The 144,179-nt window shown below is 44.9% G+C and overlaps 2 protein-coding genes across 7 annotated transcripts; both read left to right on the forward strand.

Annotated features, from left to right (window-relative positions):
• The first annotated feature begins 13,905 nt into the window (after nucleotides 1-13,905).
• On the forward strand, nucleotides 13,906-18,272 carry LOC110485819 (uncharacterized). Its single transcript, XM_021557001.3, has 4 exons — nucleotides 13,906-14,005; nucleotides 14,128-14,457; nucleotides 14,992-15,170; nucleotides 15,729-18,272. The coding sequence occupies exons 1-4, from the start codon at nucleotides 13,939-13,941 to the stop codon at nucleotides 15,846-15,848; spliced, it is 696 nt and encodes a 231-aa protein (XP_021412676.3). The 5' UTR covers nucleotides 13,906-13,938; the 3' UTR covers nucleotides 15,849-18,272.
• Nucleotides 18,273-39,796: 21,524 nt separating this feature from the next.
• LOC110485820 (septin-9) lies at nucleotides 39,797-117,158 on the forward strand. 6 transcript variants are annotated; one of them, XM_021557003.3, is made up of 11 exons: nucleotides 39,797-40,270; nucleotides 71,275-71,928; nucleotides 98,741-98,917; nucleotides 102,523-102,651; nucleotides 102,752-102,833; nucleotides 102,933-103,070; nucleotides 111,257-111,374; nucleotides 113,498-113,593; nucleotides 113,773-113,869; nucleotides 115,419-115,470; nucleotides 115,593-117,158. In XM_021557003.3, exons 1-11 carry the CDS (start codon nucleotides 40,246-40,248, stop codon nucleotides 115,774-115,776), a joined length of 1,752 nt encoding a protein of 583 aa, XP_021412678.3. In that variant the 5' UTR covers nucleotides 39,797-40,245; the 3' UTR covers nucleotides 115,777-117,158. The 6 variants fall into 6 exon arrangements, with proteins under 6 accessions (XP_021412678.3, XP_021412679.3, XP_021412677.3 ...); XM_021557004.3 differs by lacking the exon at nucleotides 39,797-40,270 and adding an exon at nucleotides 54,313-54,424; XM_021557002.3 differs by lacking the exon at nucleotides 39,797-40,270 and adding an exon at nucleotides 63,252-63,586.
• The last annotated feature ends 27,021 nt before the right edge of the window (nucleotides 117,159-144,179 follow it).

Consider the following 144,179-nt stretch of genomic DNA (forward strand, 5'->3'; position numbering starts at 1 on the left):
CCATCCGGAGCTTCACCTCTGTCCATCAGGGCATCAAGGACAGTGGCCTTGGACTCAAACAAAGAGCTGTCGAACCCAAGGAGGTTGAAGCTCTTCACCCTCTCTTTAAGCTTTGTTTAAGTGTCGTTCTGATCGTGACGTCATGTAAAATTTCTCACAGCACGCGCGTCTCTTTGTGTGGATGGCTGAGCTTCTGCAGATGTCTCTCTCTCACACCTTCCCTTGACCTCTAAAATCTTTTCTGTGGGTGCGTGCATTTGCTACGTCTGCCAATCCGGATTCACGCTTCAAAGTGCTGAGGGTTTATGTGAGGAGTTTTGTATGCGATTGCAAGGTCTTGGCACTACTTTTTCGATTGATAGGGCATGTATTTGTTCAAGACAGTTATCTCTAAACAGTACCTGGAAACATCTGCAGGAAGAAACTATCTACTAGGTAAGTGCTAACTTTGTGACTGACATTACTTCTGCCTTGCTAGCTAGCCAATTCAATCCGTATCGTGGCAATTCAGCGTTACAGCAATCACATCAAGCAGCTGAAATGTCAGCAAACTATGTGCATTTTCATTTGTTTTACCTTAGTTTCTATTGCCAATTATTTGGATATATCCATTGTAATAATATGCATGGCAGGTGGAGGTGACAAACAACAAAACTGCCACATGTTGCATCGGTCGGTTAGGCATACAGCGAGGCTTATATTAACCGCCGCTGTACCAAACCAAATGCTATATGCTAGGGCCCCTATGACGCTTCCTATCAAAGTTAGACAGTTATTGTCTGTCCTGGGCATCGATCTCATTGGCCCTCATTGAGAAGAGAACAGCGTCTGGTAAACAGTACGCCCTAACCAATACTGACCTCTTCAGCAAATGGGTAATTGCTGAACCCTTGGGGGGTAAATCAGGAACAGAGATCGCTTCAAAAGTCATCAACAACCTTTTTTGATTTTGGACTTGTCAACCACATCATCACTGACCAGGGAGGGGAGTTTGCAAACGATAAATGTGGTCTTAATGTCACTGATGTCAAACATGGGTCATGAAAAAGTCTTTCACACTTTCGAATCATAACCATGCAAGTGCCATGTTTGTCTCTTTTTATTTTTCAGCTCAACAGATCCATATATAGACACAAGGTTTGCCCAGCTAGAAGCAGAAACGGAGATGGCAGCAGAAATTGAGACCAAGGACGTGAGTATACAAATGTAGTAGAAGTGTGGTAATTAATGTAATGTCTAACGCACACATCTCCCCTCGTACACCATGTATTAACAGTGCAACAATGTCTCTCAATAGGTGAAAACACTTCCCGTGTGTGCATTCATATCCTGGTTGGGCAGTTAGACAAAAAGCAGACATATCCATGAACGTGTCCGGTCTTGTTAACTGAAGGCATGAAATGCGGATTGACTAAACGTTATTACTTTATCAGCTTTTCAAGTGACTGCCCTCTCCTGATTCATATTTAGTGCTTTATTTGCAAAGGTATTTACATTCTTATAAACTCTAAAACCAAAAAGGATGTCCAGACAAACAGCAAGGTCCTTCTTCCTCGGTGTGTGAGAGCTGATCCTGAGAAAGGTGACCCTCACATCCTTTGTGTGCGTGTCCACTTAATGATATATGCGACACGGTTGAAGACCTAAGACTCATCTCCACGTCATTCAAAATGGCTGGTGCATGAGGTCTCATGAGATACGCATGTATTTCAAATATTCGACAAGTCTTCGATGGTGCGTCCAAGTCGATCAGAGTGTACGCCTCAAAGGGCTTCCGCCAAGGCATCGGGTCTGGACTTGCTGAGATACCTTAACCCTCTTCATACTTGAATTCCAAAACACATGGGAACTTGTGGTTGGGGTATATTAACCCTTTACACTCGTGGGAATTGGCCTATATGGATTGGGCTGATTTGAAATGTTTCTTACAGAAGAAATATGAAACGCACATGCATAAACATGGTAGCAATTGAAAGGAAACAGTTTGTTGATTAAGGGAAAATTGTTAGACCAAAGGTGAGGACACAACTATAGCAAAAGCAGAAATATGAATTCAATCTGAAAATACTCTGAATACCATCAGTAACATAAGAATATTCCTGGAAAATATGGTGTAGGTGCAACACAAACAAAAACAATTAGAGGACTAACTGGTGTCTCCAAGTGGCCGCACACCTCTCTAAAGTGTGCACAGTTCCTAAGTAATTTCTACGCATTTTTATGACTCAAAGAAGAGTCTTCAACTATAAGGTGTTTTGTCGAGCTCTCCTAGTTGTTCCGCTGAGGAACAAGAGCAAACACACTTGTAGTTGTTTTGTTTGCATCCTCGCCGTCACACAATTACTGTTATTGTTTACACCATCCAGAAACGGTCCATTATAAATCACAGTCTGGGTCAGGTGGGCATCATTTGAAAGCTTGTTCTATTGCCAACAAACTAGCAAAGTTATAAAATATGATATTAGGGTTAATACCTTAACATGATTTCCTGAGTTATAGTTTGATGTTACTCTGCTGCCTTAAAATGTTACGTTATAGCAACCCAGCTAGGCAATCAAACATGTTTCAGTGTAATAGCTTACGTCTTACATGTACAGAACCAGTCAATGTCACATGTACAGAACCAGTCAATGTCACATGTACAGTACCAGTCAATGTCACATGTACAGTACCAGTCAATGTCACATGTACAGTACCAGTCAATGTCACATGTACAGAACCAGTCAATGTCACATGTACAGAACCAGTCAATGTCACATGTACAGTACCAGTCAATGTCACATGTACAGAACCAGTCAATGTCACATGTACAGAACCAGTCAATGTCACATGTACAGTACCAGTCAATGTCACATGTACAGAACCAGTCAATGTCACATGTACAGAACCAGTCAATGTCACATGTACAGAACCAGTCAATGTCACATGTACAGAACCAGTCAATGTCACATGTACAGTACCAGTCAATGTCACATGTACAGAACCAGTCAATGCAATTCAGGGTAAGAGATTATAGTAAATACAACCCATATTTATCTTTATTTATTTCCCCTTTTGTACTTTAACTATTTGCACATTGCTACAACACTATATATAGACATAATGACATTTTAAATATCTATTATTTTGGAACTTCTATGAGTGTAATGTTTACTGTTAATTTGTATTACACACACATATATATATATATATATATATGCATAGTCATGAGTGCCGCAGTGAATATTCTTGACAATAGACAAACAGAATAACCCAGGGTATGGGGCCATGTCATCTTGTAACTGTACATCAAAGTGATCTTAAACAGTGACACTGTAAGGGATCTCGTCCTCCTCTTCTGAGGAGGAGTAGCGAGAAGGATCGGAGGACCAATTTGCAGCGTGGTAAGTGTCCATAATGTTTATTTTAATACATAAACTGAACACTACGAAATACAAAACAATAAACGTGAAATGATCGAAACAGTCCCGTGTGGTACGAAGACTTACACGGAAGACAAACACCCACAACCCAAAAGTGAAACCCAGGCTACCTAAGTATGATTCTCAATCAGGGACAACAATTGACACCTGCCTCTGATTGAGAACCATACTAGGCCAAACACAAAAACCAACATAGAAAAACAAACAGACTGCCCACCCCAACTCACGCCCTGACCATACTAAAACAAAGCAACTAAGGTCAGAAAGTGACAGACACTGTGTATGACGTGAGTTTTATGATATGGAAATGTGGAATCCATATTTGGACTCACAGGTGTTTTGCTTGCTTGTATGACATCAACGTGATATTTATTATAATCCTCAACGTCTCATCTTTAAAAACACATAGTGCTCTTAAATTTACAGCATTTCTCACTCCGACAAAACATTTGCAGAAGTTCCGGGTATGAGTGTAAAGGGCTACGTAACAAAATCCTGTATTTTATCGCAGCAATGCCTTCAGGAACATCTGGGATCTGAGTGAAAGGACCGTCGTGGGTACCCATCACAATGGCACCAGGCTCAGATGGATTCTGACAACTGGAGTATGTCTGCACCGTAAGTCGTCGCCTTACTTAAATACATAACATAACATAACACATAACATAACACATAACATACATAACCTGTGTGTTCCAGGTTCTGACCCAAGGGTCAGAAAGATTGTTCTCTGCGTTGCAGAGCTTTTGACCACTACGCCACTCAGTAGCTTTTAAATGAATGCACGTGTCAAACTCACTCCACAGAAGGGTGAGTGTCTGCGTGTTTTTGGCCTCCCTTGCGCTTGTTTGATGAATTAAGGTCACTAATTAGTAAAGAACTCCCCACACCTGGTTGTCTATGTCTTAATTGAAAGGAAAAATCAAAAACTAGCAGACACTAGGCCAGGGGTGTCATACTCAGGGAGGGCCTAGTGTGAGGGGAGAATCCATCAAACAATCATGTCGGCCTATCAAAACCACGGAACAACAATAGATTTGATACACTTTACTGATGTGTCAAGTCTTGTGTATCATAACATTAAACTTTTTTTTTATATAGCCATTCACATTCAAAGCTTCACTCACTCCTCCATGAAGTGCCTCTTTGCCATCAGCCAATCGGTGACATGTCTCATGGTGAGGTAGGATGGCACCTCCTGTTCATCCTTAAGGATCATGAATTGTGTCACTATCTTTCTCTTCATGGAATATCATTGTCAGTTTTGCATGACCAAAAAACACATTCAGTTATTTAAATGATAAGAATTACATACCTTACTGACAACAAAGGTAGCAAATTATGGACTTCCAACGTGACAATTGTACTGAAATCTTCACTGAGACGAGACCAAGTTACTGCAACTGTTGATTACTGTAATTATTAAGTGCAATGACTATGTTGTTATACATTTTGTCATCATAATGACGCACATGTACAGACGCACAGTTAGATCAGAGGTAAGTTCAGTTCGCTTGCGGAACGGTTTGTACTGAACAACGTTTCCCAAAACGTTCCTATATGTTCTTGAACAGACTTTAAGGTACTGTACGTTTGCGCCCAATTGGTGGGTGTGACTTGAAGAAATGAGTGACGTATTTTAAGGCAGTGGCCATGCTGACAGCGTTCCCCACCCTACAACCCAACCCCTCCCCGTTTTTCAACTGGTCATTCAGTACAGCATCGTTTCCATTTCATTTTACGTTCCAGAACATAAAAACTTACTGAATGCAGCCCAGATATTGTTGGGGTTGTATGGGCCTAACTTTCCCCATAAGAAAAAAAATCACCAACTAGACCAATAAGCAGACGCAACATGACCAACTGTCACAGGTGTGACGAATTCCCTTAATTACTGTACATGGTTTTACCATAATTGAGTGCTCCTAATTGATTGATTCATGGAGCAATGTGATTGGCTTTCTATGTGATTGGCTCTGTTTATAACCATTGTTCTTTATTTGATGTGTGGCCCAGGGGAAGGTGAGAAGGTTGGCCCAACAAGGATAATCATTTTTTTTTATTTTTATTTTTAAATGAGGTAATTTACTGAATTTCTACACAATTAAAAATAAACTATAAAATGCAATTTGGAAAACAACTTAATTGACTCCATACTGTATTCTAATAGTTATGTGCTCATCTTAACTACTGCTGTACAGCAGAGGTGGCTGGTGGGAAGCGCTACAGGACAGGCTCATTGTAATGGCTGGAATGGAATCAATGGAATGGTACCAAACACATTGAAATGTTTGACTCCATTCCAGCCTATACAATGAGCCTGTCCTCCTATAGCTCCTCCCACCAGCCTCCTCTGCTGTACACACATTTTATATTCATACTGTCTATACACACCATCATATACATATGTGTATTGTTATCTAATACTGCACTGTTGGAGCATTTCGCTGCACCTGCAATAAGATGTGTGCGCGCAACCAGTACAATTTTACTTGAATTGACTCAACATTCTACAAACAGGTCATTCAACCATTAGCTGCCTGCTACTACAAGCTCCTCACTGGGATTCAAAAGCTAGTTTAGTTTCATGTCAATTTAAACAGTAGTTACCTTCGTTCCAGCCATTACTACCCCTCGACAACCTCCTGTGGTCTCCACAGAGAGGAACAGGCGAAGCGAGAGGTTCCCCTCTTGCCAAAATCTGTCCAAAATAAGCCCAATGCGTTTCTATGGGTTTATTTTGTCGCCTGCCTTCCTGCCAACTACTCCCATTGTTAGGGTGGAGACATGAGCTTCTAGTCATTAAATACAGATCTCTGCTCTCCCTAAATTCAGCCAGCCATACAAACAGCCTTCCCTCCTTCTCCCAGGTGTCCACATGGTCCTAAAGTCAGCCTTTTAATTCTGCTAACTGCATTTTCCTTTTAATCTGGATTTGGATGATTTTAGTAGCCTATTTTAAATAGTTTGTATTGAGCTATTGACGCCTCTGATACCGAATTGAATTTAACCCCTCTCGGCCAGGGTGTGACACAACCACTACTGTTTTACATTTTATTGGTTGCATACACATGTTTAGCAGACGTTATTACATGTGTCGTGAAATGCTTGTGCTCCTAGCTCCAACAGTGCAGTAAAATCTAACGATAAACAACAATTCACACCAATCTAAAAGTAAAAGAATGGAATTAAGAAATGTTTAAATATTAGGATGAGCAATGTGGGATGTATAAACATTATGGACAGTATGTGGATAGAATAGTACATCTGAAGAATTTGTGGATAGAATAGTATATGTACAACAATAGTTGAATAGGATGGACTATAATACAGTATATACATATGAAATGGGTAAAATAGTATGTAAACATTAAAGTGACCTGTGTTCCATTATTAAAGTGACCAGTGTTCCATTATTAAAGTGACCAGTGTTCCATTATTAAAGTGACCAGTGTTCCATTATTAAAGTGACCTGTGTTCCATTATTAAAGTGACCAGTGTTCCATTATTAAAGTGACCAGTGTTCCATTATTAAAGTGACCAGTGTTCCATTATTAAAGTGACCTGTGTTCCATTATTAAAGTGACCAGTGTTCCATTATTAAAGTGACCTGTTCCATTATTAAAGTGACCAGTGTTCCATTATTAAAGTGACCTGTGTTCCATTATTAAAGTGACCAGTGTTCCATTATTAAAGTGACCTGTGTTCCATTATTAAAGTGACCAGTGTTCCATTATTAAAGTGACCAGTGTTCCATTATTAAAGTGACCAGTGTTCCATTATTAAAGTGACCTGTGTTCCATTATTAAAGTGACCTGTGTTCCATTATTAAAGTGACCTGTGTTCCATTATTAAAGTGACCTGTGTTCCATTATTAAAGTGACCAGTGTTCCATTATTAAAGTGACCAGTGTTCCATTATTAAAGTGACCTGTGTTCCATTATTAAAGTGACCAGTGTTCCATTATTAAAGTGACCAGTGTTCCATTATTAAAGTGACCTGTGTTCCATTATTAAAGTGACCAGTGTTCCATTATTAAAGTGACCTGTGTTCCATTATTAAAGTGACCTGTGTTCCATTATTAAAGTGACCAGTGTTCCATTATTAAAGTGACCTGTGTTCCATTATTAAAGTGACCAGTGTTCCATTATTAAAGTGACCAGTGTTCCATTATTAAAGTGACCAGTAGGGTTGCAAAGGGTTGGAAACTTTCCGGAAGATTTTCCATGGGAAGTTAAGCCCGGGAATTTGGGATATTTTGCTTAAATTCATCAAAACAAGTTAGGTTATAACAGTGAACCTTTTTTTGTGGAATACACATAAGGCAATCCTAGGTCTTGTGGAATATTTTGCTTAAACTATCCCCAATTCAATGGAATTGCAACCCACTGCATTCACAGTGCATTCTTCCATCACATGTACAGCTGATTCTCAAGATCTTGCACACGAATGAGATGCTATTGTGCCCACACTACTACACTGTCTGAGCCATTCACCAACACCAGAGTGGAGCCTTTGCCTTGGATGATAAAATGATTGAACGTGGATTTGTTGAATGTTGTGTAAACACACCAGTAGACTCCTGTGTCCTCTATGGTCAGGTTACTGACGGTGATGGTCAGTTGGTCCACAGATCCCTCAGTCTTCACTCTGTCCCAATAGCCTTTCCTGGGGGTCAGCTTGGAGTCACGCTGGTGGTAATACGACACCTCCCTATCCCTGTCCAGCCCAACATACAGGTACATTCCTTCCTGGTCTTTTAGAGTGGTGGAACACTTCATGGTAAACTTCTCCCCTGTCTTCACCCAGAGAATGGCTTCTATAGAAAAGAGGTGAATGAAAAGATAAACCATGATTTGGAGAATTTGTGTAATACATAGATAAACATGTTTCTACAACAAAAAACGTCATAGTGGAAATTCAAAGGCTGAACCCGTTTCCCCCCCAGAAAGGGTTAAACACCAAAAACTCAACTTGTATTTATTCTACATACATTTGTTTTCAGGTAGGGCACAATACACTACTGTATGGATTTCCATTCTAGAATTCATCGGGGGGGTTACTCAGATCCAGATTCATTGCGGAGAAGAAACTAGCGTCAGTGGGCGTGGTGTAGCGTTTGGCTGGAGCAAGGAGTTTGGGTAGCCAGGCGAGCAACCTGTAGGGTGTATGTGGATTGTTTAGACCTGCAGACAGAACAGGTCTCAGGTCTCATGGCATCCACTTTGTTCATCTTTTTTTTTTACGCAAAACCAAACGGAACACAACAAGAGCTGATAATGCTACTGAACAGACATGAACCATATGCCTGTAGTGTTAAGAGTCCTGATACATATTGAGCCAAAGCGTCCCAGTTTCTGTTCCGAGAGCACCGTCTCTTTAGCAGTAGCACAATCAGGATTCCCCAGATTAGAAGATGACAGCACACAGCAGGGTGGTGGAGACGCTGGTGATGATGCTGACCCTCGTAGAGGGTAGTGGGAGATGGGCACGGCTTCTTGTCGGCTGGATGAAAGGGGGTCAGAGTTACCGCAGTAGCTGGAGGACATGGAAGCTGTAGAGAGACATCAACGATGGGGAAAATCCGATCAGTGCGCATTGGCACTCATACAAGATAACTATCGGACACACAATTGTACCAAAAATAACCGCTAAAGAACAGTATTTCTTAACTGTTTTTAATCCAGGACCAGCAGGCTATGGTTGTTTATTTGAAACTCATGGAAAACAGAAAGGAAAACGCCGGACACTGCTGCTCATGCTCCCAGGTGATGTTTATTTATAGCAACGTTTCGACCCTTAGGTTTTCATCAGACATTCATATCCCAGATGGGGGTGGAAGGTCCTATATATAGGGGCAGTACTCAGTGACATCACTTCCTGAAACAGGAGGTAAAAATGTGGGGCGCCGACAGAGATAGCCGCCTCGCTTCGCGTTCCTAGGAAACTATGCAGTGTTTTGTTTTTTTACGTGTTATTTCTTACATTAGTACCCCAGGTAATCTTAGGTTTCATTACATACAGTCAGGAAGAACTACTGAATATAAGAGCAACGTCAACTCACCATCATTACGACCAGAAATATGACTTTCGCGAAGCGGATCCTGTGTTCTGCCTTCCACCCAGGACAACGGAATGGATCCCAGCCTGCGACCCAAAACAACGACGTCGTAAAAGATGCAAACGAAGCGGTCTTCTGGTCAGGCTCCGGAGACGGGCACATCGCGCACCACTCCCTAGCATACTACTCGCCAATGTCCAGTCTCTTGACAACAAGGTTGATGAAATCCGAGCAAGGGTAGCATTCCAGAGAGACATCAGAGACTGTAACGTTCCATCTCTGTCGGCGCCGGAAGTTATTTAACCACAATGTCTCTCACGTTTGGGGGTCTTTCGAGAGAGAGAGAGAGAGAGAGAGAGAGAGAGAGAGAGAGAGAGAGAGAGAGAGAGAGAGAGAGAGAGAGAGAGAGAGAGAGAGAGAGAGAGAGAGAATGCTTAAATTCACACAGGACACTGGATAAGAAAGGAGAAATACTCCAGATATAGCAGACTGACCCTAGCCCCTCGACACATAAATTACTGCAGCATGAATCCTGAAGGCTGAGACAGGATGGGTCGGAAGACACTGTGGCCCCATCCGACGATACCCCTGGACAGGGCCAAACAGGCACCCACACCCTTTGCCAAAGCACAGCCCCCACATCACTAGAGGGATATCTTCAACCGCCAACTTACCATCCTGAGACAAGGCCGAGTATAGCCCACAAAGATCTCCACCACGGCACAACCCAAGAGGGGAGGGGGGGGGGGGGGGTGGGTGGGGCGCCAACCCAGACAGGAAGATCACGGAAGTGACTCAACCCACTCAAGTGACGCACCCCTCCTGGGGACGGCATGAAAGGGCACCAGTAAGCCAGTGACTCAGCCCCTGTAATAGGGTTAGAGGCAGAAAATCCCAGTGGAGAGAGGGGAACCGGCCAGGCAGAAACAGCAAGGGCGCCTTTCCGAAAGCCCTGCCTCCAGCTGTTTGCTTAGAAATTCTAGGGATACTAAGGAGGCCTGCGTCTTGTGACCGTAGCGTACGTGTAGGTACAGTGGGGAGAACAAGTATTTGATACACTGCCAATTTTGCAGGTTTTCCTACTTACAAAGCATGTAGAGGTCTGCAATTTTTATCACAGGTACACTTCAACTGTGAGAGATGGAATCGAAAACAAAAATCCAGAAAATCACGCTCAACTTTTTCTCAGCTGGTACAATTTGTTTGGCTGCTGTCAGATTCAAACTGTAATCCGTTAAATGAAGAGTTGACGCGCAGCACACTTTTTTTAATAGCATAATTTTTTATAGTTGGGCTTGGGGAGGGTATCAAGTCATTTCGAGTCAAAAGGCGCAAGTCCAAGTTAAGTCACGAGTCATTGGTGTTAAAGTCAAAGTCGAGTTGCAAGTCATCATATTTGTGACTCAAGTCCACACCTCTGCAACATACACTTAGTGGTGTACCGCAGGGTAGTTATTTAGGCCCTCTACTCTTTTCTATTTTTTACAAATGACCTGCCACTGGCATTAAACAAAGCATGTGTGTCCATGTAAGCTGATGATTCAACCATATACGCATCAGCAACCACAGCTAATGAGGTCACTGAAACCCTTAACAAATAGTTGCAGACTGTTTTGGAATAGGTGGTCAGAAATAAATGCAACATGCAACAATTTCAATGATTTTACTGAGTTACAGTTCATATAAGGAATTCAGTCAATTGAAATAAATGAATTGGGCACTAATCTATGGATTTTGCAGGAATGTGAATACAGATATGCATCTGTTGGTCACAGATACCATAAAATAAAAAGGTAGGTAGAGGTTTGTGGCTAGTGCAATGTTATTCCCGCTCCTCTTTAATGGCTGTGCGAAGTTGCTGGATATTGTTGTGAATTGGATCATGCTGTCATATCTGTCGATCCAGAGCATCCCAAACATGCTCAGTGGGTGACATGTCTGAGTATGCAGGCCATGGAAGAACTGTGACATTTTCAGCATCCAGGAATTGTGTACAGATCCTTAAAACATGGGACTGTGCACTATCATGCTGAAACATGGGGTGATGGTGACGGATTAATGGAATGACAATGGGCCTCAAGATCTCCCAACGATATCTCTGTGTATTCAAATTGCGATTGATAAAATGCACTTGTGTGTGTTGTACTTAGCTTATGCCTGCCCATATCATGACCCCACCGCCCCCATGGGAGACTCTGTTCACAACGTTGACATCAGCAAACCGCTCACCCACACAACGCCATACAGGTGGTCTGCGGTTGTGAAGCCGGTTGAACGTACTGCCAAATTCTCTAAAACAATGTTGGAGCTGGCTTATGGTAGAGAAATTTATATAAAATGATCTGGCAAGAGCTCTGGTGGACATTCCTGCAGTCAGCATTCCAATTGCACAATCCCTCAAAACTTGAGACAACTTGGCATTGTGTGGTGTGACAAAACTGCACATTTTAGAGTGGCCTTTTATTGTTCCCAGCACAAGGTGCACCCGTGTAATGATCATGCTGTTTAATTAGCTTCTTTATATGCCACTACTGTCATGTGGATGGATTATCTTGGTAAAGGAGAAATGCTCACTAACAGCAATATAAACAGATTTGTGCAAAACATTTTTGGGGCGTATGGAACATTTCTGTGATATTTTATTTCAGCTCATGAGACATGGGACCAACACTTTACATGTTGCATTTATATTTTTATTCAGTGTAGATTCATAGGTTGAAAAGATGGGTAGAGGTCTGTCTGTAATAAAAGAGATGCTCTGCTTTTTTGACACCACACTCCACAGAACAAGTCCTGCAGGCTCTAGTTTTATTTTATCTTGATTATTGTCCAGTTATAAGGTCAAGTGCTGCAAAGAAAGACAGAGTTAAGATGCAGCTGGCCCAGAACAAAGCGTTTGGCTCTTTACTGTAATTAGAGAGCTAATATTAGTACTGTGCATGCCAGTCTCGCTTGGCTAAGAGTTGAGGAAACACTGACTGCGTCACTGCTTATTTTTAGAAGAAACGACGTGTTGGAAATTGGTCAATGCGCACAGACGCTCATTATGATTTGAAGAAATCATCTGGGATCATATGGGCCTATTGTTTACATTATACGTTAATTATCACTAACCTGACCAAATACCAGGCGCAAAAGGACCAACCATGCAATAGAAATGCAATATACTAATTGGTGTAAACCAGAAATGAGGCTGTTGAGGGTATTACGTACAGTTATAGGAGAGATTATTTCTCTGTGTTCAGTTCACTATTTGATTTTTGCTTGGTTTAGAGGTCAAGGCTGCTACAGAGCTACATCTCTACCACTAGACTTCTCTTCTCTACTTCTCTATACAGTACTAAGCAGAAACTGCTGTAGGGCAATGTGAAAATTGTTACATGGAAGGTTTTGTAAATTAAATGAAAGTATTCAATTGTTGTTTTTAATTATTCAATTTTTTAAACAAACGAAAATCATAATTGACGGAGAGAATAATCTGTATTCTTTCATGTTCTAAGATTGAAACTGTTTTAATAAGTTTAGCTCAAGGAACCAAAAGCAGGAAACCCATAGTAAGAAACATTTATACAATTACTGTACAAATAATGTCTTGTTTCCCCCCATCATTACATATTATATAAGTGGTTAAAGTACCTAAAGACTGTCCTTTTTTAGCCCAGTGACAGTACAGGGTTGTATTAATTTCTTATTGGACATGTTCTGGTGGTCCCTCCACATTTCTAACAACCGTGGATTGATTGAACTGAAGTTAGACATGTGACACTGAACAGAAGGCAACATGTCCACTAGAGGGAATTCTCTCCTCACATTAAAATGATGACGCAAAGCGTGAGAAGAGATATGAGCTGAGTTTGATTAACATTGAGAAAATTTTTTCATCTGACAGATAAATAACATGAACACAACATGATGTAATTTTGATGTGCTTTGACATGTCTGTAGTTATGTGAATGCCACAAAGTTCATTTACAGATGAATCTGTTGTGTTTTTATAACAATGCAATCTATCTGAACTCTCCACTCACCATGTTTTATGTCCAACACACTAACACAATAAACCATTGAAATTGTAATAACATATATAGAGAATTTGATTCAATAAAGACATCTAAATTAGATTGTGTATCGTGTTCAGTAACACAGTGGTTCTTAACCAGGGGTACTATGACCCATGGAGGTACTTGGCCTATCCACAGTGGGAACTTAAGAAGACTCATGATTAGACCATAGGCTTACTGGTAAAATGCACGAGGGGGTCCATCGGGGGTACCGTATGTTGCAGGGCAACATTCAGTTGGTGGTACAGTAACCGCAAAAGGTTGGGAACCACTGCAGTAATACATGAAGGTGTGGTTGACTATGAGGGACTGTGATGTCAGATGTATCCTATTTCCTGTCTTTCTAAGTAGATGTCAGACAGAGACAGACAGCAGTATACAGGCAGCTGTGGTGATGGTGATGTCACTGCTGAAGTGTTTGCTGTTCTTCTTCTCATTCAATGAATTGACCACAGCAGCAGGTAAGGCAAGCTGTTTATTCCCGCCAATCAAGGTTGATTCTGTGTTAAATCATCAGTATGGTACATATGTATCTTTGAATCTAACAACCATGGTTTCTCTTTCTTCCCTCTCTTTTCTATAGAAGCCATTCTCTGGGTGAAGACAGGGGAGAAGTTTACCATGAAGTGCTCCACCACTCTAAAAGACCAGGAAGGAATGTACCTGTATGTTGGGCTGGACAGGGACAGGGAGGTGTTGTATTACCACCAGCGTGACTCCAAGCTGACCCCCAGGAAAGGCTACTGGGACAGAGTGAAGACTGAGGGATCTGTGGACCAACTGACCATCACCATCAGTAACCTGACCATAGAGGACACAGGAGTCTACTGGTGTGTTTCCACAACATTCAATGAAGCCACGAATGAAAATGATTTTAACCAAGGAAATGGCTCCACTCTGGTCGTGGTGAATGGTAGGTGTATCTTTACACACTAGTGGACTGGCAGTGTAGCCTAGTGGTTAGAGCATTGGACTGGTAACTGAAAGGTTGCAAGTTCAAATCTCTAAACTGAGAAGGTACAAATCTGTTGTTCTGAATAAGGCAGGTAACCCACTGTTCCTAGGCCGTCATTGAAAACAAGAATTTGTTCTTAACTGACTTGCCTAGATAATTAAACTCTAGATGTGATGTGTTTTACTCTTATCATGAACAGTCAATTTCACATGTAGAATTTTATTTGTGTAATCTAGAATCCAGACTAGTGTTTCTCAATCTGTGGTTCATGGACTGGCAGCTGTCCCTGTGGTGTTTCAGGCCAATTTAGTCAGCTCTCGAGTGTTAGTTTCATTATAAACAACCATAGCCTGCTGGTCCGGGATACAAACAAGTTGAGAAACATTGTTCTTCAGTGGCTTTTCTTTTGTACAACTCTGTCTCTGATAGTTATTTTGTGTGAATACCGCAGCATACTGATTAGATTTTCCCATTTGGTGATGTCTTCCATAGACGATGTCTTACAGCTGCCATGTCCTACAGCTACTGCAGTAACGCTGACCCCCTTTCACCCAGCCATTGAGAAGCCGTGCGCATCTAGCGTGGTAAACATCATCATCATCATCATCATCACCAGCCTCTTGACCATCCTGATGTGTGCTGTCATCTTCCTCATCTGGCTCCCTCCACAGGTGAGTGTGCTGAAGGTTGCCCGGGTGATGGGTCAATCTCATGCATCTCAAAACATTGTCCTTTTTTAACAAGTTGTCCTAGTCCTACTTAACACATTGGAAGCATAATACCAGTATACAGATCTGCTTTTTGTTCTAAACTCTGTCAATACACTATGTCCTTTTAATGCCAGTCATTGTAGTGACTGAAATGAGCAAAGGGCAATTCGGATGCAATTCAATTGTTTTTATCAATGTCCAAGAATAATTAAAAAGTGGTTGAATTTGTAATAATGATTGATTGCTTGTAGCGCATTATAAGATATCAAATCAAATTGTATTTGTCACATGCGCCGAGTACAACAGGTGTGGACCTTACAGTGAAATGCTTACTTACAAGCCCTTAACCAACAATGAAGTTTTAAGAAAATACCCAGAAAACAAAAGAAGTAAGAAAAACAAATAATTAAAGAGCAGAAGTAAATAACAATAGCAAGGTTATTTACAGGGGGTACCGGTTCAAATAGTCTCGGTAGCCATTTGATTAGCTATGACTGAAGCAACATTCCTGTTTCACAGGTGAAGAGGTGCTGTAAACAGGGAGGATCCACACCCCAGGTCCTTCCTGAGAGTGTCTATGAAGCCATGGCCAGGAATCACACTTGTCCACCTGATACACATGCAGAATCGTACCCCTAGTCTGTGTCTTCCAAAGGAGGAAGTAGGACCACTGAGTAGCTTCTTCAAATGCTTTTTCTGAATATTGCTTCTTTACTTTCTCAGAATTGAAAAGCCTGTTCTGCTGTATTTCACAGTTCTAACCTCAATGCAAGTCTTAGTGGTAAATGGTTTGTGTGTGTCGCAACATACCATGCTTATGTGTGTGAATAAAATCTCTATATGGAAAGTATTCGTATTTCAACAGAAGACCAGCGGGAAGAAGGGAACAGTCAATGTTATATTCCAGGGCTATTCAACTATATTCTTACGAGGGCCAGATGTAAAAAAAAGGTTCATTTCAGGGGGGCGGACATTTTCCACATGTGACGCACACACACCAATAAAGCACTTTTCTTCTAATGAAATGTTGCTAATAGTAGTTAGGGAAGAAGTGAAAAGTGCTCGATCAACGTGAGTTGAGGTGCAACCAAACAATGTGCTCCTCGTTGAAAAGGAAAAGGCTCAATGCTTGCTCACCATTTTAACGATTAAAATATTCTTTAAAGTAATTTGGTGATTTGAAAATCATCTGAAAACTAAGCATCTCAATAAATAACAGATAACAACCAAAGTGCTTTTCATTTTGGCACTGAACGTTGGATTTTGGTGCAGATATTTTATGAATGTTCAGAATTAATCAAAGGGCCAGTCTAAATTAATAAACTGGCCAGATCTGGCCCGTGGGCCGCCAGTTGAATATCCCTGTTTTAGTCCATAAGGTGTACAGTTGATAGCGATGGAGGCCTACCTATACCTTTTTTTCAATACATCAGGTCATAAGATTGATATTGGTTTTTAGTTCTAAACAATAGTGTAGGCTGTGTTTTTCTGTAGTGTTTTTAGGTCACTGGACCACTCATCAAGCTGTTCTTGTTCGTGGTATCTGCCACACAGTCAGAAGAGCTAACGTTAAAATGAGAACAATTTGTTAAGACTTTTATTATATTTCATCACAGGTACAAATATTTTAGCTGCCTAAACTTCATCGGGTACATCAGGATATAAGCCATTTTTACATTCCATTTGGTTATTCTATGGTTTTAGTTGAGATAGCTAGTAGGTTAAAACCATAATGATCTGAGTAAAAATGTTTCGTGCTGATACGGAGTAATGAGTGTGTCTTATGGTTGAAAAAACAATTATTCCTTTTTACCAAGTGACGTAGTATTTGTCTCACACTATGAGTCAGTTTCTTACTATTGTTTCAACTTCCTAACAGCTATTTTCACTTTAAAATAGTTGTAATTGTGTTTGTATCTTTTTAAAGGGAGAAAATATTCTCACCATTTGCCTTTTTATCAAGGTACTGATATATTCATGTGTAATTTAACTTGTGTATTCATGTTTATGTTGTATTTGTGTATGTGGTACGCATTGGTGATGTTCAGCTATATTTCTTACATTATATTGTATGTTTTGGAAAGCTTTCTATCTAAACCAAGTGAAGAGAAGTTCAGACAGGAAACCAGAGTATTTGCATCAGCTGATATTGCACCAATTAGATTCACTCTACTGCTTTCCGACCACCCACCCCAGATTCCACCTGCCTTGTTCACTGTTTATTATTATTATGTCATCATTATGCATGTTCTGGCAGTGAGCTACCCCGAAGGAGCAGAGCCTAATGCCAAGAGTAACATATTGAATGCATTTTAATATTTTCAACTAAATGTCCAATTTATATGTCAATATACATGAGCAGCATCATTAAGTTGTTTTTTCAACATACTGTATTCTACAATCATATCCAAAATCATAACCATAAGTCAAGTACTCTATTAATGTCACACTGACACATATCCTGTAAGCCAGACCTTCGTGTGCTGCTGGTGACAGGTGGTTTCTGATGTGGGGGCAGCAGACAGATGAGAAACTATACCCAACACCTCAGGGGAACATGGATACATCTCTTTAACACGCCACTCATTTTCAGAAACCCACCACAGTGAGTGAATAACTCAACACCAACCACACAGAGCAAACCCTGCATGGCATACGAATACGGAGCGCAGGCTGTATCCCCACTCTCACACACTCTACTAGTTGTTTATTTCGGAGAGACACGTTGAGAGAGAAGTGTGTCTTAAAAGTCAAACTTTTTCTGAACGTATAAATGTTATTCTTAATCAGAAGACTTAAGGTCGAGGTGGTTTTGTGTCTTTTACTATGGGTTGGTCAAAACAAGAATTGTTAATCCAAGATGGCGTAGCAGTGCGAACGTGTTTGTCGTTGTCCCATGTAAATTTGTTTTTTTTTTTCATATTATTTTGTATACATTTCAATCTCTTTTTCCATTTTTAAATTAAACATACCTTCCGGCAACCCGCCTCACCCAATGTGATACGGATCTGCTATTTTTACATACACTTAGGTTGGAGTCATTAAAACTTGTTTTTCAACCACTCCAAATCAAATCAAAGTTTATTTGTCAAGTGTGCTGAATACAACAGGAGTAGACCTTACAGTGAAATGCTTACTTACAGGCTCTAACCAAAAGTGCAAAAAATGTATTAGGTGAACAATAGGTAGGTAAAGAAATAATACAACAGTAAAAAGACAGTAAAAAGACAGGCTATATACAGTAGTAAGGCAATAAAGGTAGCGAGGCTACATACAGACACTGGTTAGTCAGGCTGATTGAGGTAGTATGTACATGTAGATGTGGTTAAAGTTCATCATATATGATGAACAGAGAGTTGCAGTAGCGTAAAAGAGGGGTTGGCGGGTGGTGGGTGGGACACAATGCAGATAGCCCGGTTAGCCACTGTGCGGGAGCACTGGTTGCTTGGCCCAATTGAGGTAGTAGTACATGAATGTTTAGTTAAAATGATTATGCATATATGATAAACAGAGAGAAGCAGCAGCGTAAAAAGATGGGTTGGGGAGGCACACATCCGGGTAGTCCGGGTAGCCATTTGATTACCTATTCAGGAGACTTATGGCTTGGGGGTAAAAACTGTTGAGAAGCCTTTTTGTCATAGACTTGGCACTCCGGTACCGCTTGCCATGCGGTAGTAGAGAGAACAGTCTTCTATGACTGGGCTTGCAGGGGTCTTTGACAATTCTTAGGGCATAGGGTGATCAGGCCTACCACTGTTTTGTCGTCTGCAAACTTGATGGTGTTGGAGTCATTCCTGACCATGCAGTCGTGGGTAAACAGGGAGTACAGGAGGGGACTGAGCACGCACCCCTGGGGAGCTCCAGTGTTGAGGATCAGTGTGGCAGATGTGCTGCTACCTACCCTCACCACCTGGGGGGCGGCCCGTCAGGAAGTCCAGGATCCAGTTGCAGAGGGAGGTGTTTAGTCCCAGGATCCTTAGCTTAGTGATGAGCTTTGAGGGTACTATGGTGTTGAACGCTGTTACGCACGCCTCTATGAAGAGGGAACGCAACACCCTGCTACAACTAAGCTCTCCGTGAAGTGAAAAAGGTATGGACTGTAGGTGCGAGTAAGAATGACAACAGGCAGAATGTGGTACCGTTTACAAGGACTTTATTCCTTTACACGGTAATATGGGGAAAAGGGGCTGGACGGAACCAAAGCAAAGAAAGTAAATCTCAAAGCCCCCCCCTCTCCTATCTTACCTGCCTACCCACTACTTACCTAATTTAGCACCACCTGGTGCCCTAACCAAAATACAGGGGGTGGTCCGCCCAGGTCTTACCTATTGTGCATAGACAATGAATATACTACGGGTATATGTATGCCCACGGGCCTCTTGCCTAAGCACTCCCAAGGTGCCTTCCCCTTCTCCCCTGGGAACAAATGAAACAGAATATTAAACAATTTCACAAACAAACTAAGAAACAAAGGACATCAAATAAGCTCTATCTGAGCAACAAACTCACAAAACATACCAACTCTCAGCAATGAACTCCCAGCAAAATCAACCTCTAGCAAAATCTCTCTCAGTAATCCCTACCTCCAAAATCTCTAGCAAATCTCTTATATTATTGATAAAGCCAGTGACTGATGTGGTGTACTCCTCAATGTCATCGGAAGAATCCCAGAACATGTTCCAGTCTGTGATAGCAAAACAGTCCTGTAGTACATCTGCTTCATCTGACCACTCTATAGACCGAGTCACTGGTGCTTCCTGCTTTAATTTTTGCTTGTAAGCAGGAATCAGAAGGATAGAGTTGTGGTCGGATTTACCAAATTGAGGGCGAGGGAGAGCTTTGTACTCGTCTCTGTGTGTGGAGTACAGGTGATCTATAATTTTTTCCCCTCTGGTTGCACATTTAACATGTTGATGGAAATCAAAGTCCCTGGCCACTTGCAGTGCCGCCTCTGGGTAAGTGGTTTCCTGTTTGCGTATTTCCTTATGCAGCTGACTGGGTGCAGTCTTAGTGCCAGCATCTGTCTGTGGTGGTAAAAAAAACAGCCACAAAAAGTATAGCTGAAACTCTCTAGGCAAGTAGTGTGGCCTGCAATTTATCACAATATACTCTACTTCAGGCGAGCAAAATCTAGAGACTTCCTTAGATTTCGTGCACCAGCTGTTGTTTACAAATATGCACAGACCGCCTTACCAGAGTGTGCTGTTCTATCTTGCCGGTGCAGCGTGTATCCCGCTAGCAGAATATCCATGTCGTCATTTGTCATTCAGCCACGATTCCGTGAAATATAGGATATTACAGTTTTGGAGGAAAGCGGGGGAGGCTTGTAAGCGGAAGAACACCATCCCAACTGTGAAGCACGGGAGTGGCAGCATCATGTTGTGGGGGTGCTTTGCTGCAAGAGGGACTGGTGCACTTCACAAAATAGATGGCATCATGAGGTAGGAAAATGATGTGGATATATTGAAGCAACATCTCAAGACATCAGTCAGGAAGTTAAAGCTTGGTTGCAAATGGGTCTTCCAAATGGACAATGACTCCAAGGATACTTCCAAAGTTGTGGCAAAATGGCTTAAGGACAACAAAGTCAACGTATTGGAGTGGCCATCACAAAGCCCTGACCTCAATCCTATAGAAGATTTGTGGGTAGAACTGAAAAAGCGTGTGCGAGCAAGGAGGCCTGCAGACCTGACTCAGTTACACCAACTCTGTCAGGAGGAATTGGCCAAAATTCACTCAACTTATTGTAGGAAGCTTGTGGAAGGCTACCCAAAACATTTGACCCAAGTTAAACAATTTAAAGGCAATGCTACCAAATGTTAATTGAGTGTATGTAAACGTCTGACCCACGGGGAATGTGATGAAAGAAATAAAAGCTGAAATAAATCCCTCTCTCTACTATTATTCTGACATTTCACATTCTTAAACTAAAGTGGGGATCCTAACTGACCTAAGATAGGGAATTTTTACTAGGACTAAATGTTAGGAATTGTGAAAATTGTGAAAAACTGCGTTTAAATGTATTTGGCTAAGGTGCATGTAAACTTCCGACTTCAACTGTAGCTAGAACCTCCATCAGAAGCTAACCAGCTAATTAGCTATTAGCTATTTAGTCATTGTTAGCCACTACTAGCGGCCTTTACCTTTAGCTCAGACACCAGCTGCTTTTAGCCTGGATAATACCTGACAATCTGCACAGTGCGATATCAACCCTGAGCATATCATTCTGCTTTTCCTCAGTACATCACCGGAATCCTTCCGTAAGCTCTGGACCTTTGCATCAGATCATCGCAGCTAGCTAGCTGCTACCAAGTGGCTATAGTGACTAATGCCCTTGTCCCGAAGCTAGCACCAGTTTACCTCGAGTCTGGTGCATCTCCCGGCTAGCAAACTAAATTACTCCAGCTACAATACCTCTTTTGCCAATTGGCCTGGATCCTTTGTCGACACGGAGCCCCGCCAATCCATCATGACTGGTCTGCCAGCGTACTTCCGTCCGATGTGCCCTCAACCAAATCAAATCAAATTGTATTTGTCACATACACATGGTTAGCAGATTGAGGTAGTATGAACATGCTTGTGCTTCTAGTTCCGACAATGCAGTAATAACCAATGAGTAATCTAACCTAACAATTCCCCAACTACTACCTTATACACACAAGTGTAAAGGGATAAAGAATATGTACATAAAGAAAGATATATGAATGAGTGATGGTACAGAACGGCATAGGCAAGATGCAGTAGATGGTATCGAGTACAGTATATACATATGAGATTAGTAATGTATGGTATGTAAACATAAAGTGGCATAGTTTAAAGTGGCTAGTGATACATGTATTACATAGATGCAAGATGGCAAGATGCAGTAGATGATATAGAGTACAGTATATACATATACATATGAGACAAGTAATGTAGGGTATGTAAACATTATATTAAGTGGCATTGTTTAAAGTGGCTAGTGATACATTTTTTTATATCAATTTCCATTATTAAAGTGGCTGGAGTTGAGTCAGTATGTTGGCAGTAGCCACTCAATGTTAGTGGTGGCTGTTTAACAGTCTGATGGCCTTGAGATATAAGCTGTTTTTCAGTCTCTCGGTCCCAGCTTTGACGCACCTGTACTGACCTCGCCTTCTGGATGATAGCGGGGTGAACAGGCAGTGGCTCGGGGGGTTGTTGTCCTTGATGATCTTTATGGCCTTCCTGTGACATCGGGTGGTGTAGGTGTCCTGGAGGGCAGGTAGTTTGCCCCCCGGTGATGCGTTTTGCAGACCTCACTACCCTCTGGAGAGCCTTACGGTTGTGGGCGGAGCAGTTGCCGTACCAGGCGGTGATACAGCCCGACAGGACGCTCTCAATTGTGCATCTGTAGAAGGTTGTGAGTGCTTTTGGTGACAAGCCACATTTCTTAAACCTCCTGAGGTTGAAAAGGCGTTTGCTGGACGTTGGTGAAGAAGCTTCTGCTAGCCCCGGCCTGCTAACTTTATGAACGCCGTGTCTCCCGCTTGCTAGCGTAGTAACGACTACCTAACAGCTTCCCGGTTTCATCTATTGCTGTTCACTGGGCCCTATGATCACTTGGCTACATAGCTGATGCCTGCTGGACTGATCATTAATCACGATACTTCATTTAAAAAAAAAAAATATCTGTCGGCCCCAGCCTTGAACTCAGGCCCTGTGTGTAGTTAACTGACCCTCTCTGCCCATTCATCACCATTTTACCTGTTGTTGTCTTAGCTGATTTGCTGTTGTTGTCTTACCCGTTGTTGTCTTAGCTAGCTCTCCAAATCAACACCTGTGATTGCTTTATGCCTTGCTTTATATCTCTCTCTAATGTAAATATGCCTTGTATACAGTTGTTTTGGGTAGTTTTATTTTGCTGTGGAGCCTCTAGCCCAACTCAAAACGCCTCAGATACCTCTTTTGTCCCACCTCCCACACATGCGGTGACCTCACCTAGCATAACTAGTGCCTCCAGAGATGCAACCTCTCTTATGCCTAGGTTTTACCTCCACTGTACACGCACCCTACCATACCCTTGTCTGTACATTATGCCTTGAATCTATTCTACCACGCCAAGAAATCTGCTCCTTTTATTCTCTGTCCAGAACACACTAGACGACCGGTTTGGATAGTCTTTAGCCGTACCCTCATCCTACTGCCCCTCTGTTTCTCGGGTGATGTAGAGGTTAACCCAGGCCCTGTGTGTCTCCAGGCGCTCTCATTTGTTGACTTCTGTAGCCTGTAAAAGCCTGGTTTAGGAAGGCCACCAAAGATTCTGAGATTTCTATCCCCAACAACAATATTTTCTGTCAAGATAGAGCTGCCAAAGGGGGAGGAGTTGCAGAGATTGCCTGCAAAGTTCTGTCATACTTTCCAGGTCTATGTCCAAACAGTTCAAGCTTCTAATTTAAAAAATGTATCTCTCCAGAAAAAAGTCTCTCACTGTTGCCCCCTGTTATAGACCCCCCTCAGCTCCCAGCTGTGCCCTGGACACCATATGTGAATTGATTGCCCCCCATCTATCTTCAGAGTTCGTTGTGTTAGTTGACCTAAACTGGGATATGCTTAACACCCCGGCAGTCATACAATCTAAGCTAGATGCCCTCAATCTCACACAAATCATCAAGGAACCCACCAGGTACAACCCTAAATCCGTAAACATGGGCACCCTCATAGACATTATCCTGACCAACTTGCCCTCCAAATACACCTACGCTGTTTTCAATCAGGATCTCAGCCATCACTGCCTCATTGCCTGTATCCGCTATTGGTCCGCGGTCAAACGACCACCCCTCAGCACTGTCAAACGCTCCCTAAAACACTTCTGCGAGCAGGCCTTACCAATTGACCTGGCCTGGGTATCCTGGAAGGATATTGACCTCATCCCATCAGTCGAGGATGCCTGGTCATTCTTTAAAAGTTATTTCCTCACCATCTTAGATAAGCACGCTACATTCAAAAAGTGCAGAACTAAGAACAGATATAGCCTTTGGTTCATTCCAGACCTGACTGCCCTTGACCAGCACAAAAACATCCTGTGGCGGACTGCATTAGCATCGAATAGCCCCCCCGATATGCAACTGTTCAGGGAAGTCAGGAACCAATACATGCAGTCAGTCAGGAAAGCAAAGGCTAGCTTTTTCAAGCACAAATGTTCATCCTGTAGCTCTAACTCCAAAAAGTTCTGGGACACTGTAAAGTCCATGGAAAATAAGAGCACCTCCTCCCAGCTGCCCACTGCACTGTCACCACCAATAATACCACGATAATAGAGAATTTCAATAAGCATTTCTCTACGGCTGGCCATGCTTTCCTCCTGGCTACCCCAACCCCGGCCAACAACTCCGCACCCCCAGCAGTTACTTGCTCAAGCCTCCCCAGCTTCTCCTTCACCCAAATCCAGATAGCAGATGTTCTCAAGTAGCTGCAAAACCTGGACCCGTACAAATCAGCTGGGCTAGACAATCTGGACCCTCTCTTTCTAAAATATTCCGCCGCCATTGTTGCAACCCCTATTACTAGTCTGTTCAACCTCTCTTTCGTATCGTCCGAGATTCATAAAGATTGGAAAGCTGCCGTGGTCATCCCCCTCTTCAAAGGGGTGACACTCTAGACCCAAACTGCTACAGACCTATATCCATCCTGCCCTGCCTTTCTAAAGTCTTTGAAAGCCAAGTTAACAAACAGATCACTGATCATTTCGAATCCCACTGTACCTTGTGCAATCCGGTTTCCTAGCTGGTCACGGGTGCACCTCAGCCACACCCAAGGTCCTAAACGATATCATAACCGCCATCGATAAAAGAAAGAACTGTGCAGCCGTCTTCATCGACCTGGCCAAGGCTTTTGACTCTGTCAATCACTGTATTCTTATCGGCAGACTCAACAGCCTTGGTTTCTCAAATGACTGCCTCGCCTGGTTCACCAACTACTTCTCAGATAGAGTTCAGTGTGTCAAATCGGAGGGCCTGTTGTCCGGACCTCTGGCAGTCTCTATGGGGGTACCAGACGGTTCAATTCTCGGGACGACTCTTTTCTCTGTATATATCAATGATGTTGCTCTTGCTGCTGGTGATTCCTTGATCCACCTCTACGCAGACGACACCATTCTGTATACACTTGACCCTTCTTTGGACACTGTATTAACGAACCTCCAAATGAGCTTCAATGCCATACAACACTTCTTCCGTGACCTCCAACTGTTCTTAAATGCTAGTAAAACTAAATGCTTGCTCTTCAACCGATCGCTGCCCGCACCTGCCCGCCCGACTAGCATCACTACGCTGGACGGTTCTGATTTAGAATATGTGGACAACTACAAATACCTAGGTGTCTGGCTAGACTGTAAACTCTCCTTCCAGACTCATATTAAGCATCTCCAATCCAAAATGAAATCTAGAATCTGCTTCCTATTTCGCAACAAAGCCTCCTTCACTCATGCTGCCAAACATACCCTCATAAAACTGAGTGTCCTACCGATCCTCGACTTCGGCAATGTCATTTACAAAATAGCCTCCATCACTCAAACTGGATGCAGTCTATCACAGTGCCATCCATTTTGTCACTAAAGCCCCATATACCTGACCTGTATGCTGTCGTCGGCTGGCCCTCGCTACACATTCGTCGCCAGACCCACTGACTCCAGGTCATCTATAAGTCTCTGCTAGGTAAAGCTCACCTTATCTCAGCTCACTGGTCACCATAACAACACCCACCCACACGCTCTAGCAAGTATATCTCACTGGTCATCCCCAAAGCCAACACCTCCTATCTTCCAGGTCTCTGCTGCCAATGACTGGAACGAATTGCAAAAATCGCTGAAGTTGGAGACTTATATCTCCCTCACTAACTTTAAGCATCAGCTATCTGAGCAGCTTGCCGATTGCTGCAGCTCATCTGTAAATATCCCGCCCAATCTACCTGCCTCATCCCCATATTGTTTTTTATTTACTTGTTTTGCTCTTTTGCACACCAGTATTTCTTTTTTTTTTTTTACATTTGACCCCTTTTTCTCCCCAATTTCGTGGTATCCAATTGTTGTAGTAGCTACTATCTTGTCTCATCGCTACAACTCCCGTACGGGCTCGGGAGAGACGAAGGTTGAAAGTCATGCATCCTCCGATACACAACCCAACTGCTTCTTAACACAGCACGCATCCAACCCAGCCGCACCAATGCGCCGGAGGAAACACCGTGCACCTGGCCACCTTGGTTAGCGCACACTGCGCCCAGCCCGCCACAGGAGTCGCTGGTGCGCGATGAGACAAGGACACCCCTACCGACCAAGCACTCCCTAACCCGGGCGACGCTAGGCCAATTGTGCGTCGCCCCATGGACCTCCCGGTTGCGGCCAGTTACGACAGAGCCTGGGCGCGAACCCAGGGACTCTGATGGCACAGCTGGCGCTGCAGTACAGCGCCCTTAACCACTGCGCCACCCGGGAGGCCCTTGCACACCAGTATTTCTACTTGCACATCTATCACTCCAGTGTTAATTTGCTAAATTGTAATTACTTCGCTACTATGGCCTATTTATTGCCTTACCTCCTTACTCCATTTGCACACACTGTATATAGATTTTTCTATTGTGTTATTGACTGTACTTTTGTTTATCCCACGTGTAACTTTGTGTTGTTGTTTTTTTGTCGCACTGCTTTGCTTTATCTTGGCCAGGTCGCAGTTGTAAATAAGAACTTGTTTTCAACTGGCCTACCTGGTTAAATAAAGGTGAAATAAATAAAAATTGGTTGAGACATGCGCTCTAAGCCATACAAAGAATCAGTTAAGCATGGGCATCTTGTTTTCTGTTCCATCTGAGAAATCCCTGCGCATCCATTGTCTCAAGCCAGCCAATTCACTAGCTGGACCGCCACTGTAAAAAGCATCTAGACATTATTCCCCCTTGCTTATAGCCCAACGTTTGGTTTGCCTAATGGGGGTTTGTACAAACGTTGAGGTCTCTCAAAATTGGCTAAATTGTTTCAATACTGAAATTGGATCCCCACCATTTTTATTTGATTTATTAGGATCCCCATTAGCCGACACCAATGGTGCCAGCTACTTTTACTGGGGTCCGACATTACAGACAAAATACTTTTTGATTTACATACATTTAAAAACATTAACATGTAGTGTGTGTGTGTTCATCTATCACTTACACATACGTGTCAGTACATAAACACAACAAGTATGAGGGAGAGGCATTGTGCTGTGAGGTGTTGCTTTATTTATTTTTTTAAACTGTTCACTTGCGCTATATAAAATGGAAGGGAGTTCAATGCACTCATGGCTCTGTATAATACTGTACGTTTCCTTGTTCTGGACCTGGAGACTGTGAAAAGACCCCTGGTGGCATGTCTGTTGGGGTAAGTGTGTGTGTTAGTTACGTAAGGGGACTATGCAAACCATTTGTAATTTCCAACACTTTGTTCCTTCTAAAAACAAAAAGTGACGCAGTCTGTGTTTCCTCAACATTACATTTGATTATTCTATGGTTTTACTTGAGATAGCTAGAAGGTTAAATCCATAATGGTCTGAGTACATTGTTCATGCTGTTAAGGAGTAATGAGTGTGTCTTGTGGTTGAAAAAAAACATAGTAATTGTCTCAAATTATGAGTCAGTGTTTTACTTATGTTTCAACTTCATAACAGCTATTTTCACTTTAAATAGATGTAAATGGTTATTGTATCTTTTTATTAAAGGTAGAAAAATATTCTCACCATTTGCCTTTTAATCAAAATATTGGTACATAATTGATAGTCATGTGATATTCAACTTGTGTATTCATGTTTATGTTGTATGCGGTATGCATTGGTGATGTTCAGCTATATTGCTTACAGTATATTGTATATTTGGAAAGCTTTCTATCTAAATAAATCAAAGACAAGTTCAGACAGGAAACCAGAGTATTTGTATCAGCTGATCTTGAACCAATTAGATTCACTCTACCGTAAAATGGCAGTCTGTTTAGTCAACCAGGTAATGCACACTCATTCCATGCTGGCTGCTGCGTGCAAGCTATGCACTGGTGTTCTTGGTGACATGCTATGCTGTAACATGCAGTACTCGCCCTGCATGTCTGCTTTCTGACCACCCACCCCAGACTCCACCTGTTTGGGCACTGCTTTTGTTCCAGTCAGGGGGATTGGTAGGGCATACCTTTTTCACTCTTTCTTATTGTTATTATTATGTTATCATTATGCATGCTCTGGCAGTGAGCTACCCCGAAGGAGCAGAGCCTAACGCCAAGAGTAACATATTGAATGCATTTTAATATTTTCAACTAAATGTCCAATTTATATGTCAATATCCATGAGCAGCATCATTAAATAGTTTTTTCGACATACTGTATTCTACAATCATATCCAAATTCATAACCATAAGTCAAGTACTCTATTAAAGTCACACAGACACATATCCTGTAAGCCAGACCTCCGTGTGCTAATGGTGACAGGTGGCTTCTGATGTGGTGGCAGCAGACCCATGTGAAACTATACCCAACACCTCAGGGTGTCTTTTACACGCCCATAATTTTCAGAAACCAACCACAGTGAGTGAATAACTCAACGAGTGAATAACTGTTAAGGGATTTTTTTAATCAATAATGACTAATTATGTATACATTTCAATCAGGACTGACTAATCAGAATACTATTATGTTACTGTATAGATGTATGAATTTTCTTTTAATCCTAGTACTGAATATAATGTGTGTAATTATAATCAAGAATTAGAACAATTCCTTGGTAGAAATGAATGAACTTATCGTCAGACTGGCTAGAATGCTTCTCTACACAGGAAGACCTTGGCTCGATCATAAATGATCTAAATTGGTGAGAGACGATGTGGGAAGGCTTGAGAACTATACTGCCATTGTATCGGAGTGGAGAAGAGACGGTACAGTTTGAAAACTAATGACGTCATTTTCAGTTTATAACCTGTGGTAAATTGTATCGTGTTCAGTACTCTCGAGAATAAACGCTACTGAATGATTTTGAGACTGGTCTCTGTCCATTTTATGCAAATAAGGGTCTTACAAATTCTTAGGAGTGGGCAGAGTGTTTTATTGAATTGGTTAAATAAAACATAAAGGAATTTAATTCCTGTAACAATTGGTCCTTCGAGCCGGATCTAAATACCCGTCTCTGCCATCTGAAGGTAGTATGCCAAAAATCGTGCACGAGCGGGTCTAGTCCCGTTATTTTAAGACCTGGCCTCTGAATTGAGGTTAAAGACCAGGCCGGTATACACCCCAGACCGACAGGGACGATGACTAGATTCCAACGAACATTGCTTTTCCCAGTCGGCGACAAGGTCAGTAGCCTATATTCTCGATTCTGGGGGGAATGATTTAAGTTATCTTTGATTTGATGTTTAGAATTGATCAAGAATAAGAGCTTTGCTATTCCAAACAGATCCATTGGGTTGTGTATGACCGATATACGCTGGGTTTTGTACACTGCTCAAAAAATAAAGGGAACACTTAAACAACACAATGTTATTCCAAGTCAATCACACTTTTGTGAAATCAAACTGTCCACTTAGGAAGCAACACTGGTTGACAATACATTTCACATGCTGTTGTGCAAATGGAATAGACAACAGGTGGAAATTATAGGCAATTAGCAAGACACCCCCAATAAAGGAGTGGTTCTGCAGGTGGTGACCACAGACCACTTCTCAGTTCCTATGCTTCCTGGCTGATGTTTTGGTCACTTTTGAATGCTGGCGGTGCTTTCACTCTAGTGGTAGCATGAGACGGAGTCTACAACCCACACAAGTGGCTCAGGTAGTGCAGCTCATCCAGGATGGCACATCAATGCGAGATTAACAAGAAGTAAAGCGTTATTTTTATGTGTTACACTTGTGATTTCATGAAAGTAAAATATTTATAGTAATTTTATTTGAATTTGGCGCTCTGCCATTTCACCGGATGTTGTCAAATTGATCCCACTAAAGCAATTTGATCCCTAAGAAGCACGACTCATTCTGTATAAAAAATATAAACGATATGAAGTATGCTATAATGACGTACAACAAGCAAACCAGGAACCACAAAGACCATATCGAGAGGAACATGAGAGAGGGCGGAGGTTCATGTTTGAGAAGCCTCAGGAGATCAGAAACGTCGTCACTGTTAACATCACCAACTAGCTTAGTTAGCTCGGAATCGCAAACCATAGTAGTTGTTCCCTATGTAGACCTATTGGATATTTATTAAGTAATGATTTATTGACGTTCTCTCATCTCTCATTATCATTGATTTTCTACCAGCTAGCTACATACCAATGATTTGTTTAGCATAGCAATTAATATAATTAATAGAGTGATTAGAATTAACGACTGGGTCAAAACATGAGAAAGAACTAACGACCAGCCCGCTGGGGTCGCCGCTTACGAATGCAATATTGTTGATGAAACAATGTCATTAATATTTAAATGAACATGTTTGGCGACAGTTTTATAAAAGCAATAAGGCCCTAGAACCTGAGGACTCCCTCCTAGTTATCACATGATAATCCCTTCACCATCATGCAAGGTTGTCTTAGGCATCACCATCTCACTGGAATTTGCTTTTTACCAGAGGAATAGTCGTAATGGACGCCAGCAAGAAGAACAAGAACAATAGACATTGTTAAGTGAAGTCAACCAAGTCCTCTCTGGTATGTCTGCAGTAGATGGCAGCAGGATCAGGATGATACACCACATGACCAAATGTATGTGGACACCTGCTCATCGAACATTTCATTCCAGAATCATTGGCATTAATATGGAGTTGGTCCCCCTTTTGCTGCTATAACAACCTCCACTCTTCTGGGGAGGCTTTCCACTAGATGTTGGGAAATTGCTGCGAGGACTTGCTTCCATTTAGCCACAAGAGCATTAGTGAGGTCGGGCTCCTGTATTTGGGGGAGTTTCTCCCATTCTTCTCTGCAGATCCTATCAAGCTCTGTCAGGTTGGATGGGGAGCGTTATTGCACAGTTATATTTTCTGGTCTCTCCAGAGATGTTCGTTCAAGTCTGGGCTCTGGCTGGGCCACTCAAGGATATTCAGGGACTTGTCACGAAGCCACTCCTGCGTTGTCTTGGCTGTGTGCTTAGTGTCGTTGTTCTGTTGGTAGGTGTACCTTCGCCCCCAGTCTAAGGTCCTGAGCACTCTGGAACAAGTTTTCATCAAGGATCTCTGTGTACTTTGCTCTTTCATCATTGCCTCGATCCTGACTAGTCTCCCAGTCCCTGCTGCTGAACAACATCCCCACAGCATGATGCTGCCACCATCTTGCTTCACCGTAGGGATTGTGCCAGGTTTCCTCCAGACGTTACGCTTGGCATTCAGACCAAAGAGTTTCACCTTGGTTTCATCAGACCAGAGAATCTTGTTTCTCAGGATCTGAGAGTCTTTAGGTGCCTTTTGGCAAACTCCAAACAGGCTGTCATCTGCTTTTACTGAGTGGTTTCTGTCTGGCACTCTACCATAAAGGCCTGATGGGTGGTATGCTGCAGAGATGGTTGTCCTTCTGGAAGGTTCTCCCATCTCCACAGAGGAACTCTAGAGCTTTGTCAGAGTGATCATCGGGTTCTTGGTCACCTCCCTGACCAAAGCACTGACCAAAGCACTGACCAAAGCACCCCCGATAGCTCACTTTGGCCGGGTGGCCAGTTCTAGGAAAAGTCTTGGTGGTTTCAAACTTCTTCCATTTAAAAATGATGGAGGCCACTGTGTTCTTGGGGACCTTCAATGCTGCTGACATTTTTTGGTACCCTTCCCCAGATCTGTGCCTCAACACAATCCTGCTTCGAAGCTCTACTGACAATTCCTTCAACCTCATGGCTTGGTTTTTGTTCTGACATACAAAGTCGACGATGGGACCTTAGATAGACAGGTGGACTCCAATCAAGTTGTGGAAATATCTCAAGAATGATAAATGGAAACAGGATACGCCTGAGCTCAGTTTTGAGTCTCATAGCAAAGGGTCTGAATACTTATGTAAATATGGTATTTCTGTTTTTTATTTTTAATACATTTGCAAAAATCCTTGTTTTGCTATGTCATTATGGTGCAATATGTGTAGATTGCTGTAGATTATTTTTTTTAATCCATTTTATAATAAGCATGTAATGGAAAAAAAAAATGGAAAAAGTAAAGGGGTCTGAATACTTTCCAAAGGCACTGTGTGTGTGTGTATATATATATATATATATATATATATATATATATATATATATACACACACACACACACACACACACACACACACACACACACACACACACACACACACACACACACACACAGACACAGTTGAAATCGGAAGTGTACATACACCTTAGCCAAATACATTTAAACGCAGTTTTTCACAATTCCTGACATTTAATCCTAGTAAATATTCCCTGTTTTAGGTCAGTTAGGATCACCACTTTATTTTAAGAATGTGAAATGTCAGAATAATAGTAGAGATAATTATTTATTTCAGCTTTTATTTCTTTCATCACAATCCCAGTGGGTCAGAAGTTTACATACACTCAATTAGTATTTGGTAGCATTGCCTTTAAATTGTTTAACTTGGGTCAAATGTTTTGGGTAGCCTTCCACAATCTTCCCACAATAAGTTGGGTGAATTTTGGCCCATTCGTCCTGACAGAGCTGGTGTAGGCCTCCTTGCTCGCACATGCTTTTTCAGTTCTGCCCACAAATTTTCTATGGGATTGAAGGTCAGGGCTTTGTGATGGCCATTCCAATACGTTGACTTTGTTGTCCTTAATTAAGCCATTTTGCCACAACTTTGGAAGAATGCTTGGGGTCATTGTCCATTTGGAAGACCCATTTGCGATCAAGCTTTAACTGAAGTCTTGAGATGTTGCTTCAATATATCCACATAATTTTCCTACCTCATGACGCCATCTATTTTGTGAAGTGCACCAGTCCCTCCTGCAGCAAAGCACACCCACAACATGATGCTACCACCCCCGTGCTTCATGGTTGGGATGGTGTTCTTCGGCTTGCAAGCCTCCCACTTTTTCCTCCAAACATAACGATGGTCAAACAGATCTATTTTTGTTTCATCAGACCAGGCGACATTGCTACAAAAAGTACGGTCTTTGTCCCCATGTGCAGTTGCAAACCGTAATCTGGCTTTTTTATGGCGTTTTTGGAGCAGTGGCATCTTCCTTGCTGAGCGGCCTTTCATGTTATGTCGATATACAGTGCCTTGCGAAAGTATTCGGCCCCCTTGAACTTTGCGACGTTTTGCCACATTTCAGGCTTCAAACATAAAGATATAAAACTGTATTTTTTTGTGAAGAATCAACAACAAGTGGGACACAATCATGAAGTGGAACGACATTTATTGGATATTTAAAACTTTTTTAACAAATCAAAAACTGAAAAATTGGGCGTGCAAAATTATTCAGCCCCCTTAAGTTAATACTTTGTAGCGCCACCTTTTGCTGCGATTACAGCTGTAAGTCGCTTGGGGTATGTCTCTATCAGTTTTGCACATCGAGAGACTGACAAATCCGGCTTTAAACTTCTTCACAACAGTATCTCGGACCTGCCTGGTGTGTTCCTTGTTCTTCATGATGCTCTCTGCGCTTTTAACGGACCTCTGAGACTATCACAGTGCAGGTGCATTTATACGGAGACTTGATTACACACAGGTGGATTGTATTTATCATCATTAGTCATTTAGGTCAACATTGGATCATTCAGAGATCCTCACTGAACTTCTGGAGAGAGTTTGCTGCACTGAAAGTAAAGGGGCTGAATAATTTTACACGCCCAATTTTTTTTCCGTATAAATGCACCTGCACTGTGATAGTCTCAGAGGTCCGTTAAAAGCGCAGAGAGCATCATGAAGAACAAGGAACACACCAGGCAGGTCCGAGATACTGTTGTGAAGAAGTTTAAAGCCGGATTTGGATACAAAAAGATTTCCCAAGCTTTAAACATCCCAAGGAGCACTGTGCAAGCGATAATATTGAAATGGAAGGAGTATCAGACCACTGCAAATCTACCAAGACCTGGCCGTCCCTCTAAACTTTCAGCTCATACAAGGAGAAGACTGATCAGAGATGCAGCCAAGAGGCCCATGATCACTCTGGATGAACTGCAGAGATCTACAGCTGAGGTGGGAGACTCTGTCCATAGGACAACAATCAGTCGTATATTGCACAAATCTGGCCTTTATGGAAGAGTGGCAAGAAGAAAGCCATTTCTTAAAGATATCCATAAAAAGTGTTGTTTAAAGTTTGCCACAAGCCACCTGGGAGACACACCAAACATGTGGAAGAAGGTGCTCTGGTCAGATGAAACCAAAATTGAACTTTTTGGCAACAATGCAAAACGTTATGTTTGGCGTAAAAGCAACACAGCTGAACACACCATCCCCACTGTCAAACATGGTGGTGGCAGCATCATGGTTTGGGCCTGCTTTTCTTCAGCAGGGACAGGGAAGATGGTTAAAATTGATGGGAAGATGGATGGAGCCAAATACAGGACCATTCTGGAAGAAAACCTGATGGAGTCTGCAAAAGACCTGAGACTGGGACGGAGATTTGTCTTCCAACAAGACAATGATCCAAAACATAAAGCAAAATCTACAATGGAATGGTTCAAAAATAAACATATCCAGGTGTTAGAATGGCCAAGTCAAAGTCCAGACCTGAATCCAATCGAGAATCTGTGGAAAGAACTGAAAACTGCTGTTCACAAATGCTCTCCATCCAACCTCACTGAGCTCGAGCTGTTTTGCAAGGAGGAATGGGAAAAAATGTCAGTCTCTCGATGTGCAAAACTGATAGAGACATACCCCAAGCGACTTACAGCTGTAATCGAATCAAAAGGTGGCGCTACAAAGTATTAACTTAAGGGGGCTGAATAATTTTGCACGCCCAATTTTTCAGTTTTTGATTTGTTAAAAAAGTTTTAAATATCCAATAAATGTCGTTCCACTTCATGATTGTGTCCCACTTGTTGTTGATTCTTCACAAAAAAATACAGTTTTATATCTTTATGTTTGAAGCCTGAAATGTGGCAAAAGGTCGCAAAGTTCAAGGGGGCCGAATACTTTCGCAAGGCACTGTATATGTATCTGCATTCAAGTTTAGCTGCATCACTCAAGCTTGTAAACATCTTTGGTGAAATCAAGATTAAACTGAGGCCTACATTTAGCAATGTATAAATTGTTCTAATTATTTTCCGGCCGCACTGCCATTCGCTCAGACAAAAATTGCCCTGCAGCTGAATCTATTTGTCTACCCCTGACGCATGTGTTAATGCTGTCATAAAGTATGTTTCTATCATGTGTGAAAAGTGTGGTGAAGCTTTCCTGTCGTTTGTGAGACTTTACGTCTTCCTGTTCATTCTGTTGCCTTGTCACGTAACCCTTTTGTTAATATAGGTTGAAGATACCCATTAACTTCAACCTATATGTAAATAAGGAGGTGAGAAACTTAAAAGGCAGGTTTGTTATTTAGAATGCACTGGGTAAGGTAGGAGGTGATACTGGGAGCAGGTGTTCCGAACAGTAAGAGGACAGGAAGGTTAGGGCAGAAACACTTGGAATTCAGTTAGAGTTTCAGCTCCCATTTCCTTTCCACTTTCAAGGTATGGAATAAAAATTATCTATACAAAAAAATATTTCCCATTCAGCTGAACATACAGTACTTATGAATACATTATTTATCTATACATAGTTAGAAAGGCATCAAATCTAAATATTCACCTACTGCTAGTCTCTCTCTCAACCCCGAGAACACATGCAGCTGAGTGAAACTAACACCTAAAATGTTTTGGAGAGATTGTTGTTAGCCTGATTAACAAGAGACAGGAAATAGAGCAAAGCAGTGAGTGCTAGAAAATGACAGGTTGTAGAATAGCAGATCCATAGTAGCCAAGGGACGTGATAGGTAGGAATGAGGAGGACCCGTGGTTGCAGAAAAGCAATACTTGAATTTATTGCAGATGAAGATTTTCAGGATACATGGCTTGTCTTGAAAAAACGTTGTCCGTAGCAGTAACAATCAATATCCAAAAACTCACAAAAATGACAGCGAGTCTAAAGTTCAGCCCCTCAATAGGGTTCCTACTTCAGCTAAGACTATGCCTAAATCATTCCATGGAGGGCCTAGTGTCTGCAGTTTTTTTTTAACTTTCAGTTTAGACCTAGACAAACAGGTGAGGGAAGTTCTTCACTAATTAGTGACCATAATTAATCAAGTAAAAGAGAGGAGCGAAAACCCACAGACACTCCGTGGAATGAGTTTAACATGATCTAGTCCAGGATTTCCAAAACTTGATCCCGGCTTTCCCCCCCACATTTTGTTTTTTGCCCTAACACTACACGGCTGATTCAAATAACCAACTCCTCATCAAGTTTTGATTATTTGAATCAGCTGTGTAGTGCTAGGGCAGGACCGAGTTTGGGAAACTCTGACGTAAACCAGCCCCGTCTGTTTTGCCCCGCCAGTTGCGCTAGAGTCAGTTGTTGCTAAACAACCAACCCGTCTGTGCTAAACAGCATATTAGGGATTACCCCTTCATCAGCTCTGAACAGAGCCTAACTCTCCCCTTTACTGGGACTAAAGAGAGTCTACCAGGACAGCCTAAATCAACTGCCTGTACATACCGGACACAACAAACTGCTTTGGAGCACGTTGTAAAATGGTGTTTAACCCTGAGCTGAGAGAAAAGGACAGCCTTTCTACCTTAGCACCTAAACCATTCCCATATCAATTAACCAATGTGTACATTTAATTACACCAGGCAATACTATGAAAACAGTGACAGGTGCTCTGCTGTGGCCTCTCCCTTGTAAATCAGAAAAGACAGTCATTTTTCAGACAGTACCAGAAACTGTAGTAGTTAAATGTATGCTCACTAGAGGGCAGCAAAACCCTGATCATGTAGACCTATATAAGTGTATGAGGAGATGCCATTGGCCATGTTCGAGAGCATCAAATCCATGGTGCATTGTGGGTAAATGGTGACCGACTGACTGATCTACTAATATTCAAGAGTTGTTATTTATGATGCAAGGTGATTTGTCGATCAGTCATTCGGCAGTCGGCTGCAATGTCGAACAAGCCCAATGGTCACGTTCTGCTCAGACGTTGCTTGCATTAACCAATGGTTGCATGCCACGTCATCGACTGTCATCAACTGACATATTGCTACAACATGTGGTAAGCAGATACTTAAAATACCTATCCAGGCGTTGTAAGATCTGTCAGATGTCAAACGTCTAAGCTCAGGAACACAGAGAAAAACGTCTAAAATAATTTGAATACATTTTTAAAGCAGACTTCTAAAAATGTAGTCACAGCTTGTAAACTAAAATGGCCAACAGAAGTCTACCCACTGGGCACACACTGGTTGAATCAACGTTGTTTCCACGTCCTTTTAATGAAATGAAGTTGAATAGACGTCTGTGCCCAGTGGGTATTTTGTCACAGCATTTTGTTTTAAACAATTGGCAATTGTTGTTGTTTTTTGCACATTGAGGCGGCAGTTATGTCAACATCATTCATAGCAAAAAACTGACCACCAGAGAAGGCTGGTGGGATGAGTTATAGGAGGCTGGGCTCATTGTAATGGCTTGAATTGAATAAATGGAAGGGTATCAAACACAAACATATGGAAAAAACGTTTGACTCCGTTCCATTAATTCCATTCCAGCAATTAAAATGAGCCCGTCCTCCTATAGCTCCTCTCACCAGCCTCCTCTGCAGACCAAGTATAGGCAGCCTGGATCAAAATGTTGTTGTTTTAAAAAGGTCAGAGTTGGAACTAACCATTTTAAATGAATACGTACTGTATTTCATCACGGTAAGTGTTTCATTTAGGCTTCACAAGAGGAGCCCAAATAATGTCTTAAGCTTGTGTGGATTTTGCCCTTATCATGACTCCAAATCAATTGCACCACATTGGGTCATTGGATGTCCCCTTTAGCCTTGTCAGGGAAATGCCCCGACTCTTAGGCGCTGCCCAAATGCTCTGTCTAATCGCACATACGCCTCGAATGCAAAACAGGTTTGGAAACATTTGTAACTTAACTTTAAATGCGAATGACAACATTTTTCAAACACAAAACATACACTTACTGTAGACATTACACCGTATAGCAAAGTTGCAGCCAGCTGTGTTTTGAGTAACACCTGCTTCTGACCGGAAATGTGGAATGGAATGGTCCAATGGAAATGTGAGTGCAGCGTGAGAGGATGTGTCATTCCATGGCTGAAGGCTGTTACAGCTGGGTGCAACTTTCTAAACTGCTTACACTAAGAGTATCTTTTGTATTTGAGAGATTCTTACTCACTGGTATAAAAGTTAAGTTACAAAGGTTTCCAAAACCGTACTGCAAACTAGGATTATGAACGTTTCTAAACGTTAAAACAGAGCGTCGGGATTGTAGTTCACATTGAGCCAGTTGTGATCCACACCTTCAGTTTACAACCCAAAAGGCTATAAGCCCCCTTGGGTTCTCGAGAGCTAGTGTGGATTTAGATACGGCCCAGACAATAGGAGCTAACCTGCCTATTTCAAGTTAAATATGAAACTTAAGCTATGAGTATAAAATATTATGTGAGTAACTAATCTCATCCATCTTGAATTCTCCTCTTTCCCATGTTATTTATTTAACTAGGCAAGTCAGTTAAGAACAAATTCTTATTTTCAATGACAGCCTAGGAACAGTGGGTTAATTGCCTGCAGAGCGACTGATTTTTACCTTTTCAGCTCAGGGATTTGATTTTGCAACCTTTCGGTTACAAGTCCAACACACCTGACAGGTGTGGCAAATGAAACAGCATGATTGTTACACAGGTGCGCCTTGAGCTGGGGACAATAAAGGCTGCTGACATATGCAGTTTTGTCACACAACAATGCCACAGATGTCTCAAGTTGAGGGAGCATGCAATTGGCTTGCTGACTGCAAGAATGTCCACCAGAGCAGTGGCCAGAGACTTGAATGTTCATGTCTCTACCATAACCCACCTCCAATGTCATTTTAGAGAATTTGGCAGTAAGTCCAACCAGCCTCACAACCGCAGACCACGTGTAACTAAGTCAGCCTAGGACCTCCAGATCCGGCTTCTTCATCTGTGGGATCATCTGAGACCAGCCACCAGGACAGCTGATGAAACAGAGGAATATTTCTGTCTGTAATAAAGCCCTTTTGTGGGGTAAAACCCATTCTGATTGGCTGGGCCTGGTTCTCAATTTGGTGGGCCTATGCCCTCTCAGGCCCGCTCTTGGCTGCGCCCCTGCCCAGTCATGTGAAATCTATAGATTAGGGCATAATATAATTATTTCAATTGACTGATTTCCTTAAATTAACTGTAACAGTAAACCGTTAAATTGTTGCATGTTGCGTTTATATTTTCGTTCAGTAATAGAAACATCTGAGCCATTAATATTTATAGGTCTAAATAGGGTGTTTGTGACATTTCACACCACAATAAAATGCAATGGATGTGTTCTAATTTACGAATAGAACCTCCTCGATCTTCCATGTAATGGTCAGTAGAGCGACATTTTGGGGACGCCAATGAGCTCAAACAAATGTATTCCATAGGGCAACAACACACGACGTCGTCTCTGCGACCTCTCTCTTCATATGGATTGACTGGATGCTTACGTACGGATGATGTCATGCATGGAAAGCGCAACACTAAAATAACAGCATGGTCATAGGTGGGACGTGCGTAAAAGGCACATCAACATCCATTCCTGCCACTGATGCACGCTTGATTCCGTATGCACGCTCGTGTGGTCTGAAACTTGGAGCATCCCACGAAGTGCACATCAGGCTTGGTGAAACATCCAGCGACAATAAATAATACAGTCTAGGCTACGATACATTAGTTGTCTACTCGGTTTGAATTGGGATACGGTGAACGGTTACCCATGAGCCGCGGCAACAGTGCGAACAGTGAAAGGACCAGCGGGATCTACTACAAGAATACTTGGACGAATACTCAATACATTTTTTGGAGAAAACGTTGACTAAATTGTCTCCCAAACGATCAGAACATGAAGAAAAGTCCTGCGAATTCAGGTATGTTGGGAAATGTGTTATTATTGTGGAACACACTATTGTGCGCCCAACCCGCAATTCCAAGTTGCTTTATTTCCAAATGATCTTGAAGGCTTGTTGTAGCTGATGTGATATTTTTGAGTACATGTCTGTCTACTGTGTATTTTCAGCACTTAGTTTGATTCCATTGTATTTTAATTATTTTAATATGAACCTCCTTTTATATACATTTCTGAATATATTTTAGTTTAATGATCTATCGGCTAGTGTTTTTCCCTACATGTCTGCATGTGTACCAACTATATCCCTGGATTACCCTATATTTTCATTACTTGCATGACTTGTCATTAGACAAATCAAAGAGCCTACACTTAAACACAGGGAGCAGTACAGGTCAGTCGCCTCTACTCCTTTTCTCCTTTTTATTATCAGACTCTTTACTTTGATTTCTTTTATCATTCTCTCGCTCTTTGTTTTCATTTTCTTCTCTCCCTCTGATCAATGTGTGTATGCAGACTGAGTGTACTCTACCTAGAGGAGAGCCCCCTGGACTTCTCTAGCCATTAAGGCCTCTGTCTCATTATGCATCATCCCTTTGTCCTTCTCCTTCCTGCTCTCTGTGGCTGTGATGTGCTGGCCCTCTCTGTGGCTGTGATGTGCTGGCCCTCTCTATGGCTGTGATGTGCTGGCCCTCTCTGTGGCTGTGATGTGCTGGCCCTCTCTATGGCTGTGATGTGCTGGCCCTCTCTATGGCTGTGATGTGCTGGCCCTCTCTGTGGCTGTGATGTGCTGGCTCTCTCTGTGGCTGTGATGTGCTGGCCCTCTCTATGGCTGTGATGTGCTGGCCCTCTCTGTGGCTGTGATGTGCTGGCCCTCTCTGTGGCTGTGATGTGCTGGCCCTCTCTGTGGCTGTGATGTGCTGGCCCTCTCTGTGGCTGTGATGTGCTGGCCCTCTCTATGGCTGTGATGTTCCGGTCTCTCGCTAGGCTGCACTCTATTAATACACACAGTGGTGTGTGTGTGTGTGTGTGTGTGTCACAGCATACCTCTGCTCACTAGCTCCTCTCAGACCCCATCTGTGCTTCCCACTCGTTCCCAACGTTCAGGACCACAGGACGGGCTCCTGGGATCAAGTGGATTAGAGAATCGGAAAAGAACACATGCTGATGCCACAGTGTTTTTTTTGTGTGTGTTGGGATTCATGCTCAGGTCACAGTTGGCAATACACCACAAATAGATCAGGGACCAGGCTAAGCATCATTAAGTCAGTATGTGACCTTTCAGAGGGAAGGAGAATGGCCTTTAAAGCAGGACCTTTTCCTACATAGCATTATCCTCAGCAGTTTATGGGGTGCTATCAGTGATTATCACTGTATGTCGGCTCCTATCTCTGTTTATCATCCCAGAGACCTGGGAGAGCTCTGATACTGATACCAGCCCTCTCTTAGTGGTGGTGTTGAGACAAGCCAGACAGCCTGTCCCAAAACACTCCCTAACCCTTCTCCTTGGGCCTATCCTTTCAATATTAAATCTGTAAGTTGTTAGCAATATGGTGGAAGGTCCCCCACTACGCTGCTTTAACCTATCCAAGCCCTTCAGATCTGCTTATACTGATACCAGTGCTCTGTTAGTGAGGATGAGGCGAAACAGAGGCCCACTCTGAAGGGAAACGTACCCAGGGGCTTCTCTGCTTAGTTCAAGCTTTGCATGGATGCGTCCTGATTAAGGGACCGCCACCGGCTCGGTTGCCTGTATTTCTGAGCTGATTCTTCATGAGTTATGATGATGCTCTGTTCTAGCGGCAATTCTGGGCTTGTGTAGTTGTCACAAGTGGAGATGTTGAGAGAAATGTGAAAAAGCACCTGCACCAAAAAGGCTAAAAAAAGCACCTGCCTCAGGTTGGCAGTGGTCTATTTCGCGTTGGTGTGATTAGCGCTGGTCTATTTCGCATTGCTGTGGTTAGCGCTGGTCTATTTTGCGTTGCTGTGGTTAGCGCTGGTCTATTTCGCGTTGCTGTGATTAGCGCGGGTCTATTTCGCGTTGCTGTGGTTAGCGCTGGTCTATTTTGCGTTGCTGTGGTTAGCGCTGGTCTATTTCGCGTTGCTGTGGTTAGCGTTGGTCTATTTCGCATTGCTGTGATTAGCGCTGGGTTATTTCGCGTTGCTGTGATTAGCGCTGGTCTATTTCGCGTTGCTGTGGTTAGCGCTGGTCTATTTCGCGTTGCTGTGGTTAGCCTGGTCTATTTCGCGTTGCTGTGATTAGCGCTGGTCTATTTCGCGTTGCTGTGGTAAGCGCTGGTCTATTTCACGTCCCTGTGGTTAGAGCTTGTCTATTTTGCGTTGCTGTGGTTAGCCCAGGTCTATTTCGCATTGCTGTGGTTAGCGCTGGTCTATTTCGCGTTGCTGTGGTTAGCGCTGGTGTATTTCGTGTTGCTGTGGTTAGCTCTGGTCTATTTCCCGTCCCTGTGGTTAGCGCTGGTCTATTTCCCGTCCCTGTGGTTAGCGCTGGTCTATTTCCCGTCCCTGTGGTTAGCGCTGGTCTATTCCCCATCCCTGTGGTTGGCGCTGGTCTATTCCCCATCCCTGTGGTTGGCGCTGGTCTATTCCCCATCCCTGTGGTTGGCGCTGGTCTATTCCCCATCCCTGTGGTTGGCGCTGGTCAATTTCCCATCCCTGTGGTTAGCTCTAATCTATTTTGCGTCGCTGTGTAACAGCGGGGGTTCCTTCTCCCTCATCTACTCTCCTCCTCAGTCTTCAATTACTAACAACCAGTGGACATACAGTTGAAGTCGGAAGTTTACATAGACCTTAGCCAAATACATTTAAACAAAGTTTTCCACAATTCCTGTACGATCACTTTATTTTAAGAATGTGAAATGTCAGAATAATAGTAGAGTGATTTATTTCAGCTTTTATTTATTTAATCACATTCCCAGTGGGTCAGAAGTTTACATACACTCAATTAGTATTTGGTAGCATTGCCAAATTTAAAAAGTTTAACTTGGGTCACACGTTTCGGGTAGCCTTCCACAAGCTTCCCACAATAAGTTGGGTGAATTTTGGTCCATTCGTCATGACAGAGCTGGTGTAACTGAGTCAGGTCTGTAGGCCTCTTTGCTCGCACACGCTTTTTCAGTTCTGCCCACAAATTTTCTATAGGATTGAGGTCAGGGCTTTGTGATGGCCTCTTCAATACATTGACTTTGTTGTCCTTAAGCCATTTTGCCACAACTTTGGAAGTATGCTTGGGGTCATTGTCCATTTGGAAGACCTATTTGCGACCAAGCTTTATCTTCCTGACTGATGTCTTGTGATGTTCCACATAATTTTCCTACCTCATGATGCCATCTATTTTGTGAAGTGCACCAGTTCCTCCTGCAGCAAAGCACACCCACAACATGACGCTGCCACCCCCGTCCTTCACGGTTGGGATGGTGTTCTCCGGCTTGCAAGCCTCCCCCTTTTTCCTCCAAACATAACAATGGTCATTATGGCCGAACAGTTCTATTTTTTTTTCATCAGACTAGAAGACATTTCTCCAAAATGTACGATCTTTGTCCCCATATGTCGATATAGGACTCGTTTTACTGTGGATATAGATAATTTTGTACGTGTTTCCTCCAGTATCTTCACAAGGTCCTTTGATGTTGTTCTGGGATTGATTTGCACTTTTTGCACTAAAGTATGTTCAGCTCTAGGAGACAGAACGCGTCTCCTTCCTGAGCAGTATGATGGCTGCATGGGCCCATAGTGTTTATACTTGCGTACTATTGTTTTTACAGATGAATGTGGTACCTTCAGGTGTTTGGAAATTGCTCCCAAGGATTAACCAGGAGGTCTACAATTATTTTTCTTAAGTCTTGGCTGATTTCTTTTGATTTTCCTATGATACCAAGCAACGAAGCACTGAGTTTGAATGTAGGCCTTGAAATACATCTACAGGTACACCTCCAATTTACTCAAATGATGTCAATTAGCCTATCAGAAGCTTCTAAAGCCATGACATCATTTTCTGGAAGTTTCCAAGCTGTGTGAAGGCACAGTCAACTTAGTGTATGTAAACTTCCGACCCACTGGAATTGTGATACAGTGAATTTTAAGTTAAATAATCTGTCTGTAAACAATTGTTGGAAAAATGACTTGTCATGCACAAAGTAGATGTCCTAACCGACTTGCCAAAACTATAGTTTGTTAACAAGAAATTTGTGGAGTGGTTTAAAAACAAGTTTTAATGACTCCAACCTAAATGTATGTAAACTTTCTACGTCAACTGTAGATATTATTAGATATTTTTTTCCACACAGAACAAGACATGTTTTGTGTCTGATGTCTCCTATGAAGGCAAGGCCAGAGAATCTTCATCTGGACAGAGGCTTCTGTCTGTCTGCCTGCCTGCCTGCCTGCCTGCCTGCCTGCCTGCATGCCTGCCTGCATGCCTGCCTGCCTGCCTGCCTGCCTGCCTGCCTGCCTGCCTGCCTGCCTGCCTGCCTGCCTGCCTGCCTGCCTGCCTGCCTGCCTACTTACTAACTAACTAATGGGCTGGATGTACCCATGCTGTTGCCTATTTTCCAGTAACAATCTCCAAATGAAAGTGTGGTGGGGGCTCAGCAGAGTAAATGCACTCCCCATCTCCCCATCTCTCTCTCTCTGTACACATGAGTGAACCCAGTCAGCTGCACTGTACACTGACTCCTCTCAGGATTCGTCCGCACACTGAATGGACCTTTTGTGCTCAGGAGTTGCTTAAGGGGGTGTTATGAACGTGTTACACTTGCTATTTTTTTAAACTGGCCTCCATAATGAAGTGGGTGTCAGGTCTCTAAAGTGCATTAGCAGCAAGCCTTTCAACGACTTAATAGCAAATAAAACGTAACGTCCCCATCTGCATGATTTGTCATCAGGAAAATCGTTATCCTGACCTACAGCGTTTTATATTCTAGTCTTCAGCTAAGTTAGTACTAACAGGAAAGAGAGACCAGAAATAAATGTATTGTTAGTGTGTTTGAGTTACTAATCAGTAACAGTGTTTTGTTTGTCAGATTGTTTGTGTGTGACGTAGTCGTCCCTAAGGGGGGAAGCACTCCCGGTGATGTCATTGATGTGAGGAAGTGACAAAATGATCTCAGCCCTGTGTACAGTATTTGGCTTAAGGAGGCTGTTGGCCCAGTTGCATCAGGTGTGTAAGTGCTGAATCAGATTAGTGCTGGGCTGGAACAAACGCCTGCATACTGTGTGAGTGTCCCTGGACACAGAATTGAGCAACACCGTAGTAAAGGGATGCTGTTTATTGAGTTGAGCAACCCTGCATGTAATAAGGAACTTTGTATCTAGTTTTTCTCATTGGGCTCCAGTGTGTCAGCCATCCTCCTACTCAGTAGCACAACGGCAGATCCAGGTCCCGTAGTGACCAAGCAGCAGATGAGGAGTCAATACTGCTCTTTACGTCTCCTAAACAATGCTGCCTTACAGTGAAGCCAGCTCGTTCCCTGAGTCTGAGACACTCTGTACTGGACCAAACCCAACTCACTGTGGATCGTGCTTCCAATGGTTCACAGAGTTTGAGCATGGTGCTGGCAACACAAGGGTTGTGGATTAGACTTCCCACACGGGCCCATTGGTTGTTAATGTGCGTCCTGTGTCATTGTTAATAATGTTGACTATTCTGTCTCTTTAGAATAAAGTGTCTGCTAAGTGACGTATTAACCTCTCCCGTTGATGAGTATCACACCAGAACTCCCACCCAGAACTCCCACTCAGACCTCCCAAGGGACTTGGTGTGTGAATTTGCGTATCCGCACAAACGGTTCCATCTCCATTTCCTGCTGGAGAAGCTTTAATCTTTCATTAGCCTAATCTTAAGCCCCGCCCCCATAGGAAGTAACCCATTACTTATTATGGCTCATTTGTCTCCTGTCTCCCCAGGTCCAGATGCCTCTATGATTAGCCTCGCTGTGCAGGAATGCCCACTGACGTTTTGTTTCGGAATGCCGTCAAAACCGCCGGAAATACTTTGGTGCGCTCTGTGACATCATTAGCCAGTGTGTCAGAGTTCAACTCTATATAAGGATGTTGATTTGTGTAACACGCATGACATTTCAGCTTAAAGCCTAGACCCCCCAAAAAAACCTCCACACACACACACACACACACACACACACACACACACACACTTAAAACAGAACACTGAAAACAGGGCCATGTCACTATGGCTTAGGGTGATGGGCAGTCCTCTAGTGTTAATCATTATTTAGTTATATAACTTATATAAAACACACACACCTTCTGTTGAGAGCAGCTGTCATTAACAAATCATAACTAATGAGCTAGTCATTATTGCCAAGCAGATTAGCTTGTAAACATAATGCGGACAGTCATATTAGAGGGTAATATAGACTGGGTCAGTCATCTAATCAAAAGAACAGATTTTTCTCCAAAACTGTTTATTGCATTTCCGCAGCTGCATTAAAAACAGTCACTGTCTGAGTAATGGCGTGTGTTTTTAAAAAATAGTCGATTTTAAAAGTACTATGGTAGGTAATATGGATGGCCATGTCAATTAATAGTTGCATAATGTCCCAGTAGAAGCCACGTAGGGCATATTTAACGCTCTGAGGTCTTGTATTTATCTGGGAGTGCTCTGTGACCAAACTCCACATGCACAGACACTACCACTGTTTGTGTGTGTGTGTGTGTGTGTGTGTGCGCGCGCGGAGACTGTTTGGGTCAGTGCAGCAGATTTAGACATAAGCAGCCTGCCATGCTGATTACAGGGGCACAAGCCACAAGGAACCACAGGAACTCTTTCTCTCTCTCTGCCACTCCATTTCTCGTTCTCTCACTCGCTCACTCACTCCCTCACCATGACTCCGTTTAGTCTAATTCGCGGAGACAGGACAGAGGTGTGTGCGTGGGTGGAATTATTGTTGACTACCTAGCCCTCAGTCTTGTTTGTCCATACACTCTGTACCCTGCTGTGTGTTAGGCAGCGCTTACTGAATTGATAAGGAATCCAAGCCACTGTTGATTTGTTTTCTCAGTGTCAACAGTTGTCAGTATTTAACTCCATCTGTCAGTTCTATCAACTCTATCAGCCATTCAAAATGCTAAGTGTGGTTCTGATAGCCTGAGTCCAAGATCTGTTTGTGCTGTCTTGCCAACTCCCTTGCTATGAGTGTCATGCCAAACAAGTTGGAACACAAACAGATCAGAGACTCAGGCTAGGTCTGGGCTAGGTAGAGCCGGAGACTCCCGGGCCTGGACCCGACACTGTGAGGATAGATCCCATTCTGGTCTGTCTGCTGCCAGCTTCCTCCAGGCTCTAATTACTAACTTATGGTGAGGAAATATCCAGCAGATAAACCCAGTACCACCACAGCCACGCTGGGGAGGGACAGACAGGCGGACTGCAGTCCAAGCACTTTTACAACACTTTGATTTAACTTCTTACTGACCTGGAATTGGGGTGGGGGGGTGGGGGGGAGGGGGACTTTTGGAAAGCAAAAAGTCTGTCTTTGAGTTAGAGTTGAGAAATGATTGTACATACTAGTTTGTGTCTGTTTTGTCCTGTGATCAGCCGTTCCAAGAGTGGTTACTCAGCCTTCGGGGCCTTGCTTATTCCGCTATATATTGGCCATGAAATTCATTCTCTATTTGGTTATGAACTGGGAAGTGTAACTTCTCTCACTGACTGGTTTACACCAGATCATCTTTAACCAATGAAAACCATTGAGAGATTGCTGGCAAACAGAACCGTCAAATACCAAGTCTAATCACTGTCTTATTGAAAGCAGGCCTTGCTCATTAACTCAACCACACATAATCTCAATCCGCGTCTTTACATCGGGTCAATTGCCTTCTATCTGCCCCGTGGCAGGAAATGCCAATCTAGCGAGTGGGAATTAGTGCATGTGTGAGAGAGTCCTTAGATTCCCCCAGAGCCCCAGTGAGCCCCACTCACTCATCCCCTCTACCCCAGCATTTGGACACCATCAGTGGGGAATATGGGGATTGGGGATGAGCATGTGGCTGCCATCGGGAGCAGAGAGAATTGGGTGATTGGATCAAATCAAGGTCCCTCAATCAGGCTGTGTGTGTGTGTGTGTGTGTGTGTGTGTGTGTGTGTGTGTGTGTGTGTGTGTGTGTGTGTGTCAAAGGCTCTAGATTAGCAGCTGCTGTATGTGTCGTAGCAGGGTTTTTATTTAAGATGGTGACACTTTTTAGAACATTGCAGATAGAAATTAATATGTAGAGCTTATCGATTCCTGAATGTTGTAAGAGCATGATCCCCAGGCCAGCAGGTCTGGTTGTAGGAGCAGGGCAGGAGACACATGAGAAGGACTGTGTCTGACAGAGAATAAGGGAGCTGCGCTGCGTAGCGCTGAGATGAGGTCATAGATTGTGGCTGCAGCGACGAATCGGGCACAGTCTGTTTTATTTTCTCTCTCTCCCTCGCTCCCCTTTTATTCTGCATCATCAGCTCTGACTGTATGTTTAGGAAGGCGGTCTAAAATTGTGTGTGTGTGTGTGTGTGTATCATCAGCCCCCCGAGGCCCTTCCCCAGATGTGCAGAAGACATGCTCCTGCAGAGGGAACCTCCTGATCTCTCCTCCCTTTTACCTTCACTCCTCTCTTCTTCCTGTCCATTTACATTCGGCCCTTTCACTACCTCCTCCTCTCTTATATTTACATTCAGTCCTTTCACTACCTCCTCCTCTCTTATATTTACATTCAGTCCTTTCACTACCTCCTCCTCTCTTATATTTACATTCAGTCCTTTCACTACCTCCTCCTCTCTTATATTTACATTCAGTCCTTTCACTACCTCCTCCTCTCTTATATTTACATTCAGTCCTTTCACTACCTCCCCCTCTCTTATATTTACATGCAGTCCTTTCACTACCTCCCCCTCTCTTATCTCTCTCTTTTCTCTCCCCCCTCATCTTTAATCTCCTTCTGACTGTTCTGTGTCCTTCATAGTGCATCACCGCCCCACAGGCATGTCTATACTAGTGGTCCGATGTGTGCTGGTCCAGTCCTTGACTCTTATGTAACTAAATGTAACATGTTGTGGGTCAGGCGTTTGGCCATAGGTCATGTACTAAAGTGACGGCTTCCATTTAATGTGAGCCCTTAGGCTCACCATGCAACGTCAGTAGCCTCCAGCTTTTTGGGGCTTGTGTGTTTGGTCTTGCATGGGTGCTTCTGTGTACATGGCGGTCCGCGTTCTATGCCCATCTGCCCTACTGCACAACGTGTGCTTGTGTGTTTACAGGATGTACGGTCATGCGAGAGAAATAACAGCCCTCTTCTGAATAACAGCCTTCCTCCGCAGGGGGGGGGTGTGTGTGTGTGTGTGTGTGCGTGTTTGTAAGTGTGTGTATGCACATGAGTGTGTGTGTGTGCACACGCATGTACGTGTGTGTATGCTAGAGGTCAACCGAATAATCGGCATGGCCGAATTAGGGCCGATTTCAAGTTTTCATAACAATCGGTAATCTGCATTTTTGGATGCCGATTGCACTCCAGGAGGAGACTGTGTGTCAGGCTGACCACCTGTTACGCAAGTGCAGCAAGGAGCCAAGGTAAGGTGCTAGCTAGCATTAAACGTATCTTATAAAAAACAATCTATCTTCACATAATCACTAGTTAACTACACATGGTTGATGATATTACTAGGTTAACTAGCTTGTCCTGCGTTGCATATAAATGAACAGGCACCGCATTGATTATCGTCGAATCACAGCCAACTTCGCCAAACGGGGGATGATTTAACAAAAGCACATTCGCGAAAAAAGCACAATCGTTGCACGAATGTACCTAACCATAAACATCAATGCATTTCTTAAAATCAATACACAGAAGTATATATTTTTAAACCTGCATTTTTAGTTAAAAGAAATTCATGTTAGCAGGCAATATTAAACTGGGGAAATTGTGTCACTGTATATGCAACAGTTTGGGCCGCCTGGCTCGTTGCAAACTAATTAGCCAGAATTTTACATAATTATGACATAACATTGAAGGTTGTGCAATGTAACAGCAATATTTATGGCACAGTCCAAGAAGGGCACTTCTCTCTCCAGAATAAGCTCTCTCCTGGCAATTTGTGCACATTCATTGTTTCATAACTTCATTTTTTGAATTGTTTGAGTTTCATTGTTAGTGTCTATCAATTCCCCATTACATACAGTAGCTCACCAGAAGTACGTTTTACTGTTAATTCCTATAATTTCTAATCTACAACATTTATTTGGTTACGGTAATGTCTGTTAATGCTTTCAATATATTATTATTCCAGTCGTTTACCCGTTTCTCATTGTCGGAGTGGACACGTTGTTTGGAGAGTGCGTAACCTATACTACACTTGTAAGAAACACGTTTTGGTTTATTTCATTCCGTTTACGTCAATTTAGCCATTGACAGGAGCACTCCAAACAAAAGACAATGTTGAGCAAGGACGCGCGCCTGGTTACGCATAGAAGTAGGCCCGGCCTATAGGCTTCTCAACGTAATGTTTTCTTCACCTCAAACAGCGAGGAAGCCTAAGTCTGTTTTTACATCCGTTCAGACTAACAATAGTTCCTCAATGTATTCGAAAAGTCTTTCCAGCTCTCTCCCTTTTTCATAACCACTCGGTGTGAAATGACAAATGTCAAACATCATAAAATGGGCCTACCTGACTACGACTTATCCCTTGCGCAAATAGCCAACAGCTGACGGCACAGAATATTTTATACAATGTTGCAAGGAGCTTCAGGCCAGACCCAAGTTAATAGCCGATACAATGTTTCAAGTTCGTTACAGAAAGGCCACCTGTAGCCACTGCCGGCTGAAATATTTTTAGTTGTTTGCTTTATAGGCTATTTTTACATGGCAATTAAAGTTACTTTTTAGGTTTATCATTTTGCATTTAGAATTGGATAGAATTTTGATTAACCTCATGACAATGATTTTGCGATACGGAGACATTATTATAAATAAAATAATTGTTCCACATAAATGTGCATATGAAAACCACAACTGGTCCGCAGATCAGTAGAAGTTGTAAGATAAATTGGCATTCCACGTGAGAAAGTTGGCCGACTCCTCGTGTAGCCTATTACCGGCAACTTCTGGAGAGTAATAGCAGAATCTGCGAAAGCCAGCGAGAGCTGGATGGTCGGGACAGGTTAAGGTTTTTTTCTTCTGGATATCTTGTTCTCTGGCTCCCTCTTGAGTCATTTTGTGTCTTATTTCATCAAACAGTGAGCTTAAAGCATAAGACAAGCTCAATGCATATAAAGTGGATTTTAATAAAAACATATGTGTGTCTATCACAGGAGGTTAGTGGGAGGACGGGCTAGTGGTTATGGCTGATTTCCATATGTTTGATGTCATTCTGTTCACTCTGTTCCAGCCATTTATTATGCGCCGTGCTCACCTCAGCAGCCTCCACTGATATTTATTTTCTCCGTTGGGGACAGCGCTAGTGTGGAGGGAGGTTCTCCTCCAGCAGGCAGGTTGGGATGATTTAGAGGGGAGATGGTAAAATGTATGAGTGAGACCATCCCTCTACAGATGGACGCTGGTCTCTCTCTCTCTCTCCTTTCTCTACAGATGGACGCTGGAGCTGGTCTCGCTCTCCTCTCTCTACAGATTGGAGCTTGTCTCTCTCTCCCTCAAATGGGTCTCAGCATGGAGCCAGTACAGTACAGCCCTGTTGAGGCTTATAGTAAACCAACGTTGAGTCAGAGCTGGCTTACCGCAGCACCACTGTTTAAATACCGTACACATATCATACATGAAAAAGTGTGTCACCAAAAGATACTGCTGTTTTGTTAGCTGTCTGAGTGTCACTAATAGGAAGTCACAGATTGTCACTTGTGTTTCTGTGTGTGTTTGTGCGTGTGGCCGCATGCGTGCCTGCTTGCATGAGTCTGTGTGAGGCCACAATGCTTTTGGGCTCAGGCCAAGGGTCTGACTCGATCTCGCCTGGCCAGCTGAGCACTGACTAGGTCCAGGGTAGACCGGGTTAGTGCTGCCCTTTGGCTGCCCTAAAGAGTTCTCCTTAATTAAAACATGTCATAAGCATTCATTGCATTCTACTAACTTTGTTATTGCGCAACAGCTTTAACAGAAAAGGGATCTTTTTTTTTATATTGCTAGTCTTGGCCCAGATTAGCTCTGCTTTAAATGTCTGAGGACTAAGCAGCATGAGACACCCCCCCCCCCCCCCCCCCCCCCCAGCACCACACACACATGCTAAAACACACGCATGCACACACACACACACATGCTAAAACACACGTGCACAGTGCAGGATTTGGTGGAATCAGCCAGGGGCCTTAAAACCGGGCCTCTATTTTTGACAGACTTGGGTAACATTGACAAACACCATGTGGATGGAAGTTGGCTTCTTCCCTATGACTGAGTTCCTCTTTAAATCAGCATCAAAAAAGCGAGAATTTAGATCTGAGTGTAGATCTGATCTGTTTCTTTGTGTGACCTTTAGTAACCACACAGTACACGTGTGTGTGTGTGTGTGTGTGTGTGTGTGTGTGTGTGTGTAGACACACACCTACAAAATCCACACACACCCCTATCCCTCCATCCAGTCCCTCTACTCCCCCACACAGACATATGGCCATATGACATGAGCAAGGAGGTGCAACGGAGGGGGAGAGACATACAGTACGTCTCCACAGAGATGGTTTAGGTCAGAAGAGGGACCCTAGATAGCCCTTTTTAACAGAACCCCGTTATGTAGATACAGATAACCCCACTGCTCATCCATGCCGGTCTCATTCCCACTAGGATCCAGTGTGTGTGTAGAGTGGGGTGTTTGTGTGTGTGTGTGTGTGTGTGTGTGCCACAACTCCGTGATCTATTGGCCATGGGGCACCCTTTTTATGACTGGTTCCAACTTCCTTGGGTCCCTCATACAGTTGATGCAGCCTTTTTAAAAAGAGGATCTTACAATGAGGGAAAACCCAGAGAATGTTTGTGAACTCACTTCTGATCACACTCTTTGGCAGAGAGACTGTAAAGTTTGGCTACGGTTGAAGTTTTTGACAACGTACAAGAAATCCCTGTCGACACGTACACCATCCCCAGCCACGTCTCTTGTATCAACACCTCACCTTCGATAAAGCCTGGCGCTTGTCATCGGGGTGAGCCAAGAGAAACAATTTGCCCTATCGCAACTGTAGCATATTACTGTCCTCACCCAGCCGCGGTTACTGTAGACTAAACTAAAACAGCCCAGGACAGGTCACATTCACCTGAAAGAGCCAAAGGGTTTGTCTCAGTCATGTTTCCGCTAAAGCTATCTAGATAGCTAAGTCGCTAACTCTGGCTAGCTAAAGTCGCTAACTCTGTAGTATCTAGGGAGGGATCGGATGTCCCTTTGAGAACAAATGGAAAGGGCAGGGAAGTGCTTGTAACTTGGGCCGCCCTCTCCCTTTCACTCACACACACACATGGGTGTGTTTGTTTGGCTGTTTTCTCGCCCAGACGGCGGCTCGCTAATTGACCCTTGACCACGCCTGGAGAGCAAGGTGGAGGGTCAGAGGTCAGAGTGCGTCCTGCTCTCCTGGCGTCAGGGGAGCGGTTGGAACGGGAGTGGGGTTAGGGGTGGGCACTATGGAATGTTTCAGGTCTGTTAAGTGGCTCCAGTGTTTGTTTTTCCTGATTAAACCCAAGTCAATAGAACTGGAGATACTCCGGGAGGATAGAATACATCGTCTCCGGTCAGGAAATGTTAAAGTTCCTCTATAACTCACTCAGTTGAGTGTAATGTTTTGAGAGTGTTCTTCGTCCTCTTACCCCACATTTACCTTGTACCCTCGGCGTCTTAGAATGGTGTCGAAGGTCCCAACACGTACAGTATCAGAGTGTGTGTGTCTGATTGGGGGCTGTTGAATGGAGGTAGCGGGACGCTTGAGTTCCAGGACCCTAGAGAAAAACGAATTAAAAGAGCGAGAACTTCCATATGATCCGTTCTGACACTGCATTATCACGGCAGATTGAAGACATTAGCACTACAGAGGGAGGGAGGGGGGGGGCGAGAGGTGACTAAGTCAGACAGAAAAAGGGGAAGTCTCCAGCAAAAAAAAAAAGGGAGGGAGAGAAAAAAGACAGACATTACATGTGGCTATCTGAGGCTGCGAGCAAGTAATGGAGCGAGACAGAATAGCCGGTAAGTTCTGGGCTCTCAAACTTTTTTCTTCTACATAGTTTGGAGCCGTTTTCATTGAAGAAAAGCTGCTTAATTTACTCTGTTCTAACTCACTTGGTAACTTTGCTGCCTCGCCTGTGTAGAGGAAGCCACGAGTCATTCGGGGTTCTGTTTGCTTCGTCGGCCAATACAGTAGACGCTGGGGCACCCTGTCTGTCTAGTCCGCTTGCCTCACTACTGTTTGAAAGAGTACAGGACTAACTAAATCATCTTGCTAGTAAATTCGACAAGAACATGATCATCGGCTCTAATGATGATTTCAGTCTTCTCACTTTGGATTTTTGTTGTTGTTGTTGAATTCACTCCGTTTTTAAGGGTTGACTTGTAATAGTTTACTCTACAGCTGGTGGTAGTCTTTGTCTCTCTTTCTGACACGGTCAGCTGTGAGATACTGTCTTTACTGAATGTGCTTGTCTGCATGCGTGTGTGCGTGAGAGGGGGGCATCATGTGAAGAAGTGTCTAAATCACCATGACTACAAGGTATCCTGGACACTACTATGGAAAGAAATGTGGAAAAGCCACAAAACCAAACATGCAATTTGTGACTGAGGCATTGCAGTAGGATTGCATTGGATAGGATGGAATAATGATTCACCACAGTTGACCTTGATGTGGGAGCTGGACTATAGATAGACATGATTAACTCTGAATAATGTCATAGCCATGCATACGAGGGAGTTTATGCTTGATTTCAGTCATCTGGATTAACTATGATTGATGGGAAAGTCTCTATTTTTAGTTATGGGATGAGGCATGAGCTCATGTCTCATGTCGTCGCTAATATGCTTTTTTTCCCGGTTGTGGCCTCCGCCAGCGTCTTTTCAGGAAAGCCTGGCACGTCCCACACACTGTGTCCTGTCCGACTGCATGTCTTGTCATGCTGTGTCCTCCCCGCTGTTTCTCTCAACTTCAGGGTTGATATTCCTCCACTTCCCCTGTTAATGTCACTCTCTCTCTGTTTACACACTGCTATGACTGAAGCTATCTCTGATCCATAGATCTGCCTTATCAGGTCTTTCATTGGATTTTCAGTTTTTTTGGTAAGTTTTGAGTTGTAGAGGGGCTTCTAAACTGGCCCATATGGGCTCAGTCTGGATTAAAACGATAACGCTAATCCAACAGGCTTGTGGAGATTAGCGTCGGACATCAAGCCGAGCGTCACTCTGAAAATGAACCTTCATTCAGCTGCTAATGAGATGGCTCCGCTTCAGCTCAGTGAGTCTGATCTGCTGTGCAGACTCTGTATAGTTCTAGATTAGACCACAGGGAGGCATTGTTGCTATGTGAGTTTTCCCTTAGCCATCTGTTTCTGCAGGCAGTCAGTGGAGTGCACCACCATTTCACTGAGTACTGTGAAAAGTTCCATGTGGATGATTCATATTTTGCAGACAGGGATTTCTTTCTTGTGTGATTTGGAAGAATATAGCAAAGTCGGACATTGGTGGGGGTGAGGAGAAGTGTGAGGTTTTTCCACAGCCCGAGCGTTTGGTGGCAGCAGTCGCCTTTCATCCAGGAAGCCCTGGGTTGAGCAACTTCCTCTTTATTTTGTCTTTATAGGGTTGTTTTTTAGATATGTTGCTACGACAACCCCCCCCCCCCCCCCCCCAAAAAACAACAACAACAACAACAACAACACGTAACTTGTTTTGAGAGCTATATGAGCTACAGTATTGTCTTAACGGGACATTTTGGACCCGTGTTATGAGCCTCTCTACCCTCTCTGTTTTGTCTCTGTAGTGTTTCAAACCTCTGCTATAAACCGTAGCATCAGACCTCAACGGTACGGCCGTAGCCTCTCTACCCTCGGCTGTGCTGGATTTAAGATAATATGTTCAATGTGATGTCTTATTGATCATCTCTAAGTATTGGCAGCACATTGGGCTATAATGTCAGATAGTTGACTCCCTCATTGTGTTTGGCTGCTGCTTCAGTGATAAAATTCGAAATCTATGTTTAATAGTGGAAATGAGAGGAAATCAGAAATGCCATGTCCATGTCTGTATTGTGACATTTTAAATGGAGATGATCAGTACAGGATATCCTGTTGAGTGACGCTCTCATCACAGCCATGGCAGGCTATTGGTGGCTGAGGTGTGAGTTGATAGACCTGTTGAGGTCAATGCGGAGGGAGGGAGGGAGGGAGGTGGCGATGGGGCTTTGCTCTGAACACTTACATGCTCTGGATCAACACAAGGCCTGTTCAGTGTGCCACGTCAGCTTACTCATCCTTCGGCTGCTGTGTGTGAATATTCCTTTGCATTCGTTTGGGTTTTGCACAATGTACACAGTGCAGTGAATGCTAACGATAGCCAATGCAGTACCCTTAAGACACAGCACAACAAACGCATGCAAGACTCCACTCACACACACATGCACACCACCCAGTGGCGAACCCCCTGTCGAGGAAGTTGCAAGGCTCTTTGTGTTCCATACAAGCAGTGTACAGGATTTCCTCCATGAGTCAGCTGTCGACACTTCTACCTTCCCACCTCTCTGCACACTACCTTTTTATTGTCTGCTAATATTATTATTTCTCCACTAGGATAAGACCGGGCACAAAGAACATGGCCCTGGACATTGAGAACAGGAAAGTCGGAAACTGGGCGGGCAGGCTCAATGGAAGCCCCGCCTTTTGGTGTTGGGAGTTTGGCTGGTACTAGGCTATTAAATGAAAATGATGGAACAGGGGTCAAATCATGGTGTTAGCTTAGTCATGATCTATTCGTCGATGGATACTGGTGGCCCTGAAGGTGTATCACGGCAAGGGCCAGCTCTCGTGTGGCCCTTGTATGATCTACGGGTCTGACTGGGCCTTGCACCAGTGGAACATTCATTGAAGGTGTGGAAAATGCTAATGTAACCTGTAGGGAATGCTACAATAATGGTACTTTTAGATGGTACGGGGTAGACGGTAGATGGCAAACCAGATGTCATTGTTTTCAATGAGAGCACGACAGTAAACGCCTTTGAGGTTGGCGGTGAATGCCGTCAGGTAGATGGGACTTGCCGCCAGAGTTCAAATATTAAAACTTTTGCCTTCTGCCACGCTATGTTCTGTTCTTTATTTTTGTCTTATTATCTATCCTAATGTCTAGTCACTTTACCCTGCCTTCATGTACATATCTACCTCAAATACCTTATTATTATCTATCCTGATGCCTAGTCACTTTACCCTGCCTTCATGTACATACAGTGCCTTGCGAAAGTATTCGGCCCCCTTGAACTTTGCGACCTTTTGCCACATTTCAGGCTTCAAACATAAAGATATAAAACTGTATTTTTTTGTGAAGAATCAACAACAAGTGGGACACAATCGTGAAGTGGAACGACATTTATTGGATATTTCAAACTTTTTTAACAAATCAAAAACTGAAAAATTGGGCGTGCAAAATTATTCAGCCCCTTTACTTTCAGTGCAGCAAACTCTCTCCAGAAGTTCAGTGAGGATCTCTGAATGATCCAATGTTGACCTAAATGACTAATGATGATAAATACAATCCACCTGTGTGTAATCAAGTCTCCGTATAAATGCACCTGCACTGTGATAGTCTCAGAGGTCCGTTAAAAGCGCAGAGAGCATCATGAAGAACAAGGAACACACCAGGCGGGTCCGAGATACTGTTGTGAAGAAGTTTAAAGCCGGATTTGGATACAAAAAGATTTCCCAAGCTTTAAACATCCCAAGGAGCACTGTGCAAGCGATAATATTGAAATGGAAGGAGTATCAGACCACTGCAAATCTACCAAGACCTGGCCATCCCTCTAAACTTTCAGCTCATACAAGGAGAAGACTGATCAGAGATGCAGCCAAGAGGCCCATGATCACTCTGGATGAATTGCAGAAATCTACAGCTGAGGTGGGAGACTCTGTCCATAGGACAACAATCAGTCGTATATTGCACAAATCTGGCCTTTATGGAAGAGTGGCAAGAAGAAAGCCATTTCTTAAAGATATCCATAAAAAGTGTTGTTTAAAGTTTGCCACAAGCCACCTGGGAGACACACCAAACATGTGGAAGAAGGTGCTCTGGTCAGATGAAACCAAAATTGAACTTTTTGCAACAATGCAAAACGTTATGTTTGGCGTAAAAGCAACACAGCTGAACACACCATCCCCACTGTCAAACATGGTGGTGGCAGCATCATGGTTTGGGCCTGCTTTTCTTCAGCAGGGACAGGGAAGATGGTTAAAATTGATGGGAAGATGGATGGAGCCAAATACAGGACCATTCTGGAAGAAAACCTGATGGAGTCTGCAAAAGACCTGAGACTGGGACGGAGATTTGTCTTCCAACAAGACAATGATCCAAAACATAAGGCAAAATCTACAATGGAATGGTTCAAAAATAAACATATCCAGGTGTTAGAATGGCCAAGTCAAAGTCCAGACCTGAATCCAATCGAGAATCTGTGGAAAGAACTGAAAACTGCTGTTCACAAATGCTCTCCATCCAACCTCACTGAGCTCGAGCAGTTTTGCAAGGAGGAATGGGAAAAAATTTCAGTCTCTCGATGTGCAAAACTGATAGAGACATACCCCAAGCGACTTACAGCTGTAATCGCAGCAAAAGGTGGCGCTACAAAGTATTAACTTAAGGGGGCTGAATAATTTTGCACGCCCAATTTTTCAGTTTTTGATTTGTTAGAAAAGTTTGAAATATCCAATAAATGTCGTTCCACTTCATGATTGTGTCCCACTTGTTGTTGATTCTTCACAAAAAAATACAGTTTTATATCTTTATGTTTGAAGCCTGAAATGTGGCAAAAGTTCGCAAAGTTCAAGGGGGCCGAATACTTTCGCAAGGCACTGTATCTACCTCAAATACCTTATTATTATCTATCCTGATGCCTAGTTACTTTACCCTGCCTTCATGTACATATCTACCTCAAATACCTTATTATTATCTATCCTGATGCCTAGTCACTTTACCCTGCCTTCATGTACATATCTACCTGAAATAGTACTACTGCACATTGTACTGGTACTCCCAGTATATAGCTACATTCTTGTGTATTTTATTCCTCTTGTGTTACTATTTTTGTATTTTTTTTGTTAACTCTGCCTTGTTGGGAAGGGCTTGTAAGCGTGTCACAGTAAAGTCTACACCAGTTGTATTCGGCGCCTGTGACAAATAAAATGTGATTTGATGACGACTGGTAAGATGTTCTTTGCGTCCCTCGTCTAAACGCAGCATAACATGACTTGTGAAAAGGCACACTTCATCGCACAGTGTTTTTTTTTATGCCTGATGGGCAAAGTGTGAAATGATCCAGTCAGGCTAGGAGGCCTGGCGTGTTTACAAGTTCTAGTTGGACAGCTCTCTCGTGCCCTTGTTCTCTCTCTCTCTCTCTCCTCTGTCTCTGTCTGTTTCTGTGTGTGTTATTATCCCGTTTTAATTGAGTAGTTTCTCTACTCAAGATTTTTATTGAAGCCACGTTTATTTAGCTCTGTTAATACCATCAGCAGTCATCAGTGCACTGTTGCCACGCTGTCTGGACTGAAAGGTCAGGACAATGCCGTTTTTAAAAGGTGACATTTTAGAGGAACTGTCTAACCTCTCGCACGTGCGCACACACACACACACACACTCATAAATGGAGTTGATGTGGGGCGACTGGTTTTGTCACTTCCTCGTGATAAACGTCTGTGGGTTTGTTCCTATTCGTCTGAAATTGGCCTGACGACCAGGTCTGCAGGTAGAACCAGGGAAGTATTAGGAGGCCCACACAGTAAGTGACAAAGCTAACCCACATCATGCTGGGGCGAGATGACGTGAAGTAACAAGTGTGAATATGATGAAGAGTCCTAGACCAGCCTATCCTATAAGTACATTGTACTGACCCAAACCGGCACCCTTTTACACAAACAACATGCAACTACACCACAGCTCTCCTCTCTCTCTCTCTCTCTGCCATTATCCAGAACCCGGCTGTATTGTTTTGGTGGGGATTTTTCTACAATTTAGCCCTGAGCCTTCAAACACTGTTTACTGGGCTATTTCAGGGGTACTGAAACACACACACACGCGCTCCAGATGTTGTTTTGAAAATCCGTCTCTCTGTGCCTGGGAGGGAGCCATCATCTGTGTGTGCGTGTGTGTTTGCGTGCGTGTTTAGATAAATATATGCTGGCTGGGGAGGTGTGTATTTCGCACTGTGTGTTTTTAGGTTTAATTGAGGACTGGGGCTGTGTGGCATATGGTTTACAGTACTGCCACTGAGTCTGAGTACCAGGGGGCCACACACTGCTACGTTTGACCGAAGATACGTACATGAATGCACAGGCATGGGTTAGTGAGGATGTAACACAGATGCACACGCACACATCCACGCAGGCACACACACCACACGCCTATACACAGCTGTCAGGTTTTACTGGATGTGTGATACACACAATGTGGGTATGTGAGGCGGACTCAACCCATGGTTGCTTTCAGCACTGAGGCAGCCTACACAATCCATAGAAGACTGTAACCTTTCCAACACAGCACAAGTGGTAAAAAAACAAAACATGGTATCCATCTAGAAGAGGTATTCCAGTCCTATAACTGGTATATATCATAAACACACACACTCCATAGTCCTTGGACACATACACACACACACACACTCTCTACCTGGCAGCCTCTGGCCCTGGTCCCTAGACACTCGCCATACAGAGGAACCAGAACACACAATAAAACACAGCAGGACCGCTCCTTGACTTGAAGCTGTTAGGGTGAGGCGATGCCAGCCACCAGGTGGGCCCACTTCCAGAGAAGTGAGTGTTCTTTAATTAGAGAGGTAGTGAGTCTAAGGATGAGTCTGAAATGGACCCCTGTTCCCTAAAAACATATACATTTTTTTATTTAACCTTTTATATAACTAGGCAAGTCAATTCTTATTTACAATGACATCCTACCCCGGCCAAACCTGGACCACGCTGGGACAATTGTGCCTTTCCCTATGGGACTCCTATCATGACCTGATGTGATGCAGCCTGGACTATACTATATAGTGCACTACCTTTTTTTACCAGGGCTCATATAGTGCACTACCTTTTTGACCAGGGCTCATATAGTGCATTACCTTTTTGACCAGGGCTCCTATCGTGCATTACCTTTTTGACCAGGGCTCCTATAGTGCATTACCTTTTCGACCAGGGCTCCTATAGTGCATTACCCTTTTGACCAGGGCTCCTATAGTGCATTACCTTTTTGACCAGGGTTCAAATAGTGCTCTACCTTTTTGACCAGGGCTCATATAGTGCATTGCCTTTTTGACTAGGGCTCCTATAGTGCATTACCTTTTTGACCAGGGCTCATATAGTGCATTACATTTTTGACCAGGGCTCATATAGTGCTCTACCTTTTTGACCAGGGCTCATATAGTGCATTACCTTTTTGACCAGGGCTCATATAGTGCTCTACCTTTTTGACCAGGGCTCATATAGTGCTCTACCTTTTTGACCAGGGCTCATATAGTGCTCTACCTTTTTGACCAGGGCTCATATAGTGCTCTACCTTTTTGACCAGGGCTCCTATAGTGCATTACCTTTTTGACAAGGGCTCATATAGTGCTCTACCTTTTTTGACTAGGGCTCTACCTTTTTGACTAGGGCTCATATAGTGCTCTACCTTTTTGACTAGGGCTCATATAGTGCTCTACCTTTTTGACCAGGGCTCCTATAGTGCATTACCTTTTTGACCAGGGCTCATATAGTGCTCTACCTTTTTGACCAGGGCTCCTATAGTGCATTACCTTTTTGACAAGGGCTCATATAGTGCTCTACCTTTTTGACCAGGGCTCATATAGTGCTCTACCTTTTTTGACTAGGGCTCTACCTTTTTGACCAGGGCTCATATAGTGCTCTACCTTTTTGACTAGGGCTCATATAGTGCTCTACCTTTTTGACCAGGGCTCATATAGTGCTCTACCTTTTTGACCAGGGCTCATATAGTGCTCTACCTTTTTGACCAGGGCTCATATAGTGCTCTACCTTTTTGACTAGGGCTCATATAGTGCTCTACCTTTTTGACCAGGGCTCATATAGTGCATTACCTTTTTGACCAGGGCTCATATAGTGCTCTACCTTTTTTGACCAGGGCTCATATAGTGCTCTACCTTTTTGACTAGGGCTCATATAGTGCTCTACCTTTTTGACCAGGGCTCATATAGTGCATTACCTTTTTGACCAGGGCTCATATAGTGCTCTACCTTTTTGACCAGGGCTCATATACCTTTTTGACCCTATATAGGGAAAATGGTGCCATTGCAGATGCAGTCAGACTTTGTGTCAGGAAAGCACCAGAGAAGTGAGTGTTCTTTAATTTGTGCTAGAGAGGCAGAATTACATGTTTATCAATAACTACTGAGGTAATTAGTCCCACTCCAATTGAGCTAACATGAACTGAGTGGCTTGAGTTTTATGAAGGCCATTTTTGAGGGCCTGAGCTTTCTGGTTGATTAGATGAAGCCAGGAAGTTGATTAAGTGGCTGTGTGACAATTCCCCTGTTGGCTCATGTCTTTTTACAGACTTGACACACAGACACAGTCATTTTTATATTTAAAAACAATTTAACCAGGCAAGTCAGTTATTAAGAACAAATTCTTATTTACAATGACAGCCTAGGAACAGTGGGTTAACTGCCTGTTCAGGGGCAGAACGACAGATTTGTACCTTGTTAGCTCAGGGATTTGAACTTGGAACCTTTCGGTTAATAGTCTAACACTCTAACCACTAGGCTACCCTGCCACCCCTCATTGAGAGGGAGGCGGCAGGCAGGGAGATGCACAAAATAAAGGGAGGGAGTTTCTCTCTGAGGGGAGGAGAGGAGGGCTTGCTTTTCACTCTCTGAAGACTGAGTGCTGCGATGTAGTGCCAGGCATAGGAGGAAGCAGAGAAAAAAATAAGTTGCTCCTTTAAGAAAGCTGTTGGATTGGATCAGATCTACTACTCAGCACTCTGTTTTTTTACACTGGCTCCTAATTTGGGATTTGTTTAGAATCAATAGAGGGACTCTGGAACGTTACCTTGATTGGGAAGGGATTTGGGAATTCTGTTTACTTGGATATCAAACCAGCAAGATGTCTGACTCCAAGGTTACTGCTCACTTGGATGGAATTATCTCGGACTTTGAAGGTTTGTCTTGTTTTGATCACCCTCTTTTACTTGTCACAGACGTTCCTATCGACAGCCAGTGGTGACTAACGACTGACGATAACTGATGTCAAAACTACTATTTCTAGATCGAATTTACAATTGAGTCACTAGCCTTTTCCACTTAACAGCACTGGTCTCTCTCACTCTGTTTTTGTTTCTTGAGTTTGTTTGTGTGTTTGTACACACATTGGACATGTGTTCATGTCCAGTCTCTTTTTTATTTGACCTATATTGAACCAGGCAAGTCAGTTAAGAACAAATTCTTATTTTCAATGACGGCCTAGGAACAGTGGGTTAACTGCCTTGTTCAGGGGCAGAACTAGAGATTTGTACCTTGTCAGCTCAGGGATTCGAACTTGGCCAACGCTCTAACCACTAGGCTACCCTGCCGCCCCTCTTAATCCGAGTCTGCTATTGATTATATGGGGTTAGAGCATTGGGCCAGTAACCGAACGGTTGCCAGATCAAATCCCCAAGCTGACAAGGTAAAAATCTGTCGTTCTTCCCTGTAAAATAAGAATTTGTTCTTAACTGACTTGCCTGGTTAAATAAAGGTAAATACAAAATATCCTAGTTACGTCACTGTCAGTATTGACAGTGCTACTCCACCACAGGAAACCTTCCAGCTGAAAGCATTAAAGGGACTCATAGTAAAGCCTCACATCTGGCCACCGCATCAAACCCCCATTCATTCACAACTCCTCAGTGTGTCCTCTGTCTCTCTCCTTTGTTTTCCTAGCTGTCCTGTGAAGCTAGCATTGATTTCCTTTGTTGTCCTCTTCCTCCTCCGGTCCGAGTGTGTCCTTCCCTCCAGCTGTGAGAGGTCTGACAGGTGCCACACACACACACACATACACACACACACGTTTGTTTTGCTATCCTTGTGGGGAACAAACAATTGATTCCCATTCAAAATCCTATTTTTCCTAACCCAGCGTTTCCCAAACTCAGTCCTCGGACCCCAAGGGGTACACATTTTGGGTTTTGGCCTAACTTAACAGCTGATTTAAAATGATCAAAGCTAGATGATTAGTTGATTTATTTGAATCAGCTGTGTAGTGCTAGGGCATAAAACAAAACATGCACCCCTTGGGGTCCCAATGAACAAGTTGGGGAAACCCTGCCCTAACCCCTAATCCTTAATCTAACCTTAATCCTAAAACTAAACCTAACCCTAACTCTAACCCTAATTGTAAGCCTAAACCTAACCGCTGAAGCTAAAAAAAAAAGCCTTATCCCTTGTGGTCTTGACAAAATGTACCCATTTGTCTGAATTGTCCATGTTTTACTATCCCTGTGAGGGCTCTGGAGGCCGATACGGAAAGCTTATTAAAGAGCAGTGATACTATCGAGAGCAGTGTGCGGGTTTCTTATTTTTATCCCCACAACGATTGTAAAAACCAAAACCCACACACTTTGAACTGAAAGTGTGTTTCCTCCGTCAGATCTGAGAATCTGAATGTGTGACTGAACACAGTTAAACATGTCAGTATTGTTCATTTCATTTCTTTAGGGTCACATGGACACAGTCCAGAACTTGATGAGCGTTGAGTTCTCGCTCTCTTGGTCAGATCGGTATATGTGCATTCACTCCCTTAGAATTACACTTCTGTATGTGTGGTCCTGCTTCAGAAAGTAGTTTTGAGTCGGTGAAGCTCAAAACAATATCAGTCCGGGCATGAGGGTTAAGACCTTGTTCTTTGACAGAAAGGATTGTGGTGATCTCTCCATATTGGACAGACCAGACTCTATCTCCCACATCTGTAGGTTTATGTCCAGGTAGTTTTGTTTAGTGAGTGATTACGTGTTCTGAGGGAGTGTGCCGCTGTTTGGGCAGGGAGAGGAAATTCCACCGAGAGTGAGAGTGTGTGTGTGTGTTACCCTGCCAAAAATAGGTAAAGTAAACATGTGTTCTATTGCCTGGGCTCTCTTTTAAAGTGGCATGTGTTTATGTATATTTGGTGGAGTGTCCGTGCACTTTTATGACCATATTTGGGTGCTTGTGCACCACTTTCTTTTGTAAACTCAGTTTAGGTACAGTGTGCTGTTAACTTTCCATTAGCAGTACTATGTGATCAAATGGATGAAAAATACCATATCAGTGCCATGGTAACAGGATGGTGTCAGCCACCCTGTCACTCAGCCTGTCCTCTCAGGCAGTAGTGGATTCTGCTTGAATCTGATACTCTCTGGTATCTGATCTGGGGCCGTGTAGAAACGTCACTATTGGTCACGCACTGCTGCTGAAACACAGCTGACGTCGGACTACTCTGCCATTTACTTGCAAATCCAGTCTGGTCCGTGTTATGTCTGTCTCAAACTAGAAGTGTGGGGATTTTCCAGAGGCTTATTGTTTGTGGACAGTGTGTGTGTGTGTGTTTAGATTGTGTGGTTTATGTTAGTGCGTCGGTATGGATTTTAATTTCTTATTTCTGAATGCACCTGAGATCAACATCAATTCATAAGCCTTGGTCTATTTTTGCTCTCTGATTAATTGAATCAACTCAATAGAGAGTCAACTAAATAGGGAATGATCCTCTCGGGGTCTGTTTGCTATGGTGGAGTTTGAAATAGTTGCAGGTGTTGTCTGGAATCCATCCGCTCTTGCTACTTCTAACATTGGAAACGGCTCCAGTGGTCAACAAGTGATGTAAATCAGGATGGCAGTGGCCTGCAGTACAGAAGGCTTTCTAGTCGTTAACCTGTGGCTGTTCCTTGTTCAAAGGACTGAACTAGGCCTTACCTGCCAAGCACCCAGGGGTTCAGACTGAAAGGTATGGAGCCAAGCACTACTGAACTACCAACAGCTGCATTCACTTTGAGTTCCTCTTTCTTTCTTTATTTCTCTCTCTTTGTCACACTGTGTGTCAGCGTAAACCCAACCGTGTCCAGAGAAGACATGAGGAAGTGTATATTTGACACCCTAACATTAGCGGTGGCTAAGCTTTGGACTGATCAAGTGAAATATCATCGGGGGAGGATTTGTGTAACGTTATCGGTTTTGCCTTGTGAGACTTGGTTTTGAAAGATTTCTATAATATTATAATTCCACTGCATAATGTTGTAGCCCGCTTCTGTTGATACTGGCAGAACCGCTAGGGTATGCAGCGCCACAAAGTTAAACTTCACCATTATAGTTTGTGTTAGCGTATCAAGATAAAGTGTTGTCAAACTTGAATAGACATTCTGTTCAAGTCATAATCACTGTTTTGCCAGTGGGTTTGGTATTGTGTGTACAGTGGTATATATATATATATATATATATATGTCTGAAGCTGAACAGTTTTAAATGCTAGCATTATATCATCATGCCTCTTATGTTTCATAGACCATAATCTGGCAGTATTACAGTAACTGTCAGCGTCCTCATAGTTCCACTGTCATGTGATACGGATCAGGAAGTGAGCGAGTCGGGAATGTAAGAGATTGTTCAGTGAGACAACCATTGACTACAGACTTAATACCATGGTGTTATATGAGCAGAGAAAGGTCAGCAATATTATTCGGCAATATCTTCTCCAGTATCCCATAGATAGTGTGTAATACAATATATTTGCTACAGTACAGTTGGCCTTTTCTGCCCTTAAGAACCCTCAAAACACACACTTGCACATCCGGCCCAATAGACATAAATTAGACTAGACAGACACACACACACACACACACACAGACACACACACACACACACACACACACACAGATGAAACTCTAGCATTTGTGCCTCAGAGTTGCGGTCCCCAGGAGAGCTCCCTTCACTCTTCAGTTCTAAGAGGCCGGTCTGAAGGCCGTCTGGCCCCCGTCTAGACCCCTTTCTTTGAGGAAGCTGATCCAGCCGGTCACATCAGGACTCAGACGACATGCCATGGAGCTCAGGGCCCCTACTCACAAAGCGTCTCAGAGAAGGAGTATTGATTAAGGCCTGGGACTCTAACATGAAGGCCACCATGATGTCCGTTGGCCTTGTTTACTAGGATAGTGTGCTGATGTGGATGAGCTGTAGTGCAACAGTGGACCCTAGAGAACACAACCTCATGTCTTGACCTTTTTAGTCAGTTTTAGTATACGTTTATGGTCCCTCTCTCTCGCCCTCTCTTTCCTCAGTGTTCAATCTTTTCTCTAGCCTCACTAAACCCCACAACAGGATGCGGCGATGACTTTGATCTTTCTGACCTCAGTCAGAAACCAACACAACCAGGAAGTCGGTCTCTTTCTATATCTACCGTGAGACTGTAAACAGGAAACAATACGTTATGGTTCCGATGGCTCGTTTTGGTTGGAGCATAATTACATTTCCCAGCTCCATAAAAATCCAATTTTATTTGTCACATGCTTCGTGAATAACAGGTGTACACTAGCAGTGAAATGCACACTGACTGTGTTAACTCAAATCATTAGATAAAAGCACCTGGATAGCTGTATAATTATCATAAGCCTATCTCTTTCTAGCTGCATCAGAGCTGTACAGTATCTATTGTCCATTACTCTGTGTGTCCTTGAGGAGATGAGCTAACGCCAGTAATGCACACAGGGACAGGAAGTCAAGGCTAACACCTGGGCCTAGCAGGGTATTTCTCCTCTATTTAAGCCCAGGACGATACCAGTGGTGCGATACTCGTTAGTGTCGTGGCAGGGAAACAAAACACGAAGCAGATTTAACCTCTTTAGGAAAACAGGTTCTACTGTTGGAAAACAAACATCATTATGTTGTCATCCAGAGTCACATGCATTTATTTTCCAAGCTACAGCACAATATTTTACATAGCTGTTTTTTTGTTGGCCCAGTTATAGACCTTGGACTATGGGCCCAGATTTGTTCTTGGTCAGGAAAAATGCCTATGCCCTCCACTGTTATGGTCATCCCCTCATGGGAGACTGTGGGACACAGAACACCAAGAGGTAGGCTACACAGGGAGAGAGAGAAGTAGGCTCTGTTTGTTAAGGAGATTCCGCAGAGACGTTCTGTATTTCCAGCTCATTGTCTGGGAATGCCATTTCACTTGGGGGGGGGGGGGGGGGGGTGGTGTGAGACGGTATCGTCCGCCTGGCCTACCGCCTGGTATCGTCCCAGGTCAATCCAGCACGTGTGAAATCCATGACGGGGACATCCTTGGATGCTTCCTCGGAAACACGTGATCCTTCTTCTCTGTCTTCTAATGGAATGACGTTGGAAAGAGTGACCTCTGAGTGTATAGAAAACTGAGTCGCGGAACGTTCCTATTTGCTATAGCAATTCCCGTAATGTCTCTCTTTCCAAGTCATTCTGAGGCATATGGTGTCTGTTGAGAAAGTTGCATTTGTAGGTCATGTTAAATCATATGCAGCCATCTTGGATGTTATGATAACACTTAAGTCCTATCAGTGTTATGCGGTTTCTGACAGTTGCTATGAAACCGTGGTCTTACACCCAGCCGACTGTTTTTAAGCATCGAGCATTTAATCACACATTGTACCGTTTCTCCCTGATGGCAACACTTACGTCCTATCAGTGTTAGGCTTATACCTACTGTCTCTATGCATTGCAACTCTGCAATGTTCAAGAGCATGCAACGATACAAAGCATTCAGATAGAAATGTATGTGGTAGAAAAGATAGAATAGGGAATCGTGCCAGCTCTGTTCAATCGATTTCTGTCTGCAACGATCAGAACGTTTCCGATCACTGAATGCACTAATGGCCTCCCAGCTCACTGTTTGCTAAGCACTAAGCAGCGGACTGATTTGGCAGTCAAGTCCTTGTCCTGGACCGAGTTGAAAGTAGCCGGAACCTTGGAATCGTTCCGCACAATCATAAAACACAAAAGGGAGGAAAGGGGGGTTATGGGGGATGGAGTAGAGTGGCAAAGGGGTTTGGACATGGAAATAACTTATAACCGTCTTCTGTATTATATAAGCGGCATATGGGATTGGGTCTCCCGTTCTAATTGACGATATGGGAGATGGGACGTGTTTTTAGTAACAGCCAAAGCAACACCCATCCTTAAAATGGAGGACTAAAACGTTTTTTTTTTTATAATGCCTCGTAGACTCGTAAAATTTAACGCCAATATTCCCCAAATCACGAGAGCGTAATGGAGGAAGCATGAGAGAATAACAGTTAGTCGTTGGAAATAAATGTTTAAGTTAACAACCTTTTCAGAAGGTGTTTTGGGGGGGGTTGTTAAGAGCATTTAACAGCTACAGTATGTACACACGAGACCCTTCAAGTGCAGTTGGGCGATTTAGCAGTTTGCTAATGCTGCTATGCTAACGTTGGTTAGCTAGCTTTTCAATGCGCAGGGAATGCAAGAACACGGAGAGGCAGATCAGTCAAATAAAATGGAAAGACGTACGGTAGCTATAGCAGGAGTGCGTGTTTTAAATAGAGAGCTACAGAGGGAAGGGGTGCTAGCAACCCCAATCATACAACAGAATATAGACATCATGGACACTTATGAGGCCATAAAAAGGTTATTGAACTGGACAATTGCCATTGGACAGTCAGAGAAGAGCAAGACATTTCCTCCAGCACGCTAAATTATAGTTTGGCAAGAAGAGGATTTGTCTTAGGGGGAGAAAGAGTATCGCTGTCATAAAATGAAGAGGTTTATAGCAGTAAAATTAGATTAGGCCCGTAACTGATGTTTTGAGGAAAGGCTTGAGGTGTGATTGCCTCCAGCTCCCTGAGTCCCTTCACTGCTCTGACTGGGTTTACGGAGAGGGCAATGGGATAGGGGCTGAGTACCCCCTCTGTGGGTGTACATACATACATACACACATACATACACGCGTGTAGACAGACAGACACACACACACACTCTTTAGGCCATAACAGAACGGATCATTAGCTTGGAGTTGTGTTGAGTGGTACAGAGAGGACATGGATGTGTGTGACTGTGATGTCATAACCAGCTCGTAACCACAGTGACTAGCTTAGCATGTTCCCCATGCGATTCAAGTTGACTTCCAAGAGGCAATGCCTACAAGGCCAAACTAGCCTTATGTTTTGGTTGAAACTTATTTTTTGGATTTTCTCACAAAGCCACCAGTAACCTGGGGGAAGCGTGGCTCCTTTTTGTTAATTTGGTATTAATGCATTGTATATAGGCTATGCATCAGTTACTACCACTACTACTCCTCCATAACCCATCCATATCTCATACAATATTAAAGAATGCATGTAGAGAATATAAGGCCATGCAAGTATACGGCCATTTGAGGCTGTGCAAGTGGGTGTATAAATTGGATCACATTTTATAACATACAGTAAGTACCACACTGTGTCATACAACTGGCACCATATAAACCTATGCAGTGCCATCTGCAGTCGTATGTAGTGACAGATTGGCACCACTAATAAAGAGTTATTGAAATGAGTTGAGCTTGGCTTAATTGCTTGTTGCTGCCATTTTCCTTTGTGATGTCACCGAAATTGCTTTTCCAGCTTCTCTCTACCCACTAACCTCGAGCAGCTATGATGCCAGGGACGTCAATACAGTTCATGTTGCTCCTCTGGAATTAGAATACAATGTTCATATATTTGCTGACGTATATGTTTGGTCCAGGACTAGCCGCAATGTTTGTTTAGGAAACCGGCCCTAAGTGCACTCTGATTATCAGCAATGTCAGAAATGGTCAAGAATGGATGACTCATTGACTGAGTGTGTCTGTCTCATCTCACCCTCCATGCAGCTCTAAAGAGGTCGTTTGAGGTGGAGGATGTGGACACCTCGGCCAACTCCTCGCCAGGCTCCCGCCGGGCGCCCAGCAACCCCAACCACCGCCCCGTCATGTCCCCCACCAGCGTCTACTACCGTGAACTGGGCGCCAGCAATAACAACAACGGCTCCATCTCCAAGACCATCATGGGAGGGGGCGGCTCCAAGCCTCCTGAACCCATATCCCGGGGACGCACGGAGCTCTCCATCGACATTTCCTCCAAGCAGGTGGATCCAACCAGCCCTGGTTCCCTCCGATTCGGCACGAAACGACCCGAGGTCCTAGGCCACTCCAAGACCCCCGAGGTGGGCCACAAACGGGAGGTGACCTTCGCTAAAACACCCCAGGATGTGGTGATTCGCGGAGGGGCCCGGACCCCCGAGCCCCCCAGCCATGCCCGGAGGTTCGATCCCCCCAATCTGGGGGACGGCCCGGCCGCTAGGACCACACCAGGGATCAGCGTCACCAAAGCACCCGAGACAACAGGGAATGGAAAGAACAACCACGAGAACCATGGTCATCATGCACCAGTCCACCACCCGCACCACCCCAACCCCCACCACAACACCATTGTCACCACCATCCGCTGCTCCTCGCCCAACCGCACCAAGTCCCCCAACCCTGACAGTAAGTAACCTCTGACCCTAGGTTTCTTCTTCTGAACCCTCTAACTCCTTAGGTTCCTCATGTGATCCTGGATGTAGTCACTCTAACAGAGTGAGGGGCTTCAAGTAGGGGAGAACACAAACAGCCATAGAGATGCTTGGGTTTGTAGGAAGGCCCCAACTTTCCATTGTCTTTCAATTGTGTCACTGTGAAGTTGCTATGGAGATGACGAGTATATACATGTATAAACAAGGGAGCGTAAAGCAGTGTTTTGAGGCTTTGGGCCTGCTGTGTGTGCTACTAACCACCGATCATAGGATCTGGTGTGTGTGTGTGTGTGTGGTGTGGGTGTGTGTGGTGTGTGTGGGTGTGTGTGAGATCTGGGCTAGAGTTCCCTCTGGCATTGCACAGGCTGCTGATCAGAAGCTTTTGTGTGTTAAAGCAGAGAGGCCCAATGAGGCGTGGAGGCAGTAATAGGCTCACTCCACTGATCTGGGGCCTGTTTCTAGGAGTGGCCTCCAACGCTGAGGCTGAGTGCCTCCAGTCTGATACAGACAGTTTTTAAGACTATTGGCAATATGCACATACCTCCGCAGTACACGGTAGTGTAGGTATCCACATTTTGGATACACTTTTCGTTTTCAAAACTCTAGTGGCGGAGGTACAGTACATCTTCCACAACACATCATCCCCCTCCAGTTGCCCTCCTCTACCACCTCACAGAGGGACTGGAAGATGCAATCACACACACAGTGGAGAGCTCTGGGTCCCCGGAGTGGGCCTGCAAGAGGAGAGGTCGGTTTGATTAAAGCCCAGCCTGGGCCTGTCTGTCACTACGGCCTGTCTCTCCTGTCCCTCCCTCTGCTCTGTCTGGAGCCCAGCGTCTCTGTCCCCTATCAATGAATGCTCATCTGCGTTGTTCTTCAATTCCCTCTCAACTCAGTCCCCTATCGCTGACTGTACAAAAAATATTCGGCCAATTTGTTCTTCAACTCATGCACTCTTGGTAGACTGTGAGATAACAACAATATTTTGTTTAATTCTCCTACATATGCAAAAGACGAATGTATAAATGGTTCTCTTCATCCCTGTCCTAAAGCAAACCAGCGTGTTTTAGCAGTCGGCAGCATCTGACACATTTGGGTTCCACTCGCTCTCCTTTGCTTTTCACTTTCCTTGTCTATCCCTCTCTTTCCTCCGCTCCCTTTCTTACAACACACGCACAGACACTCCTCTTCTTTCCTCCTCTCTCTTTCTTACAACACACGCACAGACACTCCTCTTCTTTCCTCCTCTCTCTTTCTTACAACACGCGCACAGACACTCCTCTTCTTTCCTCCTCTCTCTTTCTTACAACACTCGCACAGACACTCCTCTTCTTTCCTCCGCTCCCTTTCTTTTACAACACGCGCACAGACACTCCTTTTCTTTCCTCCGCTCCCTTTCTTTTACAACCCGCGCACAGACACTCCTCTTCTTTCCTCCGCTCCCTTTCTTTTACAACACGCGCACAGACACTCCTCTTCTTTCCTCCGCTCCCTTTCTTTTACAACATGCGCACAGACACTCCTCTTCTTCTTTCCTCCCTCTGCAGATTGAGCGTGTCTCAGGCCCCCAGAAGGGGCGTCCGACACGAGCCAAGTTAGATTCCTGTAAACTGAGGGATAAAACCCGGAGCCAAATATGACCTAATGTGTCAGCATTTACAGTCTTTAGACAGCATTCACGCCATGTTTAGAGAGCGTTTTAGAGAATGTATAAATAACGTTTAGACAACGTTTCAGACCTGAGACTGAGGGAGCCCACAGCATGGGGCCAGCTGCAGGGAAACTGCAGCTGCTAGACGCGTTGGTTTTTGTTCATCAGGTGGACAAAGGCACACATTCTGCAACCCAGATGGTACCCTATTCCCTATATATTGGAGCTATGGCTCTAGTCAAAGCTAGTGCCATAGGGAATAGGATAATTCCCATTTTGGACACAGCCACATGCAGAAAAGCATTCTACTTTTTGCTCGTTTCGCTTCCACAATCTCCAACTCCGCAGTTATCAAATGACTCACGGCTTTCAGTATTTAATAAGCCAGTATGTTCCAGTGTCGCTATTAGTGACATTACCAAGTATTTGGCTTACTTGGCCTTTAATTAGCTATAATTAATTAGCTATAATTCTGTTTTCCCCCTGTGGACACAGACCATTTTAGCATTAGGTGTTCGAGGATTGGAACAGTATTGGTATAAATGAACATACTTTATCATTCGGTACGAGTTTGTAGGCTATATTCCAATATTAAGTGCTCAGAGAGAGCGAGTGAGTGTTTCTTTCCTGCTCTGGAGCTGGGAGTCTTGTAGTCTGGTTCCTACTCAGGCCACGGAGGTCTGGGCTCGTTATTTGCCCAGAGGGAGAGGGCCTTATTAGGGCTCTCAATGAAGGGTGACCTGCCTGGAGGGCCTGAGGCCGGGGCCCACCCTGACTGACTGAGTGACTCTGACCCCTGCTCCGTCTGTCAATGAGGGGAGATGGCGTCAGTGGAGCAGAAACGTGAACAACACAGCACTGTAGTGGACTGCTAGTGGGTTGTTTCCATCAGATTTTGTGTCAAGTAGGAGAAATTGGCTCCAACATAACACACAAGTAGGCCCTAATTAATTTCAATAGGCGACTATGAGTGATAGATGTGATGGTTTCACAAGTGACTTAAAAGTGATATTGATTCTCTTTCATATTACCTAGATACTGGTGGATGTGAAACTCTTTACATTGGCGTACAGATTGTTGACTCCGTGCCTCGTGTGAAGTTTTCCAAGTTACTCTCAGCTGTGTTTTTGTGAGTGATAAGCTGTTTTCCTGTCCATTTTTTTTCAAACGGGTAATGACATCAGAGACACACACTCTGGTTTCCCGGGCTTCCTTCCTTCCGTGTGCTGTCCGTCAGGACGATTGTTTCCCCTCGTCCTGACCGCGCCTCTCTTCCTCTCTCAGCCTGGGTCATGGGATCAGAGTCAGTGGCCCTTCCAGACAGTTCTTTTAGTTCATTTCTAGGATCAAAATGTCAGTCTCTGCCTACCGGGTGGCGCAGTGGTTAAGGGCGCTGTACTGCAGCACCAGCTGTGCCACCAGAGACTCTGGGTTTGCGCCCAGGCTCTGTCGTAACCGGCCGCGACCGGGAGGTCCGTGGGGTGACGCACAATTGGCCCAGCTTCGTCCGGGTTAGGGAGGGTTTGGCCGGTAGGGATGTCCTTGTCTCATCGTGCACCAGCGACTCCTGTGGTAGGCCAGGCTCAGTGCGCGCTAACCAAGGTTGTCAGGTGCATGGTGTTTCCTCCGACACATTGGTGCGGCTGGCTTCCGGGTTGAATGCGAGCTGTGTTAAAGAAGCAGTGGCTTGGTTGGTTGTGTATCGGAGGACGCATGACTTTCAACCTTCGTCTCTCCCGAGCCCGTACGGGAGTTGTAGCGATGAGACAAGATTTTTTTTTTTTTTTTTTGAATTTTACCCCTTTTTCTCCCCAATTTCGTGGTGTCCAATTGTTGTAGTAGCTACTATCTTGTCTCATCGCTACAACTCCCGTACGGGCTCGGGAGAGACGAAGGTTGAAAGTCATGCGTCCTCCGATACACAACCAACCAAGCCACTGCTTCTTTAACACAGCGCACATCCAACCCGGAAGCCAGCCGCACCAATGCGCCGGAGGAAACACCGTGCACCTGGCCACCTTGGCTAGCGTACACTGCGCCCAGCCCGCCACAGGAGTCGCTGGTACGCGATGAGACAAGGACACCCCTACCGACCAAGCCCTCCCTAACCCGGGCGACGCTAGGCCAATTGTGCGTCGCCCCACGGACCTCCCGGTCGCGGCCGGTTACGACAGAGCCTGGGCGCGAACCCAGGACTCTGATGGCACAGCTGGCTCGATGAGACAAGATAGTAGCTACTAACAATTAGATACCACGAAAAAGGGGTAAAATTCACACACAAAAAGAAAATGTCAGACTCTAATCTCTGTAGGTGGCTTTAAATATCAACAAAGAAGAAATTGGAAGACTCTTTTATTGAATCACTGTTTTTTGTTTTTTTTGTACCACCTTTTTCTCCCCAATTTCGTGCACCTGGCAACCTTAGTTAGCGCGCACTGCGCCAGGCCCGCCACAGGAGTTGCTGGTGCACGATGAGACAAGGAAATCCCTACCGGCCAACCCCTCCCTAACCCGGACGACGCTAGGCCAATTGTGCGTCGCCCCACGGACCTCCCGGTCGCGAACCCAGAGTATCTGGTGGCACAGCTGGCGCTGCCCTTAACCACTGCGCCACCCGGAGGCAGAATCAGTGTTGCTCCCATTCACATGTCTACATTGAACATCACTGTAGATTGACAGGTTTATGATTTGCCTCGGTTGACTTCCCTTTGAATTTTTTTTTCTATAACATTTATTTAACTAGGCATGTCAGATAAGAACACCAGATGAGGGCCCCTCTATCCCCTTTCTACAGAGATTCCCCCCGCACACAGAGAGCCAGAAGGGTGGGGAGATCCTAGGCTGATTAACATGATTAGCAGTGGACCCCCCAGGAGGAAAGGTTAGGGCATTGGGGGGGGGGCAGCCATTCCCATCTGGCTAATGTCGCGCTAACACACACACACACACACACACACACACACACACTGGGCCTGTACTGTGAAATCGAGTGTAAAAATTCCCAAAGTAAGAAACTTTGTACTAATTCCCTAGAATTCTAAAGTACTGTATTCAGTTTCCCCTTCCCCATGTCATTCCATGCTGTGTCATATATGTGGAGCCTGAATGACCTACAGCGCTATGTGATTTAAACCTACTCCGGCGCCTTAGTCTTTAGTTGAAGCACTCCGATTGGTATCTCAGGTAAGGTCGTTGTGATTAAAGCATCTCTTGACAGCAGGCACTGTGGTGCATTCATTACGGAAACCGTTTACCGTTTAAGAACCAAACGGAAGCGAACAGAGCAAAACTAGAGTTTCTATTTGGACAAATTCAGGTAGGCCCCTTGTTTGCTTCCGTTTTAAAAGAAATGTTGCAACAGGATACGCCCCTGGTATCCATCATAGCAAGAGATGCCTCTCTTCTCTCGCTCGCGGGGCTTTCATAAAGTCATTCACCAAGTCACTATGGTACGAGGAGAGAAAGGAGGCCCCACTCATTTTAACCTGGCAGATAGTGACCTGGAGATGATGCTTATTGGGTGTTCTTTAACACAAATGGGGCAACACCTTAGGGGAGAGGGGAGCGCTGCAGGGTTTGGGCTGGTGTACACACAGCTAACAAGCAGGGACTTGATGGCAAGGGAGGACTATGACACACTCACACACACATGCATGTACGCACACACACACCACCTCAGACAGTGGTCAGGCGTCTCCCAGTTTAATTGCACTCAGCGTGACCTGCTGTGTCATTATGAGAGCGAGTAGAAAGAGAGAGTAGAACTGTCTTTATTCTTTTGGAACTTTTGTGAGTGCGATGTTTACTGTTCATTTTTTGTTTATTTCACTTTTGTTTATTATCTACTTCACTTGCTTTGGCAACGATAACATGCGTTTCCTATGCCAATGAAGCCCTTGAATTGAGTAGAGGAGGCCGTCTGCTAGAGCATATCATCGTGGCTCATCTTAAACTGTTTACAGGTTCCAAACCTCTCAGGGTTAGCGTTAGCGGGCTAGGAAAACTACAGAGTGAGGTCATTAGACTGCAGTGTCGGCCACTCACTTTCAGCTCCCCTGAGGGCAAGCGGTGTTAGCTCATCAGCATGTCTGTGGGTGCAGAGCTCAGAGTGGCCAGCAGGAGGTGCAGTATCACATGTGGAGTGTAGGGTTTGGCTTAGGGGAGATGGCTGTGGGACCTGGCTTGCAGGTACTGATTGCATCTTATACAGGACGTTGCTGAGGGCATATAGACGGTACTTAAAGGTGCATTTCGAAGTACATCTCTTGTTCTCTTATCCACTCTGTTTCTTTCATTTCTCTCCCCCCTTTCTCTTCTCTCACTCACACATTGTTCTGTATCTCACTAAAACTGAATGAATGTGTCTGGTTGTGTTATGTGGGATTTATCCCTGGTGTGATTTAAAGTGTTTTCGGAGGCTGTGGACTCTGACTGAGTCAGTGGAAAGCCTGTGTCTGTCTGTGTGTATTGAGCGCTTCCACTGAGGGAGAGCTGAGCTGAGTGAAGTGGAAACCGGACAGGGTCCCCCAGATAAGGTTTCCGGAAGCTTCTGTTTACTCTGCTCCGCCTGGTGGAAGTCAGGGGTTAAACAAGGTTCCCATGCAGCACACACACACGCACACACTCCACTAAAGCAACTCCAGTTCCCCCTTCCTCCTATTTCCAGCCTCCCTGAGCTGCTATCTCCCAGTCCCCACCCTTTTCTTCCTTAGTGAGTTCTCTGAATGCTGGTCAAGCTGGCCTGACACTAGTCACGACCGTACAAACACCCTCTGCTAATGAGGTTTTCCTCATCCCTGGCTGATAAGGGCCATGTTTGGAATGATAATGGTGTTTTGCTGTAATTAAACTCTCTCTTTCACCATAACAATACAAGGTTCCCAGATATTGACGTCATGTACAGGTCTTTGTCGAGTGCAGTGCCTCGCAACCAACAGTTGTTGTTGTTGTGTGGCCAAAGATTCAGTGAGCGCACACGAATTGTGAGGGGGCACTGGACAGATGGCCATACGTACCACTGTTGTGCCATCTGCTAGGCCGGGCAGTGGGCAGATGGGAGGCAGGGAAGGGTATGTGTGGGGTCAGTACACCCCCTCTCCCTGCTGGACCTCTCCTAAGGAGGTACCTAAATAATAGTAATCAGTCACCATAGAAATAGAATTACTAGAACGGCGTCAATGTTCTGTGATTCTATATTGGGGGGGGGGGGGGGGGGTTAGAGACACAGTACTGCAGGGAGTTATTGACCCTTAGATGTTCAATAGAAGAGGAAGACGGTTACTTTTTATGATCAATTGTTAATTCATCTTCAATCATATATTTTTTATAAAGACATGATTCCATGTTAATTAAATGTCTCACTGGCAGACCTCATCGATTTGGTCGTATAGGCCCCTCCCAGGTTTACGTGATTTTGACCTGTCATTCAATACATTTCCTCAGGACAAAATGCAAGTACTGTAGGGCCTTTGACACAAAATGGTGTCCAGTTGCACATGCTGGGGCCCCATGCTGATTATAGCTGTGGCAACTGCTTCCTAGCTGATGCTCACTTTACATTGAGGTGAATGAGACCACTCTTCATAATGGAGTCATCATCGCACCCATTGACGCACGGCACAGTGCCTGGAGGTGTGTTTGACAGGGGTAATATGACTAGACTTAAACCCTAATCCCCTCTGAACAGCCTTAGATCAAACAACACTGGGTTAGCACGCACACAAACACGCACACACACACTGCTTTCTTGCCTGACTGGCTTCTCACCTCCATGGAGTCCTCTATTGCCTAAACACAGCTAACACCGCTACATTGGGAGTCATTATCCGGTGGAAGTAGCTAGCTTTGTCAATTTAGCTCAAGTAGCTCGGCTCCGAGGAACTCTGCGTGAACTTTCACCTTCACGATGTGCGAAGCGTTGGAGCTTTGTACTCAGTGATGAGACATGAATGAATAAAAAGGTTTGTTAATATAAAATACAAAATATTTGTATATTGCTATTCAAATATCATGAGAAAATACATAATTATGAATTAAACATATTTTTGGTTTTGATTATTCATTATTCAGAAGACGGAACAAACAAGAGTAGCTGAAGATGTAGGGGAAAGGGCAACGGTACTGCCTCTGACAGTATGCGGTGTTGGTTAGCTAAGTAAAGTCATTGAATTGCAGACAAAGTAGAGGCTGTTTTGAGTACAGTAGTACACACGTCTACGGTTAGTCCTATTCTCCCTTTCTGGACTGTACTGACATATCTTTTAGGAACAGGATACACCATTTAAATCATCCAACTTACAGTAAAGCTGTAATTGGGGCAAATCGTTGACTACTTACGTTACGACTAGATCTTTTGGTGTTCATTTACTGTAACACTGATAAGCTCTCTGTCTCTCCCAGTTCAGCACATGGCAAAGTTTCTATTAAGGATCATTATCATCATAACTCTGGGAAGTGTTCTGGAACGACCGCGCAGAGAGGAAGTATGTCATCAGGGTCCCGTCTTCCTCTCTTTCTTCTCATTCCAAGCTGAGGCATCCAGCTCCCCCTAGAATTCCAGCTGGAATTAGGGGCAGGGATTCCCCCGGAAGCGCAATCCGATCAGTGGAGCTCTGTTTATTGTTCAGTCTTGAGGCTCCGGGTAAGGAACGCAGAGTTGGGAATATCGGGAAGAGGGAGCGTTACAGAAACTGTACATTAGATCCCAGTCGCTCCCAGGCACTCCCAGCTGTCACCGTGAAGAGTTTAGGTTTGGGAAGCAGTTGGGAATTTTATTTGGGATTTTTTTTAACTTCCACTTCGGAATAGTTTGTTCTGTGGTGCTTTGACTGGGACTGTGATTGGAAGACATGGCTGCATGTGGTGCAGAGATGCACATTAACCCTGAGATGGAGGTCCTCTGTGAGTATGGCTGATGGGTTGCTTCACAAATGGCACCATATTCCCTATATAGTGCACTACTTTTGACCAGGGTCCATAGGGTTCTGGAGGGGGAGGGCTGTTGAGACAACTGGTGTGACTGAGACAACTGGTTTCTATTAAGGCCAATCAGGGCTACATGATGTTTAACTCTACTTTAGACGCTGAGGAAATGGAAAGGCAATCAGGGACATCCCAAGATGCTTTTTAATAAGTTCCTCTTCTCCCCCTAAAACCTCAGTTTAGATGAGGTAAGGCCGCATAGGGTCTGCATTGATTTCTCTCTCCCTGAAGTTTTGTTTTATCATCTGTGCTGTTTTGTGCTACTCTTGTATGTTGCATTAAGGCTCCATGTCCACAGTTGAGTTATGTATCACTAAGAATTTCCTTGATTCGAAAGTGGAGTTGAATAGTTTGCATATACACAGTATGTGTTATGTCTGAGTCTGCATGCTTCTAATGTGGGTTTGATGGAATCCTTGTGCATGCTAGCCTCTCTCTCTCTCTCGCTCTAGCTCTCTCTCGCTCTAGCTCTCTCTCGCTCTCTCTTTCTAGCTCTCTCTCTAGCTCTCTATCTCTCTCTCGCTCTAGCTCTCTCTCAGGCTCTCTCTCTAGCTCTCTCTCTAGTTCTAGCTCTCTCTCTAGCTCTAGCTCTCTCTAGCTCTCTCTCTAGCTCTAGCTCTCTCTCTGGCTCTCTCTCTAGCTCTAGCTCTCTCTCTAGCTCTCTCTCTAGCTCTCTCTCTGGCTCTCTCTCTGGCTCTCTCTAGTTCTAGCTCTCTCTAGCTCTCTCTCTCTCTCTCTAGCTCTCTCTAGCTCTCTCTAGCTCTCTCTCTCTAGCTCTCTTTCTAGCTCTCTCTCTAACTCTCTAGCTCTCGCTCTCGCTCTAGCTCTCTCTCTAGCTCTGGCTCTCTCTAGTTCTAGCTCTCGCTCTCTCTAGCTCTCTCTAGCTCTCTCTAGCTCTCTCGTTATCTCGCTCTCTCGCTCTAGCGCACTCTCGCTCTAGCTTGCTCTCTCGCTCTAGCGTGCTCTCGCACCCTAGCGCGCTCTCGCGCTCTCTCTCGCTCTCTCTCGCTCTAGCTCGCTCTTGCGCTCTCTCTCGCTCTAGCTCGCTCTTGCGCTCTCTCGCTCTAGCTCGCTCTTGCGCTCTCTCGCTCTAGCTCGCTCTTGCGCTCTCTCGCTCTAGCTCGCTCTTGCGCTCTCTCGCTCTAGCTCGCTCTTGCGCTCTCTCGCTCTAGCTCGCTCTCGCGCTCCTCCTCTAGCTCTCTCTCCCCTCTAGCTTTCTCTCCCCCTCTAGCTCTCTCTCCCTCTCTCTAGTGCTCTCTAGCACGCTCTCTCTATCTACTGTATGAACAGTTGAAGTCTGAAGTTTACATACACTTATGTTGGAGTCATTAAAACTTGTTTTTCAACCACTCCACAAATATCTTGTTAACAAACTATAGTTTTGGCAAGTCGGTTAGGACATCTACTTTGTGCATGACACAATAAATTTTTCCAACAATTGTTTACAGATTATTTCACTTATAATTCACTGTATCACAATTCCAGTGGGTCAGAAGTTTACATACACTAAGTTGACTGTGCCTTTAAACAGCTTGGAATATTCCAGAAAAGTATTTTCTTTAGAAGCTTCTGATAGGCTAATTGACATCATTTGAGTCAATTGGAGGTGTACCTGTGGATGTATTTCAAGGCCTACCTTCAAACTCAGTGCCTCTTGACATCATGGGAAAATCAAAAGAAATCAGCCAAGACCTCAGAAAAATAATTGTAGACATCCACAATTCTGGTTCATCCTTGGGAGCAATTTCCAAATGCCTGAAGGTACCACATTCATCTGTACAAACAATAGTACGCAAGTATAAACCCCATGGGACCACGCAGCCGTCATACCAGCCGTCAGGTACAAAAGTCTCTATACCCACAGTAAAACGAGTCCTATATCAACATAACCTGAAAGGCCGCTCAGCAAGGAAGAAGCCACTACCCCAGAACCACCATTAAAAAAGCCAGACTACGGTTTGCAACTGCACATGGGGACAAATATTGTACGTTTTTGGAGAAATGTCCTCTGGTTTGATGAAACAAAAACATAACTGTTTGACCGTAATGACCATCGTTATGTTTGGAGGAAAGAGGGATGCTTGCAAGCCGAAGAACCCCATCCCAACCGTGAAGCACAGGGGTGGCAGCATCATGTTGTGAGGGTGCTTTGCTGCAGGAGGGACTGATGCACTTCACAAAATAGATGGCTTCATGAGGTAGGAAAATTATGTGGATATATTGAAGCAACATCTCAAGACATCAGTCAGGAAGTTAAAGCTTGGTCACAAATGGGTCTTCCAAATGGACAACCCCAAGCATATTTTCAAAGCTGTTGCAAAATGTCTTAAGGACAACAAAGTCAACGTATTGGAATGGCCATCACAAAGCCCTGACTTCAATCCTATAGACAATTTGTGGGCAGAACTGAAAAAGCATGTGCGAGCAAGGAGGCCTACAAACCTGACTCCGTTACACCAGCTCTGTCAGGAGGAATGGGCCAAAATTCACCCAACTTATAGTGGGAAGCTTGTGGAAGGTGACCTGAAAAGTTTGACCCAAGTTAAACAATTTAAAGGCAATGCTACCAAATACTAATTGAGTGTATGTAAACTTCTGACCTACTTGAAATGTGATGAAAGAAATAAAAGCTGAAATAAATCATTCTCTCTACTATTATTCTGACATTTCACATTCTTAAAATAAAGTGGTGATCCTAACTGACCTAAGACATGGAATATTTACTAGGGTTAAATGTCAGGAATTGTGAAAAACTGAGTTTAAATGTATTTGGCTAAGGTGTATGTAATCTTGAACTGTATGTATGTATATATCTGGGAGTTATTTGGCTCTGTTATGTAACACAGTTGGGAAGTGTCACTGTAAAACTGAGAGGAAACAATCCATTAGATAAACACCTTGGCTAAAACAAACCTCTGACCACAAATTCCGACAGTTAATCTACTTTGCGGCCACTGTTCAAACAACAGGCGCATGGGTCTTTCAAAAGAGAGAGAGAGTGTGTGTGTGTGTGTGTGTGCGTGTGTGTGCCTCGAGTGCAGAAAAGTGCAGATGAAAGCAAACTAGGCCAGGTTTATTGTAACCTTGAAGAGCAACATACAAGCGGAGGTCTGCGATGAGTCAGGAGCAGAGTTGGAGGGATCGTGTAGCATTGCTGGAGTGCAGCACAGTCCCCGAGGAAGTAGTACAGTGTGTGTATGTGGAGGATTAGAAATGGACTGCACGAACGTCATGTCTTCAGGGTGGAGAGAGAAGAGCAAGTAGGCTAGGGGTTTTTCCTGACCATGTGACTAAGATCAGAGTTTATCCTGGTCTGGTCACACAGTCAGAAGTCGATCCCTAACTCTAAAACGGGCCTTTTTCTGTCTATACCATGTCTCCCATGTGGTGCCATGAGATTATGGGTTCATCTCAATAGTGTAAAGGAGCTACCTCTCTCCGTCTGCTTTCCTTCACCTGCACTGATCTAATCCTGGTGGGAATTTGCTATCACTTATCCAGTTCCGTCAGATGAGTGTGGATGACGAGAAGGAGACGAGGAGAGGAAGCCCCTTTGGACTAGAGAGATGCTCCCAGAGCCTCAGATGTTTTCATCTGGTTGCATGCATCCTCACATGCCGTCTCCATCTGCACCACAGGGGAGCAGAGCAGCCTCGGCTACAGCTCAACAGGAAGTCGCTTGTTTCTCTCCTTCCCAGATAAGCTTGGCCAGATGTTCTCTCCCTCCTCCTCCGCTGTCCTTCTTCATCCCTTCTTCATCCCTTCTTCCATCTCTCTGGGTGGGAGGCTGTATGTCTGTGTGAGTCACTCTCTCTGCTGAGTCATTGAGGTGACTTGGTTAATCAGCTCCATGTGTTCTAATCACTGTGTGGGCCTCCTCCAATCAGATCTGACCTCTAGTCCAATCAGAGAGCTCCCCTCTGGGGTTGTGCCTGCATGGGTCTCCAGTTGCCTGTTCGGCCCACACAGTTTGATGTGATTATACGAAGCTGGCCTCAAAATGGCCTCCAGAAGTGGGGTAAATGACAAAACAAACAATGACAAACAAAACTCTGGCGAGACGTTCAGCCAACAGAGCAACAGCCGCCTAAGAACTGGGTCATTTAATAAGGTTCTGGCACAATAATTCAAATGTTTGTTTGCAACTGCAAAACAAGGACGTGGCTCCAGGGTCTCATCTCGTTATCGTGGCATGCAATCAAGATAAGGAAGGAAGTCTGAATGTGATCTCTCACCCACAGAGCTTCTCTTTGCCAAAAACGTCTTCTGAGGTCTATTAGCTAAAGGGCTGAAGGGCTGGACTCGGATCAGTTGCTATGGTCATGAGCGTACAGTAGTAATCGGAGGATGCCTGTTCTAGGACTTCTATTTCTATGGGCCGGCGACTTAGTAATTTTGCGACCATTTGGAGCACTGAAATAGCCTCAGTCAATGAGCAAAGCTTGAGTTTCAATTTAGAATTCGCTCATCGTGACGAGGGTGATCCTTCCGAACTAGCTGCTATTCCACAGGACCAGCTACATGTATGGCGGTCATTGATTCAGTCCCAGTTGATCTCTGGGTTCTCCGAAGACGAGGGAGAGCAACAAACAAACAGCATTTGTGCTGCAGTGTTTTATGCTGCAGATGAACAAATCATGGACAATGCAGGGCATACTGCATAACCTGCCCTACATTGAATCAGAAACCACATGCAGCTTGCCTGGCTTCAATATGAAGGTTTTTTTTTGGGGGGGGGGGGAAATAAACAGACACGCTACCGATGTATTCCAAATAGAGCCTCAACCCAACGAGCCTGCGGGTGATGATCTGTATTAGTTCAGGAGAAGACGACCTGCTCGCTCATATCTATCTCTCACTGAGACCGGATGCCTATAGGGCCAGGTGCACAAACCATTTTGGTCCAATACATACACAAACCACCGAAACCATGACAGGAAGGAAGCGTTTGTGCTGAATATGAGAAAACGTCTCTTGGGCCCTCTCATCAGCTTGCAAATGTGGGGGGAAAAGCTTGTTTAGGTAAGTGCAGTACGGAGATGTTTCTCTTTCCATCTTTCCACCCGCTTGTGATAAAACACATTTCTCTCTGAATTCCCGTAATCGGATAAGAAGGAAGTGTTTCGGCATTGAATGGATTGTGATTTTCATAAGTGTGAATACAGATTTATGATAGACACAATTCCACACACGTTGCATGGATAGGCCCACGTAGCAAGTGATTGCAGCTACGCTAACGTATTTCACTGTATGTAGACATGATGAAGACCAAGCTCCGCAGTTATTGCATGCAACAAGTGAACGTATGAGACCAAATGCATGAGACTTATGCAGTTCATAATGTTTTGAATTGCAGTCGACAGAGCTGTTTCCCATAGAATGTTTCATGCGGAGTCTGATGACTGTGGGATGGTATTCATTTGTTATCTGGGACATATTCCTTTAGTCATGGGGCTGTATGAGGCAGGCATTAATGTGATGGATGGGGACTCATTTTAACCCAGGAGGAGAAAGAGCCAGTGGCCTCCTCACAGTACACACACAGTGTGCATACACACACACACACACACACACACACACATACAGGGAGAGACACTGCGCTGAGCATTTGGAGGGATGGGACAGATGGACATCAACACACATACTCTCTTTCACTGAATACACATTTGTTACACATTTTTTTTCTCCTTTTTAAGCACGTGCAAACTGTCACATGTTCTTTAATCTTTCTGTTTCCACCTCTTACACACACTCACTTTTCCTTTTCCTGTCAAACACATACACCCTTTTCTCTCCATTCCTTAAACATATGCACTCTTATAACACACTCCTTTCCTCCCATTTCCAACTGCCCCCCTCTCCCCCTGCACGCGAACACACACACACACACACACACACACACACACACACACACACACACACACACACACACACACACACACACAATGTGTCCAGCACATTCACAATGCTCCCCATTCAACTCTCCCTGAATGAGGGGTGTGGCATGCCTGCTGCTGGCCGCCTGGCTGGCCTGCTTGGGTGTAGAGTGGTGGGTCATGTGTCCAGGCTGTGGGGGCGGGGCCTGGGAGCAGCAGCAGAGCCTGCCCAGCTGGAGCAGAGATCAGGGTGGCTGAGAGGGAAGAGAGAGAGGCTAGGGTGAGTGTCTCTGGTTTTCTGTTCATTCATAACATGCTACGGCTTCTTGTTTCTCTGATTTGTGTGTGTGATTTCCTATTGTAGAGAGGCTGGAGGAGTGATAGAAAGGAAAGAGAGGGCTGGCGGGGTTGTTCAGTCTGTGTGTGTGTGTCCTGTCTGGATGGGGTTTTGGAGCTGGACCGTGTAGTGTGTGTGACAGCTGTATTTGTCAGGGATTGGAACGGTGTCATAATAATATTCAGACCAGACCTTTTTTCTATCGGTCTTTCTCTTGTTCCATTGTGCTCTCTGGGAGAGTTTGGGGGGTTTACTGCTCCCTCTCTTTTAGGTTACCCCCCTCTCTCTATCTGTTTCCTATCCCCCTCTCTCTACCCCCTCTTTCCTTTGTGCTCGGCCCCATTCAGCTTGAATAATCAATCTGCTTAAATGGGTGGGGAGTATTTATTGACCAATCATGTTAGTCCTAATTGCTCCCTGTGTCGAATGTTCTGGCTTGACTTTGATCAATTGCAGTGGATTAGTAAGTATGATTTAATTTTGGCAAACCCCATGCATCTGCTCTCTGGTGGGTTGCTGTTGCAAGTTCAAGGCGAAGCGTCAGGCCACATTTTCTGCATGAGACTTTCTTCAATGGAAGAGCGGCCCATTCCTTTACAACCCACCCCCAGCCCCTCCGCTTCACCTGCCTCTCAAGTAAGAACCACGTTTGTGCCCCGTCTTATGTGACTGACCATGTTCCGTTCCCTGTTTCTGCTGTTGAATATATCAGCCATATGGCTTCTAGTTACAGTAGTTCTTGGCCACACAACCTCCATTTTACCCAGCGTTCGACAGGTTGTAATTGTACACAATCCACCGATAGACAGCGACCGTTGAAGACAGTAGAACAAGACGCAGCAGTGTAGCTTTCTGCTCCAGTCGTCACACCATAGTACACGTCAGATGTTCTAGATGTCCTTGTCTCGGAGTGTCCGCCACACTGTATCCCTATACGACCAAGGAGGGATACTGTTAGCTTAAACTGCAGTCAACATTTGTGTGTGTGTGTGTGTGTGTGTGTGTGTGTGTGTGTGTGTGTGTGTGCACCAGTCTCAGCACCAGTGTAACAGATGTGACCGTCCTTCTATCTCTCTTGCGTTTTGTGTTTTTAAAGAAAGGACTGTCCAGCCGGAGGCCCCAGTCGATTGGTGTTTATTCTGACGTTGGACACAAGGAAGCACATTAGACGTGCAGGACAACAGTATGTTGATGGCTGTAGATTCGTGATTCCGCACTTGGCATGGAAATAACTGTGAATTAGCAGGGGCCATTCTCGAGCGAGCTAACTCACTCTTACAAGCAATAACATACGAAAGCACATCCCACACTTCCGGCCAGTATCGAACAGGTAACGTACACCACACGTTAGGAATATTGAGTTGCACCCTTTTTGCCCACGGAACAGCCTCAATTCGTCGGAGGCATGGACTCTACAAGGTGTCGAAAGCGTTCCACAGGAACACTGGCCCATGTTGACTCCAATGCTTCCCACAGTTATGTCAAGTTGGCTGGATGTCCTTTGGGTGGTGGACTTGATACACACAGGAAACTGTTGAGTGTGAGAAACCCAGCAGCGTTGCAGTTCTTGACACAAACCAGTGCTACCAAACCCTGTACAAAGGCACTTACGTTATTTCTGTCTTGCCCGTTCACCCTCTGAATGGTGCACACACACACAATCCATGAATCAAAATCCTTCTTTAACCTGTCTTCGTCTACACTGATTTGATGTGGATTTAACAAGTGACATCAATAAGGGGTCATAGCTTTCACCTGGATTCACCTGGTCAGTCTATGTCATGGAAGGAGCTGGTGCTCTTAATGTTTTGTAAACTCGGTGTATATACACATCAGGATATGTGCATAATGAACTCGTACACATTGAGTTCACAAATATAGTATTTCAGAACTTGACCTACCGCTTGCGTGTCACTACCGGGAATAATTTACGTTTACGATCTCCCCCTGACCAATGTCATGACACCTCATTGATATGCAAATTCAACCAACCAATAGGAATACGTAAACATTGAATACATATTTCTGCGGTGTCAAGAGGAAACATAACCAACCCTGTTACACTGGGAGGTTAACTGTATAGTGTATATGAGAGGAGGATGGAAGGAGGACGAGACGGGGGAAGGGAGGACGTGAGCAGGGAGGAACAGCAGACGTGTCACTTCCTGTTAGAGGTGATGGTTGTTGTTGGTGTGCCGGCTAGGGGCCCGTGGCAGCATGTGCACAGCCGGCTATGGGCCCGTCGGCCGTATGACAGCTACACAGAGTCACGACGACATGACAGGACGTCCGTCATGATTGACAGTACTGGGTGACGGAGTACGCACGGTCCTCCTTGGCGTGGTGTTCGTCAGCGACACATACTTGCAATCTATTGACTCCGTTTACAGTATCAATCCGAATGATTGTTAGAGGAATAGCTTCTGGGTTTACGTGTAACCGTTGCCTGGCGTTTAAACTAACATCGGTCGGGATTAGCCAGCCGTTGCAGCCGTCATTCATTTCTCAGTGCTGTCTCTAGATCGGATTCGGAGAGTATTTGGTCTAGCTCTGGTGTAACAGGACTTCTTTCTTTGATTCCCGTACGTCCTCTTTGCTGACCTCCTCTGTTTGTGCTGCCTGAAGGGTACCAGCCTGTTTGAACCCTGTTGTGTGATCCCTCTCACATAGTGGAGCACGTTCAGGTCGTTAACAGGGAAATGAGATCAATGTTTCTGGCCCTGTAGAACACACTACTTAGGAGATGTGAGCAAAACAACTTGATTAATGCCCAGACATCTGTAAACCCTTTTCTCTTAAGTCTATTGAAGCCCCCTATTAATGCGCAAAGGAACATTTATTTGACTTCTTTGTTCTTGTGGTTGTTCTTGGCCAATGGGAGTGCTCATAATTGCATATCTTCCAATAACACAATGTGTGGAAATATATAAAGGGGGTAACTGGCTAATACAACTAATTGGAAACATTTTTATGTGTAGCTAATTGCAGCACACGCAGGCACGAAATGAAACAAATATCTCGGAACGATATTCCCCACCGTATCTTCTCGGGGCACCGTATTGTCTGAGGCCTCCACACTGAACGTAATTACATTTTCCTCTCATAAGGAAGAGTAACAGTTTTCAACGAAGATCCAATATATATTTTTTCAACCACCCAACTTCCCACTTCATACTTGGTGGTCGTGTGACTGTCATACACCAGTTTCCCCAGTTCCCTATAATGCTGCTCTGAATGACTTCCTTTCAGTCTCTCTTCCCTTTTTCTCAGAGGCCTGGAGGGTTTTATATTGTTGTGGTAGGTATATGACTTAAAGCAGCTGGTTCGCACACAGTGTCCGTCATGGCACTCAACAACACAATAATGGCCGCACCTATGCTGGGCCTTCCTCTCCTCTCTCATATACTCCATCTTGCTCTCTCTCGCTCTCTGTCTTTCACCTTGTCTTTGTAGCGTGGGCCTCTCTCCTCCCTTATATCATCCTCAACTGTGTTTCCTTCTCTCCGTATTTCTCACTCTGTCGCTGTATTTACAGCCTGCCTCATGTTCTCTCTCTCTCTCTCTCTCTCTCTCTGCCGCTGTCTCTGTGGTGGGTAAAGGGGGCAGGTCATTATCTTTGTGTTCCAGAAGTTCCCGTGTGGAAAGCTGTCTTTTAACACCATCTGCTTTGGGCCGCGCGGGGCCAAAGGTCACATTCTCAGGGGGCTTGACGAGCGACGGCAGTAGTGAAAGATGAAGTGAGCCAGTAGCATTCATCACCCACCGCCATCTGAAGCGTGTGTGAGGAGGCAGGGGGAGTGTGTGTGTGTGTGTGTGTGTGTGTGTGTGTGTGTGTGTGTGTGTGTGTGTGTGTGTGTGTGTGCTGTCCACCGTTCTATTCTTCAAGCCCACTGTATCGCATGCTATGGTGTTATTGCAGTAAAGTGGCACGTTGACCTCCTTAATCAGCTGGTTCCCTTTGGTTCAAAGGACGGATGAGAGATTGAGTGAGTGGGATATCCTCTTGGATGTGCACTACAGGGCAGTTACGTATGTCCCCCTACTGTACCTAGCCTCACCTCAACGGACTGTTCCAGCCTTCCATTGACCCCCAAGTTGTTGACCAACCGAAAAAATGACCTCATCACACAGTTCACCCTTCCTGTATTATACTTACTGCTAAAATGTTTTTTCTATTCTCCTGGGCCATTTACTTTCTTCTCATGTTGTGTTAGTTGTTATTGTTGCGTTGTCGACGGAACCTGCACGTCAGCCTTACGTTGGACGGCGTGTGTACCCTGTTTATCCTGTACATACCACCAGTACTAGACTTGGTCCTCTTGGGAAACAGGATGTCCAGCATTGCTCTCCACTCTTTTGTTTCTGCTTGAGGACTTTTACAGTACCCAGCATGGGTTTAACCAAACAGGACAGGTGACCAGATAATCTCCGACCTTTACAATTGGAATGTTTCTTGATACCCGAGTTCAATCAAGTACAGGTCTCACTGACACAACAGCCGAGGATGGAGTGTCATTTAAATAGTTTGGGGTATGGCCTCGTCTCCGAGCCACATGCCGATGACAGGTAGCCCTTTGCTGTGCAGCGGGAACCCAGAAAGGAGTTGCAATGATGGGCCTGGAGGTTATTATAGCTGGTGGTGGGGAGGTGGATGGTTGTCAAACTGATGCTGAAAAACAGGAACTGAGAGAACATTGGTATGTTGGCCTAAATGCATCCCAAGATTTACACCCCTTGGTTGAGAGAGAGGAAAGTGATAATTGCCCAAGAGTGAGCCCAGCTCGTAGGTTAAATTGCCCAAGAGTGAGCCCAGCTCGTAGGTTAAATTGCCCAAGTGTGAGCCCACCTCGTAGGTTAAATTGCCCAAGAGTGAGCCCAGCTCGTAGGTTAAATTGCCCAAGAGTGAGCCCAGCTCGTAGGTTAAATTTCCAAAGAGTGAGCCCAGCTCGTAGGTTAAATTGCCCAAGAGTGAGCCCAGCTGGTAGGTTAAATTGCCCAAGAGTGAGCCCAGCTCGTAGGTTAAATTGCCCAGGAGTGAGCCCAGCTCGTAGGTTAAATTGCCCAGGAGTGAACCTGTAGGTTAAATTTGCAAACATGTGGAATGAGCATTATTGTGCCACACTTATAGGTTATAATACTTTACAATACTGTACTCTATGTATTCTAGAATGCCTCTTGCATGCGTGTCTTGTACAGTAAGCTATACAGAGGAGGAGTTGCTCTTATTGCAGTAGTCTCTATTGCTCTATGTCCAATTGCAGGATCCGGTGCCATCCTGCCGTGCCTGTCCGTCAGCCCTCTCCCACACTGCCCCGTGTAATCCTACCATCCACATATCTGCTCAAGAGCAGAAGGCATCACACTTAACGATCGCTTCATCTCCTGTAAAAGAGGGGGAAGAGGGAGTGAGCGAGAGAGATGGGGGGGGGGGGGGGGTGACCATTTGGTTGGTGCTGGGCTGAGACCCTAGCCTGATCAAAGATCTGTTTGTGCTGTCTTGCCAACTCCAAGTCCTGGTGTGACAATTGACACAAATGGAGTTGGCAAGACGGAACAAACAGATCTGGGACCAGGCTACTGGGACACAAGGTCACCCCCTAGGGACTGGGACTTTAAAAGAGCAGACCGTGTTGTTAAGTGGATCAATAACGGTGTGTGACCAAGAAGCAGAGGATGCCTAGGCTTCCTCCCAAAGCCCGAACGGAGAGGCATGGCATCCATGTGCTAAAGGGTTGAAGAGAAGACTGTCTCTTATCTCAGCCATGCAAATAGAATCTGTCACAATGTGTGTTGCACCAATTATGAGGAAGCAGCTTAACTGGTGTGATCTCCTCAGAAGTCCAGAGACCTTCAAAGTGGATTGGATGACTGGTGCTGGTTCTTGTTCTTTATGACCCGTTGTCTTGTGAAGAGACGAGGACCAGACTAGTCCCGGATGGACCAGCTCAATCATTGGCCGCACAATTCAAACCGCGTGGCCCAACATCAGGCCAAGTTACTCGTTGTGCATGAGATGAATCATTGTCATGGTCTCGCTCACCCATTCCCTTCTCTGTGGTGTCCGGAGTTCTGGTATCATCAAAGGTTGGATTTGCCTCAAAGAACGGAGAAGAAGAAAAACCCAACAGAAAGGCAACTAAAGAGGTTGTGGTTTAAATTGGAAAGGTTCTGACAGTTAACACATTTTGAATGTTCCGCCAAATTGCATTATTTAATATATCGAAACCAAAACAAACCGAAAGCACATCTCTCCGCAAACAACCAACCTATTGTCTCATAACTCTACAAACATGTTTGAATGAAATTCATAATATGAATTACACTCCTTGAATATTGTATTTGGGTCAGGATGTGCCTGATATAATGAATGTCAGAATGAAAGCAGAACAATGTTTGGTTATGGCTGCATGTAAATCAGTAAGGGATCCTCCGGTGCAGACTGGGCGGATTGTATCCGAATGGGATGTGGGAGAGATTCCTGGAGAGAGGGAGGGGGAACATTCCTTTGGGAACACCGTGTAGGCTGGCCAGGAGCACCGGGTGGGCACAGGGTGCATGTTGGGTAAGGGGATTGCTTTTCAACGAGGAGAATTGGAATTTCAGTTTACTGACTGAATCGGAATTGACTCCAACCCTTGAGGGGAGTGGGGAATGTGGTGGCTGTGCTTTTTAAGAAGGTTTGTGGTTTGATACGCTATATAGTAGTACTAGTGCAACACTGCTGTCAGCTGGCATGATTAACACTATCCCCCAAATTCCCTGTCAAAGGTCTTGAAATGGTCCGTGTAGCTGTCATTTGAAATGAATCAGAAGTGCTTTTCTCTTCTTTCTACTTTTTAAACATGTTGACTTTTATAGTCTTCAGGTGGCGTATGAGTTGATACATTTCTCATTGATGTCTCGTTCGCTGTCTCGCCTAGGCCTCTTCCGTTGTGTCTCCGCTGACAAACAGGAAACCGTCAATCTACCGCCGAGCCTGAAACCTCACGTGTGGGGTGGAACGATGTAGCTCGTAGCTCAATCTTTACTAGAGATCACTGATTTACGTATCTCTGTATGAGCCCATGTTCACATTCATTCTGCATGGCAGTAGAGAGGTTAGATGTGGCACGCAGACCCGGGTGCTATCCCATACCCTAACCATAACCACCACCAATGCAGTCCCCTATGAGACCGTGTAGCGTAACTAGCCTTCAACATTCAGATCTCAACCGCTTCGTTACACAAGATAATTGAACTTCTAAACATCTTATTTCCACCCTTGTTCGTTCATGTCTTTTTAAATTGAATCCTCCTCATTTGACCAAGGTGCTGGGAGTCCACATGGTCCCCATTGATCTAGGATGAGTGTCCACATGGTCCCCATTGATCTAGGATGAGTGTCCACATGGTCCCCATTGATCTAGGATGAGTGTCCACATGGTCCCCATTGATCTAGGATGAGTGTCCACATGGTCCCCGTTGATCTAGGATGAGTGTCCACATGGTCCCCGTTGATCTAGGATGAGTGTCCACATGGTCCCCGTTGATCTAGGATGAGTGTCCACATGGTCCCCGTTGATCTAGGATGAGTGTCCACATGGTCCCCGTTGATCTAGGATGAGTGTCCACATGGTCCCCGTTGATCTAGGATGAGTGTCCACATGGTCCCCATTGATCTAGGATGAGTGTCCACGTGGTCAGCATTGATCTAGGATGAGTGTCCACATGGTCCCCATTGATCTAGGATGAGTGTAACGAACCAGTGTTTAGATGAATCAGAGGTGGTTCCCAATGGAGCAAATCTAGATGTGGAGTCTGGAAACAGCAGCTGTTAGGGTCTCATCCATCCATTTTATTCATTCATCCATGCAAGGAAAGCAGCTCCACATGCTTTCCCTTAATACTTAAATCGCTTGTCACACTCAAGTCAGAAATGTCAGTTAGCCTTTTTTTCAACCCCAGTCGTAACAGTTGTCTGTTTTCAGAGTTCTGGTAAACACTGTGTTTGGTAGTCAGTTTGAAGTGTTAATAAGTGGAAGAAATACTTTGACGTTGTGTTTGAGGGGTTCATTCTGAGGTCAGCTAGGTGTTTTTACAGGTCAAACATCTCATTGCGTTTGAATAAGCAACAGCTGCTTTGTTGGGCTTAGGGGCCCTTCGTCTTCAGTTTGGATGCAACGTGTACTGAAGGGGCTTTCACAGCAAATTAGGGTCATTAGCGTGAGTTAAGTTTAGAATGTGTAGTAGTCATAGTTTCACTGGTCTGTTTTAATCAGGTGATTCAGCCAGAGACCCAGCAGGCTTCAAAGGCTGCCAGTGCTCTGTAGAACAATGTTTACGCCTGGCCGCTATTCTGACTCATAAAAGGAAGGCAAGGCTTTCTATAAAAGCCTGGATCCTCAAACCCCAATGTTGTTTTTCTTGTAGCTCATAAATGAGGAGGAAGGGTCCTTGGAAGGTGAAATGTTTCTGACTAGGCCTATGGCCAGACTAGGCTAGAGACGAGAAGTGGACATTAATTCCATTCCTTTACTTTAGATGTGTGTGTATTGTTGGGAAATTGTTAGATATTGCTTGTTAGATAATACCGCACTGTTGTAGCTCGAAACACAAGCATTTCGCGACACCCACAATAACAGGTGTATTTGACCCAATAAAATGAGATTTGATCAGTGGTCACTGTCACTGAGAGTGAAACTGATCGTTCTCGTCTGTTGTGCCAGTCAAACAGGAACAAAGAATTCAGACAGCAGATTCTCAGGCCTGAGTAATGTAACTGCCATCAGCACACATTTTTCTCCTTTCTCTCTGTGTGTGTGTGTGTGTGTGTGTGTGTGTGTACACAGAAGTTACCCACCAGATGGCACACGGGGAGCTGGCATTGTGGTACCCAGGGGGGGGATGGCTCATAGACCCTTAATATGCCACCAGTGCCGGTTTGTATCCTGTCTCTTTCTTAGAGAGGCTGCTTCCTGCACTTCCTTACTCTTTTTTTGAAAATGTATTTTAGTTAACTCTTATTTTACCAGATAAGTTGACTGTACACATCTAATTTATGGCAATGACCTGGGGAATAGTTACAGGGGAGAGGAGGGGGATGAATGAGCCAATTGGAAGCTAGGGATGATTAGGTGGCCATGATGGTATGAGGGCCAGATTGTGAATTTAGCCAGGACACCGGGGTTAACACCCCTACTCTTACGATAAGTACCATGGGCTCTTTAGTGACCACAGAGAGTCTTTATTTAAGACAGCACCCTACACAGGGCAATGTCCCCAATCACTTCCCTGGGGTATTGGGATATACGTTTTTTGGGGGACCAGAGAAAAGAGGGCCTCCTACTGGCCCTCCAACACCACTTCCAGCAGCATCTGGTCTCCCATCCAGGTCCCGACCAGAACCAACCCTGTTTAGCTTCAGAGGCAAACCAGCAATGGCAGGCAGGGGGGCACCACAACATCAACAAAGGCCCTGTACATGCCACTGTGTCATGCTTTCCCTCCCCCTTTAACATCAAATGAGCACTCTGTGTGTACTTCTACATCTTATTCCCACTACAGGGGATTGTCTGTTCAACAGGGATAGCAGCACCGCACATCTGCTCTTACATACAGTAGGGGCGGTTTCAACCGACCAACGGCTTCACAATTCCCCATTTGATCGAATGTTTCATGTGAGCTTAATGAAGGCGCATAAAGAAGTTTAAGAGTGCTGAGTGTTGAGGGAACATAAAAAACAAAACCCAGTACTCTGACGGTGATGTGTGTTGATTGATGACGGTGAAGAGGCCCGGCTTTTTCGTCTATGAAGTTCATGTTCCCAGGACGTTTCAGCCAAGCCGCTCTGCGGTGTCTTAGCCTCCATCAATCATCACAGGGTCTGGGAAACTGAAGGTCGAGACTGCAGCTCCACACAGATGCCGGCTGGTGAAGGTGTGGTCCATCCCCACCGGCACCACCTACTCATTCTCTTCTATTGTGTCGTCTCGCTCTGACTATTAGTGGAGAAGAAACGGGTTCAGAGATTCCCAGGTGTTCCGATTATTCTACTGGGAGTCCTACATTCTGGGGTGTGGGTTTTTGAAGGGTGTGTGGGTGGGAAGTGTGTGTAGGTGATGTATGCGTGTGTGGTAGTTACTGGGCGAGGGTCCCGCTTGGCACTGAAATTCTAGCTCCGATAGACCAGTTGGGAACACTGTTTATTAAAAGTTTATTAGCAGCACTTTTCCCAGGGCTTCCATGTGGAAAGTCTAGTACTTCCCAGTCCAAATAAACGAAAGCTCCTGCTGTAATGGTTCCACAACATGCTTACGTATTGTGCAGAAAGACACTGGAGAAGTTTCTATATGTGACATTGAATTTAGTGTCAGATCGGAGGCGGCGTGTTTTATGGGCACGCTCACAATTGTCGTTATCAGACATGGACAGGAAATGAGGCGCAGTGTGACAATGACTTCCGGTGTGCAAGACTTGAATCGTCAGGCCCGGCGAGCTAAAGCGAGAGGATGTGGAGGCTAGTGTGATGAACAGGAAACCCAGAGACTGCGGTGAAGATTCCGCTGTAAAGACGGGCGTGGCTGTTGATGCTCAACCCATATTCATCAGGTCAACGGGGACACCGCGGACAAGGAGCAGGGCAAGGTGGTTACAATGACCTGTCACAGGCCGCTAGAGCTGACGTTGTCAAACTCGAAAGGGAGTCCCACTTTCTCTCCTACTGTGAGTGCATGGACACAAACTAGAATGTGAAGCACTGGAAACGACAGCCACAGTTCCCCCTTATCTGGAGCACGTTGATAGTGGTCCGTGTTTACAGGATATGGACATTTTGTCTTGAGGTTTGTCTGTGGATCTTCTGATCGCATGTTTGAATTCATTCACAGCTATTTTGCTGGCTGTGATTATGCCTCTGTCTGTGGTTTTGGAGTGTCTGTAAACCTCGAGCAGTAGATGATACCACAGCACGCTGTCAAAAGGGAAAAACACCCAACTGTCTCCTCCCACCACGCCGGGGCTAACGTGTGTGTGTGTACGTGTGTGCGTGTGTGCAACAGTTGAAAGTAGCTTGTTTTCTGTTCAGTAGGCTCGTCCAGACACTGCTTTGGCAGTTAGCCTTGCTACGATAGGCAGTCATACCTTCTCTTCAACGACTTTGGACTATTTTAGGTCTACTTCACTGTAGACTGTACTTTTCATCTACCTGCCTCCCAGTCACTCACTCAGGTGAGTGGTAACTGCTACTATTCTTCAATATGAGTCTGTGTACTTATTTTTTTAAATTTATTTGTAGTTTAAAATATTGTGAGTGCTACATCCACTTTACAGCTGCAGCTTGCCGCCATTGTTCACCACAACACACGCATGTACGTCTTCAGATGTATGTGACGTAGGGGAGCGGATGTTTTTTTTGTCCACTGTTCTATGTGTCATTTGTTGGGCTATAGTCTATAGGTTGTTGGACATATCACTCAGTTTAATTCCTCAGGGATCCGTGTTTGACGGTTGGGTGTGGACGGAGACGGCGGGGGGGGGGGGGAGGGGGGGGGGTTCTGAGTCATTTCATGCAGTGTTGGTGTATGCAGTGTTGGTGTATGAGTGTCTTTTCCTGTGGCTACAGTTGGACTCTTGTTAAGAGTCTGAGTTATTGTGTGAGGTGGAGGTGTCAACCGTCATACCCATAGCATGTTATTCACCAAACATGCCACTACCGTTGTGTAGAATCAGTTTGATAAGTTGCATTTGTCCGGTGTAGTTTGGGTTCAGTACAGTTTGATATAACCAGCTGGAATTCAGTGAACTGTCGTGGAATCTACTCATTGATCAGCAGCTACAGTGATGAGTGAGATGGAACCTATATAAAATGTTCCATGCTGAACACTGATATATCTCTCTCTCTCTCTCTCTCTCTCTCTCTCTCTCTCTCTCTCTCTCTCTCTCTCTCTCTCTCTTTCATCATCAGGGTCAGAGGTCAAGCCGAGCCACAGCAACATGTCCACCCCGCCGCACCCGCAACCCCCTGCCAAGGGAGCGTCACATGCCGCTGGTGACTTCAGCTACGTGGGCATCGATGCCATCCTGGAGCAGATGAGGAGGAAGGCCATGAAACAGGGCTTTGAGCTCAACATCATGATCGTCGGTGAGTGGTGTTGAACAGTGAACACACACAAGCAAAACACACATGTGTAAGACACCCTTTTGAGATCATGGATGTGAGTGAATGGTTTTAAACACACGTGAACACACACACACACACGTCCTCACCATCACATCTGTTACATCCACCCATCCCCAGAGAGAGAGACTTTATTTTCTAAACTCTGCATTTAAATGTTTTCAAAGTCAAACTGTCATTGGGAAATGAGCCTGGAGTGAGTGCTTGATCTTCCAGGACTAACTAGTGTGGAACCCCATTGGGGAACCCTTACCCCGAGTGTTCCTGAGATTGGTACACACTACACATTGTGGCATGCATCCTTCAGTATAAAAGAAAGCTGTCAGGCAGAGAGATGGTGGAGTAATGATGCCCATTAATGGTGAAGAGCTCTAGCACACACCACTCTGCCCTCAGCTCACCACAGCTCGCGTGTGTCTCAGTCACCAGATCTCAACCGAATTGAACAGTGGCGCTTACCATCAACAAAACACCAAATTATGGAATTTCTTGAGGAAGAATGGTGTCGCATCCCTCCAACAGATTTCCAGACACTTGTAGAATCTATGCCAAGGTGCATTGAAGCTGATGTGGCTCATGGTGGCCCACTGCCCTATTAAGACACTTTATGTTGGTGTTTCCTTTATTTTGGCAGTTACCTGTACTTTACCACGGTGAGAAGTGACTGAAGCTACGAAGAGCATGTTGAAGGACCTCGAGTCTCTCTTCCCAGCTTAGATGTCTCTGTGTTTGCGTGGCTGTCGGAGGGGATGGTGGTAGAGTAGAGCGCGGAGACACACACACACACACACACACACAGTATGTTGTATAGGAGCCCTGTGGGAGTGTGTTTTGTATACATACTAGCTGTCATAGTGGTTCATTGGAATGTTTTTGTTTAAAATAAAGGTGGCATCTCAAGGTACCAAGTCAACGAAGACCCATCTGGGCAAGGTCAAAAAGTATTACTTTCTCTCATGGCCATCATGTAGGAAGATCAATTCAATCAATAAAACATTTTACGCCAGACTTCCATGTTCCCTGACTAGGCTATATCTTTCTCTTGTCGGCACGTCGTCATTGATATCCATCACAATCCTCATAGTTGTTTTCGGGCAAATTGCAGCATTCAGTCAGCGCTACATTAGAGACGTCAGAAACGTGTGCCCACTTGAAGTGGAGTGGTAATGTCGGAGAAAGGCAGACCTCTAGTGAATGGGATAGTTTATGAGCAAAGGGTATGTTGTGCAATAGTGTGCATACAGTGGGGAGAACAAGTATTTGATATACTGCCGATTTTGCAGGTTTTCCTACTTACAAAGCATGTAGAGGTCTGTCGTTTTTATCATAGGTACACTTCAACTGTGAGAGACGGAATCTAAAACAAATATCCAGAAAATCTCATTGTATGATTTTAAAGTAATTACTTTGCATTTTATTGCATGACATAAGTATTTGATCACCTACCAACCAGTAAGAATTCCCGCTCTCACAGACCTATTAGTTTTTCTTTAAGAAGCCCTCCTGTTCTCCACTCATTACCTGTATTAACTGCACCTGTTTGAACCCATTACCTGTATAAAAGACACCTGTCCACACACTCAATCAAACAGACTCCGACCTCTCCACAATGGCCAAAACCAGAAAGCTGTGTAAGGACGGGACCTGGTCAATGACCTGAAGAGAGCTGATTCCACAGTCTCAAAGAAAACCATTAGTAACACACTACGCCGTCATCGATTAAAATCCTGCAGCGCACGCAAGGTCCAACTGCTCAAGCCAGCGCATGTCCAGGCCCGTCTGAACTTTGCCAATGACCATCTGGATGATCCAGAGGAGGAATGGGAGAAGGTCATGTGGTCTGATGAGACAATAATAATGCTTTTTGGTCTAAACTCCACTCGCCGTGTTTGGAGGAAGAAGAAGGATGAGTACAACCCCAAGAACACCATCTCAACCTTGAAGCATGGAGGTGGAAACATCATTCTTTGGGGATGCTTTTCTGCAAAGGGGACAGGACGACTGCACCGTATTGAGGGGAGGATGGATGGGGCCATGTATCGCGAGATCTTGGCCAACAACCTCCTTCCCTCAGTAAGAGCATTGGAGATGGGTCGTGGCTGGGTCTTCCAGCATGACAACAACCCGAAACACACAGCCAGGGCAACCGTAAGAAGCATCTCAAGGTCCTGGAGTGGCCTAGCCAGTCTCCAGACCTGAACCCAATAGAAAATCTTTGGAGGGAGCTGATAGTCCGTATTGCCCAGCGACAGCCCCGAAACCTGAAGGATCTGGAGAAGGTCTGTATGGAGGAGTGGGCCAAAATCCCTGCTGCAGTGTGTGCAAACCTGGTCAAGAACTACAGGAAACGTATGATCTCTGTAATTGCAAACAAGTTTCTGTACCAAATATTAAGTTCTGCTCTTCTGATGTATCAAATACTTATGTCATGCAATAAAATGCTAATTAATTACTTTCAAATCATACAATGTGATTTTCAGGATTTTTGTTTTAGATTCCGTCTCTCACAGTTGAAGTGTACCTATGATAAAAATTGCAGATTTCCACATGCTTTGTAAGTAGGAAAACCTGCAAAATCGGCAGTGTATCAAATACTTGTTCTCCCCACTGTACATGTTATAGTGGCTATTGGTGGTGGTGGTGGGGGGGGGGGGGGGGGGGGGGGGGGCAGGACAGAGTTTGACACAGCAGCAGTACTCCCTGTCCCTCTCTAAAGGCATTGTGTGAAAGGTCAGTGGAGATGTAACTCAGACTCGTAAGGCCTCTCTGTGAGATGTATGACCCTAATCCCAGCCCTAAAGCCCCTTAGACCGCAGCAGTGTCCCCGATGCCTAAAGGTTAATTAAGCTGGCACGGCTGGGCTGCCGATGCCTGCTGCTAATGGATGCCTATGGGGAGATGGCGGAATCAATCAAATGTATTTATAAAGCTCTTTTTACATCAGCAGTTGTTACAAAGTGCTTATACAGAAACAGCCTAAAACAGCAAGCAATGCAGATGTAGAAGCACAGTGGCTAGGAAAAACTCCCTTGAAAGGCAGGAACCTAGGAAGAAACCTAGAGAAGAACCAGGCTCTGAGGGGTGGCCAGTCCTCTTCTGGGTCTTGGTGAGGAGTGTGTGGCCCTACAGCAGGCTGGAATGACCCTACAGCAGGCTGGAATGGCCCTACAGCAGGATGGAATGGCCCTACAGCAGGCTGGAATGACCCTACAGCAGGCTGGAATGACCCTACAGCAGGCTGGAATGGCCCTACAGCAGGCTGGAATGGCCCTACAGCAGGCTGGAATGGCCCTACAGCAGGCTGGAATGGCCCTACAGCAGGCTGGAATGGCCCTACAGCAGGCTGGAATGGCCCTACAGCAGGCTGGAATGGCCCTACAGCAGGCTGGAATGACCCTACAGCAGGCTGGAATGTTTCTCGTCTTTCACAATTTGTGTGCAATCTGTTCAGAGTCAGGAAAGCTATTGCACATTCACGACAGGTGAGAAGAGCCTCATGGTTGAGGAGAAGCCCCTCTCTGTTTGTGTGTCCAGACCTATAGTTCACCCCCTGTGTTGGTCTCTTACAGGTCAGAGTGGTCTGGGGAAGTCGACCCTGATGAACACTCTGTTCAAGTCTAAGGTCAGCAGGAAGTCTGTGGTGTCCACCCCCGAGGAGAGGATCCCCAAGACCATCGAGATCAAGTCCATCAGCCACGGTAACACACACACAAACACACTTATGGATCTGTGGTAATCAGTATACATTTAGCAATGTAATACATGTCATGGATTTCTCCTGTGTCTCTCTCTGTCTAGACATCGAAGAGAAGGGCGTGAGGATGAAACTAACGGTAATCGACACTCCCGGCTTTGGGGACCACATCAACAACGAGAACTGGTGAGTTGTAGTTTTTATTTTTTAATCCCTACCACAGAGTGAATGACTGGGTCGTCGCCTGTCTGTGAACTCCATTTCCCATGTGCCCCCCCCCATCAGCTGGCAGCCAATCATGAAGTTCATCAATGACCAGTATGAGCAGTACCTGCAGGAGGAGATCAACATCAACAGGAAGAAGAGGATCCCAGACTCACGGGTTCACTGCTGTATGTACTTCATACCACCTACTGGACACTGGTGAGTTAAGGACACACACACTCACTCACTCACTCACTCACTCACTCACACACACACACTCTGTTTGTCTGGGACTTCACCACTTCCTCTAGACTGCCCCCCTTTTCTCTCGACCGCTTGTAGACCGAGACTCCGAGGTATCGCTTTGGGAATCAGCTTTCACAAAGACTCAGATGCTATAGTACCCAATCGTATAGACTGTGAAAGCAAAACAATGAGGGAGACTAAGACCATGTATGTACAACAAAGCGTTTAGGATACATTTGTGTATTTGACCAGGAACCGCGTCCGTGGGGAAATTTTAGAGAATTACTTCATATTAACTAACTGAAATATAAACATCAAAATCCTCGACATTCATGCAAAGTTAAAAGCATTTTATTCTAATCGACGGGGAAGTCGTTAAGTGGCTTCAGTCTGTCTCAGAGCATGTAAAGATTCTGTCAAGGTCCTGCAGTCTTCTAGATGGGTATGCATTACTAATAGAATAGTTTTTAAACACCCAGGTGGTGGCTGTTTGTCCATTAGTTATTCTCAGGAGTGTATTGAGTGTGTGTATCCCACTGTTTGACACACTCTCTCACCTCCTTGTGACACCACAGCTGCAGTGTGTGTGTGTGTGTGTGTGTGTGTGTGGCAGCTCTACAGTCAGTGCATTGTCCAGACCCTCTTTCGCAAAGCACGAGCCAAGGCTTTTTCCCTCGTTCTCTCTCATCCCAAAAGCTAAAATGCCTCTCTTCTCCTGCCAGTCCCCTCCCTCTCTAACCCCCTTGACCTCGAGTGCCCCATAAATTTGTTGCGCAGTGCCCCATGGCTGCGTAACAAATGACCCCCTGTTACCTATTTTAGTCCACTACTATTGACCAGGGCCCCTATGTCTCTGGTCAAAAGTAGGAAACTACACAGGGATTAGGATGCCATTTGGGAATGAACCCATGTGTCTAGGACAGCGCCGTGCTTTGGTGCCATTACGTCCGTAATGGACACTACGCTGAATATTCAGTAATCCTGGCATCCCATATCACCAAATAATAGCAGAGACATCAAGTTTTATAGCCCAATGGTGGTGGCTCTTTTTATTGTCAAACTTCAATTTGAAGGTATTGCCCCTTGGGTTAGTTAGAGTACTTTAAGTGTCAGCAATTTGCTTCAAGGTCTCTTTTTTTAGTAGCTCGACCGGTTTTCCATCGACATGGGATGCGTCCCAAACGGCACCCTATGCTCTGTGGGCTATGGCCAAAAGTAGTGCTCTGTATAGGGAATAAGATGCCATTTTGGCCGCACCTGTCGTCAATGGAAGTGCATAGCAGCCGTTGACTGAATGGTTGACCGGCACTCCTCCCCTCTAGGCTGTCCTCGTGTTACCTCGTGAAGGATGCCTTCCTTGAGAACTACCAGGGTAACCCGCGGTTACGCCAGGCAATGTTGCACTTGGACTCTCTTGACCCGTGAGGGGTTTTTATTAAAGGCATCGGAGAAAGTGGAGGGAAGAGAGCAGTCTACGGTGCGGTCACCCCCCCCCCCCCCCCCTTCCTCTACATGGTTGCTTCCATTTTGACCACAGAACAGAGTTAGCACTGACAGCTCAGCCCTCCCTCTGCAGACACAGCTACCAAGTTGACTATTTCCCTTTTTGAAGTGGAGAATTAGAGCATATGGCGTCTCTCTGTGTGCATAAATATGTACGGTACATATGTTTAGTGCGTAGGAGTGCATTTTGTGTGTTGACCTTTTTGTTGATCATTTCCTGTTTTAAGTGAAGAACTTGGAGTCTAGCCATATTGTGTGTGCACATTGTGCATGTCTATGTGTGTGTGTGTGTTGACATGTGCGTGTCTATCTGTGGTATGTGTGTGTGTTGACCGATATGTGATTCACACGTGCTGTGCGTCAATTTGAACCTCGGTCTCGTCTTTTTTGTTCCGGAGCGCGTGAACATTTTCTCAGTCGAACATCTACACTGTACCTGTGTACAGTAGGCCTACATACCACTGATGCACATGAAACCCTGTGTGTGTCTGACTTACAGTCCACAAAGCTGAGGTCACGGTTCCTGAGGGGACAGGAGATCAAATTATAGGCGGAGCCAAGGAGAGCTGCAGCAGGGGATCGTTGACCTATGGGGGGGGGGGGGGGATCTCTCTCACACTCTCCTTTCTTTTTATTTCCCTATACCATGAAGTGGTGTTGACTGTCTGTCTCTGTCGGTCCTCTCTCTCACCGTGTCACGTGGGTCTCTCTCAGGACACCCTAGTATGACGTGTATTGACTGTCTGTCTCTGTCGGTCCTCTCTCTCTCTCTCACCGTGTCACGTGGGTCTCTCTCAGGACACCCTAGTATGACGTGTGTTGACTGTCTGTCTCTGTCGCTTCTCGCTCTCTCTCTCTTACCGTGTCACGTGGGTCTCTCTCAGGACACCCTAGTATGACTTGTATTGACTGTCTGTCTCTGTCGCTCCTCGCTCTCTCACCGTGTCACGTGGGTCTCTCTCAGGACACCCTAGTATGACGTGTGTTGACTGTCTGTCTCTGTCGGTCCTCTCTCTCTCTTACCGTGTCACGTGGGTCTCTCTCAGGACACCCTAGTATGACGTGTGTTGACTGTCCGTCTCTGTCGGTCCTCTCTCTCTCTCTCTCACCGTGTCACGTGGGTCTCTCTCAGGACACCCTAGTATGACGTGTGTTGACTGTCTGTCTCTGTCGCTCCTCGCTCTCTCTCTCTCACCGTGTCACGTGGGTCTCTCTCAGGACACCCTAGTATGACGTGTATTGACTGTCGGTCTCTGTCGGTCCTCTCTCTCTCTCTCTCTCTCACCGTGTCACGTGGGTCTCTCTCAGGACACCCTAGTATGACGTGTATTGACTGTCTGTCTCTGTCGGTCCTCTCTCTCTCTCTCACCGTGTCACGTGGGTCTCTCTCAGGACACCCTAGTATGACGTGTATTGACTGTCTGTCTCTGTCGCTCCTCGCTCTCTCTCTCTTACCGTGTCACGTGGGTCTCTCTCAGGACACCCTAGTATGACGTGTGTTGACTGTCTGTCTCTGTCGGTCCTCTCTCTCTCTCTCTCACCGTGTCACGTGGGTCTCTCTCAGGACACCCTAGTATGACGTGTATTGACTGTCTGTCTCTGTCGGTCCTCTCTCTCTCTCTCTCTCTCTCACCGTGTCACGTGGGTCTCTCTCAGGACACCCTAGTATGACGTGTATTGACTGTCTGTCTCTGTCGGTCCTCTCTCTCTCTCTCTCTCACCGTGTCACGTGGGTCTCTCTCAGGACACCCTAGTATGACGTGTGTTGACTGTCTGTCTCTGTCACTCCTCGCTCTCTCTCTCTCTCACCGTGTCACGTGGGTCTCTCTCAGGACACCCTAGTATGACGTGTGTTGACTGTCTGTCTCTGTCGGTCCTCGCTCTCTCTCTCACCGTGTCACGTGGGTCTCTCTCAGGACACCCTAGTATGACGTGTGTTGACTGTCTGTCTCTGTCGGTCCTCGCTCTCTCTCTCACCGTGTCACGTGGGTCTCTCTCAGGACACCCTAGTATGACGTGTGTTGACTGTCTGTCTCTGTCGCTCCTCGCTCTCTCTCTCTTACCGTGTCACGTGGGTCTCTCTCAGGACACCCTAGTATGACGTGTGTTGACTGTCTGTCTCTGTCGCTCCTCTCTCTCTCTCTCTCACCGTGTCACGTGGGTCTCTCTCAGGACACCCTAGTATGACGTGTGTTGACTGTCTGTCTCTGTCGGTCCTCTCTCTCTCTTACCGTGTCACGTGGGTCTCTCTCAGGACACCCTAGTATGACGTGTGTTGACTGTCCGTCTCTGTCGGTCCTCTCTCTCTCTCTCTCACCGTGTCACGTGGGTCTCTCTCAGGACACCCTAGTATGACGTGTGTTGACTGTCTGTCACTGTCGGTCCTCTCTCTCTCTCACCGTGTCACGTGGGTCTCTCTCAGGACACCCTAGTATGACGTGTATTGACTGTCTGTCTCTGTCGGTCCTCTCGCTCTCTCTCTCTCTCACCGTGTCACGTGGGTCTCTCTCAGGACACCCTAGTATGACGTGTATTGACTGTCTGTCTCTGTCGGTCCTCTCTCTCTCTCACCGTGTCACGTGGGTCTCTCTCAGGACACCCTAGTATGACGTGTGTTGACTGTCCGTCTCTGTCGGTCCTCTCTCTCTCTCTCTCTCACCGTGTCACGTGGGTCTCTCTCAGGACACCCTAGTATGACGTGTGTTGACTGTCCGTCTCTGTCGGTCCTCTCTCTCTCTCTCTCTCACTGTGTCACGTGGGTCTCTCTCAGGACACCCTAGTATGACGTGTGTTGACTGTCCGTCTCTGTCGGTCCTCTCGCTCTCTCTCTCTCACCGTGTCACGTGGGTCTCTCTCAGGACACCCTAGTATGACGTGTGTTGACTGTCCGTCTCTGTCGGTCCTCTCTCTCTCTCTCTCTCTCACCGTGTCACGTGGGTCTCTCTCAGGACACCCTAGTATGACGTGTGTTGACTGTCCGTCTCTGTCGGTCCTCTCTCTCTCTCTCTCTCTCACCGTGTCACGTGGGTCTCTCTCAGGACACCCTAGTATGACGTGTGTTGACTGTCCGTCTCTGTCGGTCCTCTCTCTCTCTCTCTCTCTCACCGTGTCACGTGGGTCTCTCTCAGGACACCCTAGTATGACGTGTGTTGACTGTCCGTCTCTGTCGGTCCTCTCTCTCTCTCTCTCTCTCACCGTGTCACGTGGGTCTCTCTCAGGACACCCTAGTATGACGTGTGTTGACTGTCCGTCTCTGTCGGTCCTCTCTCTCTCTCTCTCTCTCACCGTGTCACGTGGGTCTCTCTCAGGACACCCTAGTATGACGTGTGTTGACTGTCCGTCTCTGTCGGTCCTCTCTCTCTCTCTCTCTCTCACCGTGTCACGTGGGTCTCTCTCAGGACACCCTAGTATGACGTGTGTTGACTGTCCGTCTCTGTCGGTCCTCTCTCTCTCTCTCTCTCTCTCTCTCACCGTGTCACGTGGGTCTCTCTCAGGACACCCTAGTATGACGTGTGTTGACACGTGTTCTGTTCTGTTCCCGCCCCGTTCAGTGTGCCTGTCTCTCCTCTCTCCTGAGGGGGCCCCTCTATAGTCCAGCTGCTCCAGGTCTTTGAACCAGGGTGACCCAGCATGGCTGGGATAATTGGAGGGGAGAGGAGAGCAGAAGGAGAGGAGCTGGAGTGGTGATGCCATAGGAAAGAGAGACTGAAAAGAGATTTGGGGGAAAATAGAGGGAGCTATGGTGCTGCTCATACAATTATCAGAAATTCAGAATTAGCAGAGAGCCAACTCTGTAAATGTGATGTACTTGTATAGAGTATTGTTCCAAACGGTGTGTCTTAAAATGAACAGCATCAAAAAAGGGTAGTGTTTAGATATTCATATTTTCAATGTTGAATGAATGAATGTGAAAATGTGTATTTCAGAATCTAGACATACGGAACAACCAGAGGCCCTGCCAGGCTAGCTATTGCCTGAACATTCCCATGCATTCTCCTCTGATAGAGAACAGAGAGGAGAGTGTGTACAGGATAGAAAGAGATGAGATGGGGGAAGAGATAAGGTTTATAGGAGGACAGAAGAGTAGAGAAGCTCTGAAGTCTTGACCATTTTGGGAGTAGGATGCACAAGCTTTGTGTGAATGGTTAGTTGAGGACAATATCTCTCATCACATGATGCTCAATATAGATATGTATTCAATTGCGTTATCCAACACGTTTCACCTCCTAAAGCTGCCGTCCATGACAAATCTTGAGACGACCTTTATACGTTTCCAGGCTTATATCAGTTTCAGTTCTTAACCATTTTGTGTTTAACCTTGGAAAGATTAGTCTTTTAAATTTGAGAATTAGGATTATACTGGCACACTGCTGCACAATCACATTGTCATCGATCAGAAATTAATAGACAATGGACCATCATTGCCCCCTAGTGGTATATCTGTCTCATAACACCCATGACTGAAAAGTAATCAGTGGATGTGACATTCATTGCCCCACAACTGCTCTATCATACTCAAAAGAAATGTCCTTTGTGATTGAATACACGTTTTGGACATGTTTTCAATTATACCACAGTGCTGCATTACAACATAACCTACCAAGCTAAGCTACAGGACGTTTTGCTAGCACAGACTGGAATATGTTCCGGGATCCTAATGATGTCATTGAGGAGTACACCACATCAGTCACTGGATTCATCAATAAGTGCATTGATGACGTTGTTCCCACAGTGACTGTACGTACATACCCCAACCAGAAGCCATGGATTACAGGCAACATCTGCACTGCGCTAAAGGGTAGAGCTGCCGCTTTCAAGGAGTGGGACTCTAACCCGGAAGCTTATAAGAGATCTTGCTATGCCCTCCAAGGAACCATCAAACAGGCAAAGCATCAATACAGGACAAAGGTTGAATCGTACAACACTGGCTCCGACGCTCGTCGGATGTGGCAGGGCTTGCAAACTATTACAGACTACAAAGGGAAGCACAGCCACAAGCTGCCCAGTGACACAAGCCTACCAGACAAGCTAAATTACTTCTATGCTCGCTTCGAGGCAAGTAACATGAGAGCATCAGTGTTCTGGACGACTGTGTGATCACACTCTCCGCCGCCGACGTGAGTAAGACCTGTAAACAGGTCAACATTAACAAGGCCGCAGGGCCAGACGGATTACCAGGACGTGTACTCCGAGCATGGGCTGACCAACTGGCAAGTGTCTTCACTGACATTTTCAACCTCTCTCTGTCTGAATCTGTAATACCAACATGTTTCAAGCAGACCACCATAGTCCCTGTGCCCAACACTAAGGTAACCTGCCTAAATGACTACCGACCCGTAGCACTCACGTCTGTAGCCATGAAGTCCTGCGAAAGGCTGGTCATGGCTCACATCAATACCATTATCCAAGAAACCCTAGACCCCACTTCAATTCACATATCCGCCTCAACAGATCCACAGATGGTGCAATCTCTATTGCACTCCACACTGCCCTTTCTCACCTGGACAAAAGGAACACCTATGTGAGACTACAGCTCAGTGTTCAGTGGCATTGCGCCCTCAAAGCTCATCACTAAGCTAAGGACCCTGGGACTGAACACCTCCATCTGCAACTGGATCCTGGACTTCCTGGCAGGTTGCCCCCAGGTGGTAAGGGTAGGTAATCTGCCATGCTGATCCTCAACACATGTGCCCCTCATGGGTGCATGCTGGGTCCCCTCCTGTACTCCCTGTTCACTCATGACTGCATGGCCAGGCACGACTTCAACACCATCATTAAGTTTGCTGATGACACAACAGTGATAGGCCTGATCACCAACAACGATGAGACAGCCTATAGGGAGGAGGTCAGAGACCTGGCCGTGTGGTGCCAGAACAACAACCTCTCCCTCATCTTGATCAAGACAAAGGAGATGATTGTGGACTACAGGAAAAGGAGGACTGAGCACGCCCCCATTCTCATCGACGGGGCTGCAGTGGAGCAGGTTGAGAACGTCAAGTTCCTTGGTGTCCACATCGCCAACAAGAGGGCACGACAAAGCCTATTCCCCCTCAGGAGACTGAAAAGATTTGTCATGTGTCCTCAGATTCTCAAAAGGTTCAACAGCTGCACCATCGAGAGCATCCTGACTGGTTGCATCACTGCCTGGTATGGCAACCGCTCGGCCTCGGAACGCAAGGCACCTACTAAGGGTAGTGCGTGGGGACAAGCTTCCCGCCATCCAGGACCTCTATAGCAGGCGGTGTCAGAGGAAGGCCCTAAAAATGGTCAAAGACGCCAGCAACCCTAGTCATAGACTGTTCTCTCTGGCAAGAGGTACCAGAGTGCAAGTCCAAAACGCATCTTAACAGCTTCTACCCCCAAGCCATAAGACTCCTGAACAGCTAATCAAAGGGCTACCCTGACCCCTCTTTTACACTGCTGCTACTCTCTGTTTATTATCAATGCATGGTCACTTTAACTCTACCTACATGTACATATTACCTCGACTAACCGGTGCTCCCGCACATTAACTTTGTACCGGTACCCCTTGTATATAGCCTCACCATTGTTATTTTACTGCTCCCTCCCTCTCTCTCTCTCTCCATGTTGTCTCTCTCCTTCTCTCCTTCTCTCCCTCCCCTCTCTCCCCCCCCCCCCATGTTGTCTCTCTCCAGTCTGAGGCCCCTGGATGTGGAGTTTATGAGTCGTCTGAGTAAAGTGGTCAACATAGTCCCTGTCATCGCTAAGGCAGACACACTCACCCTGGAGGAGAGGGACTTCTTCAAACAGACGGTAAGTTGTGTGCACGCGTGTGTGTGTGATGTGTATACATCCATGTGTGTGTACACAAAAAGCCTATGATGTTGATCTGTAGATTTGCTTTTAAACTAGTCCCTTTTGCACTACAACAACCTGACCTGGGCTGACGTTAGGCCTTTACAGCAAGGTAGAAACAGGGTAACGAGAGGGTAAGATCACACACACACACACACACACACACACACACACACACACACACACACACACACACAGGGTAACGAGAGGGTAAGATCACACACAGGCCGGTATGAAGCGATGCCAGGCATTACAAACAGAAGCCATCTGGATAAACTACTGTACTCTGCCCAGTCTGAGGAGTAGTGGTATGAAACCCTATAAAACTTAACGGATGTTTTTAGCCAGAAAGGAGCATTTTAAGAAGTGATTTATTTACATTATTGCAGCTTTCTGTAAACCTCCGAGGCAGCTGACGTCTGCACAGATGCCAGTTTACTGTAGCAGGCTAGACTCTTATTAGCAATAAGCTACTGGGTACAGGAGATGGAGAAACCACACAGGACCTCAGATGAGGAGTTCCCCTCCAGAGTTTAGAGTAAGTTTTATGCAGCACTTGGTAGAGACTGTCTGGTAGCTGCTCGGTAGAGGCTGTCTGGTAGCTGCTCGGTAGAGGCTGTCTGGTAGCTGCTCGGCAGAGGCTGTCTGGTAGCTGCTCGGTAGAGGCTGTCTGGTAGCTGCTCGGTAGAGGCTGTCTGGTAGCTGCACGGTAGAGGCTGTCTGGTAGCTGCACGGTAGAGGCTGTCTGGTAGCTGCACGGTAGAGGCTGTCTGGTGGAGGTCTGTCAGTAGCTACTCCTCCGTGAAAAAAAGCGCAGCCCTTTCTGTTGATGACTCATGTCTATGGTACAGAGGCCATCTCTGCTGATTTAGAATTCGATGGAATTCACCGTTGCTGCTTTCTCTTCCTGCTTTCTCTTGAAAGTTGCACCATACCAGGATACACAGGCCTCAATGACCTGCTTGGCTTAGTTTTAACCCCCCCTCCCCCCTCTGTTCCAGTGTGTGTTTGGTGGTCAGCCTGGCAGAAGAAAAGAACACACACACACACACACACACACACACACTCGAGGGACGCTAGTCTCCCCCTCTCTGGCATCCAGATACAGAACTTTATTAATTCTGGAGGAGGAAACACGCTGGGCAACTTGGCTACCATTTTCCTCGACAACGGCCAATGAGAACAAGGGCAGGCGAGATGGAAGCTCTGGGGCTTGTAACCAGCTTGTTTTGGTTGGCTGCATGGACTGGGCCATATACGACCCTGGGATTGTGATCTTAATTTTTTATTTTTTGACGTTTCTTCCTTGTTCTCTGTTCTCTGCAGCAGTTGACATGCACGCAAAGGGAACCAGAGAGCTTTTTATTGTTTTACCCTCTGTGTCCACAGTTCGTTGGGGGTGTGCGTGCATGTGTGCTCTGGTCACATTCCCCTGACTTTTGTAGGCTTATAATATAGGCCTAAGACTGAGAAAGTTACAAGTTTAAACTTTCCAAGAAGTATAAACAGAGAAATGTAGAAAACCTGTTCGTCATCGACCAAGTGGAAACTGTCAAAGTAGTAATTGTGAGCGGAACGGTCATTCATTTAAAGGCCATCACCGCTGGCAGGAGAAGTCTGTCATTCTCACACTCTCGTCTGTCTTCCAGCCATTATAAAGACATAGAAGAAGGCGGCCATTTTGTAAACCTGGGTGTCTGGCTGTATATTTGTGTAATAGTGGTTAACCTCCACATCAACTCTCCATGTTAAGGATCATTAAAGATCATTTAACGTCAACACCAGCCTTAGCAGTGTTTACGGTGGACTCGGAGTGAGCTACTCTAGAATTGAGGTCAGTCATTTCCTGTTCTGTTATATTTTCAGTCACGTTGACCTCATACTGGTCTAACAATCTGGCTATCTGCATGAGTCATTTATCTTTTTATTGTTGTCAGTTAGCCAGTGAAAGTTGAGTTGGAAGAATGAGTACCGGTAGGCTTATTTACTGTCGATGGATTCTGACGTGATACAAGTCTCAGCTTCCCTTCCCCCGGGCTTCTACAGTACATTTGATGTGACACTGTTTTATGTTTGTGCAGATCAGGGAAGGACTGCGAGCCAACGGGATCGACGTCTACCCTCAGGAAGAGTTTGACGAGGATTCTGATGACAGGATGATCAATGATAAGATCAGGGTGGGTTTACAGTGTGTGTATAGGCATGCAGAACCCCCCCCCCCCTCCCTCCCACACACACACACACACACATACACACACACACACACACACACACACACACACATGCACACACACACACTGACGCATGGATTCATTACAAAGCAATTGTTTGTCTTAAACTGTGTGTGTGGGTTCAGGAGATGATCCCATTTGCTGTGGTGGGGAGCAACCAGGAGTACCAGGTCAATGGAAAGAGGCTTCTGGGCAGAAAAACTAAGTGGGGAACCATAGAAGGTAATTCAACACACACACACACACACACACACAACCCTTACTATCCCTGTCAAACTAATCATGTCAAATGACCATGCAGACCATGCATACGTATGTTACTGCTGCCAGTACATGTTTAAATCCCGGCCAAATTAGTATTTTGTTACTATGAGCGCGCGTTTCTCATATCCACGTTTCTCTGGTCTGTCACTAAAGACATTTCTGAATCACAGACCCAAGGAGGATTTACTGAGCCATCTTTATCAAAAACACAGTGGGGGGGAAAGGAAAGAGGGCTGATTGTTTCCTTCCCAGAATGCACCTGGCCCCTTCAGGGCCCCTCTTGGCCCTTGGTGAATGCTCCTTTCATCACTCCACACTTGTATAGAACAATTATATTATTCTGGACCTCTATTCCTGTTAGGTCTGTTCAAAGAACCAACCAACCAGAGCTTAGCTTTCTAGTGTTCTGGTACTTAGTTCCTGTTCTGGAACTGTCAAGGTGTTCTTTAAACACCCATGGACTGTAATTGAACTCTAAGACAAAGGTGTGTTTGCGAGCACGGGTGTGATATGAGTGAGTAATGTGGTTGTCCCCTGGCTGAGGGAACAATGACTCTAACCCAGCCAGGCAGTCAGTGTGCTCAGGCGGAGGGAAGGAGGGCGTAAGGGAGGAAAGGATGAAGAGGGAGGGAGCAATCGGAGAGGAAGCTGCTGGGCACGTCTGCACCGATATCATAAATTAGGCCACAAGAGGAGGGAGGCCTGTGGGCCCAGGATTCTCATAGCCAGGACCTGGTTCTCCTCGTTCTCCTCCTTTCTTTCTTTCTTTCTTTCTTTCTCTCTCTCGCTGATTCTCTTACTCGCTCTCACTTTTCCTCCCTCTCTCCTCTTTCTTTCTGTCGTCTCTTACGTTCTCTTTTTCCTCTACCACTGCCCCATCATTCTCTCTTTCTCACTATCGACCGTTCTTCCTCCCCCTCCTTCTCTCAGAGAGGGCTGGTGCCCAGTACGGCAACATATACAACGTGTCGGTCTCTGTGTGTGGTTTGACGTGTTAGTCCCCTGTTTGCAATGGGTGGAGGAAAGTGTTAGCCTGAGAAACATTTAAAAACCAGCCTGGTTGAGGGAGACCCACCACCACGTGAATCAGTACACCCACCCACAGACTGTGGTGGTCACACAGCAGCACCCTCTTCCCCCCCCCCCCCCCTCCTCTCCCCCGCCCCTCCCTAAGAGGGATGAAATGGAATGGAATTTCCTGTGCTGCAATTTCACATAAATAACGCTCCTTTTTCATTTTGTGTACTTGACATAATCGATCGTTCAAACATGGAAGAGTTTGTCAAGTTAAATGGGCTTCCTTGACCTGTCTTTGGCGCAACACTCCCATCTTGTGGCAGACTGTAGAATAGCACATGGCATTTAACTTGTTACGCACACCCTGATACACAACATATTATGCTTACGTGGCTATTGTATTGAATATGATTTGAGTAACTGTAAACAGAAAACACTTGCTGTTTATCCCATAGAGTGCAATTTCATTTTCTTTACTCTGTTTTTGCAGTTGAGAACATTGCGCACTGTGAGTTTGCCCACCTGCGAGACCTTCTCATCAGGTGAATATTAACTGGGTTTGAAGTGATGGCGATACTGTGTTTGAGCAGTGTTTGGATGACGCTTGACGTTTCTCTGGGTTACATTGCTCACTAAATCTTAATCTGTGTTTCCTCTCTGTCAGGACCCACATGCAGAACATCAAGGACATCACCAGTAGCATCCACTACGAGGTGTACCGTGTCCGCAGGCTAAACGAGACCGGCGCCCAGCCCAACGCCCAGCCACCCAACACACTGGTCAACCCACAGCCACAGCAGGCCAACGGGGTGGCAGCGCAGCACCAAGTCCTGACCCATGAGATGTAGACGTCTGACCATCTGCGCACACACACACACACACACACACACACACACACACACACACACACCTTTAATGGCTGGCAACTGTGACACACCACATGCAAACACACCAAGTGACACACACATGACTCACACACACCCACCCATCCTAACTGGCCGATATGGACTGTACACACTCCAAAGAGGATTCCAATATAAAGTGTATAACCATTTTTTACATGATCAACTGCCAAAAGAGTTTCTGTTACCTGGAAGGTCTAGTGTAGCTCGTTGTAGGTCAGAGCTGTTGGGTAAACAGTACAAGATGTCCCCTAGGGAGATGGGATGCCACTGTATTCTAACACACAGAAGAAGTGTATAGACCAGCTATCTAAGTATAGCGGATCAATTAGCTTAACTAGAAATAACTGGCCGAAATGACCTGGTTTACGTTTTGGGTTGTGCTGTATAGTGTTGTCTAGATACTGGAGATATTAGGAGGTAGGGTTTAGGTTCTTTGTATATTTTTGGACACATCTGCACTGCCCTGAAAAGCAGCAATGCAGTGTGGAGCAGCTTTGAAATCCCTTTTGTCTTTTTCCATTGTGTTTTCATATGTTTAAGACCTCTTGCCAAACCATCCTGTCTATACCAATATGCCAATGTCACATGTTGTTAAACGTATCATGTTAACGCATAAAGTGCATTTGACATTTACTGTTGTGTTATATTATTGTATTGTTTATTGTCTGGATGGTGGGGACGCAGGGAACAGACCTTTCTCTAAACCAAATAAAATGTCCTTTCTGTTTTAAAGAGAAGCAAATATATAGAATTGATTTATAAATAGGTATTTATGCTTGTTATGTATTCACTTTTTAATTGAGTTTGATATTCATATAGCCTACACACTCACATTGTTCTCAGAGAGTAGTTGTGTCAGAGAGAATGGGAAATCTACAGAGATCCTCTTTGGTTGTATTTGCTTGCCACCATGCATTGTCTCCCCTTTATTTATAGGGAATTGTATGAATCTAGATTTATATTCTGTCTTTTTGGACATGATGCAGAGTAGGACTACAGGGAGGAAGAATATGTTGCCTGTATACACAGTTTGAAGTCATATTTAGTTCCCCTGACAGTTTTGCATTCTGGGTGTAGTCGACCTATAACTTATAACTTACCCTTATCTTCCCTACTATTCATCACTCAGCTAAAAACTAATGGACAGAGGTCAAAACCGAGAGTACTATTCATTCAGCCATGTAGCTCGATAACATAAATGACAAAAGTTAATGCAATGTTTATTGTTGTATAGTTATTGTGTAACTTGTTATAGTATGATGAGAGTATGGTTTATCTTTGATATGCTATGTCAAAGAAATAAAGATTGATATTTTTATTGTTTACAATTGTCTTGATTGCCAATTCATTTCACCTGTGCAGGTGACTCCTCTCTTAACCAATCACAAAAGCCCCTTTGCGCAAGTGCAATTTGGCATGTCTGAAACCGTGCGAAAAAGAAGGGTACCCCTTTATTTAGTTTGCCATCAAAGTTTAGGTTTTAGTGTCAAAGTGTCTTTGCAAAGTCATAATGGGGAAGACCAAGCTGCAAGTTATTTTAAACAATCTGTGGGTGAATTGATGTAAATACAATGTGTATTGGAGTTTGTTTGTTTTTTTTACATCAAATTAGGGTCATTAGCGTGAGCTTAGTTTAGAATGAGTAGTAGTCATATTTTCACTGGTCTGTTTTAAATCAGGTGATTGGATCTTTAAATGCCAATGTTTTTCATGTTTACAAGCTCATGGCCAAGGGCCCATAGACCAGCGTTTCCAAAACTTGGTCCTTGGGACCCCAGAGGGATGAACTTTTTGTTGTTTTGCCCTAGCATGACACCGCTGATTCAAATAATGAACTCGTCATCAAACTTAGATTATTTTAATCCGCTATGTTGTGCCGGGGCATAAGCCAAAACGTGTACCCCTTGGAGTCGACCAGGACCGAGTTTGGGAAATGTTGCCATAGACAGTTGAATGTTCAGGGCTGGGAATACAGTATTGTGCGTTATGTGTGAAGTGTGTTCTTGGAGAACACAGATGTCACATAACCCAGCAGATGGCACAGGGGGAGCTGACTGGCACCGTCGTGGTATCCAGGGCTATAGATTGAACTTTAATATCATCATTAGTGCCTATTTGTATCCTGTCCTCAAGCCTCTCCCCGGGGACCCCCAGCCGTTCCATGTATCTGAACTATTCCAGAGCTTTAACACCTGATTCAACTTGTTGACTACTCATCAAGCCCCTTGACTTGTAGGTGAATCCGATGAGTTAGTTCAGGGCTACATCAAAATGGTGAAACGTCTGGCGGTTCCAGAGGAGAGGTTTTGAGAACCACTGCAGCAGGGGACCTTGCTCCACCTCCTAGTGCCACACACCGAGTCACGTGTGTACACGCACACCCACAACGCACATTGTAGCCAGTTACACACACACACTCCACTTTACAGCTTCCCATCATTGTTCACCAAATGTCCTTCTGGGGAACGCAACAGTCTGAATCCAAACAAAATTAATTGTAAGGCATGACGGGTTGAATATATATCTTCAGATTGATGCGACGCTAGGGAGCGGATGTGTTTCGTAAGCTGCTCTGTGTGATTTACTGATCTCTGCAGGTTGTTGGCTCGGTTTGATCCCTCGGGGATCTGGAATCTTCCATTTTAACAGGTTGTTGGCTCTGTTTGATCCCTCGGGGATCTGGAATCTTCCATTTTAGTAGGTTAAAGGAGGGAGGGGGGGGGGGGGGGGTCTGAGTCATTTCATTCTATGTTTTGTGTTGGAGAATGAGTGTTTAGTCCTGTGGCTACAGTTGGATTCTTGTTCGACATGGTTGTGGCTGAGTGGCATTTAATATGCACGTAGACACACACTCACACACACTCCAGTTTGTTCTTTGAGTACTCGCATGGAACCCTTACCCCGAGTGCTCCTGAGATTGGTACACACTACACATTGTGGCATGCATCCTTCAGTAGATGAAAGAAAGCTGTCAGGCAGAGATATGGTGGAGTAATGATGCCCATACTCTAACAAGCTTTAGCAGACTCTCGTTAAGAGAACATCAACCGCTCAAAAGGGCCAATTAAAAGCCACCACCAAATCTGTGCCCTTCACACACACATGATAGGGGCTCTTACAACTTCGCCTTTTTAAAATGTTGCATGCACTTATTGTGTGGGTGTGTGGGTGTGTGGGTGTGTGGGCGCCTGCGTGTGTGTGTGTGTATGACCAGGATCATCAACTAGATTCAGCCGCGGGCCAATTATACCTTTTTTTTTAAGTGGATGGTCAGGGGGCTGGAACATCATTACAAATCCTTTGTAGACTGCAAATTGACCCCAAAAAGCCCAAACGGATATAATATTTGACTAAAACATCATTTCAAACCTTGCTAACGTTTGTATGCGATTGCGTATATCTATTTTTATTATGCTTGGGAATACTTCGTAACACATTTCCGAAATTAAAATCACTTGGAGCTGATTTGCTGGTGTTTTTAGTCTCATGTCCAATAACAAACTTGGGAGGCCAAATACAATCCCCCAGTTGGGGCACCCTGGTTGTAGTATGAGTTATTTGTGTGCCAGTGGAGAGCCCGAGGCTAGGGAACGAGTAGCTACTTGTTATTGCTATTTTGTTGTTACCACTTCATTTTTTATTTTGTTAATTTTTCTTTTTAACTCTGCGTCGTTGAGAAAGGGGTCATAAGTAAGCATTTCACGGTAAAGTCTACACTGTTGTGCTTGGCGCAAGTGACATATACAATTTGAAGTAGGGTTTCAGACGTTTTCGGGAAGATGGGCAGGATCTCTGCTTTCCTGATGTTAGGTGGTGTAACGATTGTCGTCGGGAGAAGGAGAAGAGGACCAAGGTGCAGCTTGGTAAGTATTCATAATACTTTTAATAAATACGAATACTTGAACAAAAAACAACACGACAAACGAACAGTTCTGCAAGGTGCAATACACACAAAACAGAAAACAACCACCCACAAACAAAAGTGGGAAAACAGGCTGCATAAGTATGGTTCTCAATCAGAGACAACAATTGACAGCTGCCTCTGATTGGGAACCATACCAGGCCAAACACTTAGAAATATAACACACAGAACAAGACATAGAATGCCCATCCCAACTCACGCCCTGACCAAACTAAAATAGAGACATAAAAAAGGAACTAAGGTCAGGACGTGACAGTACCCCCCCCAAAGGTGCAGACTCCGGCCGCAAAACCTGAACCTATAGGGGAGCTGAGCTGGCACGCTGAGCTGGCACAATCCACCCTGGCTGGCTGCCCACTTTCGCATGGCACTTGCGGTGGGCTGGCCTATAGCGCTCCAGGCTATGAGCGCGTACTGGCGACACCGTGCGCTTCACCGCATAACACGGTGCCTGACAAGTACAATGCTGCTTTCGGTAAGCACGGGGAGTTGGCTCAGGTCTATCGCCTGACTCCACCAATCTCCCCGTGTGCCCACCCAAAAACAACTGCCTCTCGTGCCTGTTGCGCTGCCTTACCTCCTATCGCCACCGCTCAGCTTTAGCTGCCTCCAGTTCTTCTTTGGGGCGGCGATATTCCCCAGCCTGTGCCCAGGGTCCCTTGCCGTCCAATATCTCACACCAAGGTTCTTTGAACTCTGGGAGGGGAACCCCATGGCGTCAACTGTGATGGAGAGGTCTTGGAGCGGGCAGGCCTTCCCCGCCCGAGGAAGAGTAGCTCCTTCTTGTTGAGCTTGAGGTGGTGGGCCGACTTCCAAGATGAGATGTCTGCCAGGCACTCAGAGATGCATGTCGCCACCTGGGTGTCAGAAGGGGTGGGAAGAAGAAGAACAGTTTATAGGTGCAACTGTGAGGATATGATGGAGCCGAGTGATTTGGTGTTTAGAGGAAAGGATCTAGAACTGAGCCCTGGGGGACACCGGTAGTGAGCACATGTGGTGCAGACACAGACCCTCTCCACGTCACCTGCTAGGAGCGACCTGCCAGGTAGGATGCAACCCAAGAGTGTGCAGAGCCTGAGCCAGCAGATGGATCTAGGAGGATGAGAACACACTGAGAAGTGATTGAAGCTACAAAGAGCATGTTGAAAGACCTTGAGTCTTTCTTCCCAGCTTAGATATCACTGTGTTTAAAGTTTCAAGTTTTAATGTCAGGTGTGTGGAGTTGGTATAAATGTGTGTGTGCATGTTATGTGTCATGAAGTGTGAGTGTGTATAGTCAGTGAAAAAATGAATGAAAAACAAGGGCCAATTCATTCTGTTAGCTATAGCTTGGGGGTAGAAGCTGTTTAGGAGCCTGTTGGTGTCAGACTTGATGCACCGGTACCATTAGCCAATTATTTATGTTTGCGTGGTGATGCTGGTAGAGAAGAGAGAATGCACACACATGCACGCACACACACACATAGTGTGCTTGTATAGGAGCCCTGCGGGAGTGTGTTTTATATACCTACTAGGTGTCAGTGGTTCTAAGGAGATCCTAAACCATTACAGTGATTGGGGAATGTTGTTTAAAACAAGGGTGGCATCTCATGCCACCAAGTCAATGAAGACCTATATGGGCATGGTCAAAAAGTATTAATTCTCTCATTGCCGTCATGTATGAGCTAGGAAGATTCTGTGTGTGTGTGTATATACAGTGCCTTGCGAAAGTATTCGGCCCCCTTGAACTGTGCGACGTTTTGCCACATTTCAGGCTTCAAACATAAAGATATAAAACTGTATTTTTTTGTGAAGAATCAACAACAAGTGGGACACAATCATGAAGTGGAACGACATTTATTGGATATTTCAAACTTTTTTAACAAATCAAAAACTGAAAAATTGGGCGTGCAAAATTATTCAGCCCCCTTAAGTTAATACTTTGTAGCGCCACCTTTTGCTGCGATTACAGCTGTAAGTCGCTTGGGGTATGTCTCTATCAGTTTTGCACATCGAGAGACTGAAATTTTTTCCCATTCCCCCTTGCAAAACAGCTTGAGCTCAGTGAGGTTGGATGGAGAGCATTTGTGAACAGCAGTTTTCAGTTCTTTCCACAGATTCTCGATTGGATTCAGGTCTGGACTTTGACTTGGCCATTCTAACACCTGGATATGTTTAATTTTGAACCATTCCATTGTAGATTTTGCTTTATGTTTTGGATCATTGTCTTGTTGGAAGACAAATCTCCGTCCCAGTCTCAGGTCTTTTGCAGACTCCATCAGGTTTTCTTCCAGAATGGTCCTGTATTTGGCTCCATCCATCTTCCCATCAATTTTAACCATCTTCCCTGTCCCTGCTGAAGAAAAGCAGGCCCAAACCATGATGCTGCCACCACCATGTTTGACAGTGGGGATGGTGTGTTCAGCTGTGTTGCTTTAACGCCAAACATAACGTTTTGCATTGTTGCCAAAAAGTTCAATTTTGGTTTCATCTGACCAGAGCACCTTCTTCCACATGTTTGGTGTGTCTCCCAGGTGGCTTGTGGCAAACTTTAAACAACACTTTTTATGGATATCTTTAAGAAATGGCTTTCTTCTTGCCACTCTTCCATAAAGGCCAGATTTGTGCAATATACGACTGATTGTTGTCCTATGGACAGAGTCTCCCACCTCAGCTGTAGATCTCTGCAGTTCATCCAGAGTGATCATGGGCCTCTTGGCTGCATCTCTGATCAGTCTTCTCCTTGTATGAGCTGAAAGTTTAGAGGGACGGCCAGGTCTTGGTAGATTTGCAGTGGTCTGATACTCCTTCCATTTCAATATTATCGCTTGCACAGTGCTCCTTGGGATGTTTAAAGCTTGGGAAATCTTTTTGTATCCAAATCCGGCTTTAAACTTCTTCACAACAGTATCTCGGACCTGCCTGGTGTGTTCCTTGTTCTTCATGATGCTCTCTGCGCTTTTAACGGACCTCTGAGACTATCACAGTGCAGGTGCATTGATACGGAGACTTGATTACACACAGGTGGATTGTATTTATCATCATTAGTCATTTAGGTCAACATTGGATCATTCAGAGATCCTCACTGAACTTCTGGAGAGAGTTTGCTGCACTGAAAGTAAAGGGGCTGAATAATTTTGCACGCCCAATATTTCAGTTTTTGTTTGTTAAAAAAGTTTGAAATATCCAATAAATGTCGTTCCACTTCATGATTGTGTCCCACTTGTTGTTGATTCTTCACAAAAAAATACAGTTTTATATCTTTATGTTTGAAGCCTGAAATGTGGCAAAAGGTCGCAAAGTTCGAGGGGGCCGAATACTTTCGCAAGGCACTGTATGTGCGTGCGTGTCCGTCCGTCCAAAACTATAGCTAACTAACCCCTTGGTGTGGTGTCCACCCCCGAGGAGAGGATCCCCAAGACCATTGATATCAAGTCCATCAGTCACGGTAACACACACACACACACACACACACACACACACACACACACACACACACACACACACACACACACACACACACACACACACACACACACACACATACGGTGGTGCCCAAAAATATTGACACCATTGATAAAGATGAGCAAAAAATAACTTTCAAAAATAAATAATTCTAATACTGAGCCTTATTGTATGTTCAAAAAATGTGGAAATTATATTGTTTCATACTAATACAATGTCTCAGAGAGAATTGTTTTAACAATACATTTTATTCTGAAAACGTAGGGATCAAAGTGATTGACACCCCTGTTTTCAATACCTTGTCAATACCTTACCTTGCGAGAATAATGGCACTGAGCTTTTTTTGAAAACATGTTATGAGTTGGAGAACACATTGGGAGTGATCTTATACCATTCCTCCTTACAGAATCCTTCCAGATCCTTGACATTCTTTGTCTGGGCCAATGGACTGCCCTCTTTATTCAAACCACCGGTTTTCAATAGGTTTCAAGTCCAGAGACTGACATGGCCATTTCAAAATGTTGACGTGTGGCCAATTAACCATTTCTAAGTGGATTTTGATGTGTGCTTGGGGTTATTGTCATGCAGGACGAGCCAGTTGTGGCCAAGTTTCAACCTCCTGGCAGAGGTAATCAGCTTTTTTGGCTAAAATGTCCCTGGTACTTGGTGAAGTTCACTATGCTGTTGACCTTAACAAGGGCCCCAGGACCAGTGGAAGCATAATGTCCCAAACATGTAGGTTGATGCATTGCTATGTTTTCATTTATAACACCTTTTACAAAAAGTCCCACTGTACCTAACATCAGTACTAAACTTTAGTCATAGAGTTACAATACCCGGTCTCCGGGATGGTTAACTCTGGAAACTCCTTTGGTCTCTACTGAGTTAGGTAAATCAGCTTTTAGTTTTCTTACACCGTATTTCTGGAACAATCTTCAAAATGTTGTTAAATGTGATGTTGTGGTGCCTCTAAGTCAGGAAGCTGATTTGAGGACAGTATTACTGATTCATGTGGTTTTTTTGTGACCTGGTTTCCTTCTTCCATTTTGTATTTATATTGATGTTTATTTTCTGTCATTTATGTAATTCAGGGCTCTTCTGTAAAAAGAAGCCTTGGTCTCAATATGACTCCCTGATAAAATAAAGGTTCAATAAAATTCACAACTATATTTTAAAGTTGGTATGGGATTCATTTCTGCTCATGCATTCTCATTTTGATGCCAAACCCACCACTGTTGTGCGTGGCCAAAGAGCTCTATTTTCATGTCATCTGACTAACCTGTTCTACTCAATGCCAATGTTGTTTTGAAAATTCGAGCTTAACTCCATGCAAACTCTGTTTACATTTGTTGGATGAGAGAAAAATATACTGTAGCTCTTTGGCCTATGAACAACAATGGTGAGGGAGTTCTCTTCTTATCCTCTTCTACATGATAAAAGGGCAGTTACTTAAATGTCAAAGACGCACACTGGTTCTCTTTCAATTACTTGTTTCGACATAAGTAGCTTGAAGGACTAATCAGACCGGTCAAGTGGCGAGTGAGGGAGCCCTCATACCAAAGAGCCACTCACCTTCCCTCATTCTCACCTCTCTTCCTCACAGAAGACTTCTACTTGGCTCTCCCCAGCTCACCTCGACTAGATACTTTTTCCTGTTTAACTGTTCACATGTGCCGTTAGCCCTGCACTCGGTGGCGTAACCTTATCAACTCAAGTCTTTTGTGTTGAGTGACATTTTCGGGTAAGAATTAGCTTCAGTGCCTTTATTCCTTTGTCTCCTTTTGTAGCTAGCATCACACGGCTAACTGCGGAGACATGGCTAGCTTAGCTGCAAGGCTTAGCTAACCTGGCTAGCTCGCTGCAAGGCTAGCTATCCTACGACTAGCTTTTCTACTTGGAAGGGTAGAATTACTAGTTTGCTCTCTCATTTAGGTCGACCCTTCATCGGCATTGGCTAGACCGACCATCCTAGCGTCACTGCTTATCGGTCGAGATAACGTTGCAAGGCTCAACCTCCGAGCCTCCAGGTTGTGCCATTCAAGCCTGTGGTTGTGCCATGTGCCTTGCCGTGGTAGGGGAGAGGTGTGGCTAACAGACAAGGAGAAAAGCACATTTCCTGTCGAGATGACCACCTGTCGCCAGCATTCGGGAAGAAGTGCAAACTCTGTGGATCTGGGAATCGTGGTTACCCGGCCAACCCCCTCCAGAAGCCAAGGCTTCATGCCAGAGAGAGGGAAATTTGCTGGCACCAGAGCTTTCTGCGAGAAGCCCCCAGCGACACAGTGGTCTTCGACCGTTCGGATCGCCTAACAGGGGCTGACAGTGAGGAAAATGTTCCTTCCCTGCAGCCACATCGAGGTCCCGCTCATTTGATTCCCCTGAGGGGGATGGGTGCCCAACCTAGGGGTACACGGCAGAGAGGGACAACCAACAGTTCAACCCACTATGGGGGGAGGGGCACACCTGTGTTCCTAAAACGTTTCCCTTTGTGCAGCGACCCATTTTGATGCATTCACTCTGTTTTTCTGACTAATAAAGCCTCTGCTGTATCAAGGCATCCACAGACACAGGTTGAAAATACAATTACAAGGAGATTCAATTTGTGCCTCGCACACTCACTTAAATAAACTCGGCAAAAAAAGAAACGTCCCTTTTTCAGGACCCTGTCTTCCAAAGATAAAAATCCAAATAACTTCACAGATCTTCATTGTAAAGGGTTTAAACACTGTTTCGCATGCTTGTTCAATGAACCATAAACAATTAATGAACATACACCTGTGGAACGGTCGTTAAGACACTAACAGCTTACAGATGGTAGGCAATAAAGGTCACAGTTGTGAAAACTTCGGACACAAGAAGCCTTTCTACTGACTCAGGGTCTCTGCCCAGGGTCCCTGCTCATCTGCGTGAACATGCCTTAGGCATGCTGCAAGGACTGCAGATGAGGACTGCAGATGTGGCCAGGGCAATAAATTGCAATGTCCGTACTGTGAGACGCCTAAGACAGCGCTACAGGGAGACAGGACGGACAGCTGGCAGACAATGTGTAACAACACCTATACAGGATCGGTACAGCCGAACATCACACCTGCGGGACAAGTACAGGATAGCAACAACAACTGCCCGAGTTACAGCAGGATAGCACAATCGCTCCATCAGTGTTCAGACTGTCCAAAAATAGGCTGAGAGAGGCAGGACTGAGGGCTTGTAGGCCTGTTGTAATGCACCAGACATCACTGGGCACAACGTCGCCTATGGGCACAAACCCACCGTCGCTGGACCAGACAGGACTGGCAAAAAGTGCTCTTCACTGACGAGTCACAGTTTTGTCTCACCAGGGATGATGGTCGGATTCGCGTTTATCGTCGATGGAATGAGCATTACACCGAGGCCTGTACTCTGGAGCGGGATCGATTTGGAGGTGGAAGGTCCGAAATGGTCTGGGGCGGTGTGTCACAGCATCATCGAAGTGAGCTTGTTGTCATTGCAGGCAATCTCAACGCTGTGCATTACAGGGAAGACATCCTCCTCCCTCATGTGGTACCCTTCCTGCAGGCTCATCCTGACATGACCCTCCAGCATGACAATGTCACCAGCCATACTGCTCGTTCTGTGCGTGATTCCTGCAAGACAGGAATGTCAATCTTCTGCCATAGCCAGCAAAGAGCCCGGATCTCAATCCCATTGAGCACATCTGTGACCTGTTGGATCGGAGGGTGAGAGCTAGGGCCATTCCCCACAGAAATGTCCGGGAACTTGCAGGTGCCTTGGTGGAAGAGTGGGGTAACATCTCACAGCAAGAACTGGCAAATCTGGTGCAGTGCAGTACTTAATGCAGCTGGTGGCCACACCAGATACCGAGTGTTACTTTTGATTTTGACCCCCCCTCCGCTTTGTTCCATTTCTGTTAGTCACATGTCTGTGGAACTTGTTCAGTTTATGTCTCAGTTGTTGAGTCTTATGTTCATGCACATTTTTACACATGTTAAGTTTGTTGAAAATAAACGCAGTTGACAGTGAGAGGACATTTCTTTTTTTGCTGAGTTTAGATAGACATTTGATTAAAAAAAGATTAAAACAGCAATATTACTGTTAGTCGCTCTTGAGACGCCATACAAAACAACATACAGTAACACTTCCTCAAAATAGTTATAATTAATCAAAGATGAGTCAAGAAATATGTCATTCATTTTGAAGTTTTTGCAGGGGAGGTTTTAAACTAATGACAACTAGACGTCTGTCGTTGAATGACAAACACTTAATTGAAGAATCCCTACTGTTGACCAATCACCAACGTAGGGGCGTAGACTTCGGCTACCGAACTTCGGCTTGCCTCAAGAGAAATGGTTGTGTGCTCCTTGGCTCCAGAGACCATGTGTGATATGGGAGTTGGCCAAAGCCCACTATGCGATGTCAAAAAAAAAGATTTAAAGAGAACTTGGGGTTACTTTGCGTAACCCCGGTTGTCTGATATGATGAGAGACATCTCGCCACATTTCCCTACTCACCCGAGTGTGAGGAAGTTCAGCACACTCAAGAATGATCAGGGAGAAGGCTCTTTAGTATGAGGGGAGGGGCTCCCTCATTCACCACTTGACCTGTCTGTCTCTGACAGATGTGTAGGATTGGTCCTTCGAGCTACTTAGATTCTGGTGAATCCCACTGCGATGTCTCACTCATAATACCTGAGAACCGGGGTTATGCAAATAACCTTATGTTTCTTGTGAAGGAGTTGTTTGGCATGTTCAACTGCTCAACTCTCTCTGGGCGAAACACCCAGATTGAAAAGGAGGCACCCTCAATGGCTGCCCATATAAATACCTGAGTAATATAGAGGGCACACCTGCCACGAGTGCCCTCCGTACTCACGTGACCATAGAGTTGGGTAGAAGACACCCCTGCTACGAATACTCTCTCCCCACCTCCAAGTCATGGATCAGGTAATTTTGAACAGTATTCTCAAATGTTTATACAGATATACATACTGTAGGCTACAATGAAATATGGCATAAATCTTATACTAGCAGTGCACATTCCATGCCCACCTGAGGATCTGTATGTTTCAGCCATCTATTTCCTGTGTTTGAGGGGTGCAAAATCCAATTGTCACTTACATTTTGGATTGATTGCTTCAATTTTACTTCTGCGACTCTTTCATGCTCTTGCTTGTGCCTGTAGTTTTTTCCACGTTGACGCTATGACTGTGGAAATGTTTGTAATGACCTGTCAAACACTCAATGAAGTACAAAAAAATGAAAATATATTTTTAAACGAATATTGTCTTTCCGTTGCTTTTAATGCATCATCTCGACACTTGCCTCACAAGAAAGAGAAAAACTTAATTTCCTGTGGAATTTAAAAAAGTTATAACTTTAATATCGTAGAAATGTTTTCAAATTAGATGCTCCTCACCACTTCCTTTAAACTGCCCCTCTCCTACCCTCCCTCCTTCTCCTCCCCTCCCTCTTCACTCCTACACTATCCTCTCCCCCTTCCTCTCCTTCCCTCTCTCTTTCGACCACATGTGGAACTCATTCTGTCCACAGAGACACTGAGGTATCGCTTTAGGAATCAAGTTTCACAAAGACTCCTTTTGACCGCAGATACTTTTGTAGACTATAGTACCCAGTCTAGAAAACATTAGGCAGGGAGTATGACAATGCATTTAGAATACATTTGAATATGTTCAGGTGGGAATAGTGTGTGAGGTGCCTAAAAATGACTAGGAACGGGGCCACAACCATTTAAATGTTTAAAATGTGCTGTTTCTTGTGATTTCAGGAATGGATGATTAAACTTTGAAACATCAGCATGCATGTGAATCATCACAGTTAATTTAGTGAGCAACTAGCAGCAAATATAATCTGATTAAACACCCGGGTGGTGGCTATTTTGTTAATTTTTCATAACGTTTGCATGGACACACACTCTTAATGTCTCAGCAATACCAACCACATTGCCTCATGCCGCTCTGCTAGTGACTTAGCAAATGTTCCTATTACTCACATCTGCAGTTTGTTAAATTCATTTAACCGGGAGGAAAGTGTCCTTGTGTGCACCCGGGTTAGTCTCACACGTGCCAGTAGGGTCTAGTATTTGTGGGTCTTCAGATGGCTGTAGAGGTTGAGCCGGAAGCCACATATTTTGGTGCAGTGTGGACAGGGGTGAGTGGTGGTTGGGCCTTTCTGGTGTTGAGGCACACACATGATTAGAAACAACACGACACACAACACTTAGTCACGCAACACTTAGTCACGCAACACTTAGTCACGCAACACTTAGTCACACATCACACAACACTTGGTCACACAACACTTAGTCACACAGCACTTAGTCACGCAACACTTAGTCACGCAACACTTAGTCACGCAACACTTAGTCACACAACACTTAGTCACACAACACTTAGTCACACAACACTTAGTCACACAACACTTAGTCACAAACCACTTAGTCACAAAACACTTAGTCACAAAACACTTAGTCACAAAACAGATGGCATGACAGGCGATGAGGGGAGAGACACTAAAATAATGTGTTGGGTAGTCGATGCTGCTCTTTAGGGCAATGTGAGGGTATAACTCTGAATTCTGGTGTTCTGGTGTTCTATAAGCAAATGTACATCTTACTGTGGGTGGAACCTGGTTCATGGTCTAGACTTGAGAAGCTCTGGAACTATTAAAAAAATTCTCCCCAAAACCCAAATACTCCCCATTTCTTCTTTCTCCCTTTTTCTTCCCTCATTATTCATTGCTTTCACAAATGGATTATCGTCAGTCGGTTGAGGTTTGAAACAAGGGCCTGTAGTCAATTACATAGACACGATGCCAAAGCCATTTGTGCATTCCAAATGTCACCCTTTTCCCTGTAGTGCACTGCTTTTGAGCAGAGCCCCTATGTTTCTGGTTAAAAGTAGTGAACTACAGTGGGTTGCGAAAGTATTCCCCCCTCTTGGCATTTTTCCTATTTTGTTGCCTTATAACCTGGAATTAAAATGGATTTTTGAGGGGTTTGTAACATTTGATTTACACAACATGCCTACCACTTTGAAAACGCTTTTTTTTTTTCTTGTGAAACAAACAAGAAATAAGACAAAAAAACAGAACTTGAGCGTCATAACTATTCACCCTCCCAAAGTCAATACCTTGTAGAGCCACCTTTTGCCGCAATCCCAGCTGCAAGTCTCTTGGGAAATGTCTCTATAAGCTTGGCACATCTAGCCACTGGGATGTTTAGCAGTATGCTTAGGGTCATTGTCCTGCTGGAAGGTGAACCTTCATCCCGGTATCAAATCTCTGGAAGACTGAAACCACCATGCTTTACTGTGGGGATGGCGCCAAACATAGCGCTTTCCTTGATGGCCAAAAAGCTCAATTTTAGTCTCATCTGACCAGAGTACCTTCTATTATTTTTGGGGAGTCTCCCACATGCCTTTTGGTGAACACCAAGTGTTTGATTTTGATCTTTAAGCAATGGCTTTTTTTGGCCACTCTTCTGTAAAGCCCAGCTGGAGCGGTTTGAGATAAATACACATGACTATGGTTGCATCCAAAATGGCTGCTTTGAAATGCTTTTTACATTCGAATCACAAACGATTTATTTTTTAGGAAATCATGATGAAAGTGGCTAATTTTAGGCCATGTTTAGACCTATACACGCCTCCTGTAAGACCAATGATCTGTGAACAGTACATGATACAGGCATCTTGAAGTCATTTATACAACGTATAGTGTGCTCTAACATGGATTATGTTCAGATTCTGAAATACACATTTTCACATTCATTTATTCATCATTAAAACTAGGAACATCTCCAAACTACCGTTTTTGATGTAGCTTTTATCCCTTAATTTTAGACCTATTGTGTGGGACACTATAGTCTTCATACACATCACATTTCCAGAGTTGGCTCTCTGGTACGACCCATTTTATACATAGAAATGAACATTATAGGTCATTAACCAATCACATCCCACCTTTTAGGATTACACATTCAGCAACAGTTGAGGACAATATCTCTCATCACAAGATGCTCAATATAGATATGTATTCAGTTGCATTATCCCCACATTTTTCCTCCTAACCGTTTTGTGCATTTTGTGTTTAACCTTGGAAAGATCCGTCTTTTAAATTTGAGAATTAGGATTATACTGGCACACTGCTCATCGATCAGAAAATAATAGACAATGGACCACCATTGCCCCCTAGTGGTATATCTGTCTCATAACATCCATGACTGAAAGTCATCAGTGGATGTGACATTCATTGCCCCACAACTGCTCTATCATACTCAAAAGAAATGTCCTTTGTGATTGAATACATGTTTTGGACATGTTTTCAATTATACCACAGTGCTGCATTACAATATAACCTACCAATCAGAAAATACCTCCTTTTCTCTGGAAGTTATCTTATTAACATCTTTCTCTCTCCTTCTCCCCCCTCCCCTCTCTCTCCCTCCATGTTGTCTCCCTCCCTCCCCTCTCTCTTTCTCCCGCCATGTTGTCTCCCTCCAAACCCCCCCCCCCCCCCCCCATGTTGTTTCTCTCCAGTCTGAGGCCCCTGGATGTGGAGTTTATGGAGTTTATGGAGTAAAGTGGTCAACATAGTCCCTGTCATCGCTAAGGCAGACACACTCACCCTGGAGGAGAGGGACTTCTTCAAACAGACGGTAAGGTGTGTGTGTGTGTGATGTGTATACATGCACGTGTGTGTACACAAAAAGCCTATGACGTTGATCTGTAGATTTGCTTTTTAACGAGAGGGTAAGATCACACACAGGCCGGTATGAAGCGATGCCAGGCATTACAAACAGCAGCCATCTGGATAAACTACTGTACTCTGCCCAGTCTGGGGAGTAGTGGTATGAAACTCTGGAAAACTTAACGGATGTTTTTAGCCAGAAAGGAGCATTTTAAGTGATTTATTTACAGTATTGCAGCTTTCTGTAAACCTCAGAGGCAGCTGACGTCTGCACAGATGCCAGTTTACTGTAGCAGGCTAGTCTCTTATTAGCAATAAGCTATTGGGTACGGGACCTCAGATGAGGAGTTCCCCTCCAGAATTTAGAGTAAGGTTTATGCAGCACTTGGTAGAGGCTGTCTGGTAGCTGCTCGGTAGAGGCTGTCTGGTAGCTGCTCGGTAGAGGCTGTCTGGTAGCTACTGGTAGAGGCTGTCTAGTGGTAGAGGCTGTCTAGTAGCTACTCCTCCATGATAGAAAGCATAACCCTATCTGTTGATGACTGAGTCATGCTTGTGGTATAGAGACTAGAGGCCCTCTGCCGATTTAAATGTAGTTTATATTATTTGGAATTCAATGGAATTCTCAAATGCTACTTTCTCTTCCTGTTGTCACTTCTATTCTACACCATACCAGGATACACAGGCCTAAACTACCTGCTTAGTTTAGTCTAGAAGAAGCCTCTGCACCCCCCTCTGTTCCTCTGTTTCTGTTGGCCAGTGGTCAGCCTGGGAGAAGAAAAGGAACCTGTACACACACACACACACACACACACACACACACACACACACACACACAGAGAAGAAAAGGAACATGCACATGTACACGCGCACACACTCTCTAGAGGGACGCTAGTCTCCACTCTCTGGCATCCTGCGACAGCTTTATTAATTTTGGAGGAGGATACACATTGGGCGACTTGGCTACCGTTCCCACGACAACGGCCAATGAGAACAAGGCCGAGCAAGGTGGAAGCTCTGGGGCTTGTAACCCTGCTTGTTTTGGTTGGCTGCATGGGCTGGGCAATGTACGACCCTGGGATTGTGATCTTAACAATTTTTGGACGTTTTTTTTCTTGTTCCCTGCAGCAGTTGACATGCAAGCAAAGGGAACTAGAGAGCTTTTTATTCATGTTTTGCCATCTGTGTCCAACAGTGTGTGGGTGCGTGCTCTGTTGTAGCTTTTTTTTAAAAATGTAGTCAGTTTACATTTCATCCTATAATGTAGGCCGAAGGCTGAGAAAGTTAAAAAAGTTACAAGTTTAAACTTTTCAAAAAGTATAAACAGAGAAATGTAGAAAATCTGTTTGATCATCGGCCAAGTGTAAACTGTGAGCGGAACATTCGTTCATTTAAAGGCCATCACCGCTGGCAGAAGAAGCCTGTCTGTGTTTGTCATTATAAAAAAGGCGGCCATTTTGTGTCCGGCTGTATATTTGTTTAATGGTTGTTAACCTCCACACTACATGGTTTAAGGTCATCACCAGCCTTAACAGCATGAGTATTTATGGTGGAATCTGAGTGAAATACAGTACGGTGACATGTAGTCAATCATTTCATATTCTCTGAGATTAAATACTTGTATATTTATCGTTTCAGTAATGGTGACCTTACCCTGATTGTTTGGACCAGTGTATCTGGAGATCTACATGAATAATATTTATGATGTCACCAAGCCTCCCTCTGTTTTTATTTTTGGCAGTTAGCCAGTGAAAGTTGAGTTGGAAGAATGAGTACCGGCAGGCTTATTTACTGTCGATGGATTCTGATGTGATACAAGTCTCAGCTTCCCTTCCCCCGGGCTTTCCCCTGGTGGTGAGTGAAAGGCTTTGGTGTGTGATGCACTGGGCAGGACACACACTCCTCCACCTCCCGGACTACCAGGGTGACTTGGTACATGACATGAGGTGGAAACAGCCATTGTTTTGCCCTGACTGCTGTTCTACAGTACATTTGATGTGACACTGCAACATGGTGTCAGATTGTGACGTGTTTCTGTTTTTATGTTTGTGCAGATCAGGGAAGGACTGCGAGACAACGGGATCGACGTCTACCCTCTGAAGGTGTTTGACGAGGATTCTGATGACTGAATGGATAAAGGTGAGTTTACAGTGTTGTAAATACACACACAAACACGACCAACCGACCGACGCATGGATTCATTATCGTCTGGAGATGATCCCATTTGCTGTGGTGGGGAGCAACCAGGAGTACCAGGTCAATGGAAAGAGGCTTCTGGGCAGAAAAACTAAGTTGGGAACCATAGAAGGTAATTCAACACACACACACACACACACACACACACAACCCTTACTATCCCTGTCAAACTAATCATGTCAAATGGGTTGAAGCAGATTTGCCATTGCCTGACTGGACTGCACAGTACAGCGGATCAATCATGCATGTTACTCCTGCCAGTACATGTCTAAATCCCAGCCAACTGATTTTAACATCTGTCGTCTCACTCATTCACGTTTCTCTGGTCTGTCTTTGACTAAACAGATTTAGGAGTAATAGACGCGAGGACAACGATTTACAGAACCGTCTGAATCCGGGGAGCAACGGGGGAAATTGTGCACAGACACCAGACTCCCAGTGTCCCGTCTGGAGCGTGATGTCATGAGCTCTGCTGGTCGGCTACTGCATAGCAACCTAGTGGTGCCAAAAGTCCTGGTCTGCTGTAGAAAGCCTATGTAAATTACAACTGCCAGGACGACCCCCACCCAAAAAATGTTTCGATGTCGTTTTGGGCTCTAATATGTGTTTATTATGATCAAGTTCAATCCCCACTGTGAATTATTTTAAAGTTTGCTACAAATCGAGATATATATTTTATCAAACAAAGAGAGGAGGGGGAAAGAGAGGAATGTCAAAGCACCTGTTTACTGGAGGCCCGACTGTTTCCTTCCCAGAATGCACCTGGCCCCTTCAGGGCCCCTCTTGGCCCTTGGTGAATGCTCCTTTCATCACTCCACACTTGTATAGAACAATTATATTATTCTGGACCTCTATTCCTGTTAGGTCTGTTCAAAGAACCAACCAACCAGAGCTTAGCTTTCTAGTGTTCTGGTACTTAGTTCCTGTTCTGGAACTGTCAAGGTCTCCTACCCGATAGTCGATTGACGTGCCTGTGCTTCAATCTAATTAGCATACCAATACAACTCTTTCTATTCAAGCTGGACGCCTTCTTCTCAATCGTCCTTTCGCATCTGTGCTGGAAGGTGTCAGAGTTACAGCGGTGTTTATCAGACCAGGAGACATCCCCGAAAATCAATTTTTCTCAATAAAACGTCTGCAGAGTCCAAAGAGTTTGGGCATTTTTTGCTTCATGACCCCCACTAGCTTCCCGACCCCCACTAGCTTCCCGACCCCCACTAGCTTCACGACCCCACTAGCTTCACGACCCCCACTAGCTTCCCGACCCCCACTAGCTTCCCGACCCCCACTAGCTTCCCGACCCCCACTAGCTTCCCGACCCCCACTAGCTTCACGGGACTCGTCTGAAGTCTGTACTGACTGTGCCAACTTTTGTCTGTAGAATCTGAACTCTTTGAGCTACAAACTATTATGAGGGAGTGAGTGAGAGGAAGAGAGCTGCTGGGCACGTCTGCACCTCCATCGTAGAAAAAAGTCGGGGTGTTAATACTTTATGAATGCACATAAAATACTATCTGAAGGTAAAAGTGTCATATTAAAGTGGCAATCTGCAGTTGCTTGATACATTTTTAGACTCATAAATCAATTATATATGCCAATTTGATTCCTCAAGAATACAACTTATAAATGCCTCATGAGCTTAGTTCAACTGTTCTACCCCATCATGAATCCTAAATCTAAAATTGTTTTACTCCAATATTTGTAAACAACATACATTTAAGCAACACTGTATAGCCTCAAAACATGGTTAAAACTATCATTTTGATATAATGGTCCTTGCAAGCCATAGCTCGGTCTATTAATTTAAAAGTGATTACATTTCTGGAGGCCCATCCCTCAGCTTTTAATCAAAACAGAGGCGGGGTTGCGGCTTTGTTGTGGTTTCAACTGCGGATTCTAGTTTTAACATAATGAATATGGCATCCTATTCATAGGGCTAATGATAAGTTCCAATCAACCATGGATGTATGATAGTATACCTTTGGGCAAATCAGATATCAATAGCCTACATAAACCTAATCTCACTCCAAATGTACTTTCACATACAGCTTGTGTAATAACAGTCAGTTAGGCTACTTTCAACTATTCAACGTTATTTAGGTAGTCTACGCAAATGAGTTGGGAAGCTGATCAATGTCTAAATATTATGAGACATGTCAAAATGCTGAATTTTGGCACTTTGTCAAGTCTTATTCATATTTTAAAAAATCAAATTGTATTTCATTCATTTAAACAGGCTTTTTAATTGGTGCACAAGTTCAACTTTAAATATCAAAGGGATGCAAAGGGACTCATTTTGTGGAACAACCCATCACTTTTATGGCTGGCAACTAATGTGACACACACACACACACACACACACACATCCACTCACACTGAGCCTCCTCCGACATCTCCCCATCATCACTGGCTGACATGACATAAAGGACTGTACATACCAATACCAAGTGTATAACCATTTTTACATGATCAACTGCCAAAACAGAGTCTCTGTTAGCTGGAAGTTCTAGTGTAGCTCGTTGTAGGTCAGAGCTGTTGGGTAAACAGTACAAGATGTCCCCTAGGGAGATGGGATGCCACTGTATTCTAACACACAGAAGAAGTGTACAGACCAGCTATCTAAGTATAGCAGATCAACATTTAGTTAAACTAGAAAGACCTGGTTGAAATGACCTGGTCTACGTAGTGTTGTGCTGTACAGTGTTGTCTAGATATTGGGAGGTAGGGTTTAGGTTCTTTGTACATTTTGACACGTCTGCGCTGCACAGTAAAACAGCAATGCAGTGTGGAGCAGTAAGGCCTCTTGCCAAATGATCCCGTCTATACCAATACGCCAATGTCATATTTGTGACATTTACTGTTGTGTTGTTGTTATTATAATATTATTGCGTTGTTTTTTAGCTAGATTTGGGTGTAGGGAACACACCTGTTTTCTCCCTAATGTGTTTTCTCTTCTGCAAACCAAATAAATATCCTTTCTGTTTATGCTTCTTATGTACCCTTTTGAGTTCGATGACGCTCATAGGCTTCTAAACACACCCCTTATTCTTCTGACATTCTCCCGCTCTGTCGTTCGCTACGGAGAAGAAACTAACGTCTGTTGGCGTAGCCTTTGAGTCTGGGTAGCCAGGTAAGGAAAACCTATGCAGACCCTGTTTGGTTGTATTTATCAGTATCTCCTTACTTTATGTCCCCTTTATTTATAGGGAATTGTATGAATCTAGATTTATATTCTGTCTTTTTGGACATGATGCAGGTTAGGACTACAGGGAGGAAGAATATGTTGCCTGTATACACAGTTTGAAGTCATATTTAGTTCCCCTGACAGTTTTGCATTCTGGGTGTAGTCGACCTATAACTCCCTTATCTTCCCTACTAAACATTTATTCCAAAAAGTTATAAATGTGCCATTCAGCCAAACACAGTTCATCACTCAGCTAAAAACTCATGGAGAGTACTATTCATTCAGCCATGTAGCTCGATAACATAAATGACAAAAGTTACTGCAATGTTTATTGTTGTGTAATTTATGGTATGATAGCATATCAAAGACGCATCTTAACCTATCTCAAAGAAATTAAGACTTTTATTGTTTACACTTATTCAGTATTGATGGCCAATTATTGACCTGACTCAACCAATCACAAAAGCCCCTTTCCTCATACGCAATTTGTCGTGTCTGAAACCCTGCGAAACAAGTTCACGTGTTCATTTCGGAAAAACTACCAAAAAGGCTTTTTTACCAAAGCTTTACCATTGAAGTTTGGGTTTCATCGTCATAACGAAGTATTTTTTCAAAGTCGTAATGAGGAGAACCAAGCTACAAGGTATTTCGAAAACAATATGATACTGGAAGTGGTCTGATGGGGGTAAAATATGCCTACCAAATTGCAATGAAAAAGTCAACAACTTGTAAACATTTGTAAGTTTGGTGATGTAGGTGTACCGTTGCATCCACATCTTTGGCGAATATAATTAATGGAAACATTCTAGTATTGGAAGGTGGTCATTGTATTTAACTGCCTTCATAGGCCTAATAAACAATGTTGGATAATAAACTACAGTAGAGAAGCTACAATGTTATTCCAAAATGTTCCAAGGCAAATGTGTAGGTCTATAGGCTACTTTTTGTTTTCTAGAACGGATTTATTAATTTCACAGTAGCCTATACATTTGCAGTTCTGACAACTATTCAGTTGTCAACGCCAGACAGGTACTGTAGAGTGGGAAAATAGCAACTAGCTCACGGCTAGTTGCCATGTCCTGCGGCGTGACAACGCTTCAAACCGGAGCTTCACGAATCACACCTTGTTCACGCAACACTGGGTACACTCATTCATACCTCTCCTGTCATCTTTTCTCAGCTGCCGAGTACCATCAGTTCCTAAATCCATGTTGGCATGTTTAACTAGCTGGTCAGTCTATCTCACAGTCGCTCTCTGCCTTTCCCTGCCTCCTCCCAGGCTAGTTTTGAAAGACCTGCCTGAAAACTGAATAAGCCTAATCATCTACTCTGCTGACATTGATGCAGATGCTGACTACTACTAGGGAAAAGAGGTGGGTGATGGGTATACACAACTTTGTTCAAGTTGATAAGGTGTGCAGGCTGTGTAAATGTTGTGTATATGAATGACACCTGCCATATTGTAGATATATTTGTACATATACCAGATTGTTACCTAAATGTTGTGCTTAAAACATCACGTAAATTCGCAGATATGAGCATATGCCCCTCCAACTCGTAATTACTAGTGGGGAACTCATCTCCTCTCTGAGCTCCAACTTCTCCCACATGCTGAGCTCTGACGTCACCTACCAAGGAAATGACCTTGGTAACAGCATTTTCAGCAGTTAAATGGAACAACAAAACATTTATTTATGAAATGTATGACAATCTATTTATAGTGTGTGTAAACACTGTAAATTGTTTACGAGCACGAAAGCTGTACTTTTCGTTCATAGTTGACGGAGCCTGTTTGCCATTAGCCAAACGTTATTCTCAACGAGTTCAAAGCACGTGAACGCACACAACTCGTTTCTCCCAGTCTACATTTAGTACCCCACTTGTTATGAACGCAGAATAACTTAGCAGTTATCTCAACCACTCCACAACCATCGTTAAAGAACACCTTGAAAACGCTCTGTACTCAACCCAAGTCGTCTATTGGCTAATGAAGGGAATCCTCTTGGCAGTGAAGAGCGAAGCTTATTGTTTTGGTATGCAAATGCTTTTGTTTAGAAGTGTGTGTGTGGGTCAGGGACTTTTCATACCCCCTCTCTTCTCTTGTAAAATGGCGAGACGTCGGGGTCAAAATGGCGCCCGCTGTGTGTGGCTCTTTCTCTCACCTTTTTTCCCCGAACCAGCCAGCCGGGTGGGTGCTCTCGCTCCCTCCCTCCCTCACGCCCTTTCCTCTGGCTAGTAGGTTTTGGATTTTGCTCTGTCTGCCACTGCCAGGTAAAGAGCAGCTCATTATCTCACACTCTTTCCAGCACAGTGCCGCCTGCGTATCCCTTAGAGATGGAGAGGGAGAGAGACGTGCTGCTCTCAGATCCATAGCAGCAGTGTTCACTCAGTGCCCAAACACACACACTCCCTCCTCCCCTAACTTTTTATTTTCCAAAACACCGCTTTTGTGTCACGGTGTAATTCAATTAATTTGCCATTCAGTGACACTTTTTTAAAGAGCAGAGACCCGATGGAGTGTTTGTGTGTGTGTGTGTGTGTGTGTGTGTGTGTGTGTGTGTGTGTGTGTGTGTGTGTGTGTGTGTGCTTCGCGAGAGGCTGGGCATTGTAGCGCCATACTTGTTAGTTAGTAATCAAACAGCTGTAGATTGGTTTGTTTTTCCACCATGTATCTGCGACCCTTGTCAGACAGCGCGAGAAACCCCATTGAGCTTATTGCGCTCAAGGGAGCCCTAGTCTTTTCTCCCAGACAGTTCTCTCTGGCGCTGTGTGTGTGTGCACGCGTGCTGTGTGTGTGCACGCGTGCTGTGTGTGTCAGGGCGATGCCCCCATGTTGCTGCAGTACCAGTGTTTGTTACACGGTACCAGGGGAGTCAACATGCTGTAGTACACTGGGAAACACTAGGTGGTCTGCATTAATGAGACAATCACACAGCCTAATGTACACACGCTGGAGGCTGGGGGCAGCAGACGTCAACATTGCACATTTGGCAGAGTTTCAATAGGGTTTCAGTTATTTTTTGACAGGGTGTGTGGTCTGTGGTTGACTATCTGTGCCTTTTGTAATGGATGGGAGTTAGTAGGATAATTCAGTATCGTTGCTCATAAATAAAGCATTGAAATTCATACTTATGTTATGACATTAATGCAATGGGTAATCTTGGGTAACCCAGAACTAAATCTAGATTTTGTTCACGTTTATGTCAACAGTCAGTCTGTCATGAGAAACTATGCAATGGGAGAGTGAGGGATGGCGTCCTGAGCACCAATGTTGAGCTGAAGGTGGCCTTCAGGAAGGGGAACTGACCAAACCACACCTTTTTTCCCTCCAGTGCTGAGTCAACGTTGGCACTCATGCCAAGTTTAACAGCGGGTTCGGTGTATAGGGACTCATACACCGCATCAATGCGTGCCAGACTGCCAGCCACACCGTATTCACAACGTATTGCTTTAACGTGGCATGGCGCCATGGTCGTTTGGCACCGAGACGGTTCGCTTCTGAAACCCGTCATCGTATATACACAGACGTGTCGTCATATAGAGGAAGCATTGTTTGGGTTGTAGAGAGGGAAGATGGCGTACATACAGTCACAGTGCTGACTGTCTGGTGCCTCTACAATCACTCTGCATGTAGTCGTACTGATTGCTCGCTATGTCGTTGCTAGGCAGAGTTCATAGGCTGATACACGGTCTGTATTGGTAATATTGCACCAGAGGAAATTTCCTTCTCTTTTCTCCCATGTTTAACTATCCCACGTCTTCCTCAGTGAGTCTCATCCTCAGTCTCTCTTCCAGAGGCTCAGACACGCAGCACAGGAGAAGTCAGTCTAGTCAGTCTATCGTCACTCTTCCCCACCCTCGTCGTCTGTGAAAAACAGCCCATTCAAGCCAAAACAAACGATCGCCACCAAAACAAAAGATCGCCAGCCCCGCCCGCTCCTCTCCCCCCTGCCCGATGCAAATAATCAACACAAGGTAATTTGTCGCTAATTAATTGTGGGATTGTTAATGGCGTCGCATTTAAAGCATGAATGTTTCGTTTTTTTCTGTCCCTCGCCGTTTGTTAATAAGCCGCTTGAAAATCTGTGTTTTGGGTGGTTTTCGACACCCCCGGTTCGTCTGGTGGCAGCGGGACCCCGCCCCCCCAGACACCCAGTCGCCCCCTTATTCTGCCCACTTTACCCTTGAGAGCTCCGTGAACGGAAGAGCCTTCCGTACACCTGTTTGTTGTTGATCTATGTTAATGCCCCATCGTCCATCTGTTTCGTTTGCTTAATTGTGATTTTGCTTGTTTCCAGCCATGTTATCACCCTTCGACATGCACCCACACACCTCATTACCGGCATTCATAACCACGCCAGGACACTCCCTTGGTTTCCATCTCCTGGCTAATAGCCAGCCCTCAGACGGCCCTCGGAGAGGAGGGGCTGCCGCCCCCGCCCTGCCGGTATACAAATTACCCTAGTTTTGATTAAAAGACAGCTGCATATTTGTTTCAACTTGGCACCACACACACAGGAAGCAAGGATGAGGCATGCTGCATCTCCAGGGAGCTGGAGGGTTGTTTAGCTTAGTGAATGTTGCGAGTGTTTGCTGTTTTCAGATGGAAACAGGGAGCTAAAAGAGTGGAACAAAAGAGCTGCCCGGGGCCTGCTTTTGGGGGTGATGGACCACACTGGCTCATTGGTTGGAGGGTGAGGCTAACACTGTAGTAATGTGTTGTGTGACGATAGCAAGACAAATTGAGAGTGAAATCACACAGACGGACGCTAGAATGCAGTGGTTCTGTGACGTCACAGACGCTTTGCAACGTCTCAGGTTCGGTTACACTGGCAGGTGAAATGTGCGGCTTTCGCTTCACCGTCCTTGAGCCAAGTCAAGGAGAGCTTGGATTGTCTTCCTCAGTTTGTCCTCTTTGCCGTCCCTGAGGGCTAAGGTGGTGGTGTATGGGTCCTCTAAGGGGGTGTGGGTGATGTATGGGTGGGTGTGCACACTGTAAGGCCATAGGGGTGGGTGAGGGTAGGAGGGTGGGACTGTTGGCATGCAGCCAGCTCCAGTGGAATGTATTCGGGGATGGGGGGGGGGGGTGATGCATAATAAATCACAAACAATGAAAGTAGACAGACAAAGGAGTAGGGGGTTGGTAAGGGGTGGGCAGGTGCAAGCCAAGGGTGGCCACATAGAACAAAAACCAGAGGAAATGGTGCCGTGAAAGTCATGTCAATGAAATAGGCAGTTATACAGATGGATCGGGTTGGCATCCACACAGATTGTATTTGTGTTTCTTGCCGTCTAAGATGGGCAGCGGTGCTTCAGGCTGTGTCCTTTTCTGAGAAGGTTGATGTTCACATACTGTCAAATCAAATCAAATCAAATTTTATTTGTCACATACACATGGTTAGCAGATGTTAATGCGAGTGTAGCGAAATGCTTGTGCTTCTAGTTCCGACAATGCAGTAATAACAAGTAATCTAACTAACAATTCCAAAACTACTGTCTTGTACACAGTGTAAGGGGATAAAGAATATGTACATAAGGATATATGAATGAGTGATGGTACAGAGCAGCATAGGCAAGATACAGTAGATGGTATCGGGTACAGTATGTACAAATGAGATGAGTATGTAAACAAAGTGGCATAGTATAGTATAAAGTGGCTAGTGATACATGTATTACATAAGGATACCGTCGATGATATAGAGTACAGTATATACGTATGCATATGAGATGAATAATGTAGGGTAAGTAACATTTATATAAGGTAGCATTGTTTAAAGTGGCTAGTGATATATTTACATCATTTCCCATCAATTCCCATTATTAAAGTGGCTGGAGTTGAGTCAGTGTCAGTGTGTTGGCAGCAGCCACTCAGTGTTAGTGGTGGCTGTTTAACAGTCTGATGGCCTTGAGATAGAAGCTGTTTTTCAGTCTCTCGGTCCCAGCTTTGATGCACCTGTACTGACCTCGCCTTCTGGATGATAGCGGGGTGAACAGGCAGTGGCTCGGGTGGTTGATGTCCTTGATGATCTTTATGGCCTTCCTGTGACATCGGGTGGTGTAGGTGTCCTGGAGGGCAGGTAGTTTGCCCCCGGTGATGCGTTGTGCAGACCTCACTACCCTCTGGAGAGCCTTACGGTTGAGGGCGGTGCAGTTGCCATACCAGGCGGTGATACAGCCCGCCAGGATGCTCTCGATTGTGCATCTGTAGAAGTTTGTGAGTGCTTTTGGTGACAAGCCGAATTTCTTCAGCCTCCTGAGGTTGAAGAGGCGCTGCTGCGCCTTCTTCACGATGCTGTCTGTGTGAGTGGACCAATTCAGTTTGTCTGTGATGTGTATGCCGAGGAACTTAAAACTTGCTACCCTCTCCACTACTGTTCCATCGATGTGGATAGGGGGGTGTTCCCTCTGCTGTTTCCTGAAGTCCACAATCATCTCCTTAGTTTTGTTGACGTTGAGTGTGAGGTTGTTTTCCTGACACCACACTCCGAGGGCCCTCACCTCCTCCCTGTAGGCCGTCTCATCGTTGTTGGTAATCAAGCCTACCACTGTTGTGTCGTCCGCAAACTTGATGATTGAGTTGGAGGCGTGCGTGGCCACGCAGTCGTGGGTGAACAGGGAGTACAGGAGAGGGCTCAGAACGCAACCTTGTGGGGCCCCAGTGTTGAGGATCAGCGGGGAGGAGATGTTGTTGCCTACCCTCACCACCTGGGAGCGGCCCGTCAGGAAGTCCAGTACCCAGTTGCACAGGGCGGGGTCGAGACCCAGGGTCTCGAGCTTGATGACGAGCTTGGAGGGTACTATGGTGTTGAATGCCGAGCTGTAGTCGATGAACAGCATTCTCACATAGGTATTCCTCTTGTCCAGATGGGTTAGAGCAGTGTGCAGTGTGGTTGAGATTGCA

Source organism: Oncorhynchus mykiss, chromosome 13, assembly GCF_057628025.1.
Source record: "Oncorhynchus mykiss isolate SJ-2025 chromosome 13, ASM5762802v1, whole genome shotgun sequence".
NCBI classification, from domain to species: domain Eukaryota; kingdom Metazoa; phylum Chordata; class Actinopteri; order Salmoniformes; family Salmonidae; genus Oncorhynchus; species Oncorhynchus mykiss.

Coding starts and splice junctions, on each gene's coding strand:
- LOC110485820 (XM_021557002.3), top strand. CDS start 63,532: ATGTCTGACTCCAAGGTTACTGCTCACTTGGATGGAATTATCTCGGAC. Junction 71,929..98,740: donor CAAGTCCCCCAACCCTGACA/GTAAGTAACCTC, acceptor TTTCATCATCAG/GGTCAGAGGTCAAGCCGAGC. Junction 98,918..102,522: donor GCTCAACATCATGATCGTCG/GTGAGTGGTGTT, acceptor GGTCTCTTACAG/GTCAGAGTGGTCTGGGGAAG.
- LOC110485819 (XM_021557001.3), top strand. CDS start 13,939: ATGGTGATGTCACTGCTGAAGTGTTTGCTGTTCTTCTTCTCATTCAAT. Junction 14,006..14,127: donor TGAATTGACCACAGCAGCAG/GTAAGGCAAGCT, acceptor TCTTTTCTATAG/AAGCCATTCTCTGGGTGAAG. Junction 14,458..14,991: donor CACTCTGGTCGTGGTGAATG/GTAGGTGTATCT, acceptor TGTCTTCCATAG/ACGATGTCTTACAGCTGCCA.